This window comes from Myodes glareolus, chromosome 18 (assembly GCF_982192425.1).
Source record: "Myodes glareolus chromosome 18, mMyoGla1.1, whole genome shotgun sequence".
Lineage (NCBI taxonomy): Eukaryota > Metazoa > Chordata > Mammalia > Rodentia > Cricetidae > Myodes > Myodes glareolus.
Window position 1 is genome coordinate 46917425 of NC_142043.1, and position 142421 is coordinate 47059845.

Sequence of the window (142421 nt, forward strand, 5' to 3'; positions counted from 1 at the left end):
CGGAGGAATACAACTAAGAAGGGAAGACCTGCCCTACCTAGATGTGGGCAACACAGTTCCAACCCATGGAACAAGGTCTGGACTGTGCACACAAGGTGATCAGCCAGCCACTTCCACATCCACTGCTGTGCCTTTCTACCCTGATGACAGGGACTGTATCCCCTTAGACTGTGAGCCAGCAGAAACCCTTCCTTCCTTAAGCCACTTTAGTTAGGTATTTTGTTACAGCAACAGGGAAAGGTAGTGCGCCCCAAGCCCTTGGAGGTTCTTGTACCTGGCCCTACACCCCCCCCCAAATCACCCAATCTTAGCACACTCTTTTCTGTCAAGACTTCAACTGATGGAGACATCAACTAAGCTCACATTGAAAACCCCAGTATTTATTATGCCCTTGAACCAAGAGCCCCAACAGGCTGTAAACATGACTGTTAAAAAGACTTCCTCTGCCCTAAATAGGCTACAGAGTCACATAGTCCTCATCTGGGAACAAGCCTACCAGGCCCAGTCCCTGACACAGAGAGAATTCAGGAGAACCAGGCCTCAGGCAGGGAGGGTTAGGAAGCCCGCCTTGTGGGGCTTTCCAGAAACTCTCAACCACGGAGCCCGGGGATCAGCACAGGCTTGAGCTCTAAGTCTGAGCACTGGCCATTGCAGAGGGGACCTCAAATCCAGGAGCCTCTTTCAGTATAGGGACCACTAAAGATTTTCTCCCACCCTGTTGTCAGTTGGAAAGAATGAGACTGGGTTCTGACCTGTGACAGCACCGGTTAGACACTTCTTAATAATAAGTTAGGGTACTTATTAGCCACAATGGTAACATACCCCCGCTTTACAACTGTACTTTTTTTTTTTGAGACAGTATCTCATGTAGCCCAGGTTGGCCTCAAACTCCCCATGTAGCCGAGGATGACCATGAACTTCTGACCCTCCTGCTTCCACCCCTCAAGTGCTGGGATTACAGGCTTTCACTAACATGTCCAGTTTATGCAGTGCTGGGGATGGGAGTCAGGACTCCGTGAACGCTAAACAAGCACTGCATCCTAGCTACAATTGTATCCTTCAAATGGCTTGGAGTGTTCTCTTGAAGTGTTTGGAATGTCTCAGGGGTTTTTTTTGTTTGTTTTAGCTTATTTTTTGAGATAGGGTTTCACTGTGTAGCCAGACTGGCCTTGAACTCGCAGCAATCCTCTAGCTCAGCCTTGTGAATGCTGAGATTACAGGAATGAGCCACCAAGCTGGTCTATATCTGGAATGTCATCCTGTGCAAGGATGTGGCTCAAAAGCACCCTTAGAGAAAGGCAGCCTAAGTGGGCTCTGCTCCGCACCAAACGAAACACCAGCCCTTTGCTTAACACCATCTGAGACCTCGGCTCGCCATGTGCATCTGTCTCCCAAGGGCCCAAGCCTCACGCAGTACCCACATTCTTGCTGCCCCTCCTAGATAAAGTGTTCAAGCAGGGCTGCACAGGCAGAACCCAGCATCAAGCCCACAAACATATAGAAAGACATCACCATACTGGTGGCCTCAGCCAGCTCCCGGGGCACGATCTTGGGCCCGTAGATGAGAACCAGTGTGCTGAGGTAACCGCTACTGAGCCCCAGCAGGCAGGTGAAGAGCACTGGGTAGATGTCAGACTGGAAAAGCACCACAGTCAGGTGTGATCGCGGCTGGTAGTTACAGAGCAGGAAGAGGGGCACGAGGCAGACACGCAACAGTGCCAGTCCGGGGAGCACCTTGCTCCGAGGACCTGGTACCTGGATCCAGGCTGTGACCTGTCGGCCACAGAGGTCGGCAAAGTTGAAAAGGAGGAAGACGGTGAGGGGCACAAAAAACTTGGAGGTCCACGGAGAGCCTGTGCCCTTGTGCATGGACTGGATGTTGGTGGAGATGGCAGGGAAGATGAGGGCAGTGACAAAGTAGAGGAAGACAGTACAGAACCCAAGGCCAGCCGTCTTCTTCAGGATAGGTCCCAGGGGTGGCGTCTGTACCATGTGTACCACTCCTGACCCAGGGCCCACTGAGGAGGCACTGGGAGTGTCCTGTGATGGATCGTCTTCACCAGAAACCACGTGGACTGGGGCAACCGGCCTCATGTAGTACCTGTAGAGGGACATCGACACAGTCAGTGGGTCACTACAGAACCCATCATTCAGCAACTCCAGGGACACAGAAGGAGAGGCCTGGGAATCCGCTTAACCACTGTGGGACTCAGAAGAGCCCTCAGAGACCCAGCAGGCAAAGTCTAAGCCCTGGGAGTCTCTTGTCCAGAATCCCACAACATGATGTGGAAGGGACAGGTTGTTAGAGATGGCTTGTGTTCTCTCTGACCAGCCTGCCAGACCGGACCCCAGTCCCTGAATCAGAGGTGGTGACCATACCATGAACAGGAAACTACCCAGGATCACTGCACAGTGAGTGGAGGCCCCAGCCTGGTTTTGTTTTATGTTGGAAAGGAGAGGTTTAATTAACTTAAAAATAAAAAATCAGAAATAGCTGGGTGGTGGCAGCACGTGCCTTTAATCCCAGCACTTGGGAGGCTGTGAGTTTAAGGCCAGCCTGGTCTATATAAGAGCTAGTGCCAGGAGAGCCAAGGCTGTTACACAGAGAAACACTGTCTCAAAAAGAAAGAAAGGAAGGAAGGAAAAAAAAACCAGAAATATAAAATGTAAGCAGAGTGTGATGACTCAGGCCTGCAATCCTGGCACTTGGGAGACTGAGACAGAGGGATTGCAGTGCGTCTGGAACTAGTTTGAGTTACACAATGAGTTCCTGTCTCCAAACCAAACAACTAAAACGGTGTGGTGGAGGGGTAACAGGGTGTGGGGTGTGACTCAATGAGTAGGGTCCTTGCTCAGCATCTGTGAGGCCCTGGGTTTGATCCACAGGACCACATAAACCAGGCAAGGTAGCTCATATGTAATCCTGGCACTTAGGAAGTAGAGGCAGGTGAGTCAGAAGTTCAAAGTCATTCTTAGCTACACAGTGGGTTGAAGGCAGCCTAGGCTACACAGTCCATTCCAGGGTAGCCACAGAATGAAAGCCTGTCTCAAAAAATAAGCAAAAAATACCCCTCCCCTACACAAATCTCTGAGAAATTTTACACATGTACACACACGTGCACACACACACATGCACATACACAGATGGTGGACGCATACACAGATTTCTGAACATGGAGTCCAGCTATACAGATCTTAAGACCTCAGCCATAGTACCCAACTAAATTTACAAATATCACACACAACAGCGTAGGTCACGCATCCCAGTCCTCAAAGCACACACCCATCACAGTCTGAAGAACACTAACTTGTGGCTGTCCTGTCACACACAGGGCTCTATGCCCTCCCTCTGTCCTTGCACACAGTTCAGCGTATACTTAATTGTTCCCCTACAGATGACTTTCAGGTTGGTCCAGTCTTTCAGGACTGCCAGTCCTCATGGCAGAATGTAATCTACACACACACCTGGACACACATTCCCTAGCATTTTGGCGGGGTATTTCTAGAAAAGACCAGTGGATTCAAAGGTTTGCACTTTTAACCTATATTGTGGACGGAGAGAAGAAACTTCTTTAAGTACTCTGACCTCCCTATGTGCACCATGGTACATCCCCCCACACACACACACATTCATCATGTATACATGGTAATAATACAAATTTTAAACAAAATTAAAAATAGTATTGATAGAAAGAAGCCAGGCACAGTGGTATACACCTGTGATTACAGCCCCTGGAAGGAAGAGGCAGGAGCATCAGGAGTTCAAGGTCATCTTCCAGCACCTTGCAATCTCAAGGAGCCCCAGCTCAATGAAAAAAAAAAAAAAAACAAAGAAAATGCACTGTTGCTACTACTAAAAATATAATACACTAAAAGTAAAATACAATTCTGTTAGCTAGAAACCGCCGTTTAGATAGGAAGTACCACTTATCCGTGCTCTGTCCCTTGCCAGCTCTGAGCAAAGTGACTTGTTCTGTGACAGCGTGTATTTCATCCTTTTAAAATTCTAACCACTGAGCTGGGCAGTGGTGGCACACGCCTTTAATCCCAGCACTTGGGAGGCAGAGGCAGATGGATCTCTGTGAGTTTGAGGCCAACCTGGTCTACAAGAGCTAGTTCCAGGACAGGCTCCAAAAGCTACAGAGAGACCCTGTCTCAAAAAAAAAACACACACATACAAAAAAATTCTGACCACTGTAAACTCATGATGTTGGTTTACTGGCTGTATTCATCAGGATTTGCTGCTAGAGAAACAGAAATATATATATGTATATGTATATGTATATGACATGTTACAATGGCTGTAATATATACCTTATAGAACCCAGTGCCACCATCCCAGGGATAGCATCACCTACAATGGACTGGGTCCTCCCTGTCAATCACTAATTAAGAAAATGCCTTACTGCTGGATCTGATGGAGGCATTTTCTCAACTGAGGTTTCCTCCTTTCAGATAACTCTAGCTTATGTCAAGTTGACTTAAGACTAGCCAGCACAGGAGGACTGGAAGCCGAAGCCAGGGTTCCCAGCTCATAGCTGAGAGCAGTCGAGCCAGTGGTGGGGTCATCTGTGTGACTCTGGGCTTGGTTTTATGCTTTCAAGACAAGCACTCTGCCAACTTAGTCCCAATTCTCAGCCCCAGCTTCAGTTTTCAAGAGCAGCAGAACGCACAAAAGACACAGGCACAACTTGTGAGAAACCGGGGAGCCCGCCGACCGTGAGCTGAAGGTAGAAGTCTGGAGTCCTGTTCACCCTGGCCCTGCTACCTCCTCCCTCCCTGACCCCTGGCCTCCTAACTTGCACATGGAAACATTAACAACCATGGCGTTAAGAGAAACAGGAATGCGTGAGTGTAAATGAGATAGACAAACTCCGCTAGGCTGCACTCCTGCTGGAGCAGGGGGTGATGGCGGAGGTGCGTTCAGTAGTTAGGAACCATAACTCCTTATTTTTCTTGCCCAGTCCCACCTCTGCATATAGTCTTCCCGAACCCCAAGCTTGCCAGCCCTAGGGGTTTCAGAGGTGTGATCAAAGTCAGTATTTCCACCCAAGATCAACTCACTGACCCCGGAACAAAATTCTGACATGCTTCAGCCCTCTTAAAACTCACAGTCCTAGGGAACAGGCAACCCATAAGGACAGGGACCTACGATCCCATTAAAGGACCAGATGTGGAGGGCAAGACAGAGGGACCTCACCTGACATACTCCAGCCGGGGCAGCAGAAGGTAGAGACACACACAGAGCCCAAGGAAGACCGCTGCCGTGAGAAAGAAGGCAAGGGCGCTGTCCTGCACGTCACTGGACGCTGCCAGGTCCACAAGTGAGGCCACAGCGCTGACCGTTCCTCCCATGGCTCCTCCTGTGGAGAGCAAGAGGACATCACAATAGGCTCAGGAAGACACATGGCCTCAGAAGTCACACACACACACACACACACACAGTGAAAACACCCTGGTGCTCACAGCATCTGAAGCTGGATGGGAGGTTGGGAATGGGGGCTAGAGCTGGGAGGGGGGTCCCCGCAGCCTGAGTTCCAGAGCTTTGGACAGTGGGCGAGTGTTTCTGTCCACCTTACTGCCGCTCCCACACTGCAGGAACTGCACTTGGTTCCAATAGACAATTCTTCCAACTTCCTCCAGATAGTTTCTACCAGCCCAAATGGGGCTGGAAGTCGGAACTTGAGACCAGGCAAAACACGCAAACTAGCAGAGTGATCAAGGGAACTCACGCTTAAATCAGAACCCAATCCCTGTTTGACCCTTCAGCTTGTGTGCTCTCTGGAAAACCTCTTGACCTCTCTGGGCCTCAGCTTTGCTCATCTGTAAGTGGGAGGGTTTTGAGTGCCCACCCCTTAGGACTGCTCTAAGGATTAAAAGGATTATTCCATGTTAAACAGATTCTGACGCAGACAGGAGCCAAATGCCAACTAAATCTTCAGATTCCCAGTTAACTGTTTGGCCATTCCCATCTTTCCCACATCAAAGCAGCAGCAGCAATGGAGTAAACCCTTTACCGGTGGAGGAGGGGTGCCCACTTCGGAGAAGCTGTAATCCCCACCTGGGAGCTCTGGAAGAAGCAGGGTTAGCTCAGAGAGCCGCTCGGTGGCCGCCGGAGGAAGAGATCTTAACAGCCCCACTGACTGATCCCCTCTCCCTTCCAACTTGAATCTACAATATTATCGGCGGCAGCCACAAACTGGGCCTCCGGGAGCTCATCCCTCATGACTCCCGCTATCTCATCAGTTATGGAAATACATGCAAATGAGGGCTTTGAAAAAAATAACCAAACCACCAGCACAAAACAAATGAATTGTTCCTCAGATGCCAACATGCACAGAATTCACAGATGGGCTCCTCTGGACAAAAAGCAAAGGCGGGCTGGGGGCCACAGGGAGACTGAGGCACCTCAGCTGGTCCAGGGTGCTGGCCTGGTTGGTGCCAGTGAGGGCCCCACACATTACTTTCCTCCAGGGCTGACATCTCGGCCCGAATTTCACCTACCCTTTTTAGTTAAGCCAGAGTCTCACTATGTAGCCCAGCCCGGCCTGATACACTCTTCCTGCCTTGGTCCGTGATGTACTGGGGTTATAGGTGTGTGTCACCATACCTAGCATCCCCCACTTTTCCAAAAATAGACTAAAAAAAAAAAATTCCCAGGAGACACTCTTCTCTGGAGCTCTACAGGTGCACATGAGGGGCCACTTGCCTGCTTGTGTCCAGCAGGGCTGAAGCTGAATTGAAGGGCTCCAGCAGAATGGAGGCAGATGAGCAGATAAGAGACTCTTTTTGAGGCCAGTGGTGACAGAGGGATTAGCATTTGATGGCCAGTCTGCTCAGCCCAGACCTGCCTTTCTGGAAGCAATGCCAGGAGCGTGTTGACTGTACTCAGAAAACTCAATGACAAGTTCATTTTTATTTTCTTTTAGGCCCAAGGGTTTCCTGGGATAGAAGCGAAGCCTAATCCTATATCAAAAATGGCAAGCAGACGGAGTTCATATCTAGACTCTGATCCAAAGAGAGTAATTGCCTCAAGTGCTGGCTTGAGAGGGAATTAGAGGCTCAGGAGGAAAGATAGGGATCTATTAGTGATGTCTGGCACTGGTATAGAGCAGGGAGGGGATATGCGCTTGTCAAGGTGCCTGTCATCCCTGCCACATGCTACCTGGCATATTAACTAATAGACGCAGTCCTGCACATCGTGCAATTCTTCTCAGGTAGGCAAGTGCTTAAAGCAGTCTTCTGAACACCAGGGACACACCGGGACAGAGAAAAGAGCAGCCTCCAGGCTTGCTATAGGGGACAGTGGTCTTCGCATAAAGCAGATGCTAACTGACCCAGTTCTGTTTACCTTGTGGGGCCATCTAGGTGAATGATAAAACTGCGAAGGTCCCCGTAACAGGCTTAGCATCCACTTGCAGACTTCAGCTAGAGAGATGCCCCAAGTCAGGGCCCAAGCAAGCCACGGCATGGCACCGTCTGGGGGAACCAGGAACATAGTCACTAGGCTATCAGCTCTGATAGGACACAGTCTGGTCCATCTTCCTGCCCCTGGCAGGGGGTGGAGCCTCCATAAAACTAGAAAGGAAAGAAAGACAGAAAAGAGGGAGGAAGGAAAAGGAGGGGGAGAGGAAAAATTAAAGGGAAGGAAAGGGGACTAGGAAGGAGGAAAGATGGGAGGGAGGAAAGAAGGGAAGGCTGGTTTCAGAAAGCATGCTTTGGAGGTGCAGGGTACTTCCATCGTGTCTGTGATCTTATCTCCCACCTAACCACTCTTGGGCTGGCAAGACTTCTACACCTTCCAGGGAGCCACAGAGACCAATCTGGAGTCTAGATAGGCTAAGGGCTGTGGAAGTTGTTCCCCATATGGCTTCCATTGTTACATCAAAATGAAGTGCTGTCCGGGTCTTCTCCGATGCTCGTGCTGTGTGCAACCTGGACCTGTGCCACAAGATAGCCCAGGCAAACACGGCGAGGACCACAAGGAGAACCACCCAGCCCAGGGCCTTAATTGAGCCACTCCTGCGGACACTGAGCGGAGCTGTGGAGAGCCAACTGTCTTCTTAATCCACTGACCAAGCTGCAGGCTGAGCAGAATGAACAACTCTCAGCTACCGTCGTCTCTGGGATCGTTTGCTTGGTGACACTAAGAAAACAAAGTGGACCCAGGACACATTTCCTTTTCCGGAAGGACCACTGTGGCTCCCTCTCATGCTGGGCTCTCACCTGATATCAATGCCTGGGCATTCCTCATGGGAAATGAGCCTGTCAGACCATACACGCTGCTATTGAAGATGGTGGAGGAGCCGCTGACGATGGCCATGCACGCGATGGTGACACCGAAGAAGCCTCGGGTCCAGGAGGAAGTATCCACCTTCACTAGCACAATCATAACCATGAAGATGGCCAGTGAGACCGACAGCGAGGCCAGAACGCGGACATTCACCGGGACCCTGGGAAGAGGACCAGAAGTGGTGGGAGGTGGTTGGACTCCCCTCAGGACTCTACGTGGGTCAGCTGGTGAGTCACAAGAGAGAAGGGGTGAGCCTCACAGGTTGGTGAGACTCAAGACTAAGACACCAGGCAAGACGCCACATTTCCGTCTTCAAAACTACCCTCCTGTTAAACCCATCTAGTGCTTAAACTGCACAGCCACCCTGCTGCCTTCTCCAAATTATGCAGTAGGCAAGGGAAGAGGTTCACCATCACTGATGTCACAGAACTTGGTTTCTGCCCAGTTTTCTCCTAAATGTTCTCCACACCCCACCTCAGTCACCTCCCACTCCAGCTCCATGAGTCTAATGCTCCTCACACCCCACCTCAGCCACCTCCCAGCTCTGTGAGATAGGCACTCAATCCCCTCCCTGTTCACAGGTAAGGAAGCTGAGCTCAGAGAAGTTAGGAGCTGGCTCAAGGTCACTCACTCAGCTGTGGGCCCAGGAGCTCTCCTAAGGGTTCTTCTAGAAGGTTTTAGCTGGAACAGCAGCTGCTGAGACCATACCCTCACAGTCCAGAGCCAGGACCCCATGCATTCTATAAAAGCACTACCCTGCACCCAAGCCAAGTACTCCAGCTACCTCCCCAGCTCACTGACCCGGAAGGAAGGCAGGGATGGGGACCATGAGAGATGGCTGTGCAGGTCTCCACTGCCACGAAGAGAACACCACCCCAAGGCTGTCCAAACCATCATCAGATTAGAATAAGTTGTAAGTCTGATCAGATGTTCAGTTTCGTTCCCCACTAGCCAGAGAGAAAGTGGGGGCTGAGAGAAAAGCCAGATTAGATACAGAGATGTTTTCTGGACTAAAACAATAGCAACTGAGTTCAACTTATAAGGTAGAGACAAACAGATCTGTGCACACAGCCAGGTGGGAAGTGATTTGCATGGAGGGAGGAAAGTGTGATTACAAGGAGTTCCTGCCCCTGGCTGATGCTACTTCTGGATCCAGAGAGGCAGCTCAGGGCTGGAGGGAGAATGGGACGGCCCACCCCATCCCCCTTCGTATGGGGAAGAACACAGAGGGAGTCCCCAGAAGCCGGAATGGGCTCTTCTGTGACCCTGTGTCTTGATGACTGTCTTACACACAGGAACTGGGTGATGACTGCATTCCCGGAGCACAGGCACACACACCAGGGCGACAGGACTCAGTGCACTCCAGTACTAGATACTCAGGCAAGAGGGTTGGTGGCATCTCGGGGCACGGCTGAGGGGCCTCAAGGAAGAGGACACGTAGACACAAGAGACTGGCTGAGCCTTGTCAAGAGGAGTTGGAGACAGGCAGAACCCCAGCCTGCATGTAAGCATCCCAACTACCTCATGAGCCAGGCCTTAATCTTCAGAGGGGGCAGGCACATGATGGGTCCGCAGGCTTGCCTGCCAGTATCTCTTCTCTGGGAGAAAGTGTTTCTTCGTGCCAGCATGATGGAGGTGGTGGGCCATGCCACCCTCACCAGTCCAGATTCAAAGAACAGTCATTGGTGATCCTGGCTACCACAAGTGGCCCACACAGCTCAGTCAGTCCTCCCTGGGATGGTACCATGGATCACGCAGTAAGTAACCGCTGGAGCATGCCCCACTGCTGGTTGCCACTTTGCCACATATGGACCACATATGGAGTGCACCCCCATGAAGATGCACAGAGCCCCGGGACCATGGAAAAAGGACCCAGCTATACCTGAGGGCAAATCTGACTTTTTCAGTAAGGGAACATGAATGACTATTTCCTGTTTGCCATTTATTCCTGCATGCACCTACCCACTAACACAGAGACATCAGGGTTCCCGGGAGGGGACAACACAGCCTAAAACTCCACAGACACTTCCAGGACTAATTGGACATGACAGATGACTGACTTCCCAATAGTAGTCTACAGTCAAAGGCTGGTTAGATTGGTGGATACCCATCCTAGTTTCCCCTGGGGGTCAGGGAGAGCTCCCTTAGATACCAGAGGGCTTTGGTGGCTCTCTGTGGGGCTGGTGACAAGGTCTCCTCTCCTGGTTACTTTCTTGCTCTCTCCACATTCACCCCAAATTCACTTCATGCTCGAATTTTTCCTTGTTTTGGGGGGCTGATTTTGGGAAACTTCTAGCCTTAATAACCACTAGGGCCCCATACTAAGGTGCCTCTTCTTAGACTCTGTGGGGCTTCAGACAAGGTAGGGCAGGAGGGAGGGCTAGGTGGAGTGGCTGGACCCCTGGAGCCCACAAAAGGCTGTCATGATAAATGAACCCAGTACCCTGGAGGTTTATAGCCAAGCCTCAGATGGGAAGCTCAAGGTGACCCTACACACCTACTCGTCCCACAGAGCCCCACCTTCCTGGCATAAGAACTCACTCACCCACCCACAAGGCAGGAGCTAGCACACTGCCTGGCCTTGTCAGGGATTTGCTGTGAGACCTGGACAAACATTCCTTCCCTCTGCTCCTTCCCTCCTCATCTCCAAAATGAGGTTGGCCTAGGGGATCTGAGGGTCTGACTGAAGAAATCCACTTGGTGACACCTTGGGACACCAGTTTTCAGTGACTTCCTGGGACACCTGGTGAGGACTGTTGGAGGCAGAGACTGGCCACAGAGGGAGGAGGTGTAATGCAGACAGTTGCCCCAGCTACACCTCCCTCTGCTTCCTGCCTTGTCCCTAAGCTATGGTGATAAGGTCCTGTGGGGTGCCTGGGACTTCGGCAGAAATGGGTGGCTTCTTACTCAGCCCCACCACCACCACCAAGAGGAGCAAACAGCAAAAATCACCCACTGGACTGCTTGTGACTGTCCCTTACCTACCCAGGGTTCCTTATCTCTCTAGGTCCTGCCTAAGCATCCCACAGAAGAGCCCCCAAGTCCTTAGAAGACTTATGGAACAATTCCCAATGTCCTAGCACTGGATGCCATGACGTCGGAGGCTAGTCTTACATATACAACGGGGCACACTGCCTTTCCTCTTACAGGGCGGGTGACTTGGGATGGAAGCCCCTGGAATTCTAGGGTCATCTAGGCAAGTGCTGGCTCGCCTGGTGTTCTCTTCTAGGTGTGAGGCAGGCTGAGAAGTCACACCACCCCATGAAGCTGGAGGAGGGTCGCCCATCCCTTCACTCCCCTGCCAGTGAGCTCTCAGGACCCCAGGGGATTGATTTCTTCCAAAATGTAAATCTAGCTCATCTGTATTTATAAAGCCGCAGATTTAACATAATAAAACACTTGGCGATTATGGATGAGCCAGTCAGAGAAGCCAGAGTGCTCCAGGAGGGAGGGAAGGAGACGTTTCAATCTCCTACATTAAATAAAAAGCAGCTTCGCCCTAAACTGTCCTTGGCAGCTGGCAACAAGTAAGGCTGGAGAGCTGTTCCCCCAGGGCCCTCAAATGTAGCCTGAAGTTGGGGCTAGGGAACCTGTGGAACCACTTTCCTGCCCAGCCCTCTCCTAACCACCTTCCCCCACCTGCCTAGCAGCCTGAGGCCTGGCCCAGGAGGCTGCAATGCTGGGAACTAAGCATTCACAGGTAGCCTAGGTTTTCTAGTGCCAACAGGGAAGGAGATCCTTCTGGAAATAGAGCCCTGCTCTAACCTTGGTGACCAAGCGACCCGAGGTAGTCTCCTGAGTGGGCAGTTTTCCTTTAAGCAGGGCCACTGATTGGCTCACTGGCTATTAGGAGTGGATGTCATACACTCCAAGATCCCAAAAGGAACTTTTCACTGTTACTGCTGACCCCAGAACTGGACCACGAAGGAGAACATCGGGGATGTGGCCCCGCTGTGGCACGTCTGTGACCTGAACAGGAAAAGTAGGATGTTGTTCCAGCCTCCGAAGTCACTGCACACACATGGAGATGCAGCATAGGGTTAATAGGAATGTAGACTGCCCCTGTCAGATGGTAGCTTGGATCTTAAGAGGGTGGGGATTCTTGTCCACAGGTAAGTGAGCTGTCCCAGCTGGATAAATGCCCAGGGTCACAGAGCAAGTGATTTGAGAAGTCACAAGGCCTGGAAGGACAGAGGGTGGGTGGGATGGACCTGCTTGCCACTGCAAGTGCTCTTGTCTTTGTGGTTTTTCTTTTTTTCGTTTTTCTTTTCCAAGTCAGGTTTTCTCTGTGTACCGTCTCTAGCTGTCCTGGAGCTCTGTAGACCAGGCTGGCCTTGAACTCAGAGATCCACCCTCCTCTGCCTCCCCAGTGCTGAGATTAAAGGTGTGTGCCATCACCACCAGGCCTTTCCTGCCTTCTTCTGAGCCCTTCCTCTCCGCTCTCTGGGCACTGTCAAGAATTCCACTCTGTCTTCAGTAGCCGGCAGTGCTGAGGAAACACCCAAGTCAGCTCTTAGGCACAAGAGCAGGAGATAGACACTGGCCAGCTGGGACAGGGACCCCAGAACAGCCACTCTGAGAAGGAGGCCAGGAGAGGTTTTGGTCCTTGGTCCCTTGTTACCTCTTAGCCTTGCCTGGAAGCTATACTTGAAGATTTCACTGGAACAAAGGAGAGATACCCAAACACCTCATGGATGAGCCAACTGGACTGATCAGTTCCTTCCACTTCCCATGCTCATTGCGTTTTTCTGCCTTAAATCCTTCATGGAGCCCCACACTGGCAGCTTCCTGGGACCCCCTCCTGCTACGCAGGAGCTCTGACCTCTGTCCCCGAAAGCTCTTTTTCTACTTATCTATATCTTTCTTTCTGAAAACTATCCTCTGTGGTGTGTGGATTTCAGCGTATTAGCAACTCAAGAACCCAAAGTCACTGGCTTGGGTAGCTGTGAGGCTGGTCACGGAGAGCTCAGAAAGGCTCTGTTGAACTCAAGGATACCCCCAGATTTTCCTTGATCATTTATACCCCCAAAGAGTGTGTGTCTGAAGTCTAGGGACCTAGCGGGGAGACCTCTGCAGGTAGCCCTAGGGGCTGGAAGGTGAGGCTGAGTTCTTCCCCTTCTCTCAAACTACACCTTAGAGCAGCGGTTCTCAACCTGTGGGTCGAGACCCTTTGGTGGTCGAACAGTCCTTTCATGGTGGCTGCCTAAGACCATCAAAAAAACACAGATACTTATATTAAGATTCTTAACTGTAGCCGGACAGTGGTGGCACATGCCTTTAATCCCAGTACTCATGAGACAGAGGCAGGTGGATCTCTGTGAGTTCGAGGACAGCCTGGTTTACAGAGCTAGTTCCAGGACAGTCAGAGCTGTTATGTAAAGAAACCCTGTCTCAAAAAATCAATAATAAAATTAATAATGATGATTAATAATAAGAATGATGATTAATATATTATTATTTTTTTATGATTGGGGTCACCACAACATGAGGAACTATATTAAAGGTTACTGCATTAGGAAGGTTGAGAACCACTGTTTTAGAGGGATATCGTTTCCTTGACACTCCCTCCATGGGGATATGGGGTCTCTGTCTCCTTGAAACAGAAGAGGCTTTGTGACAGCCCTGACCAGTTGAGTGTGACAAAAGGGACACTATGTGGCTTGTCCCTGGCTTTCACAGAACACTGGCTCTTCAGCAACAATGGGAACAGTCTCTGACCCCATGTGAGCAAGCCAACGAGGACAGACAGACAGGGAGGTGGGAAAGGACGAGCATCTCCAGCCCTGTGCTGTCTGACTGCATTAGCATGTTCCAGGGTAGCCTGGTTGCCTCCAGAACCTCAGGTAGCAAAAGAAACTAATTGCTGTTACTGTTGCAAACCACTGATTATGGGTCAGAATCTACTATAGGACTGTGCGCTATGCTATGATGTGTTTTGAAAGACTGCTCTGTACGCAAGCTTAGAATGCACATAGGGTGCATTCTGCTCTTGCCTCCTGTGCCCAGAGCAGACATTACTAATCAATCCCAACACCCTTGCTAAGGTCAGATCTGCCTTAGAATGCTTTTCAGCAGGAGATCCAAGAACTGATAGACCAGAGCTGAATGAATTTGTCACCACGGATCTGAAGCTTCTATGAAACATGTTCAAGGAAAACCCAGAATTTTGGACCACAGTGAGGCCATGATTATTGCCTAGAGGTAGCTTCAGGAAAATGCAAATAAGGTATTAGTACTATTGCCACTGTCAGGTCAAACTGAGACTAGACAGGAAAGGACAGCCACCAGAGGCTACGGGCCAAACCAACTTACTTTTCTCTCAAATAATTCCTTCTTCCATGGTGTACACAGAAGCCTTTCTGAATCATTACCTGTGAGATGCCACTGTGAATAGGGGACTCACTGGATGGTATCATCAACATATTACAGAGTAGGTAGGGCAGGCGCTGTTAGCATCTAGCTGCTCTCGGGGCCTGTAGAAGAACAGCTTCCTCAGGCCTTGGCCTACAGCAAGCCACACAGTGTCCTGACTGCAAGGGCCCGTGGCTCTATAGGTCTCTCAAAGGGAGATGGCCTTACCTGGGTGTCACTCTAAGTGGCTGTAAATGAGCACTGGCCCCTGACTGGAGCCCCTGGCACCTGCTCCAGTCTGTACACTGCATGGCAAGGATAAACTGCCTGCCTCCAATTTGGGGACCACCATTTAAGATGAAAACTCCTGCTGTAGAACAGAGGGGCATGAAGAAGGGAGGGGGTGACCTACCTGTTGACAAGCAGGAAGTTGGCCACGAGGCATAGCAGGGAGGGCACAGTAGAGGCGACTGCCAGGTAGCTCTCAAAGTAGTTCTAGAAACACACAAGGAAAAGGGGGTACTGAGGGCACGAGGGAGGGCTGCTTTCCTGTCCCAGACACCTAGGAGCCATGGTTAAGTCCGCCCACCTCCATGTGGTTCCACCCCATCTCCAACCTGACAGTCATTCAACCGATAGCAGTCAATGACAACTGTGCTACCTTAGTTGTGCTAAGTGCTGAAGTCACAGGGAAGGAAGGCTTTGACTGTTCTCGTCTCCTGGGAGACCCACACTTCCAGTGCTCCACTTGCCCCACCCACAGATTGGATCGTGGGAGTGAGGCTCAATAGAGAGTTAAAAAGGAAAGCCCACCCTATTAATCTTGTTGACTCTTTGACAGAATGTGGTAACCGGCCTCTCAGATGGTTTAGACAAACTCAGTCCTGGGAGATTCAGCTCTCCCAAGGCTACTGCTAAAAGTCAGAAGGGTAAGTGCCTTCGAGATTAGCCAGGAGAAAGGACAATCCTCAGGGAGGTGGAGACTATTCACCCAGTGCAGGATCAGGGACTTGCCTGGTCTCAGCAAGCTGGGACTCAGGGCTACAGACTAGCCTAATACAAATTGAATGCATCTCTCAAAACCCCCAAACCTGCCCTCTCATTGGGAGAGACTTGATTGTGCGACTATTATCTCTGGGCATCCCCAACTTCTCAAACAACCACAGCAAGCTGTGAGGGAGGGGGAGCCAGTGGCCCTGGCTTCCACCCCCAGTACTACTGAGAGGGGGTTATGAAGAAAGAGAGGGAGAGGAAGAGAGGGAGGGAGGGAAGAAGGGAGAGAAAGAGGCAGAAGAAGGGAGGGAAGGAGGGAAAGAGGAAGAAAGAATGGGAGGTAGGAAAGGAGGGAAAAGGGGAAGGAGGGAAGGAAGGAGAAAAGCCAGCCAAGGGTTGACTATCTTGCTTTGGTCATGAACCCCAGATGAGCTTTGAGCTGCAGGAAGGGCTTACAGATATTAAGCATTTGCTGTGTACCGAACAGGAGGGATTTAAATGGATTACACCATTTGACTCTAAGCAAACAAAAAGAAGCATCGAGTATTCCGCTCTGGAGTGCTTAAGAAATGCGATGCACAACTCGCAACTGAGGAAACAGATCGCAGGAGCCAAGTGCAAAGAACAGCGTGTGTAAAGCCCCCATTCTGTCTACAGGAGGATGGAGGAATCCAAGATGTGCTTCTCGCCCCTCAGGAACGCAGCGCATCCCACTGGGAGTAACAGGAGGAGTGTGAAGGCTTTTTCACAGCCCCAACCCCAGAGAGCTGTGAGAATTTCCTGCTAAGTTTGTGCAGTTGCTGCTGCTTGACAAACCAGAAGCGAGGTGAGTTGCAAGGCGTTCCAGAGAGGAAGTGGGCCCTACCTTGGAGACAGTGGAAACTGATGGGTGTGAGGGAGAGGTCCCAGGGGTGGTGGGGCTGTGGTCAGGCCTTGACAGGGGATCTGATTGCGCAGACAAAGATGAAAGGCATAAAATGTCCTGGGTAAATCCTAGTCTGCAGCCCTGACCCTCTGAGGTCCCTTTGAAGGCTGCAGAGGGCTTTGTGCTCTTTGGAAGGGGGCACTCTGACTGTAAGGTGACAGCCTTGAAATTAAAATGATAATCGCAGCTCATCAGCCGTGAGCCTTAGAAATAGCCTTCCGCCTCTGAGGTGCCCCTTCATTGTCCCCGTCCTGATGGGCTCAGCAGAGCCTGCCCTGGGCTGGGCAGTCAGTCAATTACCTCCTGACACACTGGCTGAGTCCACGTGAGGCCAGGCAGGCAGAAGAAGGAAAGGAGAGAGCAAGGGACAAAGGCCAGATGAGAGCTAATGGGCAAGTGGAGAACCCCTATCCTTGGCAGGCCCCCTTCATCCCTTGACCAGACCTGGAAGTGTGCCCACATGAGGTGAAGAACCCGGTTCACTTTTTCCAAGCATGCTCAGCATCCCTGGGTATATTAGGGACGGGGATTTTCCGCGTAACTGAATAGCTGGTAGCTGAGCTGAAGGCTGTGCCTTTTAAGGTTGAGAAGCTTTTCAACACCGGGACAACTGCATTGTTAAATTTCAAACCCAACCCGGGACAAACAGCTGAGGTGCCTATTAACATATCAAAGCGGACCGGACCTCCAGGTTCTTCCAGTGTCCCAGGGTCCCTACCTAGTATAACCCACTCTCTACCCTGAATTCTCCAATCCAGGAACTGGGCTGCCTTTCCCCAGAGGCTCTTCCCTATATAATCCAGACATTTTGGTTACCCACCCTTTTGTATCTTTGGCCTCCTGGCTACTGCACCTGGTTCCCCTCTCTCCCCTTCCCCCACCCTTCTCCCTACATGGCTCAGCTCTCATGTCCACTCTGGACTCTCCCAGATGTCTCTGACTCTGCTAGGTGAGCACTCTACCACTGAACTACAGTCCTGGCTCTCTTTATTTTGAGACACAGCCTCACCAAGTTGCCCAGGCTGTCTTTGAACCCACTTGACAATCCAAGCAAGCCTTGAACTTTTGGTCCTGTCTCAGCCTCCTAAGCAGCTGGATTACGGGCCCAGCCTGGTGGCAGACACTTAAGACGGCTCCACAACTTCCACCTGGGGCATCCACAGCCTGGTGTGACCCATTGATCATCCATGGACTTCTGCCCAAGAGAAGTAAGTAAATGTGACAGACATACATGACTGAGTGTCCAACAGTACGAGATGATGTCTTGCTAGGTTCTGCATCTCCTTGACTGGGAACACTGGTCTCTCCAGCCTCACCGTCCCATCTGTGTGAAAATGCACTGCTCTCTGGGAAGGACACTTGATATATGTGGTACCCAGGCCCACCAGGCCTTTGCACTGTCTACTGTCCAGGCTGGGCCCTTTAGGCTGTGCATGGGTCCCTTTAACTCTCCCAGAAGGGTGTTGGGGGTAGGGGGTTGAGTCAATGCCCCAGAGTTAGCTCTGACCGATGAGAGGCAGGAAAGGAAAAGGGTTATAATTCCCACCCCAACTGTGGTCCTGAAATGTGATGCAGTTGCCATGGCTTTGGGGGAGACAGTCCATGTACCTGGGTAGTAGCTGTGTGTGTGTGTGGCTAAGCTGTAGCCAGCTCTAGGTGGCTACAAACACCTGAAAACCGGTGTTCGTTCTCTGTGCCTGTCTCATGTCCTTGCCCCTCACTCTGACCCCTAGCAGAACCCCTGCAAAAGGTTGGCTATGTGATGGAGGCCAAGCTTTGGCCAAGCCCTGTAGAGCGGTGTGGTACTGGTGCTGTTCCTACAGACTCTTGGGACAGAAGGTAGAAGACGGTGACAAAGCAGAAGCTGAACCCCAAGCACCAGACCTGAATCTAGTGGGCCACCCTAGGCACTCAGTCGGGGCTGGGCAACCGTTGTCCATCCTAACAGCGCCTTCTCTTTTAACTCATCCTTTGCCGGTGTCCCAGCACCATGTGCAGGACAGCACAGTGCACATGTGCACGGCTCCCTTTGGGGGTCTAGAGAAGCACACTTCCATGGCACAAGAGACACGCCATGGTAAACACAGAAGAAGGTGTGACCAGGGCCTTCCAGTAGACTCTGTCTGGGTGGCAGCTGGAAAGACTGGAGGAGTGTGTCCACAGACAAGGCAGAAGGGGGAGGTGGAGAGAAGGGACTCAGCATGAGGTAATGTGTTACTTTGCTTCGTTCCCTCTGGGAGACAACCTGAGGTCTTGCTGCCCTCAGCCGGGCACACTGCCGGGATTCTAGACAGCCATGCTCTCAGGTGCTCATGCCAGAGGGGGCCTCAGTCCCACTCTGAGTGCCCAAAGCCAGTGTGAAGTGAGAGCCGCTCTGAGGAAGCAAGAGGCAGAGTTCCGCCCTGGGATGCCTGATCTGACCGCAAGCTCACCATCACCTCCTGGGTTGTCTGCATGCTATAGACTAGGTTCAGGAAGGGCTCACCGGCAGACTGTGGAGGCAGCGACATCAAAGGCTACCTCAGCACCCATGGTGACTAGAGTGGGCAGGAGAAAGCCACTCAGAACATCTGAACACTCGCCCACACAGCCCTTGGTTCATATTGCAGTCTGTCAGTGCAAGGCAGGCCTAGAACAGGCCCATTTTATAGATAAGAAGCCCAAGGCTGGAATGAAGGGGATGGCTCAGTGGCTAAATTCCCATCTTCTAGTTAGGGTTACTACTGCTATTATAAACACCATAACCAAAAGCAACATGGCGGACGAAAGGGTGCGATTCATCTTTCAATGCTTAGGTCACGTCCATCACTGAGGGGCAATGGGGCAGGAACTTACTCCTTATGGCTTGCTCAGGCTACTTTCTTATGCCATCCAGGACCGCCTACTCAGGGGTGACACTGACCCTAGTGAGCAGGGCCCTCCCACACCGATCCCAAAGAAAAATGTCCCCCATAGGTTTGCTGACATGCAATCTGATGGAGGCATTTTCTCAATTGAGATTCCCCTTTCTCAGATAACTCTAGCTTAGCTTACGTGGAACTGACAGGAAGAAAGAAAGAAAGAAAGAGAGAGAGAGAGAGAGAGAGAGAGAAAGAAAGAAAGAGGGAGGGAGGGAGGGAGGGAGGGAGGGAGGGGAGAGAGGGCCAGAGTGCAGGCAAAGGCAAAGCTGGGTCAGAAGCACAATCCTATGGCTTGGTGGGGAGGTGGGGCGGGGAGGTGGGGCAGGGGCGGGGGGGGGAGGGGATAGAGACGGACTTCTCACAGGCCAGCTGGCCTGGCACATTCAGGAATGAACAGCAAAGAGACAGTGACTCAACCAAGGTAGAAGACGAGGAGGCCGACAAACAAAGTTGTCCACTGATCTTCACACTTAACCCCAGTGGGTAAATTTCAGAGAGGCACACCTGATGCTGGTGGTAGGCCCTTCTCACCTAAGACCTGTGGGAACACCTGCCATTTGACTCTGTAATCAGGGTGTCTCCTCCCCACAGCTGCATGAGCCCATGCTCCATCGCCTGCCTCAGTGGCTGAGACAAGCCTTGCAAGTGGCTCTTGGGGCACATCAGTACAAGCCATGTTTCTTCTCCAGGCATTATCACACTTTTCTGTCCAAGGCAGCAAATGTTGGGGTTTGTTTGAAACCTCTTCTCTCTGTCGGTGGGGTGGCCAGGAGTGAGGGGATGCGAGAATTGTCTCCTCCCCTCCTCTTTGTTCCCCATGGGCCAATAGCTCTAAGCAGCGTTAAAAAAAAAAAAAAAAAAAAAAAAAGTCTTGCCTTTTTTGACCGCAGGGGATGGACAGACGTGGTCAGTGGTTAAACAGAGACCACGTTAAAGAGGACAGATGGTACGGGCTGGGGCGTGGCTCAGAGGCAGCGTGTATGTCTGGCACATGTGAGGCCCTGAAGTCCATACCCAGCATTACAAAACAGTGACAAACCAGAGGTAGCGTGGTGAGCAGTGGTGGGCAAATTTCCAAGCCTCTTCCAGATGGGGTCGGCCCCCCAAAGCCTCCCATTCCCAGGTAGGTGTGCCAGCCCAGAACCTGGACTATAAACAGAACCTAGCCACGGGTGCCTGGTAGCAGCAGCCTCTCAAGGGCCCGTGAGTGTGAACAGGCCACTCCAGGTCAGGGCAGGGGGTACGTGCTTCACTTGCGGTGCAATAAGGAAAGCCATTTTCATCTGCTGTGCTCCGGTGTGAACCCTAGGAATCAGAGAACCACTACTTCAATGAAACTTAAAAGCCTAGCCGAGCCAGTCAGCCAGATGTGAGGCCATTTTCTAGCAGAGAACTTCCTCCAGCCACCTCGCTGAGAGGCCCCCATACTAAGCGGCTCTTCTGGAAGAATCTGATTCTGGGCTCAGGGTCCAGGTAAAGAGGTTTCTCTGGGCAGGGAGGCCCTGAAATGAGCCTGTTTATCTCTGGCAGGCCTTGGATAAGCTTCCTCTCCTCGGAATGCCATTAGGACCCTTTGATATGAGCGGAGTCTATTAGTCACGAGCCACAGTAGCCTCCAAGTCTGAAGCTGCTGCCACTGAACAGTTCTGTGTGGCCCCCACCTCCAGTTTGCAGTGGAGGAGGCAGCTGGGCTCCTGCAGGGTAAGAAAAGTGATTCCAGCCTGGGGGTGGTAGATCAGGGCAGCCAAGCATTACCTGGATCACAAGGCCATGAAATTAGCAGCAGTGAGCAGGCTGAAGCCAAGAACGATTGGCCACGCAGGCGCATGCCTTCGACTCTATGGCTCTACGGCCTGGGATGTTACGGATGTATCCTCACCCTGGTACAGTCTGCTTCAGGTGGAACAAGGTAAGAGGTAAACAGATGGAAGGCATTGGCTTCCTGCACTCCTGAGGTCCCCTGAGAGGGGACATGGGCCTGGGATATGGGGAAGTTTTAGAGGCTACGCCATCTCCAAAAACCAGATAGGAGGCCAGATCCCCAGAGGCTGGCTGGTGGGGGGAGGGGAGTAGGGGTTCCAAGGAGAGAACAAAGCTGAAGTTGGAATCAGATAGGGACACCTCAAAACACTTAAGTCAGTCCATCTGAGCCACCACAGGTCCCTAACGATGGGGAACCCCCATCAGACGGTTCTCCCAGCCCTGGGTCCCTTGACCCTTTGGGCCATCTCCAAGGCAAGGCACATTGAGAACAAATCTTACTCTCCAAAGAGCAAAGCCTCCCCAGCCCTCCGTCCTTGTTCATACTTTCTGGTCCCTTCCAGAAGGTCAGCAGAGCTCCAGGGGACTTCTGGAAGGTGTCCCCACTTTTCCTATCTGCACAGAGTCCCTCTTCCTTTCCCATCCTAAGGGAGCACTCCTTTTCACCCCATGGCCAAAAGGAAGCACTGCCCTTCCTCCCCTGAAGGGGGGGTGCTCCACCTTAGCCCAAGCTGACTGAATCACTGCACCAAGACTGCCTGACTCAGCTGCACTTTCTCCTCCAGGGCTGGCTGACTCTTCCTTCTCTGTGGGTCAAGAGCTAAAAAGAACTAAAAATTAAAAAAAAAAAAGCATTTTGACTACACTGGTCCTCCTCCCACCAGGTCCTTCCTTCCCTTCCTTCAGGACTCCTAGAAAGTCTTGACTCTGCCCTCCCTGTGGAGAGCTCTGTCTGCCTTCCTCCTTGGCTGCCCTGGGAGACTATTCCTGCCTAGGGTCCAAGGTCCCCACAGCCTGCAGCCCCAAGTCAGGTCTCCGTCCTCATCCTCATGGTATCACATGCCATGCCTTCCACAGAGGGTCCAAAAGCCCTCCTCTGACATGAGGGTAGTCTTGGAATCCCGGAATGACCCCTGATTTGGAAAGGAAGTCTTGGATCAGACTGAAGTGGAGGAAGGTGAACCCTGTACCCAAGGCATGAGGTACACATGCAAAGAGAGGATTTGCACATGGAGGTGGGGGGCCAACACAGGAATGCTGGGTTCCGAGGCCCCCAGAGGCAGCAGGATATGAGGACTGCTCCTTCCAGAAGCCTTGGCTCCTGCCGCCCAGTTTGACAGGCTGCTGAGTTACTGAGAAACACCTGCCTCATCTGTTGGCATCCACACACACCTCCGAGCCCCACACAACTCGATCTGTGCCCAGTCCTGTATCACCAACACAGTTGGCGAGGAGCAGTCCTAGGGCAAAGTGTGGCTCGCACCTTTCTGTAGACATGAAGATATGGTCCCTCCTGTCGTTACTGCCTCAGATGGGGCCCTGGAAGCCTGAAGTATTTGATCTCTGATCCCCATGGGCCAGGCTAGTCTCAACTCATTTTGTATACGTGCACACACGAATGACATGTGTTCTTCGGGTGTGTGCACTTATGTGTATTTGTTAATGTGGAGGTCGGAGGTCAACGCCAGATGGCCTCTTTGGTTGTTTTCCATCTTATTCTTTGAGACGGGGTCTCTCACTAAACCCGGAGCTCGTTGCTTTGGCTAGACTGGCTGGCCAGCAAGCTCCAGCGATCTTCACATCTCTACCCGCCCCCACTGGTGGCATTATACATACTGCTCATGCAGGCTTTCGTATATGGGTGCTGGGGATCTGAACTCGGGTCCTCATGCTTGCATGGTAGGCGCTTTAGCCACTGAGCCGTGTCTCCAGACCTCTTCTCTTTACTCTTAAAGATGGCCATGAAGCCCCCAGTCACCAATACAGAAATTGAGGCGGCCAGCTCTCCCAAACCAGGGTCCCCCTGCCTTGGGCCAAGGAATGAAATGGCAGTGCTCTTTCTGACAATCCTGTACCCCCACCTGCCAAGCCTTCCCAAGGCCCCAGGAGGATAAGCCAGCATCTTTGCTGTTCCTCTTTCTATTCCTCCTACACCGAAACCAGCTAGCCAAACAGTGGCTCTGGGGGCCCACGGAAGGAAGGGCCAAAGAAAAAGGATCCTGAAAAACACACACACTCACCAGCGACAGTCACTGCGAGGGTCCGAGTCTGCCTGTCTCTCTTTCCCTTAAGCCATGGGGACACAGAACGGTGACCTTCTTAGGAAACTCCCTAGCACTCATCTAGCCATGCAGTTTCTAGAGTTCCTCGGTGGGGCCCAGGCATCAGTCAGGGACAAAGCCATGCCTGAGACGCAGCAGTTCAGGACGTGCGGCCACTGGAGGGGCCTCTCTGCTAGCCTTGCCAGGTGCTTCCTCCCACATGAATGGCGGTTTCACTGAGGCAACAAACTTCTCTGAAGATTCATGTGGCACCAAAAGCTACAGGTTGTGACTGGATTAGGTGTGTACACATGTGGGGCACGCGCGCGCGCGCACACACACACACACACACACACACCAGTGACAGTCTAATGGAAACCCAGGCCCTCCATTATCCCTGCAGAACTTTCTCAGCCAGGGCCTAGCCAGGGCCTACCCTTAAGAAAAGTGCTCCGGGCTTGTGCAAGGGCTCCGTTTAGCTTTGTTCTCAGCTTACCCTCATGGATCGACCACATTAAAAAGACACCGGCAGACACCCAGGCTACCTTCTAGCACGCTGAGGAGATAGTCTCTGGATCCTAAGGATATAGGTGGGAAGAAATAAAACCAAAGACAGAGAAAGAAAGGGAGAGAAGGATGGGTCTGGTGGCAGTACAGGTGGAGAAGGCTAGTGAGCTGGTGGGGAGAAAATCAAGAGGGAACGAGAGCTGCGGAGGTGGCCAGAGACAAAGAGAAGAGCTGAAACAGAAGGGGGGAGCCATCGCAGGTGTGGCACACTGGGAACCGCACGCTGGCCAGACTGTGGTTAGCAACAGAGGGTAGACAAGAAACCCCAAAAAACGACTTGTTTTTGGTTCTTGAGTCTACAGATGGCTTACAGCGGCCATCCACGCGGGCCAAGTGATGGTTAGCTGGCAGGGAGAGAGGCGGCTGTGCCTCATGCCTGATGGCCACCTACCCACACTCTATGACAGACAGCTCGAGTTCCTTGCAGCCCACTGACCACTACTATCTCTTTTTGAGGCGTGGTCAGGGCTCTAATTCACTTTGGTGTGTGTGCAGGAGTGGAGAGTAGCGCCGTTATTTGGGATTGCACTTTTAAAAAGTTCATGACCAAACAGGCTACCTCTCCTCCATCTGGAAAGAGATCCATGTCACACTAAAACCTGCCTCTCTCTAGGACATCAGCGTTCCTATACTGGGGATAGTCTTGCAGGTCTGGTCCCCTGGCAGCTGGCCACATCTGCACCTTGGGAAGCAAGTCTGCAGAATAGGGCTGGGAGCTGAGTACACACTAGGTAACCCAGCACTGATGGGGGCTGCAGCCCCACTCATCTGAGCAGCCACCAGCACGTTCCTTCAACCTCTACCCACCTCTGTGAGCAGAGGACACATGTCCTCACACCTCACAATGGCAGGAGGCGTCTTACATTACAGACTACAGCCCATGACAGGCTGGGAAGCAATGGGATAGGTCCAGGCCAGAGTTCCATCTTACTCTATTTTCCTTTTTGCTGCCTGTCTTTCATACTACAGGTGAGCTGGACCATTTCCTGGGACCCTTTCCTTTGACCACCCTCTTCTTCTCATAAAAAAAAAAGTAAAGTATTTAAAGTATTTGTGTGTGTATGTGCGCACGCGTGCAAGAAAGAGAACACCACATGCATGCCTGGAGGCCAGAAGAGGGTGTTGGATGCCCTGGAACTGAAGTTACAGATGGTTGTGAGCCAGCACATGAGTGCTGGAAACTGTAACGGGGTCCTCTGCAAGAGTAGCCAGTGTTCTTAACCTGTGAGCCATCTCTCCATCAGCTCCAACAAGGTCCTGCTCCTGTTAACTTAGTAAGCACCCCCAGCAGGCTGTCTAGGTACCATCTCCACTCCCCACGGGCCCAGGGTCAAATCCAAGGGCAGACTATCCCCAGCCAGCCTGGCTTACACGGTTGCCTGTTATACGCGACTCCTCACACCTGCATGCAGAGAGGGGCTTTATTTACCCAATGGCTCGATTCACATTTTACTGGGGATTGAACCTAGGACCTCCCATACACAAGGCACATACTCTACCACTCAGTTCATTCCCCCAGCTCTCTTTTTGCCTCCAGAGGGACCGGGATTGCATACAAGCCTACACCAGGCTGAAGGAGTTGTGTGTTTACATGTAGACACCACTTCCTGGAAGTGCAGCTTTGTTGCAGACACTGGCTTTGCCAGGTGCTGCAAATATCATGGTCAGAAGAAGTGGAAACACTTTAAAACGCAGGCACAGAGGGCCCAAGAGTTACTGAGGGTGACACATAGGATACTCGGCTTAGTCCCAGCTGTCAGGTATGTATTACTGGGTGAGAAGTCCTCACCTCTGTTCAGTGTGGTGATGTCCCCTGCAGCAAGGACCAGGAGATTATGCCTACGAAGGCTCTGCCTGGCACAGGATCCTGCTAAACATCACAGAACTAACGGTCAACTTGGTGATCTTAGCCAAAGGCTCAGTAAAGACCGCTGCTGTGGCCCCACTTCTTCGCAAAGCCTGGGGAGATCCCTGGGCCAATCTGGGGCTCACAGAGGTTCATAGTAGCGGGGAGGGTGACACACATGCCTCTCATTTTCAAGGCTTCCTATCATCTTGATTTTGCATCCCCCTCAGATGACTCCTATTTTTTTGTTTGTTTGTTTTTGTTTTTTTGATTTTTGGTTTTTCGAGACAGGGTTTCTCTGTAGCTTTGGGGCCTGTCTTGGACCTAGCTCTTGTAAACCAGGCTGGCCTCAAACTCACAGAGATCCACCTGCCTCTGCCTCCCGAGTGCTGGGATTAAAGGTGCGCACCACCACTGCCTGGTAATGACTCCTATCTTGAGGTGTCCCACAGATCCCACTGCTCCTGTCCCTCAGCCCTGGAGACAGGAAGAAGACTCTGCAGCCCTCTTCCTGGCCACACTCACTAGGCTCCCCGGTCACACTCCTGGCGAGCATCTCCCTGAGACAGTGGAAAAGACCCAAGCCCATCCCTGGCTGACGTGTGGCTCGGGGACAACACAGACACACTGAAGAATCAACCACGCTTAATGACCTTCCATTCGCCAAGCCTCCCCAGCCAGCCCCCTGCCCCCCAGGTTCTGTAAGGGCTGTCAGTCCCCACACAGGTTCTCTGCTATAGGAAAGGTTATTCCTTGGACTTCCGGGTAGGGTTGCTCTAATTCTCCGAGCAGGAAACAGGCTTCCCACTGCCAGGTTTGGCAACTTGACTGGCACTAGAGGAAGTCCTTTGAGGTGGCTTCCTGGAGTCTCTGGAGCTCCAGCCACAGCCCACTTAATGACAGTTGCTTTTCACCCCAGGGTGCCCTCTGACTTTGATCCTGATGCAGGTAAACCTTGTCCACAAAGCCGGGCATGTGTTTGCCCAGGTGAGTCAGAACTGGGTGGGTGGGTAGTTTAACACAGCTCCCTCGTGACTCCACGGTGGCCAGATGGTGACAAGACAGGACACAGGGACTCTGCTGGTCTCCAGCTTGATCTAAATCTTGGTTTTGACACTTGCTAGCAAATGACCTTGGGCTGGAGGCCTCAGACCTGGGAGTGCCTCAGTTACCCCATCTGGAAACCGGGGACAAAACATTTATTTACCAGAATAGCATGTGGATGATGGATGGGTAAGTCATAGCGTGGGTGGGTGCAAGCAGCATGGCAGGGACTTGGCGGCGGTCAGCAGATCTCCAACAAGCCCTCTGATAACCCATCTTCCAGTTCCTCTTTTAGAAGTCATCCTGGTTCCTTTTAACCCTTCCCCTCTAGAGCCGGGTGCCTGCTCTTAGTTGTATGGGGTAGCTCCCAGACTGTGCTATCCTGTGGCTAGGCGATGCGGACTGGACTAGCAGGCGGTAAATACTGGAATGGTACCCCCTAGGTTCCTCCATCTCTGAGCCAGGTAAACCTGGCCTTCCCTAGGGAGACACCTCATTTAACATCTATGCCAATCCATCTGAAAGGTGGGCCACGGTGACTCCAGATCCGTTCGTTTCCCTACAGCGTAAGCCCTCCCTTAAATCAGGGTACTACTTTCCTCCTTAACCATGTGATAACCAATGCCACACATCCTTGACGTACTGCCACGTGCCACGTGCCTGCCAGATGCTTACCAGTGTGCGTCCTGAGAGATGTCAGCGCAGTGGGAGGGCAATCCTCCTGGTTAAGTGGATCCTACATCCCTTACTATGTAGGAACAGTGGACCATGGTCACCAAAGTTCGGCTCAACACCCTGGCTTTGATGGTGAGGCACTGACGGGGAAGCATTGGTGCTCTAAGGATGCAGATGTGAACCTGTGGCCTAAAGGGAGGCTGGGGGATTCCCAGGGAACACCCACAGACTTGAGTGATTGCTCTCCCATCTGGAACACAGAGGAGGCTGATTTTGCTGTTTTGGAACTAGAAGTCTGCAGCAGGGGCTGAGAACAACTGAGGGGTCCTCCCAGCAGGAAAGACCACCCCCAACACACACAGAGCCTCAGGCACAGAGGGGACCCTGACAGCTGGAGACCAGGGGTGGAGCCCAAGGGCAGAGCTCAGGTCCCTGGGTTTCACAAGTCAGAAGAGAAAGCAGCCAGGCCACAAGCCTGCACAGCCTCCTACATACCACTCTCGGAGTGTGTCCACTTTTGTGACTGTCTACCTACCCAAATTCCCCACTGCAATTCTCTCCAGCCCTGCTGTGTGATCTTGGGCAGGTCCCCTTACCTAGCAGAGCTTCTGACTTTCTGCCTCCAAAGAGGTTATTCAGATATTCCAAGGACAGAAGAGAAAGTCCGTGTCACCCCTGCTGGCCTGGTGGATCTAGGAATCCCGAGCCCTCACGGCACCCCTGAGCTATCCTTTCACGTCCATTTGTCTATTTTTGTACTGATAGTTTTGGTGCAGCTGCCCCCAACCCAGTGGCTTTATCTGAGGTTCCTATTCCAGAGAACAAAGAGAAGAGGACAGGGAAGGCAGAAGAAAGCTCTCGCAACCATCTCCAGACCTGCCGGAGACAAGAGGAAATGAGCCCTGGAATGGGAGAAGGCCCCAAAGGCCACACAATGGGGAGGGCTGTCCACATTCCTTTTGGGACAAATTCCTCCACCTTAGCACTCACCGGAGGAAGGTTAAAAGGGAACAAGCTGTCTCCCTGACTCTTAGTGACCCTCAGGACACAGGGCAGACTGGGGCTATCAGCAAGATTGGAAGGGAGCAGGAGGGAGCTGGCTGGCAACGGGTGGCACAAATGAGGAGGCAAAGAAAAAGAGCCCTGTCAAATGCAGAAAGGCCCCCAGCACGCTTGCTTCCCCAGCCTGGCCCATGAATCGAGGGGGTGACAGGTCTCTCATCTCCGATGCCAAGAGCCAGGAGCTGCGGGCAGCAGGCAGGTACTAGGCCTGCACCTGCCAGCGCTCGAGCGCCGCAATAAAGTATCATAGCGGGACCTGGAATGCTAAGTGCCTGCAGCTGGGAGGGATTGGGAGCACCATGGCCTTTCTCTGGCAGGCCTGAGGATGGATGGAAGGGGAGGGACAGGTGCGCACACAGCCGAGCCCTGCCCTGGGGAGACAGACAGATGGACAGACAGGCAGAGAGGTTCTGGAGGAAGTCCAGTGGGCAGTTTCAGTTGCTGAGGCCTGCAGAAAGCTGGATGGATGGCTTGTGCCACTAGTCCATAAAAGAACGAGGCCAGTCCCAAGTGATGCCAGAGATGCTGTTCACGCAACACCTGGGACGGCGGTGCCAGGCTTTATCCCGTGACATGTAATAATGGGCCTCATTGCCACAGCTACCTTAGGAGGGCAGTATAACCAGTATATACATAAGGAACCAGAGAGTGTACAGGGCCCAGAGCCAACAGAGGCCGTATCCTAAAGGGCACCGTTCCCATCAGTCACCTGTGTGAATATGTAAGCCCTGACTCCAGGACCTGGGTGGAACGAGCCTGTCACTAACAAGTTCTCAGGGTGGTCCTGGTCCCATGGTTCCATGTGGGGGCAGTAGGACTCTAAGCCACCATGGTCTATCCCTAAGAGCTTTTTGGGTACACGTACGCAGTGACAGCCCTGGAGCCACCTATGAATCCACAGGCATGTAGAAATGGTAGGCGGGGTGAGGGGTATGTAGCAGTCAATGTCATATAAACCTTAAAAAAAGCCAGTGTCCCTTCTCGACCTTCAGCCAGATCAGTCAGAATCCCTGGGCTACGTGTCATGGGAGGTTCTAGAAGTGGCTGCCAGTGTACGGTGGAGCCTTGGGCTGATGCTCAGAGAGAGCTCATTCACTCTCTGACTTGTGACATACAAAGCTGAGGTGTGTGAGGTACTAGAGGGCTAGCCAAGGACTCAGAGGGGCTTCCACAGAGAGACGTGAGCCACCCCTGGGGCCACCGGAGGGGTTGGCTGGGGTCTGCTAGCACATTCCTTCTTATCCCTGAGGGGCCCATAGAGGAGGAGCGCAAGGCTCAGCAGCGTCAGCCTCCCGTGCTGGCATGCTAAGAACTAGCTCTGCCCCCACGCGTGTGGCAGACGAAAAGAGCCAGGTCTCCCAGGCCCTGACCCACTACCTAACCACTCTAAACAGACTCCTTTACTAGGTACAGTCAGGCTCCTCTGAGCCCTCCTCCCTTCCTAGGCATTGACCTCAGACCATAAGCTTTTCTTAGAGGATGACGTACTCACGGCCAGCATGGAGGGAAGGCTGCTGTGGTGACCTCCCCATGATCTGGCTCAAGGTAGAAAAATAAGACAAAGGACTCTGAAAGTCAGTGCCTCCTTCTTGGGGCAGTCCCTGCTCACCCTTCAAACCCCTCTGCTCCAGGCCACGGGGGCCTGAGTGTGTCCCCGAGACTTCACTCCCCTTAGAACATCGGTGGCATATGGTCTGAGTGTCCCCCAAACTTTCCTATACAGAAATACCTTCCTCACCTGGAGGAAGTAAGCAGATGGAAACCGAATCCGTCTAGGATGTTTAGAGGGGATTATGGTTAGTCATGGGATGGCGCCCTACAGTTACATTCTGGTGGCTTCATGAGAAGAGGGAGAGGGACCAGGCTCACATACGCCCTTGCTCATCTTCCGTCGTCACAAGATGCCCTGTGCCACCTGAAGATGACGCGCCTAACGAGAAAGTCATCACCGGACACAGTGTCTCAACAGAGGGCTGTAACCAAGAGTCAAAGCAATCTTCCTTTCTTCAGAATGGTCATCACTCACCTGACTGGTGGGACTTTGATCCCAGTCATGGTGAACAGACTGGTACACGCTGTCTCCCCTAGCTATAGGGCCTCTAGTTTACAAGGGTGTTACAAAACAATGTTACAAAACTATGCTTAGACAGCTCGCTCTCTCTCTCTCTCTCTCTCTCTCTCTCTCTCTCTCTGTGTGTGTGTGTGTGTGTGTGTGTGTGTGTGTGTGTGTGTGTGTGTGATGTTAAGGGGTGTGAAGCTTTGGTTTTAAGCGCTAAGAAACACAAAAAGACTACATTTCCCAGCCTTCTCTGTAGATGACAGAGTCACGTGATTTAGTTTGGACCAATAAGATGTAAAGAGGAGTAAGTGTTCTTACAAGCAATAGGGTTTCCCTCCTTTCTCTCTTCATATAGATGCCATAATGGCTTCAACAGCCATCTTGGACAACGAGGGGACCCTGAATGTGAGAGGCGAAGCAACCCACCTGTCCAAAGTTGACTGTGACAGAAAAAAATGACCTCTTCTTGCTTTAGCTACTGCTATTTGGAATTTTCTGGAACTCACAGATGACTTAATGCTGTAAGAGTCGTACCTTTAATTCCCGGAGGCAAAGATTCCATATTCTCACACGCACCATTACACGCGGTATAGGACCATCCTGTCCATCCTCCCACAGACAGTGGCAGACAATCTTTAGTATGGATTGGGTCTGCCCATCTCCCTCCCTTCAGCTTCGGGGGGTAGAGACAAGGCCTGGGTACCACACAGTACAGGGCCTAGAGCCCAATGGATTCTTTCTACTGTGCCCACCCAGACTCTGTACCAACACCTATATTATCAGCATGTAAAGGTGCTCCCTCCAGTACCCCTAAGGAAGGCCTGGCTCCAGATTACCTGCTCCCCTCATGAGGGAAATGGCTCTTACCAGGATGTCCGTGTCCTCGGAGTCCCTCCCTGAGGCCAGGCGGGAGCAGTTGCGGAGCTTAAATGCCCAGTACTCCTTGGCAGTTACAAAAAAGTTCCAGGGCAGTAGGCTCCCAATTCCCAGGCAGAAGAAGATGATGTAGGCGCCATTGAAGCGGTCCTCCGGCCTCTGCAGGCCAGGGGCTGGGTAGTCTAGTAGTTTCCCCAGCAGGGCTTCCTGGTCAGCTTTGCGAGGGCTGCTCAAGGCTCTGTAGGTAGCATTTGAGCTGTGATATACATTGTCCTCAGAGGCAACGGCCACTGTGAGAGCAGAGAGAGACACAGAAGGGGCAGGTTAGCAAGCACTGAGGCTGGAGACTGGCTTATCCTAGAAGACAACTCTAGCCTCTGCTAGGTCTACCCTGTCCTTGAAGTCTGGCAGAAGAGCTTCAGGTTTTAGGATCACGAAGAAAGATAAAAGTCAGACTAGAAGAAGGACAGGCTAACAGAACTTTAGTGACTATACAAGGACAGCACAGGTGATGCATAAGTATGGGACAAGCGGCATGAATACCCTTGCAGGTACAGACTGAGACAAGCGGTGCAGAAGGGCCAGCCTGGGTTAAAGGCATTCTCATAGGAATCAGAACCCTTAATGGGCAAAGAATGAGACCCCAGCTCTTCCACGTTACACAAAAAGTATAAGCTGGGGGAAACACACACACACACACACACACACACACACACGCTTTTTTACATGTGCTCAGCATACCGTGGAAGACACATAGGGGTCTTCCAACAGTGGGTGTCTTTGGAGGGAGATCGGGACAAGGAGGAAGCCTCACTGTTAATTCTTATTTTTCATGACATTTGAATTTGAGCGATGTGTATTAGCTATGCAACCATCAAACTGGGCCAGGAATAGTGGCACACATACCTATAACTCAGTGGGACTCTGGAGGTGGAGGCAGGAAGAGCAGGATTCAAGGTCAGCCTCTGCTACGTAGAGAGTTCAAGAGTTAACCTGGACTAAGTGAGACCCTACCTCACAAAGAAACAACTTGTTTGTCCGTTGTACTTCAGCACATGATTACACCCAACACGTGAGCCATGACAGCCAGGTGCGAGGTACTACCTACAGATAAGAAGGTTGAGGCTCAGAAAGATCCAGTCACGTGCCTAGGTCACCGTGGGATGAAATGATACTGCCAGGCAGTCTGCATCCCCCCTGGGGATTCCTCAACTCCTCGCCCAGGGATGGTCTAGGAATGCTACTCTGCTGGTTCCAAGTCCCAGCAGCCCTCCCTCTGAAGGCGTCCTGCAGCAAGGAGCTAGGAGCAGAGAAGGCCCAAGGGGACCATCATTAACACTACGGAACGAATGGACTCTGTAGGACCCAGACATCACCCTGGACTGCTTACTGGGGCTGTGCCCTGGAGCAGGCAGGCAGGAGGTTCTACAGGGTTCTGTCAGGGTGAGCAGGGTCCCTCTTATAGCCTTGAGTCACGTGGAGATCAAAGATGACCATCTAACCAGAGAGGGTATGCATGGAGGCACACACACACACGCACGCACACACACACGCACACACACACGCACGCACGCACACACACACACGCACACATGAGCACGCTTAAGAACACTTGTTCTTTCAAAGGACGTGAGTTCAGATCCCAGCACCCAAGGCAAGTGGTTCAACTACTTGTAATCCAGTTCTAGGGGATTCAATGACCTCTCGTAGTTTTTGAGGGCACCTGAAAGAACTTGCGCATACTCACACAAAGACACACATATATATACACTTAATTATTTTTAAATGTCAAAGATAACCATGAACCAGAGAACTGGCAAGGAGCCGTTCCCAGAAGTTCAAGCTAGGAGGGTAGGTGCAGGGCCCAGTGTGGGTGACCCAGACCCACACAGGGCTGGAGCCCCTTCTCAGCTGCGGTGTCTATTCATCAAGGACCATTCAGCCTTGACCAAGCATCTGAAGTTGCCAGGGATCCTCTCTAACCGGGTCACCGGCGGTGCAGCAGATTGAGCAAAGCCTTATTACTCTTTATAAAAGGTAGCTGGGGCTTTGGATGAACAGAGAAAGACAAAGAAAGGAGGGGAGGCCTGCCCCTGCTTAGAGTCCTGGGGTAAGGGCCAGTCAGAGCTGGAAAGGGTGAGAGCCTGGGGACAGAAAAGATGCCTGGCCAGTTCATGTGCCTCGATGACTCCTGAGGACACAGGCTGGGGATGAAGAGCGAGCCCGACAGCAGGCTGGGACAAGTTCCCTCGGCAGAGGCAGCTGTGACACCCGATCTGGACCCACAAAGCCTTCTGGATCCTTCAGGCTGTCCTGTTCCCACAAGCAGGACCAGAGAGTGAAGCGGGAAGACCACGTTTTGCCTCGGAAGGGGGAGAGCCAGCCAAACATGGGGGCCGCCGCGCCCGCACTTACTGTCGCTGTTGCTGCTACCTCCACCAGGTCCCGGGAGCCGGGCCTCTGCGACTAGGGCTCAGCCAGGCCGGGCTCCACCCTTGCCCTCCCACTCGCCCTCCCCTCCTCAGCTCTCTCCGCCCCGGGCTTCCAGCGCTTCCGGGTTTGACGACGCCTCCCTCTGGGCCCCTCCCCACACGCGCGCCCCCGCCTGGCGCACGGCAGCAACTGCAGGCATCCAATTGCAAAGCGCAGCAAGTGAGTCTCTGGGCCAGGTCCCGCCCTGTCCCCGTGTTAGCACCCTCCCACCGGAGGGGCTGGGGTTTGGGGCCACCTCAGTTACATAGTAGCTTGATATCAACCCAGGCTACTTGAGTCACACGTGCACACCTAGATACATCCATGCACACTCACATACATATGTATGATTGTCCACACATGCATACATGTATGCACACACACATCACATGCATGCTCAGATATACACATGTACACACACACTCACATATACATACAGAGGTGAGGCTCAAAAATTAGCATATCTCAAAAACATCCTCAAGTGCAAGAGGAAGAAATGGGGACCGGAACATGGCACAGTATGCTCCAGACCACATACAGGGCACAGAGTGGGTTAGGGACCTCAGGATCAGGAAAAACCAGCAAACAAATTAACCTGTAAAGTTATCCTTGTCTCCCTGTGTCGTTTATTGTAATCAAACCCTGAGTAAAACCAACTTGGGGAGGAAGGGGTCAATTTCACCTTAGTGTTCCAATGAGAGAAGTCAGAGCAGAAACTAAGGCAGGATGCTGAAAGCAGGAACCAAAGCAGAACTCAAGAAGGAACTTCGGCTTACAGGACTTTCTCTCAGTGGCTTGCTCAGTTGTGTGTGTGTGTGTGTGTGTGTGTGTGTGTTTGAGACAGGGTTTCTCTGTGTAGCCCTGTCTATCCTGGAACTCACTTTGTAGACCAGGTTGGCCTTGAACTCACAGAGATCTGCCTGCCTCTGTTGCCCAAGTGCTGGGATTAAAGGCGTGTGCCACCACTGCCTGGCTTCAGTCTTATTTCTTATATAGTTGAAGACCACCTTCTCAGAATGGAATGGGCCTTCCACATCAATCGTTAATCAAGATCATTGCACCTAAAGTCTTTGTTTTTTGTTTTTTAATCATATGGTCTTTCCCCAAACTGGCCAACATGTAGAGAATAAGAGACTGTGGAAGGGCTCTACCCTCAGAGCAGCATCTAATACCATGCCCTTTCCTCTCAGGAGAGACTCAGGGGTCACTGAAAAGGGGTAGAAAGATTGTAAGAGGCAGAGGTGGCAAATGACTGCAGGGAAACAGAGTTTGGGGGCACAACAGGGAAGCTGCTCGTACGATCGCACAGGGGTTGTTACAGCAGGCACAAGACTCATGCAAACTTAAGCCAGACAAAAATCCCATTGTGGAGGGGCATGGCGGTCAGAAGGTAGGGTAATTCCATCCCTACCGGAAGTGCTGCTAGAAGGGAGAGAGAGAGAGAGAGAGAGAGAGAGAGAGAGAGAGAGAGAGAGAATGTTCTTTCAGGGTCTGGCGCCTGATAGGTTGACCACTCTCCAGGGCAGGTGCTACACAGGAGAATTTAGACAACAGACAGTGAACTCCATCAGGAGGGGCGGGGGGGGGGAGGGAAGCGCATGAGCCAGGGAACACAGCAAATTGGGTAGACAGGGAGTTGGGGGTGAGTAAGATCAAAATACATTCTATGAAATTCTTTAAAAAGTAACACAATTGTTAAAAGTTTAGACTCACGAAAGAAATTGTGTATACACATTTCCAACAAAGTTAGTTGATACTTTGTCCCCAAAGCAAAGCAAAAACGGATAGGGTCTCCCTATGCAGTCCTTCTTACTGTCTCACAGGTGGTAGGAGTACCTTCTTTGGACTCAGCCTGGCAGGCGCAAGCTCATCCGTCGGGATTTACTGGTAAGTGCTGCCATCTTGTGGCCACTTTTCTGCCACTGCGCAAGCTCCTGGTTTAGGCTCACCAGAGTTCCTGGGCTCCCAGATGGAAAACAGTCTTCTAACATTCCTACAATAACTAGTTCTAATCCAAGTCCCTCCCCAAGCTGACTCAAGTCGCCTCTCCTTGCTATGTGCCGGCTCATCCGCTCCCTCAGAAAGTTCTGACCTAGAGGGGACTCCAGCCCTTGAATCCTCCGTCCCTGCTCCATACGCGGGACCCCACTTTACTTTCACCCTGAGCTTACTTACAGCCTGAGGTCTTAGCAACCACCTTGAACGCCCATATCTCTGTTTCCCTGGTGCCACTTTGGGTGGTAACCCTGGGCAGCTCACTTGGACCCGGTTTACAGTGTCGCTGGAGACCCAACAGCAGTCAGGTGGGTCTGCTCTAATCCATGACCACCAACACAAGCCGGAGCTTTCCAGTGTTCCACACACACCTCAACTCCTCTTTCACCTGCCTCAAACTGCAGTGCCATATCCCACCGGCATGGACTGTCCGCCCATCCCCACTTTATAGAAAAGACCAAAATTACCAGGGGTGTTCACCCTGCCCTGTATCCCTACCCCACTTCTACATTTACAATGAGGAAGTTTGGAAGTTTCTCTACTACTGCCTTCTTAGGCTGGTCCCCTCTCTGCTGCCCCCCACCAGCCCCACTCAGGAGTCTCTTGGACACCCCTCCTCCTCTTTCTGATCTCTCGTGCCCCAGCTCCCTAGGGAAGTGTAATCCACATAGAGATCTGTATTCAGACCTCAGGTGGTGTTTGTGAATGAATGCAGATCATAACAACCCCACCAGCCACATCCAGTCTGTATTAGCTTGCTTTCCGGCTGCTGTGCTGAGATATTGTGCAGAAGGAACTAAATGGAGGCCTTTTCTTGGCTCGCAGTTTGATGGCTCCACAGTCCATCATGGGGATGGGGAAATCTTGGGAGGAAGAGCAGAGTTGAAGGCTGCCCAGCCAGGGACCCCAGTCCGTGGGACGGTACCAACCACATTTCTGCTGGCTTTCCCACTACCTTTTCTCTAGGCAACCTTCACAGACAGCCTTGCCTGTGTCTTCTGTCGGGACTCAGGGTTAACCATCACGCAACAGGGAAATGCTTGTACCCCAGAAGGTCTTCATTTCTGCTCACTATAGCCAAAAATGAATGCCCTTTACACTCTGCAGAGTAAAGTGTTTATTATCCCATGGGTGGTGCCCTGCAAGCACAACCATCTCTGTCTTGTGGTCTCGGCGGCATCGTCAGGTTCAAAGGCTGAGGTGCCAATTGCCTTCCTCACCTGTTGGTGCGTCTGACTCAGGATGGTCCTGGCCGTCGCCGAAAGCTGACTGCAGTACTGCCTAGGCTTCGCTTTATTGTGGTGATGGCCTCTGAGGGTGATAATCTTTTCGGGGCCCAGGAATTATCCAGGGGTGGAGTCTCCAACTCCACCCTGACCGCCAACTCACTTATATAAACAAGGATGGCCCCGGAGCTTTCCATCTTTCTGTTCTTGGGATTGCGGTTGTTCACCCCCATACCTGGCTAATCTTCATCTCTAGGTGGAGGAGTGTCCTGGTCATTTTGGAAGGAAATCACAGCAAACAGAGATACTGTGTCAGTGAGACCCCAAGACACCCCCGTGCTACAGCCCCTGCCCTGCTGGGTCTTGTGTTACTACTCTGTAGCTTAGCTCTACAGTGTTTGAGAACTCTCTTTGATGCCCCCTTTTCTTGTTGCCACAGCTGCTGTTATTTCTGTCCAGGTGCCCGTTCCCACCATCCCTTGCTCAACCCCTCTCCATGTTTGCCTCCACCTACAAACATCCTTGTTTCTGTCAAGGTCGGTCTTAGTCTTTAGAAGGACAGCCTCTGGGGTCACCAGATAACCCAGTGGGTAAGAGTCGGGGAATGTTGTCCTCTGACCCCCACGCTGTGGTGCGTGTATGCTCTTTCTCATCCACATTAAAAATAAATACATATTTTTAAAAGAAGGGTCTCAAATTCTAGTTGGTTCTCTTCATTTTTTTATGGATAATTGATCACCATTTGCTTCCAATGGAGATTTCTGTGATCCAGCGCTAAGTCTCATTGCTATTCCCATTTCATTCCAGAGGAGGGCGCTCCTGGGAGGCCTGGAGAAAAGCATTCCAAGCTCCCTCCCTGAGTTGCGGTCAGATCCTTCTAGATTCTAACCACATCGGTTTTTTAGGCGCCACCTAGTGGTTGCTTTCTTTTCTTTTTAAATAATTTATTTTTATCTTCACTGGTGTTTTGCCTGCATGTATGTTTGTGAGAGGGCGTCAGATTTTAGAGTTGAAAGATAGTTGCTAGCTGCCATGTGGGTGTTAGGAACTGAACTCGGATCCTCTGGAAGAGCAATCAGTGCTCTTAACCACTGAGCCATCTCTCCAGCCCCCGTGGTTTCTTTCTTATTGTCCCTGGGGCACATTGGCTCCATGGTGTAGAATGTGGCTTAGCCATAGTACCCAGGGCCAGGTGTTCTAGGAAGCTCTGATAACCTTTCCTTCACTTCCAAGTCTACACCAAGCCCTACCTCCTCTATTCTGCTGTGGCTCGATGGCATCTGTGCAGTTTTGCCAAAGTGGAGACCGGCTGTTAAGGAGAGGGCAAGTAAGACCTCCTCCCACCCCTGGGAAGTGCTGCAGCAGTTTCTCTTGCTCGCTACTTAGAGACACCACGCGGCTTTAACCTCAGTCTAGGTACAAAGTTTTGATGTCTCTGTGATCTAGAATTAACGGTGACTTGGGAGAGTCCTTTGTCCTCACTGCTTTCTCATGCTGCCAATCACTGGGCTTCACAACCCTTGCCCAGGACCACCCACTAATCCCAAGACAAGCACTCTCTCTCAAGGCAAGATGGCCCCTTACCTCCTGTTCTCACCCTGCCCCCGGTGTACCCTCTCCAGATTTCACTGTTTTACACTATGGGTTGCCCAGCCTGGCTCACTTCCCATGCCCCAACCCACCCCAGGACATGTCCACCTGCCTGTTAGATCAGTACATTCCCCTTGAATTTCCAGACCACAGACCTTCACTCCGTGGCAGCTTCTAGAAACTCGCTGAACGTGGCTGTCCCAGATCTTGGCTGCCCGGGCATTGAAAGCAGGCCAAGTGGAAGTGTATGCACACAAGTGTGCACACATTGTCCGCCCTGCCTCCCTACCAGACCATAGACACTCAGAGGACCCACGGATTTCCCTTTTCTTATTAACTGCTCATCTTGGACCTGCCTTAAAGGCTTTCCATGCTGGAATGGCCCCAGAGCCAGCCACAGGTGCTGGGGTCCAGAGCTGGCAAGGCCCATTGGAACCTTGATGTCTGGAGACACTAAGATAAGGGTCTTACCACCAGGTCAGTAAGAAAGCAACCTCTAGGCAGCGCTACCCTTAAATGTGTGTTGGACATCATGATCCTCCCCAACAAGGTCTAGGACTCTCCAAACTCGGGGGATTGGAGACAACACAGGCTTGGGAACTGCCAACCAGACCCAACTCACAGGGTGAGGCGTGAGATCCACAGGGTGATGGGGATCCGTTTAAATGGAGGTAACTAACAGTCATGAAAATTGAAAAATGCACCCTCCGCCTGCACATCCACTGTATCCACGATAACTGCCACATGTCCATTGATTGCATCAGCCATCAGCAGGAATCACCTGCTGGGAGAACACAGGATGCTGTCTGTCATCCGTGTGGGACGCTGCCACCCTCTTCCTTAGATGGGGAATCTGTCCAGGCTGTAAACAGCTCAGCTGTGCCTGGTAGCCAACCACACAAGGAGTGTGTTCACGTCATTTGTCCTGCCCACACAGCATCCTCACACCACAGGTTGGCGACACTGAACAGACCCCCCCCCCCCAACCTAGCCTCAATTGTGGAACATCCTTCTGACTGGGGAGGCAGATGGATGCTGGTCTTAGCCCATCAGCCCTCCCACCTAGGCTCTGGGTTTTAAGCCCTAGCTGGGGAGCAGGGCAAGGCCCAGGCCCTTCATGAGGACTTAATCTGCTGTGTAGCTATCGGCAAGCCCATTCCCTCTTGAACCATTTTCCCTTCTGTAAAGTGAGGCTGTTGAGCTGGACCAAGGGTTGGAGCTCTGAACTGATTGCGGAAATATGGAAAGAACGAGACAGTCACACCCAACTGCTGTTAAAAGACCAAGAAGACATCAGACCAGCACCTGGATTTTTTTTTTAATTAGACTAGGAAATATAATTTATTTCATAAAAATTAATCTTGTTACAAGAAGAATGCTAAAGGCTATTTACAGGTTGTTTACAGAATGAACGGGTGGGGCTGGGACCATCCCCGGCATATTGGAATCCAGGGACAGAGCCATGTTCACAGCCCTGCGTCCAAGCTCCCGGCCACCCACCCTCTGAGGGTGAGTGGAAGGGGCCGACTCAGATGCCTGGGAGCTTCAAGATGGGGACCAGAGTGCCCTGGAAGTCCAGGGATGAGGAGGGTCCCCATCCCTCAAGAGGTGTCTGGCCAGGGCTCAGAATCATGGGCCCCAGAAGAGGGCAGGAGAGGCACATAGGAGATACACTGACCCTGTGACTCGGAAACAGCGAACAGGCATGCCCACCTCCAGTGGCACAGGCCTGGGCACAGAGGCCATGTCCACAAATGGGAACAGGGGTGTGCGTTCTGGGAGGGGTGCCCTGATGTGCCCAAGTTGAAAAGCACAGGCATGCACACACATACATATCACACGCACGCACGCACGCACACATGCACACATATGCTTGCAAACACACATATATCCTGCAGGACCCCGTAACACCAAGCTGGCCAGGAATGGGAAGGGGAGGGTTCAGCTCATTGGAGGCAGGAGTGGAAAACCCAACATAGCAGCCCTGGCTCAGTCCATAGCTGGCAGATATTACCTGGGTTGCTGCTACCAAACTGCCCACATGGAGTCCTGCCCCAGGCTCCCACTAACTGGGACCCAATCACCAAGTGCTCCCATTAGCGCCCAGGCTGGCAGGTTTCTGAGGACTGGGCAAGGGAGGACATACAGACCACAATCAACTTCTCTCTACTTGATTCCCTTCTGAAGCCCAGAAAAGCCCCCAAAGCCCAAGGGGTCTCATGGAGCTTCTAGGATAAAAAGGAGCCCAGAGGCAGCAGTTATGTGCCTAAAGTCACACAGCATGGCTAGAACTTGGTTTTTGGTCTTGACTCCCAGGGTGCAGATGGACAGAGGCTCCTTCTGTGCATGGGCTAACAGTGACCAGCAGGGATGGACATCTTTGGCAGGAAAAGTTCAGAGTCACTGTCTGAGGCAGTATTTACCTAGGTGTTAGGGACACGTTGGTCTCAGTGTGAGACCCACCTCAGGAACCGCAGCAGAGAAGCCAGGACACAGATGCTTGCTGGGTCTGTGACCGTGAAACCTGCTTCCCCTCAGAAGCCCCAACTTTCAAAGCCCAGGGCGTGCCCAGACTGGTCTCAATGGCAGTTCGGGAACAGGCCATGGCCAAGAGTGAAGATGTCTACTTAGTAAGGCTACCTTCGTATCTCCCGACCCCAGCAGGAGAGTGGACGGGTGAACCAAGGACTAGAGGTGCAGGGGTGGGGACTGGCCAGTGCCAGAATAGATGCAAGGCCATCCAGCCCGAGAGAGAACCTGGAGGACCCCTCCCTCTCTGCAGGAGCCTCACCTCTCGGCCACATTACTAAACAAGGCTGGTAAGACAGACCTGAAGTGTTCCCAGGTCACAGCAGGCCTGGGCTTTCAGCTGGAGTCTCAGAAACCCAGAAGGCCATAGAAGGGCATCTGCCTGGGACACTGGAGGGTGGGAGAACCACCAGGCTGCTGCTTCTGATTTTAGAACTCAATGCCATGGCTAAAATCCTATATCATCTCCCTGAACAGCTGGGGAAACTGAGGCCTTGTCAGAGTTTAGCCCACAATGGATTCATGATTTGCAAAGCATTTCTCTGACCACACCCATGCACACACACATTTGTGCAAACACGTGCCCATGAATGCACTCATCTGTGGCCCAAGTCACAAGCATACCCACTCTTAACCACACTGGAGAATAAAAGTCCCCCCGCCCCCTCTTCTTTTCTCACTTTTTTGTTTGTTAGTATTATTTTTTTTAAAAAAAGGACCTATCCAAGTATCTGGATAATAAATCATTTGCGTTTCCTAAGAAACTGTTTTTGTTTTTTTTTCCCTTGTGGTTTTTGCTGACTTCTAAAGCATTCATCCATCCATTCATTCATTCATTCTTCCTTTCTTTTTTTTTGTTTCTTGTGGACAGAAGACAACAGTTTGTCTGAACTGAACTCAACTTTCATAGAGGAGCAGGGATAGAAGAGAGGTCCCTAGCCAAGGACAATGTGGTGAACACAGAACTGAAACCTGTGGACCGCCAAAGTCACAGGACTGAGGGTAGTGGGTTGTGAAGGGGGAAAGCCTCTGGCCTTAGGCTGCCCCAGAGGCCTCAGTCCATCCCAGTGCGAGCCAGGAAATGGTGGGGCAAGGATCCCGGCCTCTCAGCAGTAGAACACAGAGGTTTTCTAAGGCTGGTGGTGGTCTGAGGGTTGCGGCAGGGAGGGGGGTGGGGGACCATTCCAGCTGTGAGCCAGGGATGGCAGAGGCTGGACACCCCCACGGGGAGGCTGCTAGGCCTCCTTGCACTGTCTCAGACTGTCTCATACTGGTCCCCGCTTGCCTGTGGTCACAAGCACTCAGCAGTCCCCATCAGTAGCCATGGCCACCAGCATCTCGCTCTTGCCCATCTCCTCCAAGGCACTGGCCAGGCTGTTGAGGTCCCCGTCATCTTGCTGCAGGGCTTCCCAGAGGTCCAAGATCACGCCTGTGGGACTAGTTTTGGTGGCGAAGTAATTCAAGTACCTGTTGGAAGGAAAGAGAAACATTGGCTTCCCTCAGGTGATCAGCCTTTGAGTTGGGAAGGTCCAGGTGGTGGAAGACTGTAGGCTCCGGAGTCTTGGGTTGAAATCCTATGTCCTCTGAGTGTAGGCCGAGCAGCCCTATGCAAATCAGGGCACTCTCTAACAAGACTGATCCCGTCTCCAAAATAGGAACCATGTCATTATCTCCTGTTAGAGCCTGGGAATACAGCCTTCCTGAAAAGGCTCACAGATGGACAGCCTGATCCCCTACAAGCAGTGTTAGAGGTGGGACTCTGAGCAAGGGCCGGGGTCATGAGCTTCTACATTCAACAACAGATAAACCATGGAGGGGCTCAACATCGGAATAAGGGCTGGCAAAACAGTTCTGTGGGTAAATGTGAAGACTCGAGCTCAAGGCCCTGGTACCGACATAAAAGTCACATGCATACCATAAATGTCTATAATCCCTGTGTTCCCTTCAGGGAGATGGGAAGCAGGGACAGGCGTGGCAGCTCCTAGGGTTAGTCTGGCACACATGGCAGAAGAACAAAGAGACCCCATCTCAAACACAGTGAAAGGTGGGGCCTGACACCTGAGATTGTCCCCTGACCTCCACACATGCTCTATGCAGTATGTTACATACACGCATGTTCTAAACACACGCATGTGACATCTAAATAGGTGGCTGGCAGAAGGTAGGGCATGCTGGGAGGGAATGGTTGCTGGGGTGTCTTCCCCTGGCTCCTCCAGTCTACTTCTGAGGTGACACTGCTCCATCATAGCGTAGCCCCTTGCCACAGTGGTTAGCTTTGCTCTGACGTACAGCCCTGTCAAAAGCAGAGCAAGGACCAAAGCCTCTGGAAGTGTGGACCAAGATCCATCTTGACCCCTTTAAACTGCCCACTGAACTCCGCAGTGACAAAGAGTTGTCTCCCACATCCCTTCACACTGCTGGGGAGGCCCGAGCTCTCCCAAACCACCCTCATCTGGTTCATCAACATCATCAAAAGATGCTGGGACCCTGAGAGACCTTCCAGGCTGGCAGGCCAAACTCTTTCTGACTCTGACATTCACTTTTGTTCTGGGCCTGATCCTGCAGCACAAGCTCCTCTGAGGGTAGGACCAGAGTTATCTTTCTAAGTTACTTTTGGTAACCAAAAAGTAAGAGTTACTTTTGGTAACCAGTTGCTTTTAATTTTAACATGTGTGCATATGTGTGCATGTGTGTGTGTGTGTGTGTGTGTGTGTGTGTGTGTGTGGGTCAGAGGACAATCTCCTGTGTCATCCTGAGGAACACCCTCCACCTCATTTGACGCAGGGTCTCTTATTGGCCTGGACTTCACTATTTAGCTAGACCGCCTGGCTAGCATTTCCCATGGATCTTCCTGCCTCCATCTCCACAGTGCTGGGATTGTACATGTGTTAGCATGCCTGGGGTTTTGACGTGGGTTCTGGGGCTTGAACTCAGGTCCTCACGTTTATGAAGTAAGCGCTTCACTGACTGAGCCATCTTTTATACCTGCTCAAGGCCATGGATAAGAATTTCTAGTAAGTGACCATTTAACATTTTTACCATGCATATCTGGCATTCAGAGTTCCCTAAGAGAGCCTGGGCACTGAGGCGCTGGTGACGACAACGACTACCCGGTGTCAGGGCTGGGTCTGCCCCTGGTATGGGCAAGGGAGTGTTTGCCTACACTGTGGAAGACAGCAGGACTAGGAGAGTGGTGGCAGTCGCTTAAAAACCTACCTAGCTCACAGGTCTGCTCTCTGATGGGGGACAGAGACCTCAGACTCAGTGCATGCAAACCCGGCTGTGGATCTGTCACTGATTACGGCACAAGGGGAACTGAGCCTTGGACTGCTGGGATTATGCACCCCGCTGCCCTGCCAGACCTTGAGGACGAGGGCAATAGGGGTGACTGTGGCTTGGGATGCTCACCGGTCCATCGACAGTTTCTGGGCCAACAGCCGCCAGTCGTTGCCCCGGGAGCTAGGGGCATCAAGGCTGTTGCAGATCTTCTGGCGGATGGACAGTGGTATCTTGAAGGCATAGGGTCCCAGCTGGGTGGTGACAGCATTGCCGGGGGCAGAGCAGAGTGCATCCAGGGAGCCAGCAGGTGTCTGGAAGAGAAGGGATGAGAGTGAAGTAGCCACAGTGCCGAACAGGAGCTCACCCAGTCTCCTGCCCGGATAGGGGCTGAAGGGCCGAGGCTGAAGCTTAATTGGTAGAGTGCTTGCCTAGCTCTAGCGTAGAGCCCTGGGCTCTATACTCAGCTTTGTCTCCTCTAGGCTCTCTCTGGCCACCCACTTCTGCAGGGCAAGGGTTGCTTGCTGCATGCCGGGTGTGATCTTGCTTGGGATCAGCCTGGGCACATGCTGACTTAAGTCTTGAGAGGAGGAACATAGCCTAATCAATGAAGACCAGCTTTGATACAGGTGGAAAATAGAACCTAGAGAGGACAGGTGACCTACCTGGGGCAGAGCTGGCTTGAGGCCTGTGTGGAGTGCTTTCTACTATGCTGGCCACCTTAGAAGTCCTGGCTTTGTCAAGAGGTTGGGAGTCACAGGCCAGTCTGTACCTTGGCCATGTTCAAAGTCAGCCTCACCTGGCGGTCATGTATAGTGTACTGATACTATTTTCCCTATAACCTTTTATCTATCTATCTATCTATCTATCTATCTATCTATCTATCTATCTATCTATCTATCTATCTACCTACCTACCTACCTACCTATCTATCTATCCATCCATCCATCCATCCATCCATCCATCCACTCATATATTTTTGAGGTGGGGTCTCATGTAGCCCAGGCTGTCCTCGAACTCACAATGTAGCCGAAGATGACCTTGGATCTTCTTGCCTCCACATCCCGAGTGTTGGGATTATGGGTGAACACCACCATGCCTGGTGTATTTGATGGTGGAGCCCAAAGCATCATGCATGCTACAGAAGCACTCTGACAAGTGAGCCCCAGCCCTAGCCTTGAGACTCGTCTTCCATAAGGGGACCACCATAACCAATTCGCAGGTGTGCCAACTTGATATGGTAATAAATGTCACGTGAGCAGTGCTCAGCAACTGACGGTTGCTCGCTCGGGGTGAGCAGGTTCCTTTTGCGATTTGAGAGGGGGGGAAAAGGAGTCTTCATGGAAGATGCTGGGGGGTGGGGTGCTTGTGTGCCAGAACTTCAGTCCCCCCGGGCTGTCACCGACCCTCACCTCAGCCAGCGTGGTGTGCACCTGGAAGATCTGGCCTTCCCCTTCCACCTGCCGCACGCAGACCTTACAGGTGAACTCGGTGGAAGCCAGGCTGTGCCTCTCCAGGGTGAAAGTGCAGTGCAGGGCTTTCTGGCTGCCGTTCCAGATGTGGTAGAAGGGAATCTCCTGTAGGAGAGGCAGGCATTCAGGGCTGCGGGTGAGACTGGGTATTTGCCAGAAGTGGGTGGGGACCAGCCTCAGGGAGGGCTGGGCCTCTGGGGGCAGCTCAAGTCTCTGTGTGAAATGGTTTTAGAGTAGGAAAATCTGGCTAGCTACACGGTGTAGATCCATTGGTTCTGGGAGGGAGTTGAGAAAAGGGCCTGTGTGAGAGAAGAAGACAGGAGTGTGTGTGCATGTGTGTGTGTGTGTGTGTATGCTTGTGTGTGTGTGATGTATATGTATATATGTCAGGGCGCATATACAAGCCGGAGCATGGAGCACCTAGGACTTCAATGGTGGCATATACTGCAAGATGGGACAGAGGAACATGAGTGCCAGAGATAAGCAGAATCAATCTGCAAGGCTTGTGTTTGTTTACACGGGTCTGGCCCCAGACCAGAAACTTGCAGTATAAAGGGCCTGAAGGGGACGTGTGGAGGTGATGGGCATGAGTATAATGTGTGTGGGGAGGTGTAAGAGGGGCTGAAGATGTGGCTGTTAGTGGCACAGCATTTAGGGTATGAAGATGGCTGGAAACCCGAAGGACAACAGAGTGGAGAGACGGGACAGGGCTGAGGGACCTGGGAAACAGTGCCTGCTTCACTCCAAAGGGTGGAGTAGTGGGTTCCTCCCTGCCCCTCCCCGGGCCCAGTGCTCACCTGGTACTTGGCCAGTAGCTTGCTCCTCCAGTGGGCATGGGGGATGTCATGGAGGGAAAGGCGCAGGTTGTGGTAACTGTCCTTGAAGAGCAGAGGCTTGGGCTCCTTGACCAAGTAGCCGCCCAGAGTGCGCTCCAGCTCCAGCACCTCCTGTTGATGGGGCAGTGGGAGGGGCTTGTTACCCGTGTACCAGGGGTCTTTAATACCGCAAGCCGCTAGTCTGGGGCCAGACCCATCTGATCTAATTAAAAAGGTGTTTTGGATGAATGTGTGGCAGATACACAGTGGATGAATGGAAAATGAGTGGGTGGGTGGGTAGACAGACAGACAGACAGACAGACAGACACAGACAGGCTTCCAGGCTATGGTAGATACACAGATAATTGGCAAACTGGATGGATGATATATGGATGGACAGATAGAGGGATAGACAGATACATATAGAGAACATAAATGTGGGTACCAGGAGATTGGAAGGAGAATTAGACGTACAAGTAGGATACTGACTGAGTATGAGATGGACGGGTGCACATAAAGATGAGCAGATGGATGGACCGATCGAATGGATCACTGGATGGATGTGTGGGTTAGGCGGGTAAACAGATAAACAGATGGCTAAGCAAACGAGTAGGTATATGAATAGAAGAATATCTGGAAGGTCAGATACATGAATGAGGAGACGGACAGCGGCTGGATGGCCAAGGCTGTTTACCAAGGAAGTGTACTGGAAGATGAGAAAAACGGTAGGTGGATAGATGGGGCTGGACCAAGCGAAGAATGCAGTCAGGCCAGAACGCGGCAACTTCCCTGTTGACCTTTGGCCAGGGTGAACACTAGCCAGCATCAATACCACCAGATCCAGCTGCAGGGGATTGCCCGCAGTGTCCCACCCCTTTTGGAGGCCTCTTGGAATGTCAGGGTAGTACAGTCCCCACAGGGGCTATTCCTTCTCCCACGGGGCCTTTTCATCTATGTTGTATCAGCCCCCATTACGGAGCCTGAGAGAGCCACAAGAGACTCAGAGACAGCGCGACTAGGAGAGACCCCAGCTCAGAGCCGGGGGTGAGGGGGAGGGCATCAGTCTGCCCAGTCTGTCAGAAAGCCCTGTGAGGCTCCTGGAGGGCGGCTGCAGGAATGCAGAAGAGAGCCAGCTCTGCATCCTCCAGTATCATGCTAGCATGAGACTGATGACCCAGGAATGGGACAGAGTTCGGAGAGGAAGGGACAGCGGCTTTGAGACATGTATGACAGGCGATGCCCACGTTGGGCTCCATATCTGCCGATTTACCCGCCTTCCATCTTTGCCCAGCATCTCCTCATATGCCCTTGCTTCTCCTTCACTTCTGGTCTCCATTGGCTTTTCTTTGTGTCTGCTAGAAGCCTGGGCTATCCTCGCTCATTCCATCAGTCCCTGGTCTGTCTGTCCTACTGACCAACCACAAGGTCCAGCCTCATCTCCTGCCCACTGCCACTGCCAGGTGACAGGGATTCAGCCCCAACTTCCCAATCGGCCTTTGCCTCTTGTTTACCAACACATACACATGCGTGTGTACACATATCATAGCCCCAGCTTCCTAATTAGCCTTTGCCTTGTTTCACACACACATACACACACACACACACACACACACACACACACACACACACACACACACACACCATAGCTGCCGACCACTCTACAGAGCACCTGTGAACAGGTGTCTGCTACAGCTGGGCCCCTTGCCACTGGACAGCATCCCAGTTACCAAGCGCGACCTGAGCTCACTAACAAGCGGTGGCCTCTTCAGTCCCTCCCTCTCGCACTTACACAGTCACACACACATGCACACCCTTCACTGTTCACACACGCCGAGCTGCACACCCATCTTGGCAGAAAGTTGTCCTGCTGGTTGGACATGTCCTTCCTCTTCTCAACCCAGAGTGACAACTTGCTATCCAAGGCTTAATTAAGTCTGAGGCCCACTTTCTCAAACTCCTCAGAAGAGATTTCTGTTTGTCTCCCACCTCCAGCCCAGAGTCAGGAGTTGTGACCTCCAGCCCTGTCTGAGAGTCCATTGCTGTTCTAATGGCTGATGAAAAGTAAGTATAATTGACGATGGAGGTTAGCGCTGGAAAGAAGCCTGACAGAGACCATGAACCCTGGGAGAGGAGCGAGCAACTGACGGGCTGCACTGATGTCCCCGCAGTGTCCCCACGCTCCTACCTTCAATGCCACAGGTGTGTCCTCCAAACAGTAGACCCTGAGGCTATACTCCAGGGAGGTACAGAGGGCCGGGGCAAAGATGGCCAGCTGGAGCCGCTTGACGGCAGAGCGGGAGTAGGACTCGCCCGTGAACACATAGGTGCCCAGCTGGTCCAACAGGATGTGACAGGACTTAGCCTCCAGCTGGCAGTAGCAGGGGGTGTTCAGGGTCTCCTCATCCAACGTCACCACCTCCTACAGGGGGAGAAGTGGATGCTGTCTTGTCGTCTGGGCTGGGACGAGTCAGGAGAGGGGCAAGTTTCAGAGCCAGCCATGCCAACCGGCACCTCACCTCCCAGTGACCCTGATGGGTCTGGGTCTTGAGCTGGAAGATCCAGTCTCCAGCGATGACTTCAGCACAGTGGGGCACGGTGAGGATGACAGGGCGGCACAGGAGGAGGCCTGTGGGACCACAGGTCACCGAGGGGCTCAATACTGTCTGGGTCCCTTCCGAGAGTGGGCTAGGGGGAGGGCAGAGGGAGGCAGTGAGCAATACTCCACCCCTGCAGGACCTCCACCTCCATCCCCCCGCAGGACTCTCAACTCCACCCCTGCAGGGCCTCCAACTCCAGCCTTGCAGGACCTCCTCCTCCACCCCTGCAGGATCCCCAAATCCACCCCTGCAGGGCCCTCACCTCCACCCCTGTAGGACCTCCACCTCCACCCCTGCAGGACTCCCAACTCCATCCCTGCAGGGCCTCCAACTCCAGCCTTGCAAGGCCCCCACCTCCACCCAGAGACTGTATCAAGGCAGTGTCTGCCCTCGGGAGCCTGGGACTGCCAGGCACCACAGCAGTGGGAAGTAGGGATATGGCATAAACTAGGAATTACATTCTAGATTTTTGCTGTTACGTCAAAACAGTCGCAGCCAAAGCATTGCACAGCCTTAAAGGTCTAGGGTTTTAGAGAACATTCTGGTCTTTCTTTACTTTAAAACAAAACAAAACAACAAAATAAAATACAAAAAACCCCACAACAACCCATGAGGCCATTAAAAACAAAACAAAATAAAGCATAATGGCATATGCTTTCATCTCAGCACTTGGGGAGGCAGAGGCTGATCTGAGTTCGAGGCCAGCCTGGTCTACATAGTGAGTTCTAGGACAGCCAGGACTACACAGTGAGACCCTGTCTCAAAAAAAAACAACAACAACAAAACCATTTGGGGTGTGTGTGTCTGTGTCTGTGCGCGCGCGCACGCGCATGTGTGTGTCTAAGTGAGAAGATAACTTAAGGGAGTCAGCTCAGCTCTCTTCTTTTACCAAGTGGACTCTGGGGATGTAACCCAGGCTCGCTAGCAAGCACTTTTACCCGCTGAGCCAGCTCACGAGCCAGCTTTTGGTACATTTTGATTGCATGCTGTTACACTGCCCTCGGGAGAGCCGGTCCCATTCTACGCAACCACCAGTGTGTCAGAAAGAGCGGTGTGTCCGTGCTCTTGGAGGCGTGCAGGGATTAGCATGAGGAAAAACATCCTTACAGGTTCCTCAAGCAAAACCCTTCTTGTCTATCTGTGTAGTTTTATTAAGTGTGACTGCAATTCAGACAGAACAACTTCTCATAAACAATGTACATGGCGCGTGTACATAGGAATCGCTTGTTCATGTTCTAGCCCCATGTTTGAACTGAGATGTCCGGTTTTTCTTACTAGCTGTGATAGTTATCTTCCCTGTCAATCTGACTGAGTTTGGGGTCACCGAAGAGATGAACCCCTGACATGCTTGTCTGTGAAGAGTGTTCCCTGAGAGGGTTCGGTAGGAGGAGAGGCCTACTCAGGTGGACAGTGTATCCTGTGGGCTAGGGACCCAGACTGAACGTAAAGGGAAAAAAAAAAGAGAGGAGAATGTTGGACCCTGATGCCGAACCCTCTCTGGTTCCAGCTATGGATGCTTCAGGCTCCTGTGACCACAGCTAGAGGGGTTGTCACTACGGTGAGCCCAAATTAACGCCACCTCCTGAAGTTCTTATCAGGCATTTGTCACAGCGATGGCACTGAAATGATACCCTCATTTATAAAGGACTCGCTGCTGCTGGGTTTTACCCAACTAGAACATGCTTTCTCTGGGGGACCCTGGGCATTGGGGACCAAGCTCTGAGGGGCACATGGAAATATCTGTGCCTAGGGTGGGCAGAGAAGGGGCGCTGCCTGGCCAGGGCTGGACTGTCTACTCACAGGGTACTTTCAGCTTTGTTGATCAGTAGATACATCTCATAGAACTTGCCAGGGGGGATGGCTCCGTTTGGCACCAACAGGCTGACCCCTAGGGAGGAAGGGAGGTCATCAGGAAGGGGGTTAGGTAGAGGTGATGAGAAGAATGGGGTGAGACCTGGCTTAGGGAAGGGAAAGGACTCTTGATTAGGGAGAGGTGGGGGCAGACACAGGGAAGAGCCAGGCCACTTGGGCATAGCTGGTATGCCCAGGAATACAGGGGCATCTAACATTGCTGGGGATGGTGTGTGTGTGTGTGTGTGTGTGTGTGTGTGTGTGTTAGGGGGGTCAGAAAGCCCTTATGCTGGCTCCATGCTGGCTCAAGACAGGACCCTAAAAAGCTGCCAGCTGCTACTTTCACAAGAAGAGATGGGCACCCCCCACCCTCCACCCAGAAGTCAGTCACAACTGGGACCTCTCCGTGGGACTCTAATGATAAGAGTTGTTCTCCCACCCTGACGGGGCAGCGAGGCCTCTCCAAGTAGTTGATCCAAGACTTCCCTGGCCTAAAGAGGCCCAGGCCGGCCTGATCTCAAGTCTTCTACCAGACTTCTCTATGTATTATCTACCCCGAGCTTCACTTTCCCATATGAGCAATAGGTCCAAGGGCCTACCTGTGCCAGGAATGCTCAGCCTCCCACCCAGGCAGCCAAAGGTGCCACTGAGGCTGCTGCTGGGGTCTCGAGGTAGGCCCAGGAGCTGCTGGGAACCGAGGCTGGCATTGCGCAGGTGCAGCAAGTGGGTGTCCCGGGAGAAATCGCCTGGGAATGTGCCGGGCGGTAGGACGCCCAGCAGGTCGGCTCCATCAGCCAGGCCGGATCCAGAGCCGGTGGTGCTGGAGTTATAGACCTTGATCTTGAGGCTGGGCAGGGGATCCAGCAGGGGTGAGTTAGTCATAGGGATCTTATCGGCGGAGTCCTGCAGGGCATAGACGGGCCCACGGTAGATGCCGGCACTGGCTGTGAGGTCTGGAGGGGCAGCCGGGTGCAGGAGCTGCGGGTTGTCTGCAGGGGTGAATGCGATAGTCAGAATCACTTTCCCTGCCCCTCACCACCCTGGCCCTGCCCACTCCGCTCCCTCCAGGCCCTCTGCCCTCTCCACATGTCTAGACACAGAAGGCTCAATTGCCACCTGTTACTTTAGACAAATGGGTCAGTATACCAGGGAGCTGTCGAGACCCCAGCTCTGGTGGCAGCTGCACTACTCTGGGGTCCCCCAACCATCCCTGCTACCCCAGGCTTCTCCTGCTCCTTACTGGGCCTTGCAGTCTTGAAGTTGACAGGGTGGAAACCGCCGGTGAGGGCAGCAGAGGAGTCGGTGATGTCCGTGTCAAAGTCCCGGCAGTTCCTTCGGTACACGACCACGCCCACTGCCATGAGAACTGCCACAACCACGAAGATGGCCACCACGAGGCCTGCATACAGCGCCACATCTCCTGAGGGTTCCAGGACTGGAGAAGCAGTGGGGTTAAGTGAGGGGCAGGCCCTTTAGGGTCCCAAGGAAAACCTAGATTCTAGGTTTTGCCTGCCAAGAAGACCTGCTGGCCTCGGGCAAATCTCACAACTCCCTCCTCCCCGCCTCTCCAGCCCCAGCCCCACCCCCAAGTCTACCTCTTCCTCAGAAGATTGTCTCAAAATCCCTGCCCTGTTGCCCACCCTTTGAAGGTAATAGAACCAATAAACCCGATTCATAAGCTCACACACGGCTCACTGTTGAGGAGCCAATGGTGTGAGGCTCAGAAACACGAGGGCATACAACTCCATCTAAATGACAAAGCTTCGCTCCACGCCTACCACTTCCGTATGACCAAAGGCCCTGGCTCCCCGAAACCTTCTTAAGCAGTCTCCTCGACTATGCCAAGGATGAGGTGGAGTGGGCGAAAGGCAAAGCAATGGATGGAAGAAAGGTGGTGAGCGGATGGGAGAACAGAGATGGAACTGGGGGAGGCCACCCACGGCTACACCTCCTTCCTCCAGCAGGGGACTGTGGTTGCAAATAACTACTCATGGCCAGGCAGGAAGGTGGCAAGGTCAGAGGCAGGGTCCGCAGGTCATTCAAGGAGGACAGGAGAACCCTGTCCATGCCATCCCTTGTGCACTCAAGTACACAGGCACATGCAGTTACTGAAAACTGAAATGTGATGGGTGTAACAAAGGAGCTGTGGTTTTTTTTTTTAATGAACTCACTTTTAATTAAGTAAAATATAAATTTTATTTTATTTTTTTTAAGATTTATTTATTTATTATGTATACAACATTCTGTCTCCATGTATGTCCACACGCCAGAAGAGGGCGCCAGATCTCATTACAGGTGGTTGTGAGCCACCATGTGGTTGTTGGGAATTGAACCCAGGACCTCTGCAAGAATAGCCAGTGCTCTTAGCCACTGAGTCATCTCTCCAGCCCAAATATAAATTTTAAAAGCCAACTGTGTTGAGCAACTATCACAGCAGCCAGCTCAGGCACAGCCAAGATGGAGGCCAACGGATGGCTGCTCTTTGACCTTGCTTCTTTTGAGAGTTTCAAGAAGCTCCCATATATCATTAAAAACAGGGGAACTCTGGGAGAGGGAGCCTGAGTTCCAAGACCTGGCCGTCTGCACCCATGGGAGAGTCCATGCTTCGTGGCATAGAAGGCCATGGCTTCCAGCTCTCTGAACCTGCTCATTTTCCACACTGTCTTTCTACCTAACAATCCTCACTAGGCCTCCCCAGAGCATCCTGGCAACCAGGGAGCTGCTAGCTACTCTTCCTCAGAGCTGACCTCCCCCCTCTCTCCAGAGGCTCCTGTCCCAGCAGGCTGCTCCTCCCTAAGCTTAGCTGGAACACTATAATGTCCTCACTCGCACTGGGGGCCACTTGCTTGGCGATTTATACTCTCTAATCAGCCACCAGCCTGGCCTCTCGGGGCGCTGGGCTGAAGACTTCCCTGCAGGTTTTATGATTCCAGAATGATCTGAAATTGTTCTTTAATTACCACAGGCCGATCTGAGGGAGAGGTTGTATTGCCCTGATATTGCAGTCACAGTGGGAAAGGCCCTAGGGGCAGGAGGAGTCCCTTGGGAGCTGAATCAGAGCAATACTACTGGTGCCAGCTAGAGTTAACTTGGGAGGTGTGGCCCAGCTGCTAAGGGTACAGTGTGGGGAACAGAGGTGGACAGACATGACACCGTCTCCTGGCATGTCTCAGAGAGGACGGACGATAATTAAGACCATCTGCTTTGGCCACAAAGATATCCGGGTTCAAGCCCTGGCTCTGCTACTTCCCGGTTTGCTCCTTGGACACATTTCTTTTTCTCTCTGAGACTCAGTTTCCTATTCTATAACAGGAGGGTGAGGGGGAGTCCTGGGGCCTTTCTGTCAGCCAAGAGTCTGCTTGCCTCTCTGTGACAGGGCTGTGGCAAAATGCGTGAGGTACAGTGGATCCCATGGGGTTGTACTGGGGGGAGACAGTGTCAGCTCTCCCTGCCTTTCACCCCACACCCGTGGAAAGCCAGCCAAGGAGAGCCAGGGAGCCCCAGAAGAAAGAGGACAGTCATGAAATGGGACTTACGGTGGCTTTTAGGATCGTTTAGAGTTCTCTTATCTGTCAAGGGAAATAAAGGGAAAGACGGTGACACCAGTGACAGCAGAAGGATGGTCGAGAAGGTCATGGGGGCACGGTATGGATGAAATGAGGGATGTGGGGCCGGACAGAGGCCCTGAGGGCTGCTCTGCTCAGGGTGGGCACGGCCGCCCAAGGCTGGGCAGGGGCAGAGGGATCTGTCACCTGACTCCCGAGCACTCACTCTGCACACACAGCCCGTCAGTGCAGTTCTTGGAGTCAAGCAGCGCCCCGCTGCAGTCGCGGCCTCCGTTCTGGGGCGGGGGCGCCATGCACTCACGGCTACGCCAGTGCGCGCACTCTGTGCTGCAGGCCGACCACTTGCTCCACTCGGTCCATGCTCCGTCCACTGTGGGGGCACAGCACGTGCCGTTAATGTATGTGAACAGCAACACAGACACAGTAACAACAGCGCAGGCATGCATGCACACATGTGCACGCACGCAACATACGTGCTGATCAACAAATCGATACCATGTCCACACAGTCGCAGGCTAGGGGCAGTTAGATGCGCTCAGGGGACAAGAACAAAGATACTTAAGGCTACCAGTACACAGAGAGCCTAAAACCCAGGTAGCACACAGTCACACATACACCACCAAGGACAAGCACAGCTGGATGGATAAGGATAGGGGGAAGACAAACAGAGAGGAGGCTGCTAATAAGATGAAGAGCTGTGGCCAACAGGCATCCCAACAGATACATTCAGGAAGTTCTCTGGGCCCCTGAGAGCTCTTGAAGCCAGAAGTCCTATCTACCTTTAGCTCTCTGCCTCTGATTCCAGCTCTCCAGCAGCCTGGGACAGACTCAGATGCTAGAGACGACAGAGGATGCTGAGGACCTGGGGTCTGGACACTCTGCTGCTCAGGGGAAGGTGCAGTTCAACTCTGGACACATCCCGTAGGTCAAGGAGCCTGGGCGGGCATGAGACTCCTACCTGGGCACACGGTGGTGCAGGCTGTCTTCTGGAAGGCCTGGCCCTCACAAAAGGCCCCTCCGTTGAGCGGGGCTGGGTTGGTGCAAGTCCGCGTACGCTTCTGCCAGCCTCGGCCACATCGATTAGAGCAAGGTGACCACTCCGCCCAGCTGGACCAACCGCCATTCACTGCAGGGATGGGCCATCACGCGGTTGGCACGGATCGGGGTTCCTCCTGGTATTTTAACCCCATCACCCACCTTTACTAACCCAACCACTCTGGAACCCTTCCCCTACGGGACTGGGCACTGAGACACCACAATCAGAACCTGAAAGGCCCTAGGAGGTCACTGTCACATCCTGGCCTATTGTACAGCAACACGGGAAGACTGGAGGATTAACACGTAACCAAGGTCACCCAGTGTGTGACGGGGTACCTGGGCTTTGACTTGGGACTGAATCCCAGGACCGGACTTCCTAGTACATTCCAGTTACGGCCACTATGGTTCTACTCTCCATCCCTGGGCCCAAAGGAAAAGGCAGAGAGCAGCGTGCAGGCCTGAACCGCATCCTTACCTCTACTGGGACAAAATGACGCGAGCGTGGCGATCTGGCTGCAACCCTACTTTGGGCCTAAGTCAGGAGACGTGGGCCTATTTTTAGAAGTAGCCAAGGGGCCCAAAGAGTAGGGAAGTGCTCCTGGCTGGGGACCCACAGTGTCTGACTTGGCCACTTATCTCTCTAGATAGCCTCCCCATACAGTTCAGGGGGCCCACTGGCCCTTCTGGAGATCAGGAGAGGGGGTGTGTGCTACCTCAGGCCTCCCGCTAGCATCCGAGAGCTCCCACCACGGAGGGCACCCAGGATAAGCACAGTGAATCCCCAGCAAAGCACCCGTCCACACCGTAGACAATGACTGTGGCAGTGGTACTCCGGCGCTTGGCCACAATATTCTTGGCCACACATGTGTAGTTGGCCGTGTCTGACAGGCGAGCCTGGCGGATGATGAGGTTGTGGTCAATGGTGAGCAGGAAGTTGGTGTCCTGAGTGGGGTCAATGACATCTTCATTCTTGAGCCATTCCACCTGTGGAGGGGAGCAATGAGGACTCAACTGCCTGCCTGCTGGCGCCAGGGATAGGCCTCCTGCAGAGGGGAGGAGGGGTCCAGGCGTAACTAGAATACCGGGTCCTACCTATATTCTTGCCTCGGTTCATGCCTGGTGGTAACAGGCACCAACATCACTGTGGGAAACATCATTTACCAGCACAGTGATCTCAGGAGACCCAGGGCCTCAAATCTTACCAACTGTAAGATAGACCCTGAAGAGCACCCACCCCACAGGGAAGGGGCAAACGTGACATGCTTGCTCAGAGAAATACCAACACATACAGGCTGCAAGCGCCTGCCCTGACCCCCTCCCAAGCTCCTCACAGCAGATGAGAGATGCAGCCCACACAGCAGGATTCCTGGGCTCAGTCCTCAACTCTGCTACTCACTAGCAGCCAGAACAGAGATGGTCACCTCATCCCTCCCATCTCTAAAGGGGGTGGCCTTGCTCATATCGCAGGGCTGCTGAGACCAGAGTCCAGCAGGTAACAACCCCCCCCCCCCACTCAGGTGCCCATGAGAGCACAGAAGCAGTCTAGGAGACCAGTACAAAGTTTGGGGTCTTGAAAGCTGAGTCCCGAGTAAGAGGCCCATCCTTCGGTGCATAGCCATACGTCCCCTGTGAACTTCTACAGCAGCGTAGGGTATGCGTGGGGAAAGAGGAAAGCAGTGCTTAGCTGACAGAGTGGCTATCCAGTGGTATGTACAGGTGTGGTTTCCTAGGTCTGTGTCAAGTGGGGGTGTCCGGGGCTAGACCTAGGGTCTACCCAAGGATCCCTGGGGTTCTCCTTCTGCGAGGCAGAACCACAGAGGTCTGGAGGCTGTATTATCGGAGCTGCTGGTAAGTGCCCTGCCTGGCTGGCCACATCCCTCTCACCTCAGCCACAGGCACTCCCTCCGGTGGGCGGCACTGCAGGAGGACCTCATGATCCAAGGGCACCTCCTTTGCCAGAGGCTCCTGGTCAAAGTTCTTGCGTAGGTCTGCAAGGAAAAGAGTTTCAAGTCTATCAGGTGAGTGCTGGACGGGAGCATGAAGTGCCCGTTGTGGCCACTAGGGGGCAGAGTACACCTAAGGACCTGTTTACAGGCTGCCTTCACCTGGGGAAACAGGGTCCCCTCTAGGTCCTTGCCTAGAAGCTGCGGGCTTCCTTCCACAGGTGGCAAGGGCTGCTGGAAACCCTGGGGCCTGGGGAGGCCTGGCTCCTGGGTCTAAGAGTCCACATGAGCTGGCAGGCACATGTCCCCTTAATGGATCTCTCTCTCTCTAACATTAGTAGGGAGACAGAGCGGGTTAATCAAGGTAGCATACAGGCAATGCGGATGTAGGCTCGGCGACTCTTGGTGGTTCCAGAAGAGCTCCAGGCTACACACTGGCACCAGTAGTCCTCCAGCCCGAAGAGCTCCTCCACCTGCTGTCTTGACACCTCGATCTGCACCTCTAGTACCCGCAAGCCTGGAAGAGAGAGAAGACGGGGTCCTCAGTAGCTGGGGAAGACACTACCTCCCTTTTATCCCAGTCTGTGGCTCCCCTGCAAAATCTGACCGGCATCCACCTGGAGCTATCTACAGCCAACCCCAGGTCTGTCTGAAAGCTAACACCAGTCTTTGGTGTCCTCAGACCCATTCACTACCAGGCTAGCCTGTGCTTGTCAAAGAACGCCCATGTTCCACAGATCCCTCAGCAGAAAGACCCAAGTCCTCCACAGGGCCTCAGTGCACTGTCCCCTGTCTGAGACTCTCCTGTCCCTTCTATGCCCAGGGTGCTTCCAGTTGGGCTACCTGCTGGTTGGTCCAGGCAGGAGCCGTGAGTATGTCTGTCCCTCTTGTCCTGGCCACAGCTGTTCTCCATGGGCTGTGGGACCCCTGTCACTATGCACAGCTAGGGGAACACCACAGAACCCCAGTTCTCAGGGCTGGCGGGTACCATGTGCTCCTGATAAACAGCAGGAGCAAGAGCCACGCTGGCACTGTTACTAAGAATCATGGGGGTGCTTCTGCTATCACGGGTCATCATCCGAGGATCCCAGTGGGCAAACTGCCTCTTGCTTGGGCTAGAACTCACGGCTGGCCCTGATTGAGAGGAGAAGTGACTCACAGGCCAAAGAAGTAATGATCAGTTGTAAGGGGCCAGGACAACCCAAGAAGAATACAGAGGGGTTTGGCAGGGCCCAGATGGCTGATTCCCTGCCCTGCCTGGCACTACGCATGAGCCATCTCGTTGCCTCCCCACTGGAACCTCTTGTTAACATAAAGAAGCACATGGGCTCAGAGAGGCTGAGTAACTGGCCCACAATCACACAGCCGGAGTGATGTTGTATGGATGGCAGGTTAAGCTATTCTCTTCATAGTGAGATCAGATCTCACTGTGTGGACCTGGGCTGGCCTCAAACTTTTCATCCTCCTGCCTCAGCTTCTCAGAGGTTGGGATTGACAGGCCTGCTCGTTTTGTTTTGCTTCTAATTCATTTATTCCTCAGATTTTAGACGAGAGTGGGATATCAAGTCTTTTATTTTAGAATCCCGGTACCAAGCTCACACCTGCGCCTGAACCTCCAGAGCAGAGCCCAGTGGTGCTTAAGTTTGGGGTGTGGCTTTACATCTGGGTGGGCCTGAAATCAGGGCTTTTCAAGGCAAAGCAGAAATTGAAGGAGAGAGAAGGTGGCAGGGTCAGAAGGAAACAAACAGGGAAGACACGGACCGAGAAGGGAACAACCATGACCAAGGAAAAGAAACAAACAGGAAAGAGAAGGAGGAGGAAAAGCGAGAGAGAGCAAAGTCAGAGCCTGGCTGGATGTCGGCGCTGCTCAGCTGGGGTTGCTGGGCTCCCTCTGATGGGGTCTCCCCTCTGTCAGGAGGCACCTGTGCCTGCGCTCTTCCTAGGTCTACATTCTGGGAAAAGCATTTTACCGGCAACAGGGCTGGCGACAGGCACCTTCACTAAGCTGGGAGCACTGGGGCTTGCCAGTCTGTGGGATATATTTAGGGCTGCTGAGGCTCCACCTGGCAGCAGTGCGGGCCTCACCTCAGCAGGAAGGGCCCTTGTCCTTCCTTCCTTAGGGTCTGGGCTGCAGTCTAGTACCACTTGTTGGATCAATCATGCAACATTTACAAGATAGAGGATCCCCAAAATGCTTCCCCAAATGTAATTAGTTGTGTTTGTTTGTTTGTTTTTGAGACAGGTTTCTTTGTATAGCCTTGGCTATCCTGAGATTCGCTCTATAGACCAGACTAGCCTCAATCTCAGAGAGATTAACCTGCCTCTGCTTCCTGAGATTAAAGGTGCACACTAGCACTGCCTGGCAAAATTTCATTACTTAAAATATGTTTACATTTAGTTCTGTGTGTATGTGTGTGTGTATGTGTGTGCACGTATGTGTATACACACGTGTGTTTGCAGGTGTGGGTGCCTATGTGCCACAGCATGCATCTGGAGCCAGAAGATGGTTTTCTGTGTGTCCAGAGACTGAGGTCAGGTTACAAGCGCCTTTACCCACTAAGCCATTCTGCCAGCCAACTTTATTTTATTATTTTTTGCTATGTAGGGAATTGAACCCAGAGCCCTGCGAATATTGGCAAGCATTTTATACCACTGAACTATAGCCGTACCCCTCTTCTCACTTTTTGAGACAGTGTCCCAAAAACTTGAACCTGCCATCCTCCTGCCTCGGCCTCCCGAGTAGCTAAGCTCACAAGACTGACCATGAGTCCCCTTCCAAAACCAAAACCTTCCGAGTGCTGACGGGACGTTGCAGGAGTTTCAGGTTCTGGAACACTTGGACGCTGCATTTTTTTTTTTTCATTGGGGGACTATCTGATTCACAATCTGGGCAAATTCAAAGTCCAAAAAAATTCCAAAATCTAGAACATTCCTGGTCCCAGATGGACTGACAAGGGCTACTCAGCACATGTGAGTTTTTTTTCTAGTATACCAAGAACAACTTTTGTTGAGGGAAACACAGCATGAATGTCACTGGAAAAATAGCACCATTTTCCCCAATGGAAAGTTCCGGAAGGACAACAACAGGGTTGAATCTTGTCTGGTGCACAAGGGCAAGACCGGCCACTGTGTGGGAGGGTTAGGGGAGAACTAGCTCCAAGCTGGGGGCTTGTAGCTAACTGGGGAACCGGAGGGGACACTGAGGCCCGGAGGAGCATCGTGGCTGTGTGGCGTCTCTGGGGGAGCCCAGGCAGGACCAGCCTCACCTGTGGCCTCATCCAGGCTCTCCTGTGTGACATGATCGTTCTGACTGACCCACTCGCCGTTGCACTTGAAGTAGATCTGTGTGGCCGGGACAGCGCGGCAGAGCAGCTCCACAGGCTTGTTCTTCACAATGTAGGCGTCCTGAGGCTCCTGCAGGAAGTGAGGCAGCTGCTCCGCGGGTGCCGATGGCAAGGAGTCCGGCAGGACTTGGCCACCTAAGTCAAGAAGACCTGTGTAAGGGAGGAAGCGCCATGAAGTACGGCCTGGACATGCCTCACCCTGGGGACATGCTGTCATTCATACAAGGTCCACTGAACCCGTGGCTTTCCCATCATGCTTTGCATCTAATAGGTCAGACTTTGGGGGCCTGGGGGTGCTAGTGGTCCTTCTTCCTTCTAACTGGAGAAGTCGGGGAGGCCAGAGGTGAGGACAACTGCATCGTCTCTTACCCTGGCTCTGCCTGGCTTCAGTCATCTCCCACAGCAAAGCCTCAATACACAGGCTGAGGCTAAAGCACAAAGCAGACCAACTCTGCCCCGAAGCCACCAACCCCAGCCAGGCAGGCTGGTGACACAGAAGCATCCAGGACCAGCGGTAGGGTGGGATGAGAGGGCAGGGTGTGGTGCTGCCAAACCCAGGGTTCTGAACATCCTCCAGCCTCCTCCCAGGCTCACACCTTTAGCAAGACAAGAAGAGAACCTTCAAAGCACACAGCTAAGCTAAGCGGGTGGCCACCTCGTCCCCCAACATGGCCTGGTGGAAACGCCTGTGTCCCTGGAAAAAACAGCACCTTGGGAGGTGAGACAAACAGGAAGGGTGGAAAGCAGGCCAGGCCTATGATTGGTCACAATTCACTTAGGAAAATTGGCTCTGCATCACAAATGCTGCACAATCAGGCAGCCCCGGACAAGCAGTGGGAGGGCTTGAGCTCCCTGCTCACGACTCCTGGGAAAGTGGAATCAAGCACAGGGTGGGGCGTGCATGCGGCCCCTCCCACCAGCCATGTGCTTGTTGAGGAAGTGGGGTCCTGGGTGGCCTAAATAGGGATCATGCACTTATCCCTCAGAGTCAAAAGGCTGTGTATGGTCCTTCTCTGTGACAGCAAGAAGGGCAGGGGACACCAGGTCTGCAAGACTATAATAAATAAAATGTGTCTGTTTGTTCTTTGTGTGCAACAAACAGGAGGCTCTCCTAATGACCTGGACAAAAGATTCTGGTTTTAGTGGGGTGCGGCAGGGGAGACGGAGGGTGCAATGCACACCCCCCACCGCCAACCTAGTGGTAAACACAAGAAACCAGCCATTGGGGCGCAAACCCATCTGTCTCAGCATCCTCTAGGAGACCCAGAGCAAGTGCATGCTGATGGGTGTCCTGTTCTTTTGCTGCTGAGGAAGACTGGGAGGGAAGCACTAGCTTCACATCGGGCTGCTCTGAAGATCACACGATGGTCCTGAAAGTGACCTGGCACTTGGTAAGGACACACTGCCCTGTCCACACAAGCCACTGAGGATTTGGGAACAGTCGAATTATCTGATTCTTGCAACAATTCTCTGTTCTGTTGTCCTTACTTTATAGAGGAAACACAGTGGTTCAGAGAGCCTGATCAAGTTGTTCAAGATCACACAAAAGAGCTAAGGTTTGAACCCAAGAAACAGAACATCTGGACTGGACACGAGGGGGCTCAGGTGTGGTGGCCTCAACCAGGTCCTGTAGCACTAGCCAAGGATGAAGCACTTGGGGTTCCTGGGGGCTACTGTGCCTGACACTGCTTAGAGGATATTTCCTAGTCCCTAGACACACCCCACGGTCACCCTCGGGAGTGGCTTACACTTTCTAGCATAGTAGCAGGAGATTAGTCAGTTTTAATGGCATCACAAGGGCCACAAAGAATTCCCAACAAGTAAGGAATTTCTTACACAGCCAGAGCCAAGGAACTTAGCATGAATTTATTCCTAAGAGCTCAGTCGTCATTTGGAAAAATACTCAGTATAACTGTACATCCATAGTCATCACGGCCCTGCTCACAATAGCCAGAAAGTGGAATCAGCACAGATGCCACCAGTGTGGATGACCGGACAGTGAAAATGTGGCGCACACCATCCACAAAGGAAAATGAAATCTGCAGGAAAATGGGTGGCTGTGTGTAGTGGTATTTCATTTGCATTTTGATAAGTAAAGTTTGCCTGAAGATCAGAGAGTAAAACAGTCACCCTGGTCAGCCTTACAGACCAGGCAGTGGTGACACACACCTTTAATCCCAGTAGCCATATTGGTTGCCATAGAAACTGGGCAGTAGTGATGCACGCCTTTAATCCCAGCTCTAGAGAGGAATACAAGATGGGAGGAGACAGTTCCCAGGTTCAGTCTCATTCTGAGATTCCTGAAGGCAGGATCGCCGTTTTGGACTGAGGTGGAAGTAAGGGCCAGTGGTAGGATGTTTTGCTTTTCTGACCTTCAGGTTGAACCCCAGTATCTGTCTCTGAGTTTTTATTAATCATGCTACAGATATGAAAATTTATCTTAAGTGTGGGTTACCTGGTCTCAGAAAAACAAATAATACCTCAAGTTCTTTCTCACATGTAGATCTGTGGCTCCTAGCTTCTGCTACACACACACACACACACACACACACATCAACCATACACACAGACATACTTCAATGACACATACCAACCACGCATACACACACATCAACCATACACACAGACACACTTCAATGACACATACCAACCACACATGCACACACACAAAGCAATCATACACACAGACACACACGCACGCACACGCACACACACACTTTTCATCCATTCCAACAGCTTACTAACTGGGATGGTATGGATGCACCTGCCGGGCACAGCACAAGTTCTCTGAGTAGAGGGGACATTATCTGCCACAGAGTCTTTACTGCCCAGCTTTGCAGCGACACAACCAGCTAAAGGAGGGCCAGGGAACATTAGTGTTGGCACAGTGAGCTGTCCCCACAGCTTCTGCTACTGTTTCCCTAGGATTAAAACAATATTCCACAGCACCCTGAGGTGTCATGACACACAGTAGGCGATTGCAGTCCTAAGTCAGCGGTTCTAGTCTTCCAACTTTACAGTGGCCTTCTAGCCCAGGGGTGGGACCAGGCATGGAGCACAGACTGGGCTCACTCTAGATTTCTGAGGGTGACCTTGAACTCCAGGCCCTCCTGAGATCCACCTCCCAGGTGCCATTACCACAGGTGTGCACCATCAAGTCTCATTCTAAACTTCCTGTCCCTATGGAATGAGAGCTCGGTGGGGGTGATTTAAATGCCACTAGTCCCACCGCCCCCCACAACTTTAACACACACACACACACACACACACACACACTTCCAGGGACTCAGGAGGACCCTTCTCCCCTAGGCTACTTTGACAGACCGACAGCTACTCTTAGATGCCACTGGTTAGCCATTCCAGCCACGACACTAACCTTGGAGGCCACACCTTGAGTGTGTACACCTTGGGAGGTCTCAGGCTCTTTTGTCGCATCTCTAAGGACAGGTGTGAGTCCTCCCACCATCCTTTGCTCCTGCTAGTTCTCTGGGCCACGAACACATGGGCAGGTGTGGAGCCAGTGGGCCTCACCGGCACTGTCTGTCAGAGCTCTAAGGCTCCTGAGCAGCTTTACCGGCTGTTCTGGAGGGCAGGGGATGTGCCACACTCTTCCAAGGGACCTCAGTGCTCATATCAGGGTATTGAAGAACAGCAGCGGGGAAGGCAAGATCATGTGGTCCACAGGCTTCTCCCCTAGAGCTGGGCTATGCTGGTAGTGAAGACACCAGCTGCAGAGGTGCCAGGACCCATGGTACTAGAGTAGGCAGGAGGCAGAGGACCAAAAAGAAGCCAGCTTCCCAGAGGTCCCAGCCCAAGCACTCTCTTTTCTTTCCCTTCCTTCCTCACTCCCTTTCTCCCTCCCTTTAGTCTAACTAGGCTGCAATCCCTCAAATCTGCAATCCCTCCTGCCCCAACCTCTTGAGTGCTTGGGACGTGCCACCAATCCCAGTTGCTCAAGTATTCTAGTTTGTCTTATGAAGGGAGAGTAGTTTTGTTTTCCCTGCAGTGACCTTGACCCCAGGCTCAATTTGGGCAGGAGTGGGCTGGTGGTCCAGAGCCCCTGACCTGGTTCAGTTTGAACCAGGAGACTGGAGAAGGCGGTTTGCCTCCCAAGCCTCAGTTCTGGTCTGTTCGCTTCAGGGTGCGACCATGAAGGTTACCCAAGAACTAGATACAAGTGTGCTTTGACAACAGCGGTGCCGCGACATGTGGGGCAGGTGGGAGGATCTGGAAACCCACACTTGATCCACTCCTTGGTCCACTGTCACCTGGACCCCTTAAAGAATGATGGTATGGAGATCTGCATGCAACCAGCTCAGAAAGGGGGAGTAACCAACAACATCACACAGCAAATTAACCCAACTAGATCAGAGTTCAGTTTCCGGCTCAGGGCCAATGGTTCAGAAAGATGCCCAGCTGGGGCAGGATGTAGGGATAGGACCAGCATCCCACACTGGAATACAAGCACCCATCATTCTTTTAGAGGCCAGACTTTGCTCCCAAGGTGGAGGTCCCAGTACAAAGCTGCAGCTTGGTGGGGAGGGTCTTGACACCTCCATCACTGGCCTTTGTCACTAGAGTTGAGGGACCCTGGCACGGTTCTAGACATCTATTTACAGCAGAGCAGGGTCATGTGTCCAGGGCTGGCTGGCACAGACAGGGAGGAAAGGAGGCGGGGGGGGGGGGGCGCAGGGGGAGTAAGGGAGGTAAGCGCAGAGCTGCCCCACGCTGAGCACATTTATCATCAGTAATCACCGGGGTTCTTCAGCTTCTGGACACCAGGCTGATTCTCCCAGCCCTGACTCCCACTGCATGGAAAATCTCTCCCATTCACTGCAGGCCGCTGTGCTCAGTGGGGGAGCAGGCAGAAGTGGAGGAGACAAGCCAACTTATTATTATGTTTTAAAAACACAAACTCCACAGGCTAGACTCCTCCCTGGACACAAAGCTCTGCCTCCATCTGGCCCTGGCTCCTATGGGGTTCAGGCTGCGGTCCCCCTCAGAGGCTGTCACAATGCCCGTGGACTGATGACAAATGGGGGCTGGCCAGCTTGTAGGACACCAAGTTGTTCCTAACAAAGAAGGCTTCTCACCCAGTCCTGTTCCCACACCCTCCACAGACCCATCCGTGCCCGTGATGTCATTTCCTGTGAGGACCACAGGAATTGGACTTTCCATGAGGGCCAATAGAGCGGGAACTTAGAACCTGAGAAGCCCAGATGTTCCTGTAAGGGCCCCTCCGAGGCCCAGGCATTGGGCTAGAGAGGGGATGGACACAGTCCTTGAGTCACTGGGCCACCCAATTCACAGAGGCACTTCCCCTGAACTCTGAACTCCCTGGCATAGACACCTACAGTTAACTTCAGTGCCAGGCTTGGAGGGGTCAGAGCTATGAGAACACACTGTCACCACCTTCCTCCTCGACGGGTAAGGGGACCAAGGGCTGTCATTCACCTAGTCCAGAAAATGATCTCCAATCCCCCTCAAGGCATTCACAAACCTTTGGGGTACCACACCCATCAGCCGTGCACCCCATTTTACAGGGCCAGAAACTGAGGCTTATAAAAGTCAAAGAATACACCCTGGCCCACAACTACGCTCCTGTGGACCAGCGGGAACAGCTTCGTCCGTCTCCTCAGAGGTGAGGACCAGGCCTCAGTCCCCTAAGCCCACCATGTGGGTGCCTTTCCTATTGGCCTGACTCCACCATGCTCCAGAGCTGTTCGTGGGCTACTGTCAGGCTCACGCATCCCACATCAGAAATCACCCGTGACTCTTTCTCCAGACATCAGAACTCCAGCCTTGAGGTCACTATGCTAATGCTGCCACCCCTTCTCGGGTCCTGGCCAGCCCTCCCCACCCATTTTTATTTGTTGACTAGCAATGTCAGACTCCACCAAACACTCAGTTGCTCACGTGGGCAGGGTGGGAAGTGTTCTGGTACTATGGACGGGGTGGGTGTGTTCCTGGTACCGTGGACAGGGTGGGAAGTGTCCTCTTGGTACTGTGGAGGAGGCGGGCAGAATGTTCTTGGCACTCTCTTCTTTGACCCCACAGCCTAGCCCCTGATGCTGAATGGACCCAGATGCTGTGGATAACCCACTTGATGCTTCAGACCGTATGGCAGATGCCCCTCCTCCTTGCTGCCATCTCCCGTCCTGCAGGCAGCACCAGGCCTCTCCCTATTGAACTTGCTGCTTTTTCTTTGACCCCTGGACCCACCCTGCTCCCAGCCTGGGGTGGTCTTGAGAGTCCTCAGCTCTCCTTCCAGCAGCTTCCCTCACCCTGCTTTAGACACCCACTCACTTCCTGCCCCAGAGCCATCCAAAGCCCCTGGGACACCCCTCCCTGACCTCTACCTCAGGGCCTCTTTGAAATGTAGCCTTTCTCCAGGTTCATGGCTCTTGGGGAGCCACTTCAGCTCCCATGCTGTGACCCCCCCAAGGCCTTCCTGAGACAAACCTCCCCACATAACCCATCCCGTTATGTGCAGCTCACACTACTGTGTCCTAGGTCTACAGTCCCTAAAGATACCAAGGTCATTATAAAACAAACTTCTTGAGGGCCTGGGGCCCTGTCTGTACAGCTGGGCCCACTGGGGAGGCAGGCTTTGTCTGGCTGTGCTGGCCAGCTTCTCTGGAATTGGGGAGGCGGTTAGGGTATAGGGAGTGCCTGGGCCACGGGAAGCAGCACCTTTGAAACACTGGATCCTCGGAGCTCATTGAGCCCAGAGAGGGCACGTTTTGGCCTTAAATCACACTGCACAGAGCTGTAGATCCTGGGTACTAGACCCCCAAGAGCATAGAAGGAACTTTTTTTTTTTAATCTTTCCTTAGGGCTGGGGGCAAAGTTCAGCAGTAGAGCACTTGCCTAGCATGCACAAGACCCTGGGTTCAATCCCTGACTCTATATAAACAAGTTAAATTAAAATCTTTCTCTCGGCAGTGGCGGCACAGGCCTTAAATCCCAGCACTTGGGAGATAGAGGCAGGTGGATGTCTGAGTTTGAGGCCAGCTTGGACTACAAAGAGAATTTTGGGACAGTCTGAGATGTTACACAGAGTAGCCCTGTCTTAAAAAAACAAAACAAAACAAAACAAAAAAACCCTTTCATTTGCTTCCAGTAGAAATACTTTTCTGAATCTGTTCTCATCATAAAGGTAATCACACCCTTGACATTAAGAATGGTTTGGGGAAAATAAAAAAGAAAATAAAGACCACCCCATTCCTACTGTTGCTTGATGGCTTTGATTATTATTACTGTTATCTGAGAATTTCATACTTGCATGGGCATGGCCTCTTCGTCCTCCATGCTGCAGGCCCCATAACCATAGCAATTTTCCTCTCCAGGCTCCTACCATCCTGTGCCCTTCTTGGTCTAAATCATGGCTGCTCTTGGAGAGTCCACTTCCCACTGGGCCTTGATTTTCTCATCTGGAAGATGGGATTGCTTTAATTTGCTTTGTCAATGTCAAAATGTCAGGCTTATCAAATTCAGAAGGCTAAAACTCTCTTCTCAACTGGGCTACTCCCTACCCCGTCAGCCGCTCATTTCTCTCGTGGCCTCTAGAAAAAAGACAGGTGAGGCTTCAAGGGGTGTAGGGTGCTGGCCAACAGCGTCTGGTTTTTTTGAGGCAGCGGTCTTGCTATGTCGTTCAGGCTGGCTTAGAACTTACAGCAATCCTCCTGCCTCCTGAGTGCTGGAACTTCAGGCATGCAACCCTGCCTGGCTGGGCTAACATAGTCATAGACGGCTTCAGGATTCCAGGGCCTCCCCCCACCCCCACTCCAGCCTCTGCCTGGCCCGCTCTGTGATGACACGGACTGTAAAAGGCTGATGCAAGCTGGAAGAAGGGAATGAAACAGACTCTGTGGGGCAGACGGAGCTGTTGCCGGGCCCCCGTGGGACACAGGGCCCTGCTCCGCCAGCCTGTTTGCGCCTGCTGATGTAATCGCCAGGTCGCCTTGGCTCAGGGCTGGGCCTGCTCACCTGGTTTTCCGAAGGAGCTGCAGGCGGAGGGTGAGAGGGCAGGAGGGCAGGGGGATGACGGCAGGAGCTGAGCATGCGCTCCAGATCACGGGCCCACTGTTACTTCAGGGGCGCTGGCCCCGTCTCTGATGCCCCCTCCCCCACCCAAACCCCCTGTGGCCTAAACCGGGGACTTAACAGGTTCTTGGTCAGTTCTCACCCGTGGAGTTCTTGGGTGGAATAAGGAAGGAAGAAAAACACTTGAACAGTCTCTGATCAGCTGCTAATCTCCTGAGGCCTCAGTTTATTTATCTGTAGAATGGATGTGTTGGCGCTGTACCCACTTCTGAGGCAGTTGTGGGCCAGAGAGTGAAAGCCCACTAAGGCACATGGATGGCTAGGGCACTTGGGAAGAGCAGTAGTGGGTGGAGGAGTACTTGAGCCCCAGGGAGCCAGAGCTACAGGCTGGGCAGAAAGGAAACCCAGGAGCTCCCCCATGGGGAGGAAGTGTGAAAGAGAGGTACCAACTCCTTGGGGTCTTAGAGGAGCTATCAGAAACATGCTGGGGCAGAGACCTGCTAGGAACCCCAGAGGTACTGAGAACAGTAAGGTTGCTGGCTGTGTGGTGAGAGCCAGACCATCAGGGAGGCTATGCCTCTGATTACCACCTGGATACTGACCTTCTAGAACTTTCTCGGCTCCTTCCCTACAAAAGGGGAAAGGAGCCTCTCAGATCATGGTCTTCCTGATTGGTCCCTAAAAGTCCCCAGGCCACAGAAAGTCACTGGACAGTACCAGCAAGGTTGGTACTTGGGGGTGGGGACTCCATTCCTCCTAATTAGGGGTGGCAGCAGGAGGGCTGCCACGGCTAACAGCACCAATGAAGCTGGGATTAATGGCTTACCAGGACACAGAGTTTTGAGAGGCAGAACTGTTCCCAGGCTCCATACCCAACATTCACTGGTCAACAGAATCCTCCCACAAGCCCTTGCAGATGGAAAATGGGCACAGGCGGCGGGTCAAGTACTTGCCCATGTACATAGAGGAGGAGAGTCAGCACCCAAGCCCGAGTCCCTCCATCTCATGCTTTTTAAACCCTTTGGTGTTGCATCAGATCAACTCAGATCAGTCATGGTCAGCTCCCGGGAGGGTCGGCAGGAGACTTCTCACACAGAACCCTAAGGAATGACATGGCCACACGGTGCCAGCTCTGTTCCCTGTTTTCTTGCACAAATGCCATCCTCCCTGGGAAAACGAATTCTCACTTGTTAAACAGATGTGGGACATCCAGTGCGGAGGCTACAGGGACACACGGGACGCACGTAGAGTGGCCCCAGGCAACATCAGAAGGCACAAGAGACTAGAAGCCCCACATCTCCATTACCGTCCAAGTCATGCATAGCATCTCGATCGCTTCCATAACTTTGCAACGTGAGCCATCACTGCTGTTTAGCTGAAGTCACTAACAGTGACTAAATGGTAGAGCTAAGAGTCAAAGTCAGGTGTCCAACCCAGGCTGCGGATGGGCCACCAGAAAAGAGCGGTGCCCCCTTAGCCTGCTTCCCCTGAAAGGAACAGGGAACTATATTTTAAAATGTCCTGCACTTCCTCCCAGTTCAAACACCTGTCCCTCATTAGCCCAGGGCTCAGGCAGCGTCACTGGGGGAAGGGAGGCTCTCAACTAGGGGAACTTGAAGCTCTACGGCCTTGAATAGCCAGCCTGGCGCACTCCCTCTTGGACTATCCATCCTCTGGTTCTTTTACTGGGCATTTGTGAGGCTCAAGAGTGGTTCCGTTTCATATGGGAGAAGGGAGAGGGGACAGCCATCAGCTCCACCAAGTCCCCTGGAATTCAAAGTTCAAAACAATAGAAGCGTTGGGTTGCCCTTGATGCAGAGGTTTTGGTTTGGTAGGCGGCTAATTTTAGCTGAGAACGCCAGCGTTTTCCCAGCCACGTCACTGGTCACTGTCTCGTCGCTGGCCCTGGATAAAAAGGCCTTGCTTTTCCTCCCCAATTGTTCTCAGCTGGGAGCCGAGGACTGCGTGGAGTTCCAGACAATTCCCTTTGTGCCTGTTTCCGGGTGGCTCCTAATAACTCAGGGACTGGTCAGCCTTGAGCTCCCAGCCCTAGTTAGCTCTCAGCCTCGACCCCTGAAGCATCCACTTGCTGTTCCCAAGAGGTGGCCTTCGAAAGGCACAAAACCTGCAACTTCCTTTCAGGCTTCAGGGTCGGGGCAGAGCGAGGTACTGATGGGATCGCCACAGTTCGGAGGATGTGAGCGGCCTGGGGTCACACAGCACCGGGGCAGAGCTGGTCCTGGAGTACATCTGTCTATGTCTATTCCTAGGCCGATGCTGTATGAACGACATACAGAAATTCTATGGCTTCCACCAGGGGTGCCCGAGTTTGACCTTGACAGCATCTGGGGGTGAAGAGTTGTCTCCTGCTTTGGTGTCCTTTGCCTGGCTCCTCCTGGATCCTTCCTCAGGCCGGGGTCCTGCCCTCCCTCTGGTTTATCTTTCTTTACTGCCCACATGGCCTCATTAAGTTCAGGTGCATCGGTATTGGCATGCTTCCTTGTTAGTATCCAGACCCCAGGGTCCCAGAGGACAGATGGCCCGCAACAGTCCATTCAACATAGACCATGTATGTGGGCACTAAGCAATCTAAAGATCCTGGGACAGGGCCTGGAGATCAATGTACCAACTGAAGCTACAGGGTCCACGGAGACTGATGGGGCAACTTGCGGCTTGGGACAGGAACATCTTAGGATGGCCACACAATGCTTTCATTTTGAAAAGTCCGATAGCATGAAGGCATTTCTTTGTCTACTGCAGTGCCTCTGGGTTAGCCTGGCAGACGGCAGATATTTTTCATTGTTTGAGGCCTGGTCTCAAGTAGCCCAGGCTGGCCTTGAGTTCACTACGTAGCCAAGAATGACCGGGAATTTCTCAACACTGTCTCTTCCTCCTGAAAGCTAGGATTACCAGCCTGTACCTTCACACCCGTTTGTGTTAGGCTAGGGATCGAACCTAGGCCTTTCTGCATGCCAAGGTCAAACACTCTATCAACTGAGCCACATCTCCAGATATTTCTTTATACTGTAGATGCTTCAAGCGCCTCTTGCATGAAGTACTGAAGTTTCTGGACTCTCTGGAGGCCACACCTTCCCACATAGACAAGAGGAATAAGGAGCCTTTGGGAGGGTGCCCATAGGCCAAGGACAGCCCCCACTCCCCAGTCAGCTCAGGGTGCCTCCCTGTAGAGGCAGGCTGCTTCTGTGGCCTGCCCCTGCAGCCACTCCAGCCGGGCCTGCATGCTGTAATTAGAGTGCTCCTTGCAGGCCCTGGTAATGAGGGGGTGTCTGGTGCCAGCCGTAATTACAGCCTGGTTGGAAGGCGCAGGGGCCGCCTCCAAGCCACATTACAAAGTCTGCAGCGGGACTCCGGCCCGCCTGCTCCCTTTTTATGGGGCTGGTTAAAGGGAGGGCCGAGGAGCTGATGGAGAAGCCAGCTCAGGCTGGGGGCTGCGGTCTTGGGAGAGTTGAGAGCTGAGAGTCCAGGCCTGTACGGCTTTGAAATTAGGTTCCTGCCTCACCCCTATCCCACCCACGCCAACATTCCCATCCATGGGAGAGGTCAGACTTGCAAGGACACCAACTGAGACTCTCAGTTGTAAGGTTCTTAACTAGGCCCCGGGTCATAGGCCTTAAGCAACAACCAAGATGACACAGCACACCTATTTACTTAGCTGATGGTCAGGACTTTAAAACACTTGGTGCCATCCACTTGTCCAGCAAGGGCAGATCCTCAGCTCAGGCCTACAGACTGTGTCCCTGACGGTAATGATAGAGGGCAAAGAGCAGGTAGGGCTTGGCCAAGCTCAAGAGCCCTACAGTTTGCAAGCTGCTACCTAGGAGGCCCATTGGAATGGTCCTCTTTCTTTAAACAGGACTCGGGCCAGGGTGTTGCTAGGTGGCAGCACACCTTGTTTAGCATGTTCAAGACCAGACACAGGGTTGGAGCACCAGGATGGGGTCCAGCGTTTAGAATTCCACACTTGGGTTTCTGCAGGGATCCTAGAGTCTAGAAAGCTACAAAGCCGGCACCACAAGGGTCTTTTCTCTACCATTCTGAGCCCTGTGGGCTTCAGAATATCAGGGTATTAGTGCAGCTGGGAGAAAGTCATTCGAGGGGCAAATTCGTGGCTGTCTGACACAACCCCAGGCAAGTCAGAAACATCACTAGTCAATAGTGGCACACTTAATACAGAGTACAGCTGGAGGTTCCACCATCCCTGGTTGACCCGGTCCTCACCCACCCTCCCTCAACCCAGGGAACACCCACTGGACGTGGACAACTTGACTTTCTTAGTGAGCCGTCTTCATGCTTGGTCAGCCTGCTGCCCCAGCCCTATGAATATAGGGCACCCACGGTAGGCTCCTGTTAAACCCCAGTGTAGACCAGGGGCTGTACAGACCCAAGGGCAGCTTTTACAGGGACGCAAGCCAGTGCCTGGAGAGTCATTTAACACAGCAGCAGGCATCTCTGAGCTCGGCTCCCATCCCTTTCTGCCTTCCATAGTCTCTTCCTGGGCTTCTCTCCCAGCCCAAATACCTGACCCCAACAACCACTGCCCACTGGCCTCAGGTGACCCGCGGCTCTGTAGTCTCTAAAATGCCTCCCCTCCCCCACTCATAGCGTCTAATCCCAGGGAAAGGGTGGTTGCCTGCCGCAGGCTTCAAGGGTATGTAAGAGCCGTCCTAGAGGGTAGTGTGGGATGGGACTGGACAGGGTGGACACAGCCCTGCCAGCCCCAGCCTCGCTTTTGTGGCTTCGGTCCTGAGCCCACAGGCGCTACACGGAAGACAAGGAGTCCCTGAGACTAGGGGAGGTAACTGTCTCACCTTGCCTGCTCTGCCCAGCCAGAAGCAGGAGGCATTTCAGAAGGACACTAATTAGGAAACAGGGCAGCCAGCCACACCCTGTGCAATCAAAGGCCTACAGAGTCTAGGCCCAGCCTGCTCTCTGACCCGAGGCAGCTTCCACCTCCTCTTTGGGACTTGGGCAGGGGCCCCAGTACTCCCCTGCCTCCTCAGACAGCGGCTCCTGGCATAAAGCACTGGATTCTAAGACAGGTTTCCTATACAGAGCTTTGGACTTGGAGGCGGGAATGGTGCCCATGAGGCTAATGGAGCCAAGAGCCCTCCTGACAGAGGCAAGGGCAGCAAAACCCCTGTGGTGGGCCACCAAGTTCTGATTCTACAGGTCCCCACCAATGTCAAAAGTTCCCTTTGGCCACTGGTTTGTTTCTGCTCAAACCCAAACTGTGCTGTCCAGACAGACAGTGGCTTCCACCTGAGAAACTGCCTGCCCTGCTGCCTGTCCCAAAAGAGTGGACGGGACCTGTGCTCACCCTTCACTTTGCCCCAACTACCTGGGCCATTAATCTCCGTGGCCTTATTTCCTCCTCTATAAAAGAGGAGTCACACTGAGACTCTCAGGTCACTGCTAAGGTACAGAGTCACACTATGACAGTAACCAGTAGGGGGCTGAGCAGGACACTGAAGTTCTAGGGTCCAAGTCTTCTCTTCAGACTCCAAAGACTATCTGGCTGTGTGGGGCTGAGCCTTTCGGCTCCTCAGCCTCGTCCATGGCCTTAGATAGGTAAACACTATATTCGGATGAATGCAAAACTACTTTATAAACTGTAAAGTGCTGTCCAAGCCTAAGATCAGACATGATCATTTTTCTAATTGTCTCTTTTACTTCATTCAAGGACCTCCATCCTGTCCATGATGGCCACTTCTATCCCAGCTCACCTCTTGGGACTCTAGTGGCATCTGGTTTACAGGACCCCCCTACCTCAAGGCCTGCACCTCGAGGGCCAAAGTCCTCCTTAGATAGTTGACAGTCATCCCAGAGCAGAGAGGAGGAAGAGGGACTTTGAATGCTCGGGTTTCTGGTAGGAAGATCTCTACCCATCATGCGGACGCTCTGCAGGGCTGAGAACCAAGCCCGAGAGAAAGCCACATAGGTGTAAGGAGGCAGGGGGGAACATGGCAAAGAGCTTGCCACACAATCCCACCCTTGGCCTCTCCCGCCTTTTCCTTGTAGGATTCTGAGAAGCATAACCTGGAGGCCCCATGCTATGTGACTTCTGGAAAGGTCCATCTTCTCTGTGGACCGCCTTCCCCAAAAGAAGGAAGTGCTAGGTTCATGGCTTGTGTTGAGGGCCTCGGTACTGGGAGTAGGAGCTCTAGGAAAAGTATTTCAACTGTTGGGGAAAATCACAGCTGCCTAGTTGTGCATGGGGGCGGGGCTACATCTGGAGCGGCAACTGTAGCCTCGACCCTTAAGAATGGGAGAGACTGCCGGTCTTTGACAATCGACAAGTTCTCCTCTCATCTGGGTGTGGCAGCAGGGGGCAGAGACAGGCACAAAGCAGTTAATGTGGATGCCGCCAGCCTTACCAAGAGATGGGACCTGGCTCTGCTCCGCCAATAGCTAAGGACACCTCTATCACCCAGACACTGAAGGAGCCTTAGTAAAAAGGGATCAACACACAGGACGGGGAATAGCCTTGGATAGCTGTGGGATTTTTTGGTGGGTGACTTTGCATCTCTGGGCCTTACTCTTCACCTGAAATATAGAGTCCTTGGATATCAAATAGAATAAGCCCAATCACACGTGGTATCACTAGTTAGATGGCTCACATAAAAAAGAAGGCTAAGAAATATTCCCAAGTTAGGTATCACTTTTCTTGGACATACTAAGTCTCTGGCCTTTGTTTTCCTGCCTATGAAGTGGGTGTACATCTGCAAGCCCGTCGGCAAGGCACTTAATGTAGAGAAGGCATGCTACATGTTTTTGGGAGCTACTGAAACCAGGTGACCTGGCAGAGTTCCCCGCACACCTGGCCACAGTCACCTCTCGGCCTTGCCACAGACACCAAGTTGTTGTCAGGTCCCAGGTGGCTGTTGGGCCCCCAGCCAGAAGCAACACCACCTTCTCAGCCTACGCACACCTCCGAGGAGCACCTGGCATGGGGAGGAGGGAGCTGGCTGCCCAGCAGTGGGATGCCAAGGAAGAGAGAAGCCAGAGCCTAGGCAGGTGGCCCTGGGTGTTACTCACTTCCCAGTGGGGCCCAGTAGAGGGACACAGGCCACCTAGGTGACTGACTGGTTTGGAGGTCTTCAGGAGAAGGAAGCTGGAGACCTATCTGGGCCTTAGACTCTGAACCATGGTCAGCATTTATTCTCTTCGGCTTAGAAACCTCAGCCCCCGGGCCTCCTACCTTTTCCATGAAGTGATAGAATCATTCCATTTAGCAGGGAGGGGGTGGGGTGGGCAGAGGCTCCGCAGAGGTGAGTGACAGGCAGCTCACACACTGAGCTAAGGATAGCTGGGTGGGACTCAGGCTTCCCTTTCCCATCACAGGGAAAAGGCATGTGGTGACATCTGGGGTACAGTCCCTTCCTGTTCACGTCTTAGTGTCTGACAGAGAAGCCATAGGGTGTTCCAGCTAATGAGGGACCCACTCGGTTGTGGGATTCTAGTGTCAGCCTCAGCTGGCCTCTGCAGGATACTATACCAGGTGCTGGCCCTTCCCAAACCCCCTCGGCCCTTGCTACCCTTGACCCGCCCTGACATCCCCTGCGCGCTCACCCAATGTCATCTTGGCCTCTCCGAGCCTCATGCTGACTAGAGTGTTTCTGTGAGGGGGACAGAGAGGCAGGAGGGCCTGGGCTCTGCACTCAGCTCACCTGACCCTCTTTCAGCCTTGCTTTTCCACCTGTCAATGAAGGGGTCAGATGAGATGCTTGGCTAGTCTATCGCCACCAACGCTCGCTTCCTAGACATGGGCTGGGGTGCTGCCGAGCATCTGGGACCTCAAGCCTGAGTTCACTGAAGATCTGGGTAAGTCTGGGTTCACCTCTTGGCTCTCCACTGGGTGCCCGAGGAAGGCGGTCTGAGGAATGCCAGGCAAGGCTACCCTCCACACAGGCATCCCCCACTGGTCTCCATCTGTTCTCTCTCAGAGCTTTCTAGACTACGGACTCTGTCTGAGGCCCCTGTGTCCCGCATCCCACTCTTCACCGGTGGTGGCTGCCCCTGTCACTGGATCCATTCCTGGCAGAATTATTTCCCTCTGTGTGAGCTTCCATTAGGCAGGAAGTACACCAGTTGCAGGCGGGGCACAGGGGGATAAGGTGGCCATAAATCACTGGGCTCTCCCCGCACCACCAATGTTGCTGGCTCGGCAGCACCTCCCTTCCTGGAGGAGCTGCAGCGGAGTTGCACACAGCTCTGAGGGACCAGTTGGATGGGTGTGGCAGCCATACACAACTCACCTAATCACTTCTGAGTAGGCCCTTATGACCACAAGTTCACCTCTCCTCATTGTGGCACCTGGCTATCCAGAGGGAAGGGCCAAGGATGGGACCAGATCAAGTCATTGAGACTTGAAGACAGGGTGATGACAACAGCAAGCTCGCGGGACAAAAATTAACTCTGCCTCCTAGAGGCACGGAAAGAATGTGACGTGGGCGCTCACATCAGTCAGAGTACAGCCTTGCCCTATTACGGCTACCTCTTCCATCCCACACTTCCCCTCTTGCAGCTGGTGAGAAATAATGCATTTGTTTGGGGGTACAAGCCGCTTTTAGGGTGAAGGAAGTCTCGGCAGATCTTCTGGGAGTCAAACCCGCCATCGGGAAGGTTGAGAATCAGCCTGCTAGCCGGGCATAAAGCCTCTGGCTTCCTCCATGAACAAAGTTTGGTTGAGGAAATTAAATGAGATCACAGGGGTGATATTAAAAGAGCAAATTACTTTAAAGGGCTTCCGCTTGGTCCAGATCTGACTGTAGACGGATGGCGCTAATTAGCAATGAGGAGTGGCCTGCTCAGTAGGGCCCATCCTCACAGGCTGGGGCTTCTAGGGGCTCTGGAAGTGAGAGCCCCCAAGTTCCTCCTTTTACCCTTCTCCCCCAATCGGTGAGGCATAGTGAGGTACCGAATTTGGCCATCTGTCTGTGCCCATCGGCTGGGACTTCTGACAGTGAACTTGGGAGGTGACTCTTATCCGAGATCCACAAAGCTATCCGACAGGGCACGTAAAAGTAGGGCATGACTTTCCACCTGCGATTCCCTCTTATGGGAAACTCTCCCTAGGGACTAGCTGTGGACACGGAGATGTTCGCTGGAGCCTTACTTAGCAGAGTGAGACGCCCCTCTGGCGGGGGAGGGGACCCCTATGAGGTGAACTGCATGTGTTCAGGTATGACAGACAGTGTAAGCTAAATAGTCTATGTAATTATCGAGGACAGTCGGGTGGGGGTGTTGCGGGAGGAGATCAGAGCGATTTTAAGTACGTGAGCAAACCATAAAACAAACCTGGGCATGTGCCTCCGAGGAAATGTACTAACAAGCAAGGAGGAGTCGAAGCCGGGTGGGGGCATGAGTGATTGTTTTCCAGAACTTTTCCCATCATTTGGGGGAAATGGGACTGCCGTTATCTGGATGATGTCAACAAACAAGCAAATAAACCTCTTCCTGGACCCAGATACTACGGAGGACATCAGAGACTGGTGTTTTTCAAAGGACCTGGGGATTCTGGGAAGTGACCCCTAGGCAATAATCTAAGTGTAGCTTACCCAGCGAGTGGCAGCCTGGGGGCAGGAGCCTGGGGGCTGCAGCTATCCACCTGTACACCTGTTCCCACAGGAAAGTACCTCTGGACCCTCATTGTTCTCTGGTTAGAAGGAAAGTGAGGGGCAAGGGGCACAGCTCACGCCAAAGCCAGGAAATAAATCTCCTTCATTCAGGTCCTTATTTGATGGGAACCCAGGGGGTCTGGTGAGAAAAATCTCCTCAGGCCAGGCCCACGCCATTGAGTAGACTCCAGGGGCCCATTCCGGAGGCTTCCTCTGGCTATTTCCTGGCATTGTTGACCCCGTTAATCCCAGGATCCGCAGGACATGCTACCTAGCAGTCAGTTCCCTCTCATCAGCTGTGGGGACCCAGGTCTTCACAGACTTTGTGAGAGCTGATAATCTGTGAAAGTGGAACCCTCCCCCACCATCAATAGGACACCCCACTCCCCTGGCGGAAGAAGCCATTCGAATTTGCATAAAATTTACATCAATTTGCATAGCCACCTGCTATAGGGGAAGAGAGCACTGAACCAAGACTCACACTTTGGAGTCCAGTCCCAAAGATATGATTAACTGACTGTATGACCTTGAGCAAATCACTGTCCTCTCTGGGCACCGGTTTCCCTATCTGCTAGGGTACAGCACTACCAAGAAGTGTGGCCACGGCTGGAGGATAGATGTAGCGGCTGTGAAGTGACAGCAGGAAGACAGACAGACAGACAGCTGGGAGGGGGGCTCCTACTGTAATCCCTACTGTGGACAGGTATTCCCCCCTCTCTCCCCCCCCCCCTGCACACTTCCTGGGAGGCACCTGGGAGGCGTCTAGAAGCATCTCTAACTTCCTGGTTCCTGTGCTTCTGTCCAGTGGATCCCCACCCAGACTGCAGGGATACCTAGGGAAGGCTACATACACACTCAGGCTCTGCTCAGCTGCTCCATCTCTCCTCCTTCAGGAGCCCCCGGGGGAAAAAAGGAACCCTGGCACCCTGGAAATGCTTTCAGCCAGGTGCCAGGGAGCTTGGTCGGGCCCCAGGGAGTAGGAGGTGAGGCTCCACGTTGTCCCGGAACCGAGTGGACACAGCCCGTGCACGCATGGACACACATTCAGGCTCGCCCACTGTCACCTTAGCTTGGACCAAAAACAATAGTGGAGAAATGGTAACACCAATCTAAACCAGCCTTCCCTGCAGAGTCCTTGGGCCCCGCTGCAAATATTTCCCAGGAACTGGAAAGGGGAGGAAGTGGAAAGAAAGCCTCATTCCTGGGGAGCTGCTCTTGCAGCTGGTTGCATCAAGATTTCCTGGGCATGGTGTTGGGGGAAGGGCAGGGCACCAAACTCTGGAAGTGGGCCCTGGCACCAGCTTCCCCGTGGGGTCATCAGCATGGGATAGCCAGTATGGCTGCAACCAGGTTTTTGTGAAAGGGGCAGGAGAATATTTGGCAGCAGGGGCATGGAGCTTCTCGTTATTCAGCCAAGGTGAGACAGGTTTTGGACTGTCCCAAGGAGTCTGCAGTGAGCTGAGTGGGCACAGGACACAGGGAACACAGGCTGAGCTGCAAATGGACCCGGGGCCCTGGCTTAGTTGATAGAGTACTTGCCTCACATATACTGAGCCCTGGATTCGATCCCCAGCATCCCATAAGAACACGGGGCTGTAGCTTAGTTGACAGAGTACTTGCCTCACATATACTGAGCCCTGGATTCGATCCAGCATCCCATAACCTAGGTGTGGTGGTACAGGCCTGTGATCCCAGCACTAGGGAAGGAATAGAGGCAGAAAGAGGAGAAGTTCCAGATCAGCTTGGGATATAGGAGACCTTGTCTCAAAAACAAAGAGCTGAGCAGGATAGTGCGGGAAGCTGCTTCATACTCTGAGGCTCTTGGAACCCACGTGCTACCTTCTCTCCTGCTCTCTAGTAACCTTCCTCCCCTTCCCACTCCATTCCTCCCCTCCCCACCTCACCCTTCCCCACCCCATCCCACCACTCCTCATGTCACATCCATGGCCGCTGGGAAAAGGTGATGGATAAATGCATGTCAGGGCTTAGCTGGCCCTCTTCATTTTATATAATCCAAGGTCTTCCTAGCCAGGGAAGGGTCCACCCACAATTAAGATGGGTCCCCCTGTATCAATTCGTGTAATCCAGGTGATCCCTCACAGACAATTCTCAGGGGCTAATAACCTCACTCTAAACAATCCCCAACTGATGTGACTGAAGCCCTGCCTCCTGGTGTGGCATTGGCAGTTATGGTCACCCATCATAAGTAGTGTTGCCACAGTTGGATGTGCAAGGAGATGCGGTAGGATTTTCTTTCCTTTTTTAAAAATATTTATTCATTTATTATGTATACAATATTCTGTCTGTGTGTATGTCTGCAGGCACCAGAGGGCACCAGACATCATTACAGATGGTTGTGAGCCACTATGTGGTTGCTGGGAATTGAACTCAGGACCTTTGGAAGAGCAGGCAATGCTCTTAACCACTGAGCCATCTCTCCAGGCCCTGAGGATTTTCTTTAAGGTGAAAAGTGGAGGTTCTCCTCTTTATAAGAAGCCAAGGGGTAACCCCATGAGAACCATCAGAAAACAGTAATAAGACTTTGTAATTTGGACCTGGATCTACGACAGTCAGTACCCAGCATGAGTGTTACTGTGTCCTCACCCACAAGGAGACATCACTAAGTGATGCTGACCTTTGCAAACAGGTCCAGATGTGGCCCTTGAATTCTCAGCTCAACACACCAGGAGACATTTTCAGACTTTCTGACATTTAGGTCACCGCTACCCTTGGGAGTCCATGGAGGTTGCAATCAGAGACAGGAGCTCGGCTGGGACTCCAGGAAACACCTCAATGCTCCACTCAGGGATGAGGAAGAGGGTGTGGAAGTTTTGAGGAGGCAATGGTTAGGGTCTCACAGGAGCGCAAGAGCATATAGCCAAGGAAGGGGATACTGTTTGGGGCCAGTTGAACAGCTGAAAGCTTAGGGTCATGCCTGAGGGTCGGTGGGGAAGGGGAGGGCTCTGGTGTTTGCCTGCTAGCATTGCCCCCTCCCAAAGGCATCCTGAGAAGCTCCTACATGGTAAGAGGCCTTCAGCAAGTTGCTGGCTCAGACTCAGCCGAGTCAACTCTGGGCTTCCACACCATTTTTTAGAGTTGGAGGCTGCCTGGCACCCCAGCAGATTCCCCAGGGGATAGGGAAATGGGCACCTGTAGCCCGTGTTCTTTATACCAGGCTATGCAGGAGCTTGGACTGCTTCTGCACTCCACCCAGGTACCAGGACCAAGGCCCAACCCCTGTGATGGCCAGATTCCCAAATATACCATCTTGTAGCACGAGTTCTCCATCTCTATCGTGAGGACTGCCCACTCAGCGGAAGACTGCTCTGCCCACTAGCTACCTGCCTTCACCCTCCTTGTTGGCTGCGACAGAGGCAGGAGACTCCACGGATCCTACCAGATGCTCTCCCGAGTACAGACTGACAGCTGGGAAGCCAGGGGAGCTCCAGATCCAAGGGCCTTGCCCAGAGATTAGGGAATCGGGATGACTACCTGCAAGGCCAGGGAAGCATCCCAGCCAAACAAGGCTCATGTGAGATCATCACCCTCTGTCGCTATTGTCCCCATGCTTGGAAAGTCATAGGCTTTTGCAAGCCGGCGCAGGGGAAGCTGGGCCAGGATTCAGGACCCAACAATCCCAAATGTGGTCCCTTTGACAGCACTGTTATGTCAGGGTAAGAGCTCAGGCTGCACCAGTCTCCAGTGCCAAGGCCCACGTTGGCAGCATGCCTGAGAAGCCTAGGTGGAGTTCACATGTGGTGATAGCCCATGCCAAACGAGCGAAGGACATGTGGCTACAGCCCTATACTCATGGCATATTCAGTCCTAGAGTCAGGTGCCCATGCAGAGCTGTGCATGAGGGGCTGAATGCCTGGCCATAGAAGAGCTCATCTGAATGAATACCCTCCAGAGGCCCAGTGGGGGTGCCCGTCAGAAGTGGTAACATTGGGGGTAACAACAGGTGCCAGGGACAAATGTGCATGCTCATCGCCCGAGGGAATGCAGAGGGGGCGGTGCACAGGTGCATGTGTGCAGATGGTGTATCTGACGGGGTAAGCATTTATGGCTGACGGTGTATATGCCAAGGAGGACCCTGGAATGCCAGCCGCAGTGTGCGAGCCTGCAATGAGTGCGAGCCGGCATCCACCTTGAGTCCAGACAGCCTCCCGGTGCACCTGTGAGAGTGCCCACTGGCTCCGGCTCATGCAAGGAAGCCACTTTGAAAACAAAGACCTTGGGCGGCAGAGAAAAAACGCTGAGATTCGTGGGACCGGAGCTCAGCGGATCTCCACAGGTCTACTGGGGGCTGTTAGATGAACCGCGTGTCCATTCTGCCTAATGTATAAATTACTAATGTAAATTAAAGGATAATTGAAGCCCTTCAGGCCCCAAATTTAAATTATTTAGCAGGTAGTCAGGAATAGGAGAAAAGGGGAGGAAGAGCTGAGTTTAACACCCAGAGAAAAAAAAAGTGCCAGCTCAGGGGGAACGGGAAAGGTGCCCCTCCCCCACTCCTCTCACCAGCTTCCAGCCTTCTGCTCTGGGACTTCTCCCTGCTCCGTCTACAACAGCCATGTAGCCTCCCAGGAGAAAGTTCCTGCTTGGGTAAGCACTGCTGGGCCAGAGGCAAGGCTGCCTTCCCTAGGGTGCGGCGGGTGGGAGTACACACTGACTTCAGCTGTTGGGAGGCAGGATCTGGGGAGGCCTCGGGGTGACCCCACTCCAGGAGCTGAGAGCTGGAACCTGGGGCTGGAGCCTTGGATTATTCCAGGACAGCCTGAGTGGTTGGCTATACACTAAAAGGAGTTCTCCATCTTTTTCCTGGAAGCTTGAGATGGGTCTCCCAGGGACCGGTCAGCAGGACACAATGGTCAGCAGGACACAATAAGCCCTCCAAGTCACTGGGGAGTCTTTCTTCACCGGAGCCCTGCATCCCAGGTACACATATGTAGGAGGCACACCTTTCCCTGGGCCTGCTGTGTAGAAGTATGCGCTCTGCTTCTCCGTAGTTGTTAGGCACAGCTCACAGCTATAAGAAGGTTCCAGTTAGGGGATACAGCCATTGCCTCATGCCCTGACCAGGGCTCAGCAGGCTAAAGATGGGAACAGCCTACACTCAGATTCGTGAGTCAGCCTGGGCTTGGCTAGGGAGTAAATGCCAGGTAGAGCTTAGGGCTCAGGGGAGAGCACTGGGCGAGGCCACCGGGCAGTGTCTGCGATAGCCACAGCTTGGCCACCAGTGAGTAAGAAGGCCACAGCCAGGACTGTTGACACCTTTTTCTCTCCAGCTCACCCAGTGGCTGAGAACTCCCTTTGCTCACTCAGCTCCTATGGCCAAGACGCCACTCCACATCGCTGTCCCTGATAGCTGGGGTGTTCTCTCTTTGGCACTCCTGCCACGTCTGTGACTTCTCTGCTTTGGGACAAGGATATCCCTTAACTACCCTGGATTGTCTCTGGGAACTTCTGCCAAAAGGCTGGGGCTCAATTACTTTGCAGGGGCCGGCTTTCTGAACAACCTGCTGAGCCCAAACGTTCCACTGGTGGTGGACGGTCACGGCCACTGGTGCTCACATGAGGTCTATGCTGGAATCTGTGCAAAGGCTCAGCCCAGACACGGCTGGCGCCAGCGCTCTTGGAGCAGCAGAGGCAGGACCAGACAGGTCCCTGGTCAGACGGGGGATGGGCAAGGGAATGAGGATGACTTGGGCTGGAGGGATGCGGCTGACCGCTCACTCGCTTCCCAGTCTCCTGCCACCATGGATACTGCTGTGGCTCCACGATCCAGAGAGGGAGAAGGTGTGGTGGAAAGGGTGCTGGCTCTTACAGGATGACCATCATTCACTCATCCATCTGCATAGCTGTTCTTCCCCATCCTTCACCCAGGGATGCCTGATAGATATATGCATTCATGCCACTTGGCTGCTCCTCAGTGCAGAGGGGTGCCCAGCTCCCTCTTAGGGAGGCTCTCTTGCCAACCCAGCCAGGGAGATTCCAGCATAGTCCCTCATCCTACTATGGACTCATCTGCTCCTGGATTAGACAGTCACTTTGCTCTTTGGAGAAACCTCGCCAATATTCTTCCCTGGGGCCCTCCAGCTTGCGGGGCCTCACCATGTCCCTCATTCTCCTTTGGAGGGCAGAGAGCACCCTTCTACCTCTGAACCCTGGATCAGAATACCTTATGCTCTCTTTCTGTCTTTCTTGCTCTGTTTTTGTAGCCCAGTGTTATCTCCAACTCCTGATCCTCCTGCCTCAGCCTCCCCAAGTATTAGGATTACAGGTGCGCATAACCACGACAGGCTTAGAGTCTAGTTTTTGTCTAACTTTTCAAAGATGGGAGTCTGGTTTCCCTCAGCTGAGCTATCAGCTCACAAGGTCAAGCTTGGGTCTGTCTTCTTGAGACACTTGCTATTCCCACCTAAGCCAGTTGCACAAATCACTGAGAGCCAAGGGACAAGCCCCAAGCATGCACGGGGCATCACATCATTTACAGAACAGTAGCTACACTGTTCTACTTAATAGGGGACAGGGCCACCATCCAGGCCACATAGGGACAGAATATAACTCCAATGCATCCCTGCAGATCCAAGGAAATCTCAACTGGGAGAGAGGGAAGACCTATGTCAGGTCAGTTGGGGATGGGCAGACAACTAGAAAAGCCCAGGTCCTCTTTACCATGCTGTGTGGCCAGGTTGGTAGAGTACCTGGTATATAGCCTGGTGTCTTGATCAGAGCTAGGGAAGAATCAACTCTAGATACATATACTCATAGACCCTCCTTGTCTCCCATCATCAGAGGCAGACAGGAAGCTCCAGATCACCCAGAAGGGCAACTCAAGCCACCAAGCCTCTTGAGTTCTCAGGACCTGCCTACACCCCTAGGCTGACAATGCAGGGCTCTGCCCCACTGGACTCCAGCTCCATCCACAAAGCAGAGCTGAGCTCTGAGCTTGAAGGGAGGTAGGAACTCCTGGGAGCTTCCTGCTCTGAGTAGCGCTGGGACTTCACACTGTGAGCAAGCTTCCAGGTGACAATGACAGAGACACTCTAAAGAGGTCCCAGCTGAACCCCAGCTTCCCTCTGCTTTTCCAAGCACCAGCCCCAGCTTCCCAGAGAGCTGGAGTCACGGACAGCACATACACAGTGTAGTATAAAAAAGAATTCTTTTCAAAAGTGGTCCCCAAGGGTCGGGGAAGGGAGGGCGATGAGAAAGGAGCCGGAGGACAATAGTGAATAGAGTTAGGATTATTTCCTGAACTCTGACTCCTCGTGGGAACAAGGTTATGAAAAGCTTTTCTTAAAATGGTTATTATTTAGTGGGCTGCCCAAAATAAACACGAACATCCATTGCGCGGAGCCAAGCAGGAAGCGAGAAACATCTGGGAGACATCTGGCTGCTGGAGCACAGGGAAGTGGTGGGAAGTCGGTTGGGGAGGGGCTAGCAGGAGTCGGACCTCTGCGTGCAGTGGTCACCCATAGTTACACCCTGACACGCCAGCATGCCCAGTTTGCCACACAAACACATGCACAGAAGCATGCATATAAGCACACGGTGGGGGGAGGGGGTGACCCAGGGACCCAGGAGGACCCCAACTCCTGGCAGGCTGGAGAAGGTGCATTCGGAAGCTGCCGCCTTTGCCTGCAGGCACCCTTCTGTTCTGCATCCTTCCCTCTTCCTTCTTCTCTGGGAGGCTGCTGTATTTCTGACTGTTTGCCTCTTACCTGATCCCCCATGTTCTAGGAAAGCAGAAGGGGAAAGTGTAGAGTCTGGAGGTGAGAGGAAAGCTGGGACTACCCTGTTCCATTCAAACGTAGGACAATTCTTCAGGCTCCCCTAGATCTGTCTCCTCCTTCGGTAATATCAGTTATGAGTGATATTACCTGCCTGGCTCCCCCAGAGAGACAACACCTGAGAACAACCTGGGGAGATGAGGCCCACACCCCAGCATCCAGGCTTAAGATGCTGCCATTATACTTGGGAGGTCCCAGAGTGGAAGCCACCATCGTGAGGTAGGAACAGGCCTAGGCTGCAGATAGGAACCTCATGCTGGCCTATGGAGACCAGTGATGGCCTGGATTTTACTTTGGCACCCTGCACCAATTCTCTCTGGGGAATTAACATGTGGAGGGGAATAGTGAGCTACCTCTCATACCTAGGGGATTCTGGATGCCACTCACCCCACAAAAAGACCCAGGGGTCCAGAGAACAAGTGTAGCACTTGTTCTGGTCTGCTGGGATACTGCCCCAACCCTCTGAGGAGACATGACCATCGAGCAGGGGACAGCATCGCACAAGAGTCTGAACCCAGTCAGGGCCACCATCATCCAGCTGCAAAGAGCTTCTGTCATGAGCTATGTCCACACACTGTCCTGTCTCGGGGGCAAATGATACCGCCTGGAACACTCTCGTCCTCCCAAAGAGGACAGTCCTGCTGGGTAGTTGTAACTGCCCTCCCCCCTAGCAAGTCCTGTCTACCTGTTGTTCAACACAACCTCTGTTCTAAAGGTGTAGGCTTCCTTCTGTGCAGAACCAGCCTGGAGAACTCCAAAGTGCCTCAGCTTCCTCACCTGCACAGGTGAGACTGTCATACCCTGTTGGCATGGAGTGTGCAGTAAACTGAAGCTATTACCTGTCCCAGAAGGCAAAGCCCCTCCCTACTCTACCGGGAGGCACTAGGGTAGCTAACTAAGAAAGGCCATGAGCCTCAGCCAAGCAGGTTGCCAGGCTGCCACTTCAGCCTTAGTGTCAAGCTGCACGCATGTCCATTATCACAATTTGGGTGGTGTCTTCAAGTGGGATTGCATCCATTTTGTTGCCCAGTGTAAAGGGCAGCACAGTGGCCGATCTTAGGACAAACCTGGCCTTGCCCTCACCTAGTAGCCTGGAGGCATCACTATGTTCCTGTGCCCCTGGGCGGCATTGAACTCAGGGTGGCTCTGGGCGTCCCCCTGGGCAGCTCACAGGAGGTTCCCCACAGCTCTACAAGCCTGTGATTCAGAGATCTCCTACAGATGGGTCAGGCTAAGACGATCTGCTGATTCCCTGCCTGGGATCACTGCTGCTTCAAGTCCAAAGCATCCCTGTACAGGACTAAAAAAAGGTAAGCCTAACTGGTACATGTCCGCCCCATGCCCTCTCCCTACCTGATATGGTACCAGGTTCCATGACGCCAAAGCTGGCGGCCCTCAGACCCCCAAGGCTGAGCTGCAAGTGAGAACACCCAGTATCTGAGGCCTTCAAAGCCTCTGAGACAGGTGGGGCTTGAGTGGAACACCTGCAGAGAGGACTCACAGTGACTTCTTGGATCTGGAGGCAGGATGCAAGCAAGACCCTACCTAGCTGATTGCTTGACTCCCCTGTTTCCTCATTGGTAGCTTTTGAGGCCCTACTTTCTCCTTCCATACAGGCCGAGTGCTCAAAACAGGGCCTGGCACACAGGGAGCCTTTTGATGAACACCGAGTCTAAAATTAAACAAAACCACTGAACGGCCTCAGGTTGCTCATTTCAGAAAGGGTCATTCAAATGTGCCCTCTAGACAGGGATCCACTTTCTTGGCCCCCTGGGCCTGAGTACCAGAGAAGAGAGTCTGCCTAGGCCACAGGCATACTCAGGACAGAAAGACGGAGAGAGGCCTGGGAACAGCAAGCCCACACAGCCCTGCTCTTCCCCAGCCCCCACCCCCCACCCCAAGACATCAGGCTGAGAAGTGAGGTCGTGGTGGGTACAAGAGGGCTCATATGGGCCATCATGCTCCTGCCTCTGCACAGGTGCAACCATTAAGAAGTTGTTGCATAGACCCCAAAGTCTAAGTAATGGGTGCAGGAGGGATGAGAGGGATAGACCTAACAGGTCCTACCACTTGTACCTTCCTGACCTCTTAGCTCCATCCACAGTGTGGGCCTCCCCCTGGCAGGCCATGGGACCACCCTCCCTCTGAGAACTGCCTTCCTTGTTAGAGTCTTCAGGACCCTTGACTAGAAGAATGGGAAATTGCACTGGGGAGGAATCCACATGTCCTTGCTACCAAGCGGCTGGCCCCGAGGTGGGAAGGAGCAGCAGTCAGAGAATGGCAATTCAAGCAGGACACCAACAGTAGTCTCAATTGTCCCAAAGCTGGCCTGGGCCTCCCGGCAGGAGAGCAAATGTCTTGTGTGGGCAGGTCACATCCGGATGCCTGTGAGTATGGCTCACAGTCTCAGGGGCTACCACCGAGGGAAACACAGGGGTACAGAGGTGGGTAAGTAAGGTTCAATAGGGGCTTCACCTACGATTACCCCCCTCACTTGCCTAAAGCTCCTTTCCTGCCTCTGTTTTCACCAAAGATCAAAGGCAGCCCTCCCCTGGCCAGTAGTTCCCAATGGACAGGTCCAGTGCCTTACACAACACATAAGGCTCACAATGAGCATCCAGCCTAGACTTATACTTTTTTTTGAAAGAAAGCATAGCTCATAAACTTATCAATTATTATTATTAATTTTATGTAGGTGCATTTTGCTTGCATGTGCATCTTGCACCACATGCATACTTGGTGCCTGAGTAGGTGCTGAGCCTCCATGTGGGTGCTGGGAATCGAACTCAGGTCTTTCAACAACTACAAGTGTCCTTAACCAATGAGCCAACTCTTCAGCTCCCAGACCTACATCTGATCACGTGGAGACCATAGGACAGACATTCAGGAAGCTGATCTGAGGAACCTGGGCTTCAAGTCCCCCAAAAGCCATCCGGCACCGACTACCACACCCACCCACAAGGGGATCCTGCTCTTGCACTGGCAGAATGAGCGAGCGCACAGGCCCTTTCTCTGACATCCCAGCTGCTCCTGCGGGAGCACCAAGATGGGACGGAGAAAAGTGCCTATGATGTTAAGGGACCTGCATGAGGAGCCCCTAACTGCTCAGACTTGAGGCACCACACCCACCTTGTCCACCTCATTTATTCCCTTCTGGGGGTAACTAGGCTCTTCCTAAGGGTGGAGCCATTGTCTCATGCAGATTCTTCTATGGGAAATGAAACCCAGCCACAATTCCTAGAGCTACCTGCTACCCACCAGCCGGTCTCCAGGAATGTCCCGGAGGAAAAAGCCTTTGGCCACGGTTCCAAGGAAGAGAGGAGACAGCCTTCCCTAGGTTACAGGTAGCCCGGAAGGAGAGGAAGTGCCTAGGGTGAGTGACTTGCAGAGGGCCTTCTCAAACCTGACCCTGTTCTTCCTCTACCTGGGACAGCTTACAGAGCAGAGAGGAGCAAGGAGGTCCCTAGCCACCACCTGTAACTCCTTCCGGAGGAGGTCCAGACACTCCCTTCCGAAGCCTGGGAAGAGGTGTGGAAGGGTCTGAACAGCCAGAAAGAGAGGACAAAGAGCCTGCCACGAGGTCTGTGGGAAGTGACAAGGCTAATCTGTGGGGAGGTGAGGCCAGCTCTGCTCCTGCTCTTAGGAGATCCCTGGGAGAGCCCCTGAAGCCCTGGTGGTTTTTGCCTGGCTCTCCAGATCCCTTCTCTGAAGCAGTCTTTACATGAGTTTCACAAAGGACCAGTGCCTGGCACGCCACCTCATGGAAAAGCCGGGGATCCCTAACAGGAAGCTAGCAAGTTCTCTATCAGGACTGGGGGCCATGGGCTTTCCTGTTTCCATGCTCCTATTTATACAGATGCCCCAGATTCCTATCAGGGACGGGAAGGGGAGTAGGGGGGTGGGAATCAATGGCAGCAGCTGTTTATGGGGAAGTTAATGAAGCTCTGCCTCCCCTCCCCTGCAGGGGGGGGGGGAGATAGGGGAAGGAGGACCAGGTCCCCAGTTACCTGCACAGGGGCCTCCCCCCACCACCTCCACACTTCTCCCAGCTCAGGTTACAGCCTGCTCCCACTGCCCCACCCCCACTCCAGACCCTCTGGCCGGACTGCAGATAAAAAGCAGACTCGAGATAATAAGTACTGGCATACCAGCACACACGCTCCTCCCCAGTAAAGACACTTCCAGCTTCCAGACAGGGGTCGTTAGGCTATGAATGGAGTCAGGAGGCTTCCGGCCCAACCTCATTGCCCACCTGAGCACAGGATGTATGGACATTCCATTTATAAACAGTTCGTGAAGGCGGTGGCTGTCCCTCTAACCGGTGCTTGGAAGGCACCAGGCTCTGTGCTAAGGACCTTTGGTGACCTCACTTCCATCTACCTTAGGGCTCATCTACCCATTTTACAGACCAAAGAACTGTGGCTACCCGAGGACAGGACCAGTTAGAAGGAAGGACGAGTTTCAGATGGAGCGCCAAGCCAGAGGGTTCTCTGAACAAAGGACTGAACTTCGTGGCATTGCTATCAGACAGAATGCTCTGGATTCCATTGTGTGGTTGAAAGGGATGCTCGGGTGGACTCAGTAACTTGTCCTAAGGACCAGGAGATGGGAGGGGCAATTTAAAGCCAATCAGTTGTCAGCACCTGTTCCTAGATGCACACATCTTAGTGGCAATAAAAAGAGGGACCCCTGGTGGAACAAGTATTTGGTCCCAAGGTGGCCTCTGCTCACACCCAAAGAGACCAATTCTTGGCTCTTCGGCCTCTACTTTTCATCCCACACTAGGCTCCTGGCCTTCCTTCACCCTAGGCAGGTCCTTCTGTCAGCTTGCACACACCCACTCCCACCTTCCCCTAACTCTGACAGTCCTGGGGCCCACCCACACCCACAAGGCTTCAAGTCTGGGTCATAAAGAACCCAACTGTCCTGCTAGATGTCCTCCCTCCCTCGCCCCCCCCTCTTTCTGAGACAGGGTTTCTCTGTGTAGTCCTGGCTGTCCCGGAACCCAAAGTACACAACCAAAGAGGCCAAGACCAGACCAGAGCTAGTCAACGTCAGGTGGGAGACCCGGCTCCCAGAAGCTCCACGAGGTACTTTACTATGTGGGTGCTCTGTCTGCTGAGGGCTTAAGGACAACTCCTCCTAGCCCTAGATTGTATATTTATGAGCTGAAAGGCTGGAGGGGGGATGCGGGTGATGCTCAGGAGGAACCCAGCCCATACCGCTAGATTCTCAGCCTTCTGAGTCCAGGAAGCCATTAAAGACGATCTCGCTGAGCTCCCCCCCCCCCAGAGGATGTTTAAGGGGCTGGGGAGGAGGCTGTCAGGGAGACTGGGGGCAGCGCAGGTGGGGAGTCTTTAGCAAAGCCTGCACAAGCAAAGAGCTAGGTGGAATGGCCTTGGCCTCCTCATAGGCGCTATCTATCCATAGGCTCTATCTATCCGTATTCTGCCTGTGCTGTATCATGGGCTGGATTCATAATTATGGGAATCTAGAACAGGCTTAGATGAAGTTGGCAGGGTCCAGGAAAGTGGTGTCTGTTCCTTCCTATCCGGACCACAAGACATCCTCAGTTTGTAGCAGAAACATGAGAAATCCGGGAATTTGCCCACCCCCCAAATTACAAAGTGCATAAGTGACAAGACATGAGCCAGAGCAGAGGGCTCATTCCCAGTGAGGCAGGGCTGTGATGCTGGTACCTGGAGAGAGAGGACCAGACTGCTGGTTTGTCAATGGGCTTGGTGCTCCCTTCTGGCCTTGAATGGGCCATCCTCAAGTGGACTGCCTGTGAGGCCCGAAGCTCCAAGTGTAGAAGAGGGGCTCTAAGGCTGATATTCTAGTTGAAGCAAGTCTATCTTGGAAGACCACTCCCCAGCCTCTGGCTGGGCTCCGGGAGCCCTCTGGCACTCCCTTTCCACGTTCCCAAGTGTCCTAAGCCCTTCCCAGGCCAGCTGCTCCCACAGGATGTGGGTGTCTGGCTGGCTGCAATCTCTACCACATCCCCTCTGGGCACTATCCAGGCCCGAGGCTGATGAGTGCTTGCCCACAGAAGTGACCCCACCCTCAGTCTCCATCTCGGCCTGTTCTGGTCCAGTCTCCAGTCTGCGTGCCCACTTCTCTCCCATGGAAGCTGGTCAGTCCTACCCTTAGGAAACCAGTCCTAGGCTTGGGACTAAACAACCTCCTGCGGAGCTTAGAAAAAAAAAAAAAACACAGATGGGTGAGGGCCTGGGCCTGGGGGTGGGGGTGGGGCGGGAGGGCTTGTCAACTGGTCCCACCTCAGACTTGCTCTGAGCTCTCAGCACAGTCCCTAGTGGCCCCCTGGAGAGGGGCTGTCTGCAGATAATCAGGGGACAGATTTGGAAAGAAGGAGGAAAAAAAAAGCACCCAGGCGCCAGACAGGATCCTTATCTGCTGGGGCGGAATGTCAGTGGCAGCACAGTGGGGCAGGAGGCATGTAGGAGGCCGCATCTGCATCGGCAGCCTGGGAGGGTAGAGGGGACCTGCCTGGGTCCTAGGGGACAGGCGTGGGGGGAGGGCTTGCTGGCCCAGACAGGCAGGAATGCGGCCTACCCGGAAAGGGCTAGATGCCACATCCTGCAACCTCCCCTTAGCACTCTCTAAACTCTCACCTCCCCCAACTGAGATGGGAGAGAGACCAAGGTTCCCAACAAGAACACCCAGACCCACCAGTACCTATCTGGCAGAGCTGTCTGTGTCACAAGCATAGCTGGGTCCTCTGGCTAGCTGTACTCCTGCACCCCAGAAACCCCATGCAGGTCCTGCTCCGCATTCTAGGACACTTGTCCCCTCCCCCAAGACAGACGAGAGAGAGAGAGAGAGAGAGAGAGAGAGAGAGAGAGAGAGAGAGAGAGAGAGAGCGCACGCATGAGGAAAACACCACACAAAGGCAGGACCCAACGGTCAGTCCTAAGAAGGCACGGAGGTGCACTACGGTCCCTGGAACATGGTCAGTGAAACCCCAGCTGCAGCTTGTTCCAGAGCGGAAGGCAGGTTTCTGGTGGGTGACGGATTCCCTGGCCAGGAGGGCCCTGTGCCTTTCCTCTGTTGTCAGGGTCACCGACACAGTCCCCAGGTACCCATTTGAATCCAGGATCTGCCACTGTGAACCTGGAGCTAGCATTCTGAAGCACCTACCGCTGGAAGCATCAGCATCCTTAGCTATAAAATGGGCTTTCCGGTGTTAACACTCCATGGCTCTGTACTGGACCTCAGAGCCCTGAGAACCGAAACTCACTATAACAAGAATGCCTGTGGACAGGACCACTCACACACACTGTTCACAGAACATCAGACTGTACCCATGTGTTCCGGGGCATCCTGGGACCACCTGGGACCCTGGTTCTAACTTCCAGGTTACCGCAGCCAGGGGCACTAGCTGGGGACTATGGGTGGCTGAGCTTGAAGGCATCTCCTCTGTGCAGCAGCCTCAGGAGGGTCTGTTGCAGAGCTGGTTCCCATTAGAAGCTCTGGCTGCTAAATGGAGCAAGGAGCCCAGAACCAGGACAGGGCAGTGGCTGCCCTTGGGGTTGAAGTGATGAACAGAGGCCTGGGGAGACATGGGGGAGGTAAGACAATGGGAGTGGGTGGGAGTCCAGGCAAACAGGTTTAGCCAGTGGAAGGGACATTGAGAGGGCTAGCAGGAACCTCCAGCATTTTCTGGGCTGTTATTCTAGGCAGCTTTTTATTTATTCAGAGGCTGGGGATGCGGCTTAACAGCTGTCAGCTCAATATTTATTACAGGTGCATCAGCCTGTACCACGGACCCTGCGATGGGGTGACCACAGGACCCTCTACCCCCATCTCCAAGGTGTGGAGCATGCTTGAAAACAAGCAAGGAAAGGCTGAAGGTCTGACTTTCCTGAAAGTTAACCAAAGCCAGCTCTTGGTTTACTTCGGGGGAAACTGAGGCATCACCCTAGCACAAGGTCACAGAGCATACTGGCCATGATAATAAACTAATGCTCTGGGAGATGAAAGATTCCAGACCACATTCAGAGATGTAGTAGGAATCTGCTTGTCAGCCCAGGCTAGGTGTGGACAGAGCTAGCCCAAATCCTGAGGTAAGACTGCAGCCATGCCTCCAAGATGTTCAAGCTCCCAGTACCTCAGTTTCCTCTTCTACATAAATCGCCCACCTCAAACCCTGGCTGGAAGACTACAGGAACCCGGAAGGTACCCTGCAGCTAGGATTTGCTTACTCATTTCTGTATGGCCTGGGAAGTACTAAGAAGAGGCTCAGGGTGGGGGCTTATGTCTGTTCATGGTCACCGAGTGCCTTCCTTATTAGGTTTCTAACAAAGGCTTCTAAAGAAGGCAGAGGCAACCAATAAATCCTCACCAAGAGTCCCTTCCTAACTGACTGAAGACATGTAAATGACCCAGTGCAAGACTGGGAGTGCCAACTGGCGGAAGTGGTGGTGACATCATGCGCCCATCCGGCTCCAAGCCTTCCAGCAGCCTGAGGTCAGCTCACAGAGCCATGGCACCTCCCCCAGCAACCCCACACTGAGCCAAGTGGAGCCTGGCACTGCCAGGGCCGGGGCTGGGCTGCCAGCTCGGATTCCGTGAGTCCTTCCTTCCTCACATACCCTCTGGGTGATGGCTTCTCCTCCCGTCCCCTCCTCCATCGCATCTCTGAACAGCATTCCCCCGGCAAACGTGAGATTGCTGCTTCTCATATAACACATGAGCCGTGGTGTGAACTTCTGGTAAATGAAGATCTTATTTAAACTGCATGCTATCAGGGGAGAAGAGACAGGTTCCAACATAGCTCAGCTGTCTTGCCAGAAAATGGAGGTGTTGGGGGTACTGGGGCCCAGAGCCATCAGTGTTTCTGAGAGGAGCTGGGAGAGGGGGCAACAGGGCCCTGGACAGCACTTTGCATTTATTTGGGAGGGACGGACAGGGTACCAGTTTCCAAGGAGGGTTTGGCAAGGAGGTTACCCCTCCAGGGAACTGTTGGCTATGCGGAACAAAAGAACAGCCTAAGGGCATAAGACATCCCCAGAAAGGCAAAACTTGGATGGGGTATGAGAGCCAGAGCATATGTGATCCCAGCCCTCTGCCTTCTTAGCACAACAGATCCATGGAGGAGCTCTGACAGGACCTAGCTCCTAGGTCCAAGCCTGCAGTCACTAAAGCCAGAATCTGTAAGTGGATCTGGGTGCTCCAGGATCCCACTGTTCAGCCAAGGTTGGAGAATCACAGAACTAGGATCACCAGGAGCCATGCAAAGTCTCATTGTCTATGCCAGACCTAGATCTGCGAAGCGCGGCGGAGAAAACCAGGTGCAAGAACTTGGGGCAAACTCAGGGGTTGAGGCTCCCATATGACACAGTATTCATTTTGCAAGCAACTGCTCACCGAGGCCTGCTCTGGGACGGACACAGCCCTGCCCTTGCGGAGTGAGAAGCCAGGTAGGTGCCTGATGAAGCAGAGAACGTCTGTGTACACATCCATGATATCTCCAGGGGGTAGCAAGTCCTGGTGGGTGGTTAAGAAGGAGCTTTCTAGAAGGGGACATCGGAGCTGACACAGGACAAAAAAGGAGTCAGGTCAAGCTTGGGGTCCCCACACTTCACAGAGGGGCAGGTTTCCTTGTGTGAAAACAAATGAGCTATGGAACCCACACTCTGGTCAACACCGCTCACATTCACAGGGCGCCCATGGTGGTGCCCCGCCATGTTTAAATGGCAGGAAATACTTGAGGCCAATGGGCATGACAGCTGTTCTCTCTACCCAGGAAATCCTACAAGTTACTGGGCTATGGGGACACTAGAAAGTGTTCAACTGCAAGAAGAAAGAGGCTTGAGTCTACTAAGCGAGCCCTCCATCTAACAGATAGGGAAACTGAGGCTCAAAGAGAAGTGTACAGCTTGGATGCGGCATCTCTGCTTTGAAAAGGTTAAGGGGACAATGGCCCCGCTGTGTCCTAGCTTGCTGTCTTCTCAGTCTTCACCAACAGTAGCCCCTTGCATCAAGTCTCGGTCACTGGTCACTCAGTTGCTCTCTATGTAAACAACCTGTTCTGGCCATGCTGCAAGCCTGGAGCACATCCAGGGCACATTCAGGGCACCTCCATGGCTCCCTGAATTTGGGAGGGAAGGGTGGGCTGGCCTTTCTTCTCACACTATCAAAACCACCAAAGCCCAGACAGAATGGGGCTAGATAAGGAAGACTACAGAGTCTCAAGTTTGATGGGATCTGGAGTCTCCCATGTTAGAAACATAGTCCCAGCTCTCCACACCTCAGTCACATGAAGAAAGAGAGTGGAATATAATTGGGTTAGGAAGGGTGACCCACATACCCAGGAAGAAACTAGAGGGGCATCTTCAGGAGATTCCAGCTCAGGAAAAGCAGCCTGAGTCACTGGTCACTCAGTGGACAGACAAGTAAAATCAATTTCTAGTTTGGCCACTGGCTTGCTTAAGTCATCCGTGATTCTACCTTTGGGGGTAAGGCCTGGAAGCCAGCCTCAATGGCCTTGGTTCAGCTGGATGCTTTCCTCTCTGAGCCTAGAGTTGGAGGGTGGGGGTCCTGCTCAATCAGAAAAGGGCTTGCCTTGAGTTTGATCTCCAAAATTTAAAAAAAAAAAAAAAAAAAAAGCTAGGCATGGTAGCACACCCTTGAATCTCAGCACTGGGGAGGCAGAGACCAGCGAATTCCTAGAGCCAATTGACTTAATCTGCTATGCAAGTTCCAGACCAAGGAGAGACCAGTCTCAAAAAGAGATGGGTGGTCCCTGGAGAGTGACACCCCAGGCTGTATTCCAACCTCCACACCTGTGCAGCTTCACACACAGGAAAACAAACTCACAGCAAACATGGAGAAACACTGGAAGGCGAAAATACATGCCTTGGGAGGCGCACAGACCATCTCGCCACACCTCTGCCTCAGGACATACTCGGACAGTGTGATTCTCACACTGGTTCCTGCCCAAGTCCAGGGGACACTCTCATGTGCTCTATTAGGACTGTTCCTCCTGCACCCTAAACATAAGAATTCCCTAGAAGGAGCCTTGGAAAGGAAGTCGGGGAAGTGACCATGAGAGAGCTCCGAGCACACAGGGATTCAGTTTGGTTTCTTTCTGCAGCAGACACCAGGGCGTCCTGGCAGTGGGCAAAAACTCTGGTATAGTGGCCAAGGTGGGAAGTGAGCGGGAAGGCTGCCAGTGGTCCTCTCAGAAGAGGCAGACTCTCAACCACGCCCCTTCCTCAGTAAGGTCACAGGATCCTGGGCAGCATGGAGAGCACCATCAAATTGTTACAAGCGCTCTTGGGCTACCAAGCAGGATTCTAGTGCCCCTGCCTTGCCTACTCCACAGGCACACTGAGGGTGTTCAACCCCATATCTCCTGGATGCCGCTGGCATACTCCTGCCATGGCACCCCTACCTACATCCTAGAAAACATGATTTCCTTACCGTACTTAAAAGGCCAAGGGCTGTCTGAGGCTGGGGCCGGCTTTGGAAAAGCCCCATCGTTCCACCTGCTGGAGCACTTTACCTCAGACCCTGTTACATGGTGACTGCACACCAGAAAGCCTGCACTTCCGGACAGCTCCAGTTCCTTCCCGTCACTCAGCATCCATGACTCTACCAGTAAAAGCATCCGACATCTTCCTCTGGCCTCCACCTGCACACGCACGTGGATGTTTGCAACAACCGCAAACTGTACACGCGTGTGCATATATCACACACACATACACCATACACACAGAAAAATAAAAGAGAGTGGAACTAGACAGTAATCATAAGCACAGCTATAGGATGGGTTCTCCGACCTCCACGTGCCTGATTGAATTCAGCCCTTGGTGGTCTTTCTGAAAGCAGGCTATGTCAGCCCCACATCTCAGATGGGGAAACTGGGCAACAGGTAAATCCACTTGGCCAAAGGCAGACCACCGACAACTGAAGGATCCTGGGGATTCCAGGAACCCCGCCCCCCTCGAAATGCATTCTTTGTCTGAGAGTTAAGAGTAATTTACAAATGTTTTGCATCTGACCCAAGGTAGGAAGCAGGGTGACCCCAGAAACTAAAGGGGAAGGGGTCTGTGTCATCCCCCACAGACTTCAGCACTGGGCTGGTAAGGTGGTGCCCGGTGGCCGGGTGTGCAGTCAGTTGGCACTTTATACACCTTCTGGAGTCCACGTGGCAGGACCCTCACTGTGCACCCTTCCAATCTCAGCGTCCTCTGCCTTGACCTCTCCGTCTCAGGCTCTAGACAGCCTGGCCGGTCTATAGCAGACCAGAAGGGAACAAAACACACAGGCCTGCCTCACCATTTTCTAGGAACGGGTGGCCAGCAGAAGCTTATGTAACTTCTACCGGGCATGGCAGATGGTGCCCTAGCTCACGTGCCATCCAAGCTGGAGCTGACACTAACTTGGCCTGACACGGCACCCGGTCTCCTCTGCTGATGAGCACAGGGCCCATGCCAGGGCATAGGGGCATGGAGAGGTGTGGAAAGTGGCCCAAATATTCGTCATTCAGACCAGTCAGGCCCAGCAAGAAGCCAAGGCCCAATCACTAGCAGGCAGGTTCCAGCCATGTAGGAAGGGGACATGGTGCCCTCCTTGCTGTCCCGGTTTTGAGGCAGTACCTTCCCTGAGTCAAGGCCTTTTGGGGTTCAGACAACAGTTTCTTTAGCATGGGCCTCTGGGAGATGCAGAGCTGGTTGCTTGCTTGGCTTTGGCCAACTCCGTTCCCTTGTTTCTCTTCCTGGATTTGTGAACTGAGGCGGCTGGAGGGTCAGTGCTATCTGTGAGTCACCCTGAGACTTGGCCTTTGGGCCAAAGCTTCCACGCTCCTGGAAATTCTTCAGATAATACAGGCTCTATCATAGATAACCCCTGGGATCTACAAGTCACTTCTCGGACCAATTTGAGCCTTATCCAAGAAGGCTGCAAAGAATCTCAGAACTCCCTAGGCTGATCCCTTCCACCTTAAGTCCAATACAGCCTGTCAAGCCACACTTTCTAGGAAGAAGAAAGGTGAACAGGGAGTTATGGGTAGGCTCCCTCCTTTCAATGGTTCTGTCTATCGTATGCAATCTTCCCAATAACCACCAACCAGGTCCGCCACTTTCAGACAGGAGAGCCCCAGAGCTCAGAGAACTGTACTTAGATATGCAGCTAGGACTTGAACCGTGTTTTCTGATTCCAGGATGAACCCTGCTTATTTGACTAGAGGAAGCACAGAGAGGCCAAGACACTGTTTAATGCTACCCAGCAGATTGGCTTTGGGACTGAGACTAGAATTAGGCTTCCAATTTCTCCCAAGTGTGTGTGTGTGTATGTGTGTGTGTGTGTGTGTGAGAGAGAGAGAGGGGGGGGGAGGGGAGAGGGGATATGAGGGAGAGGAGGAGGGGTAAGAGCAGACCAAACCAAGTACAGCTGGCAAGCAAGGAAATGTGAGGCCAGATGAAATTTGCAGCAGGGGTCACCGTGCACAGCAGCCCTGGCTGCTAAGCTGCCAGACAGGAGTTCAGACCAGCCTGTGACTCCTGGCAAGGGCCGGTGGGTACCAGCTGTGAGGGTGGTAGCTGAGCCAGGCTTCTTGCTTGCCTCAGCCAAGGGCCTGGGGATATTTATCTCCTAGGAATGCTCTTGAATTTTACTGCTGGGATGTGCCACGGGCAGCCTTGGGCTGCCTGACCCTGCAGCCAAATCTGCTATCCTCACTAGGTCTCACTCCTGCCAAGAAGCTAGGGGCAGTTGCTGCGGAGGGCTGGGCCTGGACTCAGCCCCTGGCCCTGCGCCTCCCCACATGCTGCTTAGTCTGCACCTGCTGTAGGCAGCAGAGCCAATGTCCATGCAAGGGGCACTCTGCACAGCTACAAGCAGTGATCAATGGGTTTGGGCATGCAAATGGGATACAAGTTTGTTTTATTTAGAGGTAGGGTCTCACTATGCAGCCCTCGGTGGCTTGAAACTGGCTATGTAGACCGAATTGGTCTCAAACTTATGATACGCTGGCCTCTGCCTATTGAGCACTGGGGTTACAGGTATGTGTCACCATGCCTGATCAAACGCAAACATTTTACAGCCCAGCATGTATCTAGTCTGCTCTCTCCCCACACAGCAGGGACCAGGACATCAAGCTGCAAAAACTTGGTTAATTCCTGGTTGGCTTCATTAGATTTATTGAACAAATTCTTTCTTACCCAAGGACTCTGGCCTCTGAGTACATAGCACTTGCTGCGCCTGATCTTGGTAAGCACTTAGTAAAAGACAGAAAGAGTAGAGGAAGAGTAGAGGAAGGCAGAGGGGAGGCGGTGAGCAGAGAACCAGGAATCTCCCAATCTCCAATTACTCATCCAGGCAGATGGGCAGCAGTCAGGGCTCCCTCCTGGCCAGTGGTGTCTGTTCATAGCTTCCTGCCGGTCTCACTTTGCCGCTACTGAGTACCTGACATTGTGCTGGTGCTAAGACATATCAGGAAGTAAAACCAGACCCAGCTCCTCCCGCCCAGCCACTCAGTAATCACTGCTGACAGCCCTACCACATATCCTGGTCATTTCAACCCATTGCCTTCCCAGTCCCTGCAACAAGGAAAAGGAGGCCACACGGGTGTGAGGCTGCTATTACCTGGGACAGGCCCCACTCCAGATCACCGGTGGCTCTGCCTTTGCCAGTCTACATCACAAAACGACTTGAAGGTGCTTAGAGCAACTTTCCTGGCATTTCTGACTCAACTTCTCACGAACTCTACATCACCGACTAGGTGCTGGAGCTCTCTGCATCTTCTGCTAGGTGCTGGAGCCCAAAGCTGGGCAGCCAGGCGCCTCTGATAGCATTACCAGCCACTTTGCTTCAGTTCCATCTCTTGACGCCAGTAATGCCTCCGGGCGCCACCCGGGGCCTCTGGGGATTGCTGACTCTGGGGTGAGCAGAACTGAAGGAGCCTCTGAGCTACCAGGCAGCAGGGTGGCCACCAAAAGCAGAAAAGACATCCTTTTCCCTACCACCCCGCCCCCAGCTCTCCCACCAAGGGTGAATGCGGCTGCCAGGGGCTATGTCCCCTGTTCTCCCACAGAGCCATACAGGAGAGCAAGGCCCATCCCCCACAATGGACGTCCAAAGGAGTAGTCCAAGGCAAGGCGAGAAGAGGAGAGAAGACAAAAGACTTCAGAGGACCCCAGTTAGTGTCAGATTATGTCACATGGCTCACCAGGGAAGGCCGTACTGTCAGACTGATGTCACAGAACCCAGAGTACCAGGAGGCTGAGCTACTAGGCCCCAAACCAGACACCATCACATCCTTTTAGCTCGGCCACCCTGGGCGCTTTTCTCAGTGCTGAGCAGAGACCCCAGACCCCAGAAGTCTTCTGAAACAGATCTGGATCTAGGTAAAACCAGAGCCTTTCTTGTGGGACTGTAGAGGTATTCTTCCCTCCACACTCATACACAAACAGGGTGTCTGAGGCCTCCAGGCCTCCCCTCCTCTCCAAAGCCCAAACTGCTGGGCCTTCAAGGGCCACTCTTCCCTTCTTCAGGAAGTCTTTCCTGATGTCAGGCCCGACTTGCATTTCCTGCTGTTTCTAATTCCGATGGTAAGGATGACAGTGGTGACTTTTCTGACCGCAGGCCCAACATGCATTTCCTGTTGTTTCTAATTCCGATGGTAACTATGATAGTGGTGACTCTTAGGAACAGGTATATGTATAAAGTGTAGGGCTGAGCTGGGGTTCCTATGTCCAGCGTGTGCCCGGAATCCTCACTTCTACCCCACCAATCAGCTTCCCTTACTCCTGAAAGTGAATGGAACCGGGCCAGAGTCAGGCTGCTGGCTGTCCCATTAGAACCACTGTAGACTCCCCTCCCCCAGCCCCGTTAAGCTTGGTAGGGTCCATTCCTCCTTCAGTCTCCTGAGCCCCTAGTATCCGGGGCTCTCTGTCTTGGAGGCCAGAAGAGAGGCCTACAGAGCGAGGAGAGTGAACTTAAGTCCTAGAAGGTAATTTATAGGCAGGCAGACAGAGAGAGGAAAAGAAACAGAGACAGATCAACCGAGACTCAGGGCTGCATAATGTACACATGGGCTTTCCAGTCAATAAATTGACTTTCTGGATGGGCCTCTATAAACACAAATGAAGTGGAGTGACTCTGAGTCTTGGCTACCTCTGTCTGCTGCTAACTGCTACAGCTAGAAAGCCCCATAACCCTTAAAGATGTACCTCTTCCCAGCTCCACACACAGGTAGGAAGGGAGATCAGCCAATCCTGACCCAGGGAGGGAAAGAGGTGGTCCAGGGTAATAGAACAGAGGAAGAATAAGGCCCAGTCTTAGTAAGTTCAAGGCCAGGAGGTACTGGGACACCAAGTCCGGAGGCTCCCTGCCTTCTCCAGACCTCCCTTCTCTTTCTGGGCATGACGACAGCATGAACCGTCACTACACGCTGGGCCCCTCACAACAGTCTTTCTTTGGGGTACATCAGCTCACACCCTCTGCAAAACAACCCTACAAAGACGAGGACATTACCACCCCTATCTATCCCTAGATGAGGGAACGGAGGCATGGCACAGTTCAGTCAGCCAGTAGATGACAGCCTGGGTTCGGGTGGGCGCTATGTTAGCCTCCTCAGAATCCTAATTGGCCACACCAGGCCCCCTACCTGGCAGATACGGCCCTAAGGACTGGCCTCTGTGGAGGAGGTATGTGAAGACTGGGACTTGGGGGTGAGGGCAGCAAGCAGGGAATTCTCCCCTAATGTCCCAACAGGATTCCATCCCTACTTGCTAGGTTCTGTCCGATTCCAAGAGTCGCGCAGAGCAGCGATGTTAGAATTCTTTCCATCTCAACCCCCCTGCCCCAGGTTCTACCATGAGTCAGAGGCACCGGGGGCATCCTCAGGGGTCCCGGGGAAACCTGAATGGTGTTGGCTGGGACCGGCTCATCACCACCTCTAGGAAGTCCACAGGCTTTGAGAAGCTTTCTGCTGTGCCCTCTCTGCTGTCTTTCTGCAGCATCCAAGACTCTTAAGAGCCATTTAGGATTTCTGGAATGGACATCAGGGTCCCCCTATAGACAGTGACCTCTTTGGGAGTCAGGGTTTCAGGCCTCTGTGAGTGAGTTACCTGGACCCAGTCCTGCCCCTTCAGCTTCCCAAGAGAGCATCCACCTCCAAATGAGGTTCTCTCAGGCATACCCAGAAAAGGGTTTTGTAAATTATAAAGTGCCAGGCACACGGGGTTGAGGTGTGAGGCTCCAGTCGCCAAGTATCACATCTCATCCGAGAGTTAGAATGGTGGCAGTTCTCAGCCCGGACAAACAGGAAGGACAGGGAGCCATTCACCACCCTGCCACAAGCGATGGGGAAGAGCACCTGTGTTTGTGACTAGGCCCAAGCCCAGTCAGCAGCCCCTGCGCAAGATGCAGAGCGTCCCTCAAGGAAGTTCTGCAAGCTCCTTTGGGGGGGGGGGGGGGAATGTCAGAGACCCTCCTGAGAGAAACGGGCTTGCAGGGGCCATGGGCAGGTAGAAGGGCAGACCGGCACATCACAGGGCCATCCCACTCCCACAAAAACGGCTGTGGGTGAACTAGGGCTGGAGGAGGAGGCGCACAGACTCTGCCACCTGGATCAGGAGTCCTGCCTCTAGGCTACGACAGCACAAGACTTCATCCTGGCTCCTTGGGGGAGGAGGGGTCCCAACAGTAGATTCTAGCACCGAGGCTGGACCCTCCACACAGCAGGGTGCAATCCTGGCTCCTTGGGGGAGAAGGGGTCCCAACAGCAGATTCTAGCACTGAGGCCGGACCCTTCACACAGCAGGGTGCAAGATGGCACCAGGTCTTCGAGCGCTGCAGGGCAAACGGCAGGTCCAGTCCTGAAGAGGAATCCCCAGGGAGACGTAATGGATGGGAGCTTCCCAGACCTTTCATGACTCATGGTCCCTGCATCACACACACCTGTTTATACCCAAACAAAACGAAACCATGCCCGTATGACATTGCACCGCCCCCCCCACATGCTCAAACATCCACACACTGATGCACACACGCCACACCCTCCTATACAAAAGGTGGAAACCATAGCACACTCTGGCCCTCCTCCTCTTCCTCCTCCTCCTCCTACACACACACACACACACACTCACACTCCACACCTAAGACCGACATAGCACTCACCTTCCCCTCCCCCTACCCCAAACACGGTTCCACCTGCCACCTTCCCACAGCACTTTCTCACAAACACTCTCAGCGCAGCACAATCTCACACCCACAGGCCCGCCCTGCTGGAGCCAGGGAAGTGGGGAAGTTGCGATGTGCTAGGGGCAGCTTGGAAGAGCTGAGAAAGAGGGGCGTCGGGAAGGAGGAGGGGACACAGTGCTCAACGGTTAAGTGGCACTTTGAGCTCCCAGGACCGGGCAGACTCAGACCAATTATATTGACTGGGGAGAACATTATGAGGTGGACATGGAACAGGAGGGTTTCGGTGCACTGTGGTTGGTACTTAGCAACACCAGGTAACTGACTGTACAGAATCCAACCCCCCAATCTTCGGAGACGCTAATCAGACGGCTTTGTAGAAAAGGGGACAAATAGGAGTTCTCCCAGCAGCCCGGAGCTTTGGGAGGGAAAAGGAAACAAAAGGAGGGAGGGGGTAGGCAGCTGATTTATGCCTGCACTTCAGCAAATGTTTTCCCTGCCATTAGCCTCGGGAAGATCAGGAGCCAGAGGAAGGGCGCGGGTGGGGGATGGGGACCTGTGGCTTAAGGAGCTCAGCCTGGGCTTGTTTGCCCGCCGGGCGGCAGCGGAGTTCCGATCCTCAGCCTCCAGATCCTACGATCCAGATTTGGTCTGTCAACTAACTCCCTGAGAACAGCCGGCAGCCGGCTTCGGAGTGCCAGTCTTCTCTCAAAAGGCTTGGGTGGGGGTGTCGGGAGATGGCTCACTTGTTGCCCTAGCTCACCAAAATCGCCCAGGTCGAGGGGAAAAAATCCCCCAGGCGCCGTGCCATAACAGGCTCCAAAAGGGCAGGAGGTGGCGCTCCAGCCCAGACTTCAGGACCCAGCCAATCCGGAGGGAGCAGGGTTCCCGGTGCCTTCGGACACATGCTTCTCCCTGAATGGTTCTCATTATGGCATTTTAAAATTCCCTTTAAAAGAGAGGGGAAAAGCACAGCCTGCACTTGTTTGGGTTCATTCTGCCTTCACAGCTTTAATGACTCCATTTGTGGAAGCTGTTTAGGAAGCTGGTGGAGAGGCGTTGGAGAAGGATGCCAGTAGAAGTGCCAGCTCAGGCCTGGCAGCAGCCTTTCCCCTCCCTTCCCCCTGGGGGCCATCTGCCTAGGCAGCAGTTTCTCTGGTAGGCTCACGACCACCCAACCTCAAGTCACAGCCGGGTACCCAGCCCCTTGCCTTTCCTGCAGATTTCAGACTCCAATTTGCCTCCTTTCTACCCCAAACCCTGCTGGTTCCCCAGGACACTACTGTGGCCGGCCAGTCCCAGGGGGAGTGTTGAGGACTGTTCACTCAGTCAACCTTGCTGTCCAAGCACCTGGGACGGAAGGGCTACAGCTCACCCTGCTTGTTCCCCAAGGTCCAGGACATCCCATAGACATCGGGGTGACTTTGGGAGGGGCTTGGGGGCCCAAACCTCATCCTAGCTCCGACAGACAGGAATGGCATCATAATACCTTTCACATAAGGATTCCATAACGAAACCACAGCAGAAACACAGGTTCCCAAAGTGTCCCCAACTCTATAAATGAATGTGGCCATCTACAAGGTTGCCATTTGACCATGTAGGCCAGGGAGCTTAGCGGATGACCTACATTTGCTAAGACCAGTACCTGTGGTTGATGTCATTTGTGAGCTTCTACCTGGTCTTGGAGCCTTATTCCTGACCCTTGTCAGGCTGTATTCTGTTGAGCAGGATTCAAGCTCCCCAGTCAACTCTTTTTCCCCATTCCCGCCACAAATTCAATCTAAACCAACTGTCAAAGTGATCCAACTTAGGTGAGGCCTCAGCTTCATACTGCATCCTGGTCCCCCCAGGGAAGCTGTCCAGCCGGCTTGTGAGGGTGGAGGGATCAAGGAGCCTAAAGCACTAGCTGAGGCAGGCCCTTGAGCTCCGAGTTCAAACTCCAGTTCTACCGAGCTCCCGTGTGACCGTGGGCAACTCCAAATGCCTTTCCCAAAGCCCCAGCCGTTCGAAACGGAGAACTGTTAGGTCCTATGGAATTCCCCATTGTGTAGGGGAAGGGGTGGGCCAGGGCAGAGGGATTACAGGAGCAATTCCTCCTCCGCAGTGGTACCTCCACTTTAATGAGAAAGTCCATTAAGACACTTGAGTTTTTCCATTTGTTTAAGCAAGATGGGTGCTCGCTGTGGTGCGGAGGGAGCTTAGGGTAAGGCACTAAGCCACACAAGCAACAGCAGCTCAGACACTAGGAAAACTCCCATTTTAATTGCTCCTTTAAAAGATGATCAGGAGCTCCTTCTCAACTAACCCAGCCAGAGGCCTGGGAAGGGCTGGGTGGGGTGGGGTGGGGCGGGTTGGAAGGAGACTCCCAGGACCAGCCAGTGCTTTTGAAGTGGCGTCTCCCAACCAGTCACTTGCTGGTTGGCATCTTCCCAAGGGTCTGAGGTTCTAGAGGTCTGGTTTTGATTCTTCTGTCGTCGAACTTAATGCTTAAAACCAAAAAATTCTCTGCACTCTCAAGGAGTTGACTGTCATAGTCTCAGGAGGCAAGTGGAGCAGAGGGAAAGGAAGTGCCCGCTACTTTGGAGCCATCCCTATAATCACTCCTGCCTCATCAGTAGACATCGCACTGCAGCCAGAAGGAAGTGTGGAAGAAGCCCGCTGTAGCTGAAGTTGGTCTCGCTAACATAAAGCAGCCCAGCATACTAGTCCAAAATTAGTGTGAAGTGCAGACAAGATGTGGAGAAAGCCTACACTCTGGCCTTGCTGTTCCTCATCAGTGAAATGGGATCAGGAGGGAGACACTGGAAAAACCTAAAGAGCATTCTGGTAGAAAAAAACGCCTCATGCCCGTGGCATTGGGGAAACCAGGCTGTGTGAGAAGAGGCGTGTTCCAGAAGGTAGGTTCCTAAGGGCAGCATATTCTGGGCAAAGGAAGGCTGCAGGCGGACCCCAGCAGCTGGCCCTGCTCCAGGCTGGTGGGCAGGAGGCACCCGCCGTGCTATGTAATGAGCCCCATTCCAACACCGATTCTGCTCGCTCGTGAGAAATCAAAGCTGGGTATTAGAGGCCATTTCTGACTGGGCACTGTTCATGCCCAAATCCATCAAAGCCCTGGGCCTGGGGTTTCTTCTGGGGAAGATGGGGGCTGAATGCTTTGTTCAGCAGAAAAAGCAGGCCATCTCCAGCATTCCTGGCCCAGTCCACCCACCCAGAGAACTCCAGGTTCACCGGTCCTATTTTCCTCCAGATGGAGTCCCAACCCCAGCAACTTTGGTATCTATTCCCGAACCCACTACCCTGCTGATATACATATATATATGTTTCCCAAGATGCAGCCTGACCCATGTGCCATTTCCAAAAAGACTTCACTCCACCCTTCAATCACCCCACACAGCCTTAGACAGAAACTAACACCCAATCCAGCACCTCCCACATCTAACTGCACCCTTTAAAACAAGGCTGGTCATTTAGCTTGCCTCCCCCTTCCCCATCATTACCTTCCTACTTCAAAACACTGCTTTAAATACCCGAGTCTGCCCAAATCATAATTAACTCGGATCAAATGATTGAGTGTTGTAACTTTACAGCACAAGGCTTGGGGAAAAATAAAAAGTGGGTGGGGGGGTGCTAAAAGCAAGCTCTAGCCATGGGAATCACTAATTCCAGAGGAGGGGCCTTTAGCGCTTTAAGAGAGGTGGGGGGAGGGGAGGGCAGAAGTCAGCATCATTGAGGAAGGTGGGATGGGGAAAGCCGAAAGTGCTAGTTTTCTTGGCCCATTCTAAGCCTTTGCTTAGGGGAGGCCTTTGTGCCGGATGTCTCCCCCCACACCCCCCTCCAACCTCGGGAGTCAAGGCACCTGCTTGGGTACCAGAGAAGCTAGCGCGAGTGTGTACTTTTCCTTCCAAGGAAGACGCAGCCCACTTTGCAACGCCCAGCAGAGGCAGCAAGACACTTCCACGTTCACGGCGGGAGAGGAGGGTTAGGGGACTTTATAAACTTAGGAATCCACCAAACCCTATTAGGACATCTTGCTGCGTCCAGGTGCGGTTTAGAGGCAAGCTCACCTGAGAATGCCAATAACCCACTTAAAATTGGGGGAAAGTCGGCAAGGGACATTACGTCCCTTCACTCTCTGCCAACACTCACTCAGAAACAATCCACCAACCGCGAAACCCTTCCAAACCCTACCGCGCCGCACCTCCGGAGACCAGGGTGTGCAGGACTCGGCCCCTCCCCCTTCAAAGGCTAAAGCCTTCGGGCCTCGTCTCCCCAAAGGTGTAGGGGAACAAGCGCTTCCAGAGCTCCGCAGTCTCCTGCTCTCTCCCTCTGACCCACAGAATGCTGCGCGTGCTGCCCATGGAAGCCCGCGGGAACCGGGACTCGGACTTAAGTTGCAGGCGAACGGCACGGAACAAACATTCGGCCCAGGTAGCGACAGATTTTCGGTGGCAATCGGGGGTCACCTGGAAGTGAATCAGACCCCATTCTATGGGCAAGCAACTAGCCCTTGGAGGCAGGAGCAGGGAGTTTCGGGCTTACGTGGCACCCCAGGTGGTAACGCGTCGCCCCCTCTCCCGGGCGCCGAAGCTGTTTTTTAACTTGGGTGCGTCCACCGCGTCTCCGGAGCGCAGCGACTCCCCAAGAACCACCCGAACTTGCGGTTAGAGGCTGGGACTCGCCAGATCCGCATCCCTGCGTCCCACTCCCTCTTGATCCTACCTGCTAGGCTCAGTGTCGGGTCCCAGCAGAACAGCAGCGCCAGCAGCAGCACGCCCCGCGTCCCGCTCCGGGCCCTCATGCTCCTGTCGCCCGGCCCGGGCGCCTCTCCCTCGGGGCTCTTTCCCGGGCCCCAGCCTCGCTGCCTTCGCCTTCGCCGCCGCCTCGCCGTCCTCGCAGGCGCCCGGCAGCGCCAGCCCGTGCCCTCCGTGGGCGCAGCGGCAGCCACGCTGCGCCGGGAAACCGCCCGGCTGCACGGAGCGCTCCGGGAGTCGGACGCCGCTAGGGATCCGGGCGCTTGTGCGCCCTTTCCGCGATCTCTCGCGGCGAGCGCGCTCAGCGCCCTGCTCCGAAGTTGCGCGAACCCAGCAGAGTGCGCTCAGCGGCGCTCGCAGCGGCCGCGCCGCGAAGTCTGGCCGAGTGGGGTGCGCGCTCCTCTTGGCGCCCAGCCGCTCCCAGCGACTCCTCGCCCTCCCTGCCGCCGGCCACAATGCCCAGCGCCGCGGCGCGCTCGCCCTAGAGTCAGCGGGCCGGGGCGGGGCCTCACGCGCTATGGGGCGGGGCATGGAGGACGGGGGCGGGGCCACGGGGCCCTGCGAGGGGGTACCCCACCGCTGTGCAGGCGCGGCCGAGTTGGGGCCTATCAGAGGGGACCCTCGAAGAACGTAGTCTCCAGAGCACCGAAAAATCAGTCCGCTGAGAAGCGGAGTTCATCGAATCTTCTTCCCAAAAATAAAGAAAATAAACTTTCGTGCCTTTCTTAGCTCGGGTATGTCAGCTTTCGCTTTTGATTCCATCTCAAAGGAGGTACGGGAGTTTTAAGAAAAATCTCAAAACTCCCAAATCCTGGTGGAGCTGGGGATATAGGTGAGGAGTTACAGTTGGGGGTATTTGGGCCTGAGTTAGGATCATGATTGGTCTACTCGTCCGCCTGACCTAGGACAGAACTCTTTACATGGGATCCGGAAGGATGGCTCTTCTGAGGATGTGGTGAACCAGCCAAGTGTGCCGGGAGGGGCCTGCTGCTGCCTTTGGCTCAGGGTAAACTTGATTCTGCTCCTTAAGCGTGTGACCTTGAAGAAGCTGCTTAGCTGTTTCCATCACTGTCACCTGTGAAATGGGGAATAGTGATGTTAACGGTCTCATAAAGGAACAAGGAGCAGAATGTAGGAAATGAAAGGAAAGTAAGGGTATAAACGGTGGCCCCTGTTCCCAAGATTCTTGTGGGAAGACCTTATCACCCAAAGGGGGGCCCACAAGCCTATGTGGCCAGATGAGGCTTGGAGGATGTCTGTGCATCAGCTGACATGAATAGCCCTTCAGCGAAGTCCTCCATGGATGGGCATCAATTCAGCTAATTCCTCAACTCTCTGGAGTAAGTACCATAGACGCTTTATAGAGTAGAGACTGAGACACAGAGAGGCAGAGCCATTTGTCCAAGATGACACAGCCAGCTCTGGGTGAGGGAATGAAGTGGATAAGGGAGATGGGGTTGGAAAAGCCCCATAGCTGAGCATGATGGTGCATACCTTTAATCCCAGCATTCAGGAGGCAGAAGCAGTAGGATGCCTGTGAGTTTCTAGGCCAGATACCAAGGGTCTCCCTGCTACCCCTTAACCCAGATCAGCTGGCCACACTTAAGTTTTTCCTCTTTGCAGGTCTGGAACCGTCCTCAGATATGGAAGCAGCGCGCTTCTTCATGAAGAGGGCAGCCTAGGCAGGCTCTGAAGTTGGTAGGAGGGAAAGAGGTGTGTGATGTGGTAGTTAGTGGTAAGGACGTCAAAAGAGCCTCGTGTTCCCAAGTTCTTCCTAGATTGGAGAAGAAAAGGTTGGGGAGGCAGAGTTGCTGGCTAGAAGGTTGGTAGTGTGAGGGTGAGGGCAGAGAAGCAATGCCATGCCGTGTCATTGTTCCCTGAGGGAGGGGCAGGCAATGAAAGCAGGACTTCCGGACAGCCCCTCTCTCCCAGCTCCACATACTGAAGACTGGAGATTCACGGAGGCAGTGGATGGAAGCAGCAGTGGATGGAAGCAACCGCCTGCTGGCCAGGAGGGTGGATACGGGTGGAGTGAACTCCCGAGGCAGGACTTTGGTTTCTGCGGGCAAAGGTAACTGGGTTATTTTTAGCCTGGCCTGGAACAGCATGAGCAAGGGTAGTAGCTGATCACACCCAGCCATCTCCACCCATTCCAGACCGCAAACGCATAGCCCTACACACCCCTGGACAGTTACACATACCTGCAAAGGAATATACAAGTAAATAGGCAACAGGGACGCGCAGGTGCAAGAGGCTCTTTCCTGAAACACCCTGTGTGCAAATAAACATCCACCTAGAAAAACACCCACAGACCAAAACCCACGGGGCTAAAAACCCCAAACACACTTCCAAGCACACACATAGACATCTGACTGGAAAGACAAACAGGTATTTGGATATTTAAAGACTGCCAGGAAACACCGTGGGTGCATGGGTACCAAGACTCACATCTCATGCTCAGACCCTAGACACAGGCACAAGGCCCTACACCTGAGAACTTAATAGAAGCTACAGGTCATTCGCCCTCCGTGGGGTATGAGAGACTTTGTGCTGGGCAGAGGGGAAATGAGGGGATAAGAACCATTTTCCCTCCTTCTACTCAGCCCTGCTCCACCCTTCAGTCTGGAATCCCTCTCTGCTTTAAAAAAGTAGAATCACTTTATTCTAATTAACTCACAAATGAAAGCATCACACAGCTAAGAGCAGCCACACTAACCCTTGCCGGGTCGGTTCCATGCTCTTCCATCTCAGTGAACATCTCTGTACCAAGAATGACCATTCTGAGGCCATGGAGCTTCCTTAAGGTTCTGTACGTGCACGGTCATTCACAGCTTTTATTCACTTGTGTGTGTGTGTGTGTGTGTGTGTGTGTGTGTGTGAGAGAGAGAGAGAGAGAGAGAGAGAGAGAGAGAGAGAGAGAGAGAATCTATAACAGAGTTGAAACTAGATAAAAATTAGATTTATAGGGGCTGGAGAGGTGGCTCAGAGGTTAAGAGCACTCACTGTTTTTCCAGAGGTCCTGAGTTCAATTCCCAGCATCCACATGGTGGCTCATAACCATCTGTGACGGTTGCCATCCATCTTTCCTCATCATCCAATTTCTCCAATCTTAACATCTGCTCAGAGAGGTCTGTCTCTCTGGATTCAGGGTCTCCCATAAAACTCCCCTGGGCCCCTTGCTGTGTTAAATCTCAGGAAGATGCCTTTCCCAGTCACCTGCAGCCAGGGGAATCCCCACTCCCACCCCCAACCCTCCCCCACCCTCCAGTCTAGCCCAGACAACCTCATCTTTGGCTCTCAACAGGGAATGGCCACTTCCCTCCCATGTGCAAGGTAACAAACACAGTGGAGTAGGTGTACAAACCTTTCCAGATGTGTCCCCAAACCCTGTGCCATGACACGCAGTCAAGGGGGGCTGCTTCTAGTTGAGCCAAAACGAGGTCAATGAATTGTCAAAGTTGGCTTCTTTTTGGGGGAAGGGGTTCAAGACAGGGTTTCTCTGTGTAGCTTTAGAGCTCCTCCTGGAACTCGCTCTGTAGACCAGGCTGGCCTTGAACTCACAGAGATCCATCTCTGCTCCCTCCCAAGCGCTGGGATTAAAGACTGCAGCACCACAGCCTAGTGGCCTCTGTTTTTATTTATGATGACATCATCAATTTTGCTTCCTGCACACAGTAGGGTGCATTATGAGGCAGCAAGACAGAAGAGAGGTTATTGATCCGAGGCCTACAATAGCTATGAGAAGGAACACCAAGGCTCCACCTCCATGTCTGGAGGCAAGGGGCTCACGGTCTGAGGCTGGTGGCAGGGCAGTCTTTATAGGGGCGCAACTGCTTTAACAGCCTGGGCCAGTGTTGACTCTTAATGAAGGCTGCAGATGCTTCCGGGACCACTCTCAAATTTTCCAAACAGGATAGCATGCAGGACTGGAAGGTGGGAGTCAAGCTGATGGATGTAGCCCCAGACCCCCGCTGTTCTTCTAACCTGCTGGGAGATCTCTCGGGCCACTTAGTTACCCTTTCTGGGCATCAGTGCCTTCCGATGTAAAAGGGAAATAATCACCACTTCTAAGAACTAAAAGGAATATGCATACATCCTCTAATCTAGCTGAATAACAGCTACCTATTTCATAACAATTATGATTTGAAAGCAGCCTTTGGGGCTCCCTGTAAGAGCGCATGGCAGCTTGTGCGTGGCGTCTCTAAGCCCTGGCTATGCTCGCAGGTGCCACCAGGCGGCGCACTGCAGCCTCATCCTCCTCAGCGCCTCCGCAGGTTCCGGAAGCAAGGCAGAGAACTGTGGAACTGTCCCCCAGTTCATCCTTCTGGCACCCTCCCAGGAGAGATTTCTGTTCACGGAGGGAGTCGGAGGTAGGCTTTCAGAAGAATCGGTATGCGGGTTCTCGACTGGGAAGACTTGAGAGTTAAGTTCACACAGCCTCTCCTGATTAGTCCGGGGCAGAAGGCTCTCTAGACATTTGTCAGCTACAGAAGGGAGACATCTGTGACAGAAGTCCTTCAATGTGTAATGATATCGGCATAGCCAATGCTGGGACTGGCCTAAGTCCTTCACATGCTAACCACGCACATGATAGGCGCTGTTGCGGCCCTAATCACAGGTGAAGGCAATGAGACCCAGGTAGCAAGACAATGGAGAGTCCCACCCCGGCACCGTGGATCTCAAGCGGGCTCTTCCCTTTTAAAAAGCTGAAATGTGATCCGGCGATGGCGGTGGGGGCATACCATTTTAATCCCAGCACTCGGGAGGTAAAGGCCGGTGGATCTCTAATTTCAAGGGCAGCCTGGTTTACAGAGCAAGTTCCAGGACAGCCAAGGCTACACAGAGAAACCCTGTCTTGAGGGAAAAAAAAAATGAGAGAGGGCCAGAGAGATGACTAAGCCAGTAAAGGGCCTGATGCAAAACCAAGAGGGCCCGAGTTCAGATCCAGAACACCTACTAAAAAGCAGGGCTCAGTGAGTGCCGCCTGTGCTGAGAAGGAGGACGTTGTGGGGTGGGGAATCCCTGGAACTCACTGTCCAGACAGTGGGCATAATGGGTGAACTCCGAGTTCAAGGACAGTCCCTCTCTCAAAACGTAAGGTGGGGGGTGATTAAGGACGACAATGTTGACCTCTGGCTTCCACATGCATGCACACACATGTGCACACACAGAAACACCACACACACACACACACACACACACACACACACACACACAGCTGGGGAAGTGGTTCTTTGGGTGAAGTCATTTGCTACCATACCTGATAACCTGAGTTCACTCCCAGGATTCCACAGGGTGGGAAAAGAAAACTGACTCCCAAAAGTTGTCCTTAGCCACTGAGCTGTCTCTAATTTTCTTTTATTTTGAGACTGGGCCTCTGGTAGCCCAAGCTGGCTGTGAACTTCTGATCCTCCTGCTATTACTGGCTAATTGCTGGGGTTACAGGCAAGTGCCACCATGCTGGGCCTCACAATTCTTTTCCTGCCAACTTACGAAAGTAAATTATATTTTAGGGAAGGTTTGATTTGCAGAAAACTTTAAAGTACAATGCAGAATGTTTCCCCACATCCCTTAGGCAGTTCCCTTTGTCATGTCTGACATCATTAGTTTCAAGTCATTAGGATGATCTAGAGTTAACGCAAGTGACCTTGACTTGGGCCTTATATCCCTCATTCTGTGTTGGGGTCCCATTCCGGGACCCATTCCATTGTGATACCTTAGCGCCCTGTTGGCTGTGACCATTTCTCAGCACCTCACCCTTATGCCGATGACCCTGACAGCTGAGGATGATTGGATGTTTGGGAAGATGTCTCCCACATGGGATTTGCCCATCTTGGCCTTCACAATCATCTCCCACAGGGGGTTCTGATTTTTCCCCTCCACCAGCACATCAGCTTGTATAGTGGCCACTGGTTAGGGGCAAGCACGCCTTGACATGACCTGGGCAGGTTCATTATCCTAAAGCTGGGGTGCTGGCAGGTTCCCCAAGGGGTAAAAAAAAAAAAAAAAAAAGAAGCCATAAGCATGGAAAAAGAGATAAGCAGGTGTTAAGTCGCAGGGACAAAGGCCCTGAGGCAGGGAAGTGAGAGGTGAGACAGGTCAGGACGCTGAATGACCAGACACCGGAAGGGGCAGTCCCAGCTAGGGTTAGCCCCATGAGCTAGAGCTGAGATCTGACTATGAGATAGCAGGAGTCACCTTGCTGACTGTCGCAGGAGGCCTCATGGGTGTGTGCCAGGGAGCATCTCGGGGTTGTGTGTCACAGGGGTCTGAGGAGGGGTGGAGGGTGAGGAGGTGTCCACTGAGGTCTGCTAGAACAAGAGGATCTGTCCCAAGGCTACGGGGAGTGGACCTGGGGGAAGAAGAGGTCTCTGGACTTTGTGCCACAACTTTGGGGACCTGGATCAGGAAGATAAATGGCGAGATGATGAGGGGGCGTGGCTGGGGAGAAGCGGTGAACTGAAGCTCCCACGCTGTGAGCTCAAAGTCTCTCTCTGTGGACTCCCCAGCACATGATTGTGGGCATAGCACCGACTGGTGTGTTCAGACATGGTCATTATTTTAAAAATAAGGACATTGGCTGACACATGCACTGATAGTTTCAGCCCTCACAGCCAGGAACACCACATGGATTAGCTGTCAGTAGCTATGATGACCTAGAGGAGGGAGCCATGGTCATTCTCACTTTGAAAAACAGAAGAGTTGAGACTTGGATGACCCCACTTAGCTGGGACGACCCCACTTAGCTGGGGACAGAGGCAGGCTCAAAGCCAAGCAGCTGTGTCCAGAGCCCATGAAGCCAACAAACGCGGCATGCAGGACCCTTTGATCCCCAATACGATCTGACAGATTGTGGGAAAACCCAAGTTCTTTTGTTTCAGGCCCAGCTTTCATACTGGTCGTCTAGGTTGTTCTCGGAGGGAGACGTTAGCTGTGAGCATATTAAAATGGAAACTGAGGAGCTGGAAGATGGCCCAGTGGGTAAAGTGTTTGAGACAAGAGCATGAGGACCTGAATGTGTATCCCCAGAACAGGTGTGCAGCCAGATGTGGAAGTCTACGTCTGTAATCTCTGCACTCCTGTGGCAAGTTGGAGGCAGAGACAGGATTCATGGAAGATCGAGGGCCAGCTAGCTCGCTGTGCGTGTATGTAATAGTAGACAACAAGAGACTGACTCTGCCTCAAACAAGCTGGGGAGTGAGGTTTTCCTCTAACTCTATACACACACATACATACACACACACACACACACAAACACAAGGGGGGGGGGAGAAAATTTTTTTAAACAGGATTTCTCTGTGTAGCTCTCTAGTTCCTAGAACTCACTCTATAGACCAATGTGGCCTTGAACTCAGAGGTCCGCCTGCCTCTGCCTCCCGAGAACTGGAGTTAAAGACATGCACCACTATATCTAGAAGAGAAAAATTCTTATGCTCATGGTTAAGAGCACGTAAGGCCCCACTTTCAGTTTCCCAAAGCCCCATGAGGCAGCTCAGTACTGCTTGTATTCCAATGTCAGGGGACCAGACGCCCTCTTCTGGCCGCTCTGGACAGTGCATCCACGTGGAACACATACAAATAAGCAGGCACATACACATAATAATAAAAATATTTTTTTTAATAAAAGAAAGTAAAATTCCCAAAGGAAAAGGACTTATCTGAGGTCTCCTCTAGGGACAGACTGTGTTCTCATGACCAGTTCATTCCACCAGCTTCTCCTAGGTCATGAATGGGAGTTCTGTATGTAGAGGTCAGACAAAAGGAGAGAACACATATTTCCACCCTGGGGGAAAAAAAAGACAACAGTCTTTTTTTCTGCTTCCTCATAGTTGATTGTTGAGGCATTCCAGTTTCAATGCATTCAGGTGAACATTGAGATACTTTATTTAATAAAAAACATTTAGAGTCGTATTCTATATTTATCTTGAAAAATAATACAGCTCTTGGCATATACAACATCTTTTTTTCTGTGCTAAACATGTCAATTTCAGTATTGCTTGTATGACGCCTCCAATATTGTTCATGCAATAATAGACAGTTTATCAAATTAAATACAGTAACTCCTTCTCAGAGAGGGCAAGACAACATAAATAACCCACTCCATGAGGTTCATATTTAAATCAGCTTCTTTATAAAGCATAGCTTTCTTGGAGAACTGTGATCTGTATGGCTTGCATTGAGGCAGGAGGACAGTCACCGAAGTTATAGCTGTCACTTCAACTAAAAGCAAGAGACAATTCAGAAGGAATTTGGAATACAGACAACCTTCTCTGTCATGTTTCTTGCGGTCCTGCGTTTTTAGTACTGCTGTCGGGTTCTCTTGAAGACTGAGCCAGCGCTGAAGATAACGGACTGTCATTTTCAGGACAAACGCCAGACGCGTCCTCCAGCGGGAACCAATCCGAGCTGATTCACACGCGCTTTCTGGAAGGGCAGGAGGAAGAAGGTCCTCCCGCAGGAACGGTCCCTTGGGATGTGCTGCTGGCAACCGAGACCATTTGCCTTCTCACTTTGCTAAAGCATACGTTGAAAAGCCTCACTATGATAAGTAAACAGTTTAGTGACTTTAAGTACATTTTAGAGGAGATAAATTATACCAGCAATAGAGGAGGGGGAGACACAATGGAACCCCTCCTTTTTGAATTCTAACCCTGATGAAGCTCTCCTCTATTGTCAACACTGGGATCTGTTCTCACTGCAAGTGAAGTATCTGCTTCTGAATATTTAGATGTCCCTTGGTTTTGCTCATTTGCTACAGAATCTCTTCCACACTGGACTGTGAACTTGGCCCTGTCTAGCTTTCATCGGCGTGGCTGTGGATGGGCTGTTCTGAAACCGCTCTGTTGGTTGGCAGGTTTGAGTGGGATCGCACTGTCGTTCTCTGTGTCTGTTCAGAGATGTGTGTTCTCTCTGAGCATGGCTAAGATTTCCAGATCTTACTCATTTCTTCGAATCGACAAGTTGTGTGCTATGATATTTTCAACGAGGAGAAACTTGAGCTGCAAACAAAGGGAGCTATAAAGAATTTCCAGGGGCTGCTGCCCAGAGACAGCCCCATCACTCAAGGACATGTGTGGAAATTAAGACCTAGAAAGGCAGGGATGGAGAGGAGGCTCAGTGGTTAGGAGCACTGGCTGCTCTTTCTAAGGACCCAGGCTCAATTCCCAGCACCTATAAGGCAGTGCACGACCTCCTGTAACTCCAGTTCCTGGGAATCTGGCGCCCTCTTCTGGCCTCTACAGGCACCAGTTACACACATGGTGTATATGGGGGCAGAACACCTGTACACGTAAAATAAAATAATCGAATACAAACAAAAGACCCAGAGAGACACTGCTGGGTGTGGATGCTCCCTGAACCAGGGAATACTGAGGATGGAGAAGGCCAAGGTCAAAGAGGGGTCAAAGAACCATTACAACCAGGTTCCACTCTTTCTTGTCAGGGTTGCCTCTTTTTTTTTTTTCCTCTTAAAAAAAGCGACTGAGGTGTAACTTACACATGGGGAAATGCAGATCTTAAATGTAAAATCTGTGGAATCTGGACAAACGCCTAGGGCTAGGAACCCATTTAGGGCAGGAACTCCACCCTCTCAGAGAACCCCAACCCTTCCTGGACACACTCAAGAGCCCTGGAAGACTGCAGGTGAGCTTTGCCTGTCCCCGACGTCACTTAAACCCAATCAGTGAGTCCTCTGTGTGCAGCCTCCTTCTCAAAGCCTTGTGACACGTCCACCTAGCTTGTTGCCCCACACAGGAATTTCGTGTTCTGTTATTTCCCCGTTGTATTAATTACTTGAGAGCTCTAGGTTTTTGTTTTCCCATTCTTTTAGCTGTACATGCTTGGCTTGCTTTCCATTTTGTGTAGCATGAATAAAGCCTCTGCGAGTATTCTTGAGCAAATATGATTCTTTTTCTGGCCATATGTTCTCATTTCTCTGCAGTGAATACCTATGGGGAGAACTGCTGGGTCATCTGGTGAGGATATATTTAGCTTTCTAGAAAACCGCCCAGGGGCTGGAGGGGTGGCTCAGCAGGGAAGAGCATTTGCTGACCTTGCAGAGGACCTGGGTTCCGTTCCCAGCGTTCCCAGTGAGCAGTCACAATCACTCTAGATCTAGGGGCTCCAGCCCCCTCTTCTGACCTCCACGGGCACCTGTGCACACGTGACTTACATTCACATAACCTAATTTATTTTTTAAAATTTATTTTTATATATAAGAGTGTTTTATTTTGTCTGCATCTGTATCTGTGTACCAAGTGTTTGCCTATGGAGTCGTAAGAGGGAGTCAGATCCCTAGAACTGCAGTTATAGACAGTTATGAGCTGCCATGTGGGTGCTGGGAATTAATCCCAGGTCTTCTGACCACTGAACCGTCCTTCCAGACCCCACATAAATTTTCAAAAATAAAATAAAGTTGGCAAAACTTCTTTTTAGGTCATTGCCACTTTATAGCCCTATCATCAGTGTATACAGCCATCCTTCCGTGTTAGCCGGAAGAGGGAAGCGATATCAGTTTTAGTTCCCCAGTGGTTGCTGAGTTGATACCGGGACTGGGCCCATTTCTGTGTTCTTCTCAACTATTTGACAATACTGTTCTAATGAAAAGGGTCTTTTGGATTAGCTTGCCTCGTTTTTATTGGGTTTTATCTTACTGGTTTGCAGTTCCATAAACATCCTGTGTATGCACACAACCTGTGTCAGCTAGAGGTGACGGGAGCCTTCTCCTGAGTCTGCGCTCTATCTTCCCCCTTCTTTCTTTCTTTCCTTAATTTTTTTTTTTAATTTGGTGTTGTTTTCAAGACAGGGTTTCTCTGTGTAGTCCTGGATGTCCTGGAACTCCCATGATAGTTCAGGGTGGCGTCGAACTCAGGGATCCACCTGCCTCTGCCTCCTGAGTGTTGTTGGGATTAAAGATATACACCACCACCACTGCCGCTATCTTCCCATTTCTTAACAATGTCTTTCAAAGAGCTAATGGTTTGTTTGTTTGTTTGTTTTGTTTTAAGGCGGTTTCATAGAGCCCAGGCTAGCCTTGAACTCCCCCATCCTCCTAACTCCACCCATCCTTCCCTACTTCTAATTTTTAAAGTTTGATGGGGATCAGTTTTTCATGCTTCTTTTGTGATCATGGTTGTTTGTGTCTCCTGTGTTCCCTTCCTGAAGCTTTCAGATAATTAACCTTCTGTTTAAGCATGTGATGCAGTCCTAATTGTCCTTCATGGACAGGGAAAGGTGGGACAACAAAACACTATGTTTTGCAACAAAACACTATGACAAAAAAGCAAGTTGGAGAGGAAGGGGTTTACTTCGCTTACACTTCCAGATCATAGTCTTTCGTTGGAGGAAGTCAGGATAGGAACTCAAACAGGGCAGGAACCTGGAGGCAGGAGCTGATGCAGAGGCCGAGGGGACCAAACTCAGGTCTTCAGGTTTGGTGACAAGCGCCATCTTGTTGGCTCGACAGAAGTTTAGAGTCCATCTTCAGGTCTCTTGCCCTGTTTGCAGCTCTCAATATTATTTCGACATTCTGAATTTCTATCAATCTTGGAGTGAGCTTGCGAAGTTTTTACAGTGAAAATAAATCTTAATACGAACGGAATGTGCACTTGTCTATAAAACGTCAAAAATCATTGCCAAGTATATAAATCACATGGCCAATGACAAGATGATAACCCCCCGACTTATTATTTTTTTCTAATGCTAAAAAGGTAAGGCAATTGCTATGATGCTTGTATACAAGGCAAACTATATAAGGAATTTCCACAATGTGTCAAAGAAGCGACAGTGTCCGAAGCTTTGATATTATGTAACAAAATGGGAACGACTCATGAGCACGTAAGGCTAATTTGTCTGTTTACAGTGTGTCTCCCCACTCAGGCACCTGCACTATAGTCCATGTCTGTAGGTCAGAGGACAATTGTCAGGAGCTAGGGGTTCCTCCATCCATCATGTGGGTCCCAGGGATAGACACCAGACTTCAAGCTTGGTAGTAAAGTGTCTCTGACTGCCAAGCCATCTTTCCAGCCCTCAAACATGTAACTCTTATGGCCTAATATGTCTCTAGTCATGAAGAAAAATGTGACTTCCCTGAGACATTCAATCACAAATCATATGCATTTTACATGCCATGATTTTACTTATTATTACCACGATGGCAGGGGACGCAGGTGGAAGTCAAAGGGCAACTTTGAGAGTGGGTTCTCTCTGTCCACATTTTGTGTGGATTCCGAGTAGGAGATTCAGGTTACTTGGCTAGCACAGCCATCATTTTTACTGGCTGAGCCATCTTGCCAGCTCACATGTGCTATTTTAACCCACCTCTCAGCGAAACAGGACTCATGATGCAGCTTGTGTACCTCAAGGTCCTTTCCCGTGACCATCAGGCTATATCCTTTATTAACACAGAACATCTAAAATCACAGAAGACTTGGGGATGTCATCTGCCTTTCTGCCCTGTAGGGTCATGGGGCTGGTCTCAAGACTCTCATTCACTATCAAGCCAGTGATCCCATGACCAGAGGAAGGGAGGGTCTGCCTCTCAGTGAGGAACTCTGAGATTTGGCTTCATTCCAGGTTGGGTCCAGCAAGGCAGACAGAGGGACTGGGACAAGCCAGCCCCCAGGAGGGAAGCCAGCATCTGGCAGCACAGCTGTAGCGTAGAAGGTCTGCTCTGGGATATGCACACACCCCCAGAGCCAGGTGAGCTCTGAGCTGCTGCAGGACTGCACCTAGGCTATGTCTTGATAAATCCTTCGACACGGTGCACTGAAAGGCACCAGGCTTTTACAAATGGGTTACGTCCTGAGGTACTGGGGTTCTGGCTCCTTGTTACCCCCATAGCTAACCTCCAAGTCTCTGGACAGCATCAGATCTCTGCTTAATGCCCGGCCAATATCAGAGGACCTTTGTCTCTTTCCCAAATGAGAACTTTGTTCATTTCCTAGACTGGGCTCCTTGGACCTGTTTCTCTTCTTGGTGCACCTCTTGCACCTTCAGAGGGTCTATTGAGAGTTTCAGTGAACGACTTCAATTGGCACCCCCAAATGCTATTCCACACAATCACACAGGGAGCTGAGGTTGCAGGAAAAGAAATGGGATGCCAGCTGTTCCTTGGAGCCCAGAAACATTAATATTAATATTATTATTAACAAAAGAACGTGGGGGCTTCAACAAGATAGCACTGAATGTAGACATCAATTTAACATTACATATTAACATCCAGTCTCCCAAATACAAACAGTATCTTTTTCCATTTCCTTAATATTTCTCAGGGTTGCTTTATCACTTGGGGCAAAGATTTTTTATTACACTTATTAGTGTATTTTTAATGTTTATGCTAGTAAAGTGTTTTAAATCTCATGTTCTAATTGTGTGTGGAATACAATTAATTTTATCTATTCATCTTGTATACCCTTCAACTGACAGCGGCAGCTAACTAGTGCTGGTCACTTTGTTCTCAAGAGCTTTGAGTTTCAGACAATCACAGCCACATCCAGCTCTGCTCCAAGGACTGACCTGAGCAAGGCACCCAGGGACCGCGGAGAAGACAAACAGAGAAGCATCCACAGGCTGGGATCTGGTGGGCTGTGCTTTCTGATGGAGGAGCCTCAACACCTCAGAAGCTCTGAGTATATTACATACAGGTGGATGGGGAGGTGGGGTTACTGCATACAACGGAATGAGGAGGCGGGATTGTTGCAGATAAACAAGGAGATAGGTCCCGCCAGTCTCGGTAGGAGCCGTCCTGGCGCAATTAACATCTGGGGGTAGAAAGCTATGGCGGATATTTTTTGCATACACTGTTACCGCTTGCACTTCGACCAGAGGCTCTGCTGTCCCCGCAGGCCTCATCTGGGAAAGGTTTTGTCCTGTGGGGTTGAGGCACTGGGGTCTACGTCAACAACACACATTCACTCAGGACTTCACTGCTGTCTACACCAGACACACACCGTTGATTGCCTTTGAATTAAATAAAGCATCTTTCCGTTTCTCTCTGATAGTCTGGCAGAGCATTTATTCTTCTTGCCTTATTGCACCCATCTAAAACCACTAGTACAATACTGGACAGAAGTGTCAAGAACGGACATCTTCCACATGCTCTAGATCCAAGGTGGGAGGTATTCATTATGTTTGCAAGCCTCTGATGTTTATATACTGAAGTCTCGTCTCCAAAGCCCTGAAGGTGATTAGAAGGTAACAGGCCTTATGACAAGGTCACCAGGGCTCTGCCCTCCTGAGAATTACCCTGGCTTTCTTGGTCCTGTCATCTCTATTGCTCTCTCCTACCAATTGAGGGCAATGTTATCGTTTCCACCAGATGAGGTTGGTACAAAAAAATGTCAGCTAAGAAGCAAGCCCTGCCCAGACATTGCATGAGACCTTGAACTCCCCAGCCTCCAGAACGATAAAATGAGTACTTCTATTATTTATAATCTAGCCAGACCTCAGTACTTTGTGATACAACAGCTCTATACTAGGAAAAAAAATTCCACAAAGATGTGTTTTCTTCTAGAAAATGTACAGTTGTAGGTTTAACATTTGGGTCAATGATTCATTCTTATTGTTTTTAATTTTTTTTTTTTTTGAGACAAGGTTTCTCTGTGTGACCCTGGTATAGACCAGGCTGGCCTTGAACTCACGGACATCTGCCTGCCTCTGCCTCCCAAGTGCTGGGATTAAAGGTGTGCACCACCACCTGGCTTGTTTTAAGTTTCTATGTGTATTAGTGTTTTGCCTGCATGTATATATGTGCATCATGTCATGTGTGTGTCTGGTGCCTGAGGAGACCAGAAGAAGGTGTCAGGTTCCCTTCGAGTTGGAGTTACAGATAATTGTGAGCCACCATATGGGTGATGGAAATTGAATCCTGGTCTTCTGGAAGAGTAGCTGGTGTTCTTAACCTCTGAGCCATCTCTCTAACCTCCGAGTTACTCGTTTGAACATTACATAAGGATCCAAGCTATGGATCTCTTTGCCCTGCCTTCTTTTCCTTTTGTTTTTCGAGACAAAGTTTCTTTGTGTAACAGTCCTGGCTGCCCTGGAACTCGCTCTGTAGACCAGGCTGGCATCGAACTCACAGAGTTTCTCCTGCCTCTGTCTCCTGAGTGCTGGGATTAAAGGCGTGCGCCACCACCTCCTGGTGCCCTCCTTCTTCCTGGTATCTCTCTCCCTCTCCTCTTCTTTTCTCTCTCTCTCTCTTCCTCGGCATCTTCTTCCTTATCCTCCTTTTCTTTTTTGTTTTGGAATTATCCAATCATCCTGGCACAATTTGTGGAAAAGACCACTTTATACTCCTGACTTGTCCTTTCGTCCAGGTTACAAGTTTGTTGTGCGCCCATGTATGGGCTGATCTCTGACCTCTTCACTGTCTGTCTTTACGCCACTCTCCTCTATTTTGTTTGTGCTGCCTTCCTAACACATCTTGCAATCAGGCAGCCTTAGCCCTCCACCGTGGTTCTTCTCTTGTGAAGGGGTTTTGTCTATTTCCATGTAAATCTCAGGACAGCCTGTGGATGTCAGCTAAGAAGCCTGCTGGGATCATGATTGCCTTCTATCTCCACACCAAGTTTGAGAGCCGATATCTTAACGATATTAGGTGTTTAATTTGTATCAGCAATGGTATCTATGGTGTGTTCAGAAATGTCACCTCCTTCTGCCAGATTTCTCTCTAAGGGCCTCATATTTCAATGCTACTTACGTAGCACCTGCTACTGAAATTTTTTAAATGTTCAGCTGTTCATTGTTAGTGTATAGAACCACAATTGACTTTTTAGCATTGATCTCTTCTGCTACATGGTGAAACTTATTAATTCCTCTAGCTTTTCTGTAGACTCATCAGATTTCTTTTTTATGTAGATCAGTGTGGTTTTTTTTTTTAGTAGAGAGAGCTTTATTTACTTCTTATCAGTTTTGTTGCCTTTCCGGTCTTTTACTTGCCTGAAGGGCCTGGACAGAACCTGAAAGATGCTGTGTTGAATTAGCTGAGCATGGGGCTGCCGAGAGGAATGGGTGGGTAAAAGACGCTCACTGCCAAGTCTGAGGCCCTGTGTTCGAGCCCTGGAATCCACACGGTGGGAGGAGAGAACTGACTCCCAGATGTTGCTCTCTGACTTCTGGGTGTGTACTGTGGCATGTGTGCACCCTTTCCCATACACACTAATATCACTCAATCAAGGAATTAATCGAACAATTAAATAATTAAATAAATAGAAATAAGTAAGTGCCAAGAGCAGACACCTTCAGGTGCTCCTGTTCTGCAGGTCAACCTTCCCCACTCAATCTGTTAAACAGAGGTGGCTGAAGCGCCCTTTGTCTCATCCAGAGTCCCCGCACGCCCAGTCCTTGTTTGCTGAGGATTTTTCTTTTCTTTTTTACTTCCTTCCCTTTTGAACCAGCAACGGGTGTCAGTGAGTTCCAACGGGTGTCAGTGAGTTCACATTTGTTAACCCCGTTTTCTTTCTGGCAGGACCTTGAGCTCAGTGCTCAGGAAAGGCCCAGCATGCTGCCGCTGTCTTTCTCAAAAGCTGTGCAACTTAGCAGCAAAGGCAGAGGTGGTAGAGAGAGCCAGGCTTCTCGCTCTGACTCTTCTGCCTTCCTAATTTTAATTTAAAAAAAATTTTAAGCACTGGAAACTGAACCCAGAGTCTCAAAATTGCTAGACAAACACTCTGCCACTGACCCACACATCTCCAGCCCCTCACTGGTGGATTCTAGGCAGGGGCTCTACTACTGGGCTATTATCTCCAGTCCCTTTTAAAAATATTTTATTTATTTATTTTTTGTTTTTTTTTCAAGACAGGGTTTCTCTGTATAACAGTTCTGGCTGTCCTGGAACTGGCTCTGTAGACCAGGCTGGCCTCAAACAAGATCGGCCTGCCTCTGCTTGTCAAATGCTGGGATTAGAGTTTTGTGCCTCTACTGCATACCTGGCTTATATTTCATTTTAAGACATGGTCTCACCAAAATTCCCAGGCTAACCTTTATCTCATTCTGTACCTCAGGTTGACTCTGAGTTTGGGATCCTCCTGCCTTAGCCTCCTGAGGAGCTGGGGTGATGATACCTCTGCAGGCACAGCCCTGGCTTCTCAGCTTGGCAGCTATGCCGCATGGGTCAAAACTTGGCCAGCTCAGGCTCGGTCTGCACACAGAGACAGGGGGTGCTGTCTCTCACGATTGCTGGAAAGGAAAGGGAGTGTGTGTGTGTGTGTATGGACGTGTGTGCGTGCGTGTGTATGTGCATGCGTGTGTGCATGTGATGAGTGTGCGCGCGCATGTGTGTGTGTGTGTGTGTGTCTGTGTGTGTGTCTGTGTATGTGTCTGTGTGTGTCTGTGTGTGAACATTGTGAGCAGCAGAATGCCTTCTGGGAGAGGACCCTCCCCTAATGACATTCCTTGGAAACAGAACTCTCCCTTTCCTGGAAGGCCTCCTAGACCCCATCTCTTGGTACCACAAGGACTGGAAGGGGCTTTTGTTTCCCCCATAGTTTCCCCCACCTGCGTCAATGCCATCATTCAAAGGCATATGTGACAATGTGGACAGCTGACATTCTTCTCAAGCCCGTGCCCCGCTCCTCCTCCCTAAGAGGCACATTGAATGCCTCACCCCTGCCCCCATACCTTGGACTGTTACCTTATCTGGAGACAGGTCTGTACAGATTCATTCACATTTGTATGAAATCATAGAATGGCTCTGATCCGACGTGACTGTGTCCCTCCAAACAGGGCAGACTTGGACACAGCTGCGTACAGAGAAAGCCAGTGTGAAGTCACGTGCGTGAAGATGGACGGTCAGGATACCCTCGTGAAGACCAAGAAACTGCCATCACCGATGACACTGGCTACTAGAAGAGGCTGGGAAAGAGGCCAGCACGGTTTGAGGACTTACAAGGAACCAGGCCTGCCCTTAAGCTTGGACTTCTGGCCTCCCAACTGTGGCTGTTTAATCTACTGAGTTTAGGTGCCTTATTAGGGCCGGCCTGGGACCTCATCAGCCACTGGTAGACTTTTAAGTGTACAACTCAGCTTTATTATGTGAATTCTGGGTGATTAAACTTAGGTCCCCATGCTTGCATGGAAAGCTGCACTATACTGACTGAATCATTTGTCCTATTCCTGGAAATGTTACTTCTTTCTTTATTAAATTTTATTTTATTGATGGATTTATTTTTATAGATACTACATTGATTGCGGGAATGCATGTGGTCACTTGTGCCACTGTGCATGTGTAGGGACCAGAGGACCACTTCTAAGAGTCAGTTCTCTCATATCACGTATGTCCTGGGGATGGAATTCAGGTCATCAGACGTTTTAGCTGCTGTGCCATGTCTCCGATTCTGGAAAAGTTACTCATATTGGCCCTGATATGCTGCCACATACAAGTACCCTACTGCCTTCTCTGAGCCTCCTTATCTGAGTGCCCCTTCTTGGGTTACCCCACTCTTCCTCTCTGGCCCTGTCCTATTCTTGCTCTCTGGGCAATCACCTGTGCCTCTCCCACAGGAGCATGTGTGCATTCATCCCCGTCTCCTCCCTGGGAGCTGGCTGTTTACCAGGAGGATGCTGCAAGTCCAAGGTCCACTTAAACAGATACCAAGGCTCCTGAAGGTTGGATGACCTGCTACCCAGCCAGAAGGCTCCCCTGGGTCGTATCTATCAGGTATATCTGAAACCCAAAGCTTACTTGCCTTGAGTCACACTGTCTACTGGCCACACCCTGGGCCCTGTCCTCCGTCCTGCAGCCTCTTCTTGTCATCAGACACTGTGTTCTGGCAGCACAAACAAGTCCTCTTCTTGGTGGTGATGGAGTCCTGGGGCTGGGCCGGTCTTTTCCTGTAGAACAGTCACTGTGTCTCCTAGAGAGCCACTGCGGGGAAAGCACGCGGAACCAGTGGTTCTGCTGTGAAGACAGCACCTCCTCCCACGCCTGCCTGTGACTGCGTAACATCCCATTCATTTTCTCCTCTTCCAGCCCTGTTTTGGAAACGGCTGATGCTTGACCACAGGAGACAGGAGAGGGCCCAGGGAGGACTGGCTGCTAGTGTGACTCAGGTAGGTCACTCCTGGTGGTCATGGTGGTATTGTCCACTGAGCTCCTGCTGTGTCTGGGCTCTGTGTCATCCCGTCTTCTGCCAGGTCCTCCCAGGCGCTGGTCCCTCCAGAGGAGGGAAGCTTGGCGCTGCTAGTCCAGAACTCCATCAAGGCCAACATGAAGAGCAACGAGGGTCTCAGTGGAGGTAGGCTGCCAGGTTGCTATCAGGATGCTGCGGCTGCTGCTTCCTTCTGGGTCTCAGTTTCCCCAACTGTAAAACGAAGGACAAGATGACTCTTGGCCTCTTTTCCTGTCCAGGAGTTCATGACGAGCAGAACACACAATCAAAGGCTCTTTTAATGTATCACTTATACAGGCACGGTGACTATTGTGTAGCACTAATTTGGGGTGATATGAACAAATGCCTACTCTTCCCAGGTAGGGAACTGACAACAGACCAAAGTAACAATGCCACTGAATGTAGGAGGGAGAGGGACTACTTGGTTGTTCCCGGCTGTTCAGCCCCAAAACAATCACCCAGAAACTGTATTAATTAAATCACTGCTTGGCCCATTAGCTCTAGCTTCTTATTGGCTAATCTCTTGCATCTTAATTTAACCTATCTCCACTAATCTGTGCATCACCACGAGGTAGTGGCCTACCAGCAAAGTTTCAGCATATCTATCTCCAGTGGCAGATCCATGGTGTCTCCCGGACTCTGCCCTTCTTTCTCCCACCATTCAGTCCAGTCCTCCTGCCTACCTAAGTTCTGTCCTATCAACAGGCCAAGGCAGTTTCTTTATTCATTAATGGTAATCACAGCACACAGAGGGAACTCCCACATCACCTGAAGTCCAACTAGGTGAACCAATGAGTGTATTAGGATTACTTACACTTTTAAATAGTTACTGTCAGGAGCTTGGAAGACTCAAAGGCAGCTACATCACCAAATGCCCACCCAAGTTTGTATGACAGCTCATGAAAGTTGGAATCCTGGAGTTCTGCAGGACTTTCTCCTCAAATTGGCATGTTTCCTTTCCCCAACACTCTTTAATGCAAAGTAACCTTGGGAAGGGAAGGGGGTTTTATGAATCTGATATGTTTCAGGGATTTTTCTGAGACTTGTGAGTTGCCTACTTTCTGAGTCTTAATAAGCTTCCCTTTAGAATTTCACCTGCCTTAAGGAGATTCCTTGCAGGGTGGAATACTTCAATCAGGAGAAGACTACAATACAACACCTAGCACATACATGGTAGAGGCAGGAGGATCAGGGCTTCCAGGTCACCTTCACCTACAAAGTTTGAGTTTGAGGTCAGCTTGAACTATGTAAGATCCTGTGTAGAAACCACGTGCTACCCATCTCCTACTCCGTGACAGTCTACAAGGGCTTTGCTTGCTGGCTTATTAAACTGCAGAGGCAACAGAGTTTGGCATGGTGGGAAGTGGCTAAGGAAGGGTTGCCTCTCCCAACCTGGTGCAGTGGCTGGTTCATGTGTGGCAGGGCAGAGCACAGAGGTGGGCTTGCAGAGAAGCTTTGTGGCCTTAGGCTGCTCCTGCTGAAGGAACAGCCTTTGCTTCTCAAAGAACCATACCCTCAGCAGTCACTGGTGCTCGTGTGTGCGGACACTAGCTCCTTTTTGGTTAGCTCCTTGCTTGATCAGTCCTGACCTTGTAGAGACGCAAACCTACATCTAACAAGATCTGAGCAAAATAGAGATTCTAGAGGACCCAAAGGCACACAGAGCCATGGCACAACTGTATACTTTGGGAAAAGCTGTTAGATTGAGATATGGGGAGAATTAATGTCTCAGGGGGACCTGAAGTCTTTCTGGTATGTAGTGACTCACTTCCTGGAAGATAGCCACCTGAAGGGATGTGGAGCCCCCTGAGCCATCTGTTTTGGTAATGGTGGAGCTGCTGTCTTGTTTCTGTGAATAGTAACTGTCCTATCTGGTAGTGTTGTGGTTGTCTCTAGATCCATCCATCCTAGCCTCCTCATTTGATCAACAGGAACATGAAGCTCTTGTTACACAGATGTTACATGTTGATGACCTGGGTTCCAGTCTTCCTGGCTCCTGGGTTTGTCTGCAATACAGTGCTTTACAAACTATTTTAGGGGGAGCCCTGGGATTCCTCCAGTAGCAGCCCAGAAGTGGCTACAGAGGGAGAGCTTGGGAGGAGGGGCTCCCCATTCACCTCCTTCAGACGAGCTAGTTTATAGACCACAGCTTCTTGAAGGTCTCACCACTAACAGGTAAAAGGTTGGGAACCACAGTGAGCCTGGACCAAGAATGTGAGTCGCTGGAGTCGTTGCAAAAATGGAGAAGGCAGGGGTGCTCCTCTTTGAGGCTATGCAAGCAGTATGTGTAGTACCCCTGAGATAACTCAAGCAGGGAGGGGCAGGGTGGTCTGGGATTTCCTCAGGGAAGAACTCGGTTTATAGGGGCTGAGTATGCTCAGTATCCACTATAGAAGATAAAGGAGAAATGTTAGCGTGCTTCAAGAGACATTTGTTAACTGAATGTGCTGATGAAATTGGTCTATTCCAGTTTTTTGTCCTTTGTCATTGTTGTCTTGTTTTTGTATTTTTGGTGCTAGAGATGGGACCTAGAACCCTCCCCAAGTGGGCCAGCCTCTACTGCTGTTACTCCCAGCCCATTTGGGCTGTTCCTGAAAAGCAAGGCTGTGTTCAGAGAGGAGTGTTTGAAGGGACACAGGAAGTAGGATGTTTGACTGTCCTGGCCTGTTGACATCACCCGGTCCAGCTTTGCCCCTCTTGATGGGATGGCACCATAGAACTTATTTTCTATCTCTCCCACAAAGAGGTCTGATGGCCACTGGGTATGGGATAAGGGGACCCATGTAGAACTTTGTCCCCAGGTTTTCTCTTTTGACAAGGACCAGCTCAAAGTTCATTTCTAGAGTTGTGGTAGAACCCACCCCGTGAAAAGTAAAAAGAGAATCCAAGAAGAGAAGAGGATGTAACAAGCCAGGCCAGCCAATCAGGTTCTTCCCTTGGCCTGATAAGACTCAACCCAGCCTCCTTTCACGGGGCAGTTATGGGCTATTTGGGGACAGACCCCACAGTTTTAGAACTGGTAACTTGTGCAGATATTTCTAGTTTGAACTGGGATTGCTTTTCCCTGGGCTGTGCCTTCCTTCTACAGCATCAGCTGACAGGTGGGATATGTGTCACATCTGAGGAACCGTCCGGCTTCATGCTCTCCCGGGTGCTTCCTCCAGCAACAGGAAGGCTACCATGGTGGCTGGGAACAGGGAGGCAGGCCGGCAGGGTGACCCCTGCCCAGGGCCTGCACAGATTCTAGGTGAAGCAGAAAAGGGAGTAAGGCTCCCTCTTCATGCCTGGTTACACTGAGAAATTCCCTGGGTGCGAGGCCTGTTGACATCCAAGGGAAGAGGGACAGCAGAACGTGAAGAACAGAGCTCCAGCCCTCATGCTGCTATCCTGGACTCCGGGCATCTTGAATAAATAATATATGTCTAATCTTAGAATTGTAGCATTCTTCCCCCTTCTGTTGGAGAACAGACAAACAGGATCCTTTATGTCCTTGGAATCCTGAAGATACCCTAGGGTCACATCCACCTGAGCTACTTAGTGGCTAGTGCTTAGAGTGCTCTAAAGAGGCAACGAAGGCCAGCACTGAAGAGTTTCAGCACTGTCAAGGGGTAAACACAGTGCTAGTCTCATGCCCCCTTTCTTTCCAGTGGCCTTAGCAGATGCCTTAGGATGAAGAAATAGTTCCAGCAAGTGATAAGCCCTCTGAAGAATGGGAAAATAATCAGCTTGTTGTTTATTTTTATTTTGTTAAAGGTGTAGACCTTCAATCAGGTGAGCAGGAGACGGGTGATAAAATGAATCGTGGACAATGTGAAGCTGTACATTCATGGCTCCGTCTCAAGTATGACCATATATGTGCATGGGAAGACAGCACATGCAAGGCAAACCCGGCATGAAGAGAAGTGAGAAGCTAATCAAGGAAAGGTCAGAGCTCCGCAAAGCCAAGCCAGACATTAGAGAGAGGCCACAGTCAGAAGGTGCTCCCCAGAAACCATCCCTCTAACCACCTGACAACTGCCCGGAAAAAGAAAGTGGCATACACGATGTAGAGGAAGCGCTCGAAGCCATCATCAGTACAGGCTTCCCAAACATTAGGGCAGGCCGTGCTTCCCATTTCAAAGTTTCTTTGTGTGTGTGGCTCATGTACCTATGCACGTGTAGGTGCACAGGCATGTGTGCACATGTGCATGTGGAGGCCACAGGACAACCTCTGGTGAGGTTTGTAGCATCTGTGCTACTACGGTACTACGCCAGTAGCATACTGCCTGCACTATGGGCCTATTCGCGAGCTGGGAAAGGGGCTGGAGATTTAAATACATACATACACAGACAGAGACATGGGGACATCCTTGAAACAAGAATGCCCACTTTATTGAGCTCAGGGGCAGCTTATATAGGGCTCTGGCCACGCCCCAGGTCTCGGGATCTTTCAGCTGCAGACTCACCAGAACCCACTCCCCTGCCATCAGGATCTCGTGCTCAGAGCAGCTTCAGGCTGCTCAGAGCAGAGGGAGACAAGTTGTTGACAGGAAATTCAGGGTCTGGAGGTCTGCAGACTCCAGGAGAGGTTCACCTTGCTTTCTTGAGACAGGGTCTCTCACTGGGCTCATGAAGTAGGCTGACTAGCCACCAAGCCCCAGGGATCTGCCTGTCTCTGCTTTCCTAGCACTGGGATTATAAGCACAGGTCACCATGCCCAGCTTTTAAGTGGATTTTGGGAATCAGACTCAGGTCCTCAAGTGGTGTCTCCTCAGCTCCAGAATTTTAAGGTGGCATTAATTTGGGTACATTTTCAATTTTATTTCATTTATGATTTTATTATAATATATAATCTATAATAAATATTATTTCAGCATGTGATCAATATAAAATGATTCCTAGTTATTATATTCCTTTTGTGCTGTCTTTGAAACCTCGTCTCAATTTGAACACTATCATTTCATTATTTGATCAATGTTTAGATTTCATAAAATTAACCTTACTAAAGTATTCACATTCTTCCAAACATATTAAAAAGTTTTCTAGTAAGCGAATCAAGTATTTGTTTTTTAAATGTAAATGAATTAAATTAAATAGAGTGGGAGACTGGGCTCCCTGGTAACTCTGGCTCCATGTCAGGGGCTCAGCGGTCACTGGCGGCCATGGCCGCTGTGTAGGCAGCACACCGTCCTCCCACCACCTCCGCTAAGCTCCTTGGCTGCCACCTTTAGTCCCATCTCACACACTACTTCCCAGGAGTCCTTGGTCCTCAGGGCCGTCTCCAGAACTTGTCTTCTCTTTAGGGGTTCCTCAGTGAAGGGATCACTATCCCTATGAGAGCCTTAGCTTGTCATTCCCTGTAGGAGGGATTGGGCCAGATGCGTCTCCACCCAATAACCTGGGCTCACTGTGACCTGTGTTATTTCCTGTCCCTGAAGCTTCGGGGGACTTGTCCATCAGCAGGACAAGGTCAGCCAGGCCAAGACCCATTCCCTCCATTTGCCCAGCTCTATGCCTGTGTCCCCCATTTTCCCTTTCCTCCTACACTTACAGACAGACAACCACAGACATGTGGATTGTTGCAGCTGGCTTGTGTGTGAGATCCCCTCAGCCTTGCTCTCCATCTTCAGAGATCTGAACCTCTTTGGGCCTGAGGATGGAGTAGGCAGGGTGATGGAGAATACCAGCTGGCCTACCCTGGGCTGGCCCACCCAGGGCAGCATACTGTTCCAGCAGCTCCATGACTTCCTCTCTAGTTCTGTGTCCCCTAAGCTCTCAGAGCTTCAGTTTCCCCACAAGCCAATAAGACTGCCTAGTTCTTTGACTACGGCAAACTTTGAAGGGCAGTTGGAGTGAGTTGTCCTGCTTGCTATGAGAGAATGCTCTTGTATACTGTTAAGATTTGTTATTCATATTAGTTTAATAAGATGTTGATTGGCCAGTACCCAGGCAGGAAGTATAGGCAGAGCAACCAGACTAGGAGAATTCTGGGAAGAGGAAAGGGAGAGATGCAGTCGCAAGTCAGACACAGAGGAAGCAAGATGAGAATGCCTCACTGAGAAAAGGTACCAAGCCATGTGGCTAAACATAGATAAGACTTATGGGTTGATCTAAGTTGTAAGAGCTAGTTACTAATAAACCTAAGCAATAAGCCAAACAGTTTATAATTATTATGAGCCTCTGTGTGTTTATTTGGGACCAAATGGCTGCAGGACCAGGTGGGACAGAAATTTCCGTCTACATTGCTCAATCTAACACCTGGGTTGCTCCTAGCAGCCCAGGAGGAGTCATTTAGTCACAGGCTGGGCCTGTTGTGCATAGATGCCATCTTCAGTCCAGTGGGAACTGAGGTCCCTTGATTCATGGCACCTTCTTGTCCCCATGACCTCTTCTGTTGATTGTCCATTCAAAGAAAGACTGGCTCACTGTCTCTCAGTCCTGACTACCCTTATTCTGCCCTGTGAACTTGGAACATGTCTCATGAGCCTGGCTGTCAAGTGGATCAGTGTCCTCAGCCTTTTCAAGAAAATACACTTTCCCTGCACCCTCCCCCCGCCCCATGGCTGCCGCCAGCCATTGGTTCCTTGAACTCACCCTGGTACTGCAAAAACAGTCAAGTTGTGTGCACATTTTCAAATGGGACAGGCCCACCTCTTCCCAGGTCTGTCCGTGTGTCCTCCCTCTCCCATACTCTCAGAAATGCATATCCAACCACACTGAGGTGGGGAAGCAGACACCTTGTACCTGCCTGGCACATACTAAGGCTCAGAGGGGAGCAAAGGCAGAGACAGGTCCACGGAGAGCATGCGTGAGATACATCATCCCAGGACAGTGTAGGAATATGGCTAGAGGATCCTGAGAGGGAGGCCACCCTAGAGATGCTCTCCCCCCCACAGGGCTGAGACCAGGCTTGCCACAGGTCACAACAACAGCCTTGCTCCGCCTCTGATGGACAGAAGCTGCTAGATTCTCCAGTGACTCTCCATGTTCAGTCTGTTTTATGGTTTTCTTAATTATGGGCAGAAAAGCCCTCATACAAACCAACCAAGGTGTGGTCATTTGTCCCTGGTCTGCCCTTTCCTAGGCTAACTCACTTCCCTGGCCATTTTGGGGGACGTTTCTCAGAAGTCCCTAAGATCATACAGACAGGTGGATTGATACCAACATGACTAGAAAGTCTACTTTAAAACAAAAATGGCCGTGTGCATTGTGATGGCTCCACCCAATACGGTGACAACAGTGTCATTTCCGGTCACAGTGTAGCGCTCTCCAGCATTCTACTGTGTGGCAACACCTGTGTGAAATGCCGTGGAAAGCCGGACCTGTCTGTCACCCTGGCCATTTGCGAGTCTGAAGTAAAGGGCTCCCTTGGGCCAGCAGTTTGAGACCAGACTGGACAACATATCAAGACTCTTATCTCCTAAAGAGGAGGGGGAAGGGAGGAGCGAGAGGAAGGATAAGAGGGGAGAAGGAGGAACACAGGAGGAAGAAAAGAAGGGAAAGAGGGAAGAGGGAGGGGAGTGGAGGGAGAGGGCAGGGGATGAGGGAAGAGAGAGGGAAGGGTAGTAGTGGTATTTTATAGAAGGGATGCACTGTATATAGTTTGTTTAGCAGGTCCTCTGAATGTAGTGTTTGTATGTATGGGTGAAGTGTGTGTGTAGTGTGTGTGCATGCATGTAGTGTGTGTGTGTGTGTGTGTGTGTGTGCATTCGTAGTGAATTTAGACAGTACTTGAAGGCTACCTAGGCTAGTGGCCTTTGTGAGACTGAAAATACCATCTCTTGGAAACACCTGGTATCCTTGACATCAGTCTTATGACAGAGTCCAGGCACATGGCTGTGAGTATGGAGGGCAGGGTGTCTTCTGCTCACTACTGAGAGTGTAGCAGCATGCAGCCTCCCTCATTGTGGCTCCTACCATGGGTGCTGGCTCTCTCTTGCCCCACTATGTTCAGGAGAGCCAGGAATAGGGCAGCACTGGGCAGTTTCCCTCCTGCGCCTTGTGGATGAGCTTAGAGCAGCCCTGTCAGGGAATGCTGCTGAGCCCTGGGCAACCTGGCAGCAGGAAACTGAGGTCCTGGGTGCTGGAAACAGTGTACAAGAAAGAGTCCCTTCCACAGAGCTAGTCTGGCCCTGGCCCAGCTGCCGGCCCAGCTGCTGTGTGCAGATAGAGGTAAGGTAGGATACCCAATCCCTGAGGAGACAAAGGAGAAACAGCCAGGCCTAGCAGAGATGGGAGGGAGCTGCCTTGGTCACAACTCTCTGGCTTAGACCAGGTGAAGGGAGAAGGCGACATTCTCTACCCTGCAGGGAGGACACACCCCTCCCCCTTCTTCTGGGGACCAAGCTGGGCTGCCAAAGGAGGGGGAGTGGCGGGAGAGGTTAGAGGCATCCAGGGACCCTGGAGGAGAAGAGATGCTATTAAAAATATAATTTGCTATGTGTGTTTTTTCTGATTACAAAAAGCAATGCATATTCATTGTAGAAAATTTGGAAAATAGAGATAAGCACAAAAAAAAAAAAAGAAGAAGGAAAAAAAGCAAATAAAACCTGCTCCTAATCTCCCCACTGGGGGAAAACTACTCACTCAGCCAGCGTGATGGTCAAGAGCACAGGCAGGGACAACAGACAGAGTGTGTGCAGTCTCTATAGTACAGAGTGCATCACTTCCTGGGTTCTACCACGGAGTAACAGCAGGCACTCAGGTGGCAGGAGGAGCAGACGGTCAAGGTCATCCTTGGCTACAAAGAGAGCCTGAGGCCAGCTGGGCTACATGAGACCTTGTCTGAACACACGCGTGTGTGCATGCCTGACGCTCTGACCCTGGATCTGCTATAACGGCATGCACAATCCTGAACGAGCACCTGACCCATGGGTGCCTCTGAGAATAATGGGTCTCCTCTGATCTTGCTGGAAGAACTACGTGAAAACGCCTAAACTCTGGGCACATATTAAGTGACCAGTGAGGCTGGGTATGGCGGTGAACATCGTGGTACCGGCACCTGAGAAGTAGAGGAAGGGGTTCAAGGTCATCCTGTGCTATAACAGGAGTTTGGGCTAGCCTGTGCTACGTGAGACCCTGTCTCAAAAAGATAAAAATCAAGTAACTAAAACAACAACAACAACAAAAAAAAACCTAACCAGGAAAGGAAAAGGAAAAGTGACTCGCGAGTGTCAGCCATGTCTATAATAACAGGGATGCTGGTCACCTCCACTGACTGACTGACGGATGTCTCAACAACCTACCTAAACTAGGCTTCTCAGTGTATCTTTTAGTTTTCTCCTAGCCTAAGAAACAGGACCCCAGTCTCTGGGTATCCGGACACTTAGAGTTGCCCCAAGCCTCAATTAGATCTCTACGGTGGTCCACAGAAGTAGTCCTCAGCGACCATCTTCTATGTCCATGAATGTGGAGCAGGAGAAAGGAAGAAGGCTGGGTCTGGAGATGAGTCAGTGGGGAGGGAAGGAGAGAAGAGAAGACTGGGCAAGGAAAGATGGAGGAGGGGCAAGAGGCCAAGAGAAACACTCATGTTTACCCTCCTCCAACCCTTGAACCTCCTGGCTAAACCACACACCTTCCCACAAAGTTACGAGGCTCTGCTACCCCACCCCACCCCCAGTCCCCTAGCTGCTCTGCAGCCCCTCACCAGCCAGGGTCTGGCCTGTCAATAATTCATTGCTGGCAGGATACGATCTCTATCAATAATGCACACACAATAATGTTCTACAGCTCTGAGCACATTGTGTTACTCCTAATGTACGAGGAGCTGGGGCCAGCTCCCCAGTAGCTCCCTTAACAGGACCCCCAGGGCTCAGGAGAAGAGTGGAACAGGGTCAAACCAGAGCGGCAAGGTCATCTTTTCAGGGACCAGACAGGACCCCAACAGGGCCAACCAACTCCTGCCTTCCCCCCACAGGCAGGGAGCATCCCCAAACCCAGCCCCACTACAGGCTGAGTTCAGTCCCATCACCCCACCTGTGAGCCTTGCTCTTCTCCGTGGAGGTCAGAGGAACAAAAGTCTATACTGCGGAGGAAGCTGGGGGAGCATTTTGCATGCTGACTGGACCAGACAGAGGTCTGGGGTCTATTCAGCCAGTACAAGGGTGTCATGCAGGGTTGCTCAGAACGTAGCTGACTGTAGAGGACAGGCAGGTAGGGACTGTGCTATGCGTGAGGCTGGCTGTATGAGGCTGTAGGAGAGAAGGGTGTCTCTCAAGCTAAAGATAGCATGACATGGGTACTTACTCACTCCTGGACATAGGTTTTTCAAGGCAAAAGCTTTATTTTATTTTTGCTTCTTTTTTTCCAAGACAGGGTTTCTCTGTAGCTTTGGAGCCTATCCTGGAACTCACTTTGTAGACCAGGTTGGCTTTGAACTCACAGAAATCCTCTTGTCTCTGCCTCCCGAGTGCTGGGATTAAGGGCATGATCCACTACCGCCTGGCATAAAAACTTTATTTTAAAATTAGAGTTAAATCCTTAAGGGCAGGTTCCATGCCCAGCAGTAGATGATCAACACAGATGAACTCAAAATGGTATTTTTGTATATTTTTGTCTTATATTCTTTGTTTGTGCCTTTTGTCTTAGTGGTCCTTTGTTTTTTGTTTGTTTTATGCATATTATTGTTTTGCCTGCGTATATGCTTGGTGTTCACTGAAGTCAGAAGAGGGCATTGGATCCCGGGGAACTGGAGTTGCAGATGGTTGTGAGCCACTATGTGGGTGCTGGGAATTGAACCCAGGCCCTCTGCAAGAACAACACGTACTCTTAAGCACTGAGCCAGTTCTACAGCCCCTCTGATTTTGTGTTTTTATGGGTTTTGTTGGGTGTATCTTTTGTTGGGTGTATCAGTCTCTCTGCATGTATGTATCTGTTTCTTATTTTGTGGGGTTTTTTTTCTTTTTTAAAAATAATTCTGGTTTGCTTGTTTTATTTGCCTGGGTACTTTTTAAAGAGAAAGAAAGTGGAGGAGTGGAGTTAGACGCCTGGGGAGGAAGAGAGGATCTGGGTGGAGAAGCGAGAGGGAAACTGTGATGAGAACATCTTGTATGAAAAAATGATTTTCAATATAAATAAGAAAATGAAATCAGGGTTGAAGGTATAGCTGCGACCGTGTCTCTGAAGGGTGCCCCCAAACACACCTATCCGTGGGCTACCTGCCCCAGTTGTCACAGGTTGCTGTTAGTGTTTTCCCAAGAAAAGGGATCTCTCAATGAGTACAGAGAGGCCTGCAGTTTGGCCTGGATTCAGAGAACCTGGTATTGAGTCTCTGACCTCTGGAGCCAAAGAGGCTACTGCCCAAGGGGTCACATTGGTAATGCTTCCCAAGAGTCTAGAGACCCTGGTGAGTCCCCAGCTTTCAGCTCTGTGGTACCCCCTAATCCTGTCCCTTCCCATCTCAAGCAACCTAGCCTGTGATACCCACTACAAACCTAAAGCTTTGCCTCTGGACCTAAGATCTGCCAAGTGCTAGCTTGGGGTCCTCAGCGCTCCTGCTTCCCAGGAGAGAATGGGGCTCCCAGAATGAAGCTGTGGCCCAGCAGGCCCTGGGGGAGATCCCTAGGACTGAGTGTGGGGAAAACCAGCTTTACTGGCTAAACTGAACACCGTGAAAATCCCTGGAGTCTCACCATGTGCTGGTCTTGTAGCATCCCCCTGATCAGAGCCATGTGTGAATGAGCCAAGCCAGGGTCTAGCTGTAGCCTAACATCAGGAAGCAGGTGAATCCATGATGGGGCCCAGGCACGTAGCACCATGGATCCTAGTCACACAGCACACCAGCCACATGGACCTCTTAGATCTCTGGCAGCTTCCCTTTAAGACACACGTGCAGTCGCTGCTTTCCAGAGCCACCGCATCTGGAGCGCGTCTCTCTGCACACCTGTAGCCCAGCCCCTCCTGAAATATTAACCTGACTCTTTATCAATGTTTCATTTGTTCTGCGCTCCACATCACCCCTGCGACCCATTTCTCACATTCCAGCCCAGAGCATGAAAAATGGATGCTTCACTCCACCTGCCCTGGCACTTTGGCCCAGGTTTGGGACTTAACAGGGAGTGATCTCGTTCACATGTTCTTCCAATCATCCAAATTCCCCAGGCCTTCAGCATCGCCTGCCCCGCTGGGCTTATTATTACCTTCTGCTTTTTCCGCGTGACTCTGTGCGGTCTGCATTCCTGGCGGGCAGAAGGTGCTGTGTTTGGCCACGGTGGCTCAGAGATTCTAACCTACGTGCCCAAGGTCACACAGTGAATGGTCCATTGTCTCCAAGGGGCAAGAGTCAGCTCTGAGGGTTGTTGTTCTTAGCACAGGGCACCCCTACTTCCTTCCCCACTCCATTAGTATCTCCCTAACCCTGAATTCTCTACAGAAGGGGATTGATGGCTCCAGCCCTGGTGGTAGAAACAAGAGAAAGGCAGGAGGAAGCAGAGGCCGCTGAAGTAGTTCCTCAGCTTAAGACCTTCCGTGGCTCCCTCTTCCACTCCCACCCACCTTAGCTTTGTAAGAAAGTTCCTTCAAAACATGCTCACCTTACCTTATCTCCCTTGTCTCTCATTACTTCCTCTGCAGTGGGTGGTCCACCTTCCTAGATCCCTGCTGAGGAGCTCTTTAGAGATGTTTCCTCCTGAGCCAGGCAACAGTTTCTACAGTCATTAAGAATTTCTGATGCCTGGGGCTAGCAGGCCCAGGATGGAGCCTGGGCTTTGGCATCGTATCCCTCAGGATCCTTGTCAACTGCCATCTGTAGGAACAGCAAAACCAGACTAGACAGGCTCTCAGAGGCCCACAGCTAGCTTTTCCCAGGCATAGAAGTTTCCAAGCCTCATTTTGCATCCTCTCTGACCTTTGCTCCTGCTTCTGAGAGCAGGGCTGTTTGTTTCCCAGTACGAGGGGACCTGCTTCCCCACAAAGGCGGAAGCAACCTTCCCAGCTGGTCATTTATGTTTTCATTAGTCTGGGCTAGGAGGAACCACAGAGAGTCACCACCTTTGACTCTTGGTGGTCAACTGTCCCTTTGTGGACCTCCCAAGTGGCCACCCTGCCGCGCCTGCCAGGTTGCATACCCTTGTAAAGCCTGTGACCCTGACTTTGACCTCAACCTCTCAGCACAGGGCTTGTGATCTCAAGACTGTGGCCCCTCCATAGCTCTGAGGCAAGACTAGACTCCAGAAAGATGCTGACTACCTTAGGGAGCTGAGGGTAGGCCTGGGCCTGGAAGCCAGTTCCTTGAGTTTGCAGTGAGGATGGCTGCCATGTTTGCAGGGACTGTGATCCAGGAAGTACCTAGCACTGTCTTCCCAACCCCAAGGAACAGCAGCACTGTGTTAGGGACCAACCACAGCACTCACTCTCGCTTGTGCAACTGAATAAAGCTGCACACGCATTGAAGCGAAGGGCAAAGGGTGGTGCCAAAGGCTGGGCGCAAGGCACACAGGTGTCCTGTTGTGTGGCAGGCAGCTATGGCTAACAGTACTGTATTAAAAAAATAAACCTCCAAGAGGGGATTTAAAATGTTATCAGCACAAAGACTTGGTAGGAGCTTGAGCGGTGGATATGCTAACTATCCTGATTTGATCACTGCGTATATTCATGTCTCTAACATCATGTATACC

At 52.1% G+C, this 142421-nt stretch overlaps 2 protein-coding genes across 4 annotated transcripts; both read right to left on the reverse strand.

Annotated features, from left to right (window-relative positions):
• Positions 1-359: 359 nt before the first annotated feature.
• Slc29a3 (solute carrier family 29 member 3) lies at positions 360-34118 on the reverse strand. The gene is made up of 6 exons (XM_087898137.1): positions 34029-34118; positions 31605-31903; positions 15057-15139; positions 8227-8453; positions 5201-5363; positions 360-2101 (listed from the first exon to the last, which is right to left on the reverse strand). Coding segments are annotated over exons 1-6 (1437 nt in total). The 5' UTR covers positions 34030-34118; the 3' UTR covers positions 360-1437.
• Positions 34119-40200: 6082 nt separating this feature from the next.
• Positions 40201-109901, reverse strand: Unc5b (unc-5 netrin receptor B). 3 transcript variants are annotated; one of them, XM_087898139.1, is made up of 17 exons: positions 109692-109901; positions 61250-61462; positions 58357-58500; positions 57925-58028; positions 56844-57024; positions 55961-56128; positions 55208-55372; positions 54973-55005; positions 52677-52871; positions 52036-52425; positions 51386-51473; positions 49505-49673; positions 49174-49407; positions 46971-47120; positions 46114-46278; positions 44834-45015; positions 40201-42892 (listed from the first exon to the last, which is right to left on the reverse strand). In XM_087898139.1, exons 1-17 carry the CDS (start codon positions 109768-109770, stop codon positions 42727-42729), a joined length of 2826 nt encoding a protein of 941 aa, XP_087754265.1. In that variant the 5' UTR covers positions 109771-109901; the 3' UTR covers positions 40201-42726. The 3 variants fall into 3 exon arrangements, with proteins under 3 accessions (XP_087754265.1, XP_087754264.1, XP_087754266.1); XM_087898138.1 differs by having other exon boundaries at positions 61250-61477; XM_087898140.1 differs by lacking the exon at positions 54973-55005 and having other exon boundaries at positions 61250-61477.
• Positions 109902-142421: the final 32520 nt, after the last annotated feature.

Coding starts and splice junctions, on each gene's coding strand:
- Slc29a3 (XM_087898137.1), bottom strand. Junction 5,364..8,226: donor TGCCCAGGCATTGATATCAG/GTGAGAGCCCAG, acceptor TGCTCTCCACAG/GAGGAGCCATGGGAGGAACG. Junction 2,102..5,200: donor CCCCGGCTGGAGTATGTCAG/GTGAGGTCCCTC, acceptor GTCCCTCTACAG/GTACTACATGAGGCCGGTTG.
- Unc5b (XM_087898138.1), bottom strand. CDS start 109,770: ATGAGGGCCCGGAGCGGGACGCGGGGCGTGCTGCTGCTGGCGCTGCTG. Junction 61,478..109,691: donor CCCGACACTGAGCCTAGCAG/GTAGGATCAAGA, acceptor TCCCTTACACAG/GTCTTCTTGACTTAGGTGGC. Junction 46,279..46,970: donor AGCTACTGGCCAAGTACCAG/GTGAGCACTGGG, acceptor CCTCTCCTACAG/GAGATTCCCTTCTACCACAT.